Source organism: Dermacentor andersoni, chromosome 6, assembly GCF_023375885.2.
Source record: "Dermacentor andersoni chromosome 6, qqDerAnde1_hic_scaffold, whole genome shotgun sequence".
In the NCBI taxonomy this organism is placed as follows: domain Eukaryota; kingdom Metazoa; phylum Arthropoda; class Arachnida; order Ixodida; family Ixodidae; genus Dermacentor; species Dermacentor andersoni.
In genome coordinates this window covers 1,822,480-1,966,658 of record NC_092819.1, presented here as the reverse complement: position 1 = coordinate 1,966,658, position 144,179 = coordinate 1,822,480, and the positions used below count along the sequence as shown (strand labels likewise).

The following is a 144,179-nucleotide window of genomic DNA, read 5'->3' as shown; positions in this document are numbered from 1 at the left end:
GTAGCTGGCGAAAGCTAAAATGTGTGTATTTGAGCCTCAGAACTTCTTATAGTACAATAGGGAAAAGGAACTTTGTTATCGGTGCGATAATATCGGTCAGCGATAGGCTTCGAACTCGGGGTCCGTTCGCGCGCCTCTGAAAGACTTCTGCATTTCATGTCCCCTCCACAACACTGCGACAACGGCCACAACGGCATCTCCCAGTCATACGTTACGTGCGAACTACTAAAAAACGCGGCGTCATCTGCGTTTACGTGGTTTCGTTCAAGAATTTACCTATCCGCTCAGTCAAAAGGGAAAATGGAAAAAACGAAAGTGATCTTCAGTTTCAAATGTCCGTGAATAAACAGGGCAGCTCACGCACCTTTTTTCCAAGCTGACACGAAATAGGAATTTATAACCCCAAGATATAGCGTTATTTAAAACAAGAGACTAGTATCAAGCGATGAAATTGTATAAAGCATTATTTATTCAGCAGTGCTCGTCCTTGCGTACTGGAACTAGGGCGGCGAAAACACAACGAGCGCAGTTTCCAGTGCGAGCCAGCGAACTGCAGCGAGAACCAGCGCTTGTACAGCAAAACCAGTGCGCCCCAGCGTCATGGCAGTGGAACCAGCGTCTCCTCCAGTGTGACCCAGCTCTTATCCAGCGTTCTCACTGGTGTCCCAGTGAGTCCCAGCGAGTGCCAGCGTACCCAGTGCGACCCAGCGCCAAAAAGCGCGCTGGTTTCACACTGGAAGACGCTGGTTTTTGCAATAGGGATAGTATCTGTAATAAAACTCATAAATATTGTACTGTATTATTTCTTCTGATTTATTTTAAATTTCGTCGCAGGAGGTGAGCCGGAAGTGCTGCGCAAGAAACAAAGAGCGTCACTCGATGCTCGTCTCTCTAAAAGCGGCGAGATCGAAGAGAGCGCGATCAGGAAAGCAGAGGAGGAGAGTATGGCGAACACGTGAAAAGAACAGCGTAGTGCCGCGCACGAGGGGCTTAGCAGCGACGATCGCTACCAGATGGCGCCAGAGTAGCGCGCGCCGCCTGTACGGAAATAAAGCGCTGCATGAGCGGAGGTCTGTCTGCTGTGGCTACTGTGGCTGCTGTTATGGCTACAAGAACTAAGGGTCATGGTACTGCGCATGCGCAGTACCATCGCCCTTAGTTCTTGCGTACGCAAGCCGCTTGCGTCCCCTAACCTAAACCTCTCTAATATATCGCGAAATGAAAACACGTAAAGAGCTGTGCTCAAATGTCGCATTAGGGAGCATCGTAATCGTCTGTGATATTTGTTTTACTTCGACCAATACTTGCCTTAAGGCACAACGTAGGCTGTCTACAGGGTCCTGAATATTTGGCTGCGCATGTTCAAAAAAAGATTTCGCACTCACCGCTGCACTGTTCTTTGCTCAAATTTTGCAGAACGATCGCATTTCGGCGTCGACTTTGTTTGGTATAACATTTGGCACAGTTAATTGCCTGGCTTTTAAGAAAAAGTGCAAATTTCCCTGCGCTTATGGGGATGCTGCTGCTGCCGAGACGGTGCAAGCATAAACTTGTGTCGCCACCTGTCATCATCAGCAGAAAGCAGCGTTTCGAGGAGGGCACTCGCCTGTTCGAGGAGCGGGCAACACGCGACAGCGCTCCCTCATACGCTGCTTTCTGCAGATGACTGCAGGTGGCGACACAAGTCTATGCCAGGGCCGGCTTTTCAGATGCCATTCTTCCCATAGACGAAAACAGTTTCAATTTTTGTCTTAAACAACAGGCGACTCATCGTCCTAAGTGTTATAATAAAAGAAGTCGACGCCAAAAAGCGACCGTTCTGCAAAGTTTGAGCAAGAACAGTGCAGTGGTGAGCGCAAAACCTTTTTTGAACACGCACCAATATGTTCAGGATCCTGTATTATATGTATGTCGTGAGAGCTTTTGTACGCGCACGTGCATGCGTGTGAGTGAGTCAGTGAAATCATGTCTTCTAGAGGCAACCGGCTTTAGGAATCAGAAGCTCACCTGTGGCTATAGCAACACATTGTACTGCGTATCCTGTATAAAAGCGTCCTTTCACTTGCGAAAACTTGGCTAGTCTTGGCTAAAAAGAAGTCTTCACTTGTCTATGACCAAAGCTGTTGGAGTAGAAACCACAAAATCGCGTACGTAGCTATTATTGTAGAAAACAGTCACAGTTTCGTCAGAAAGCCGAAGCATCGGTTGAGATAGCAAATTGGTGCACAGCTATACAAAGTAAGGACAGTAGTCTTAGCGGTAGTATAAAATCGTAAACATAGTTAGCCACGCTAACTAAATTAACAAGCATGGGTCACACGCGCACACAAACATGAACACATCTGACTCGATGACCGCGGAAACTCGCTGTCAAACACGGGCGTGAGGAAACGCGGCAGCAGAAGCCGTGAAGTGGCATATGTACCCTAACATTGTTGACGAAGCTATAAATTCTAGAACAATTCACAAATTTAAACATGCAATACAAAACATAATATTTTCTGATCACTGTGTGTTTAACGAATGTTAATAAAGTTTATTTAATATCAATAGTAATGTTATTAATGTTATATTCTGAATGTATAATTTTGTTAATAACAGAATGTTCTTATTTTTCCTGTGCTGTATTTATTCAGTTACTTGCTATTTGGCAAACGGTTTATACTTTTCATTGTTTAAAATTTTGCTGTAAATAGTTGAAGTTTTGTGTCATATTAGTTGTACTTTGTTATCAGTTGACTGCTACTTCTGCTGCTCCAGCGAGGTAAAGGCCTTAGTCAGGAGGATTACGCCCTCCTTTTGCCTTACCTTGGGGGCAAACCTTGTATTTATGTTGCCCAAAATAAACTGACAAACTGACAAGTGGCATTAGTGCTGTCTATAGGCTGTTTCACATCGGCGCGATGTGGGAGGGGCAATGTGTGTGACGAAAGAAAGCGTCATCAAAATAGGCGCTTTCCTGTTTTACCGCGGAATTGCTCTGTGGAGCAATGTCGCGCGCCAGTTTTAGCCATGTTTAGAGCGTACCCACCAGCGTTTGCGGCTTAGGAGCTGCATGAACTTTTTTTTTTCTTCCGCTTACACAATTCGTTTAAAAGGAGAAGCTGCACGCTATCCAGGTCGGGAGAAGGACGCCGCTTCAACATAAGGCACGTATCCACTTGATCGCACAGTCGTCAACCCCTTCATCGCTACAAATTGCGCCAGCTGCTTATACATGCACACTCAATAGTAGCTTGTTGTTCTACAAAAGTAAATACTCATCCAGGAAAAAAAAGTTGTGGCTTCCATAGTAACAACGAAACTAGAGTGTGCTAAACGGAGCCACCCCACCGAATCCGCCCAAGCCGCACGCACGTACTTGCGGTTTTGTTCAGCGCCTCACTCACCGTATCTGCAAGCTGTCGTAAAGTCTCAACGCTTTTAAACGTTAAAAAATGGTGTACCTATTCTACTATCGAATAAAAATAGGAAAATTCGAATGTTTGACTAGTTTCCGTGTTGCTTTTATTCCACGATGCAGGCATGGATACTTCGTGAGCAGGAGGCAACCTCGCGCATCGCTTCGACGGAAATCGCGCTGCCGCAAACGCGTGTGAAAGCTGTCAGCAAAAATCGCTCTGCGACGTGCGCGGCAGAACGATTTTTTTTTTTCGACCCAATCGCGCCATGCATGAAAGAGCCTTATCGCTTCAACGAAAAGTGAGCACCGCGAACACACAGCACGCACAAAGCTGCGAGCCGCTGACGCACCTGGACTCTGCCGCCAACGCCACCAACGCAGATCGCTCACAAGACACGACCGCGCGCAGGCGCCACATGCTCGCCTCTTGCGCGCGGGTGAGCCGCGACCGTCGCCTCCCCTCGCTTGCCTTCTCTCGCACACACAGCGTAGGGCGCGCGGCGACGCTGCTATCGCCCTTGGACATTACACGGAACCTCACGGCGACGGCGGAAATGCGCTTGGAGTGTACATATAATTGAATGGTAATTAAACACTTCAGAAAACACGAAACGCAGGAACGTCGGCTTGATAAGCAAAATATCACTCTTTTAGAGCTAGGGCCGCACTTGTCTGCTTCCTACCAATGCCAGCGTATAATCGCTATCACGCTGGCCAATCACTGTTTTCAGTATTATTCCAGCTTACGACATCATCCTCACTACAGATCGGAAAATTTTGATAAAAGATGTTCCACAACGTTCTCCGCATTACCACTATATGGTGGGACACTCTGATCTGTAAGCTTTGCGCTGCACTAAAAAGAAACGGATAGCATAAAAATTGGCTGCCAGCCCCTTAAGCGTGACACGTCAGCAGCACCTTAGTTGAAGGCCCCCGTGGTCTCCGAGATCTTACCGGTGCTATCTCGGAGGCCTCGTCGCACCAGAATCACTGTGACATAAGCAAGTCGGCACTCCTGCTCCTCCGTGATCGGCGAAAGCTATTTTTCCAGCCAGCTAGGTGCACGTTAAAGAACCCCTGGTGAATGAATGAATTATGGGGTTTTACGTGCCAAAACCACTTTCTGATTATGAGGCACGCCGTAGTGGAGGACTCCGGAAATTTCGACCACCTGGGGTTCTTTAACGTGCACCTAAATCTAAGTACACGGGTGTTTTCGCATTTCGCCCCCATCGAAATGCGGCCGCCGTGGCCGGGATTCGATCCCGCGACCTCGTGCTCAGCAGCCCAACACCATAGCCACTGAGCAACCACGGCGGGTAACCCCTGGTGGTACAAATTATTTAACCACCCAGATAAAATCCTTACACAGCGAGTTCTCAGTATGCGTCCATGTCGTCCGTCCTTCTTCGCGTTCGTGGCACCCCGTCACCAGCCTTCTTGCAGCACCGTTGTACCTTTTGTCATAAGCCCCTTCTGAACCACACAGATATAATCCTTACACAGCGAGTTTTCAGTATGCGTCGACGTCGTCCGTCTTCGTTCGTGGCACCCCATAACCAGCCTTCTGCAGCACTGTCGCACCTTCCGCCCCTCTCGAACCACACAGATATGATACCTGAGAATGCGCTTCAGGCAGTCTGTTTAAAGCGCTAACTAGGGGGGCATTGATGTGCTCTCGTTTCTGGTGCTATACCAATGAGACCGTGCACAAAAATTCCTGTGCCTCCAAAGGGCGAACGCAGCGTGGCCAGATTATCGGGGCTTGCTAAGCAGGAGCATGGCTGAACCCATTCGCTGACAGACGCGCCCTCAGTCGCGCATCGCGTTCCCCGACAAGCGACGCCTCTCTCTCCCCCCACACCGGTTTCCGCGGCTTCGTGGGTGCGACGTGTCATAAAGCGAAGCTGCAGGCGGCGCACAGTTTAAAGAATCGCGCCAAAGAACAAGTCCGCCGGCTGCTCTTTTTCACGGCTCCGACAGCCGCGCGGAGATCTGTTGAGCGCAGCACAACGTCAGGCTGCTAAAGAAGCGCTCAAGGTGACTCCGACGTTGGCGTGTGCACGTGCACCGCTCAGAAAGAGCAGCGTTACCTCTCCTCGCATATACCGCACCGGTACTCTTCTCTCCACCTAAGTACGCGCCTAAGAGAACTTGGTCGTCCGGTGTGCCGACTTCCGAGGTGCTGCACGCATCTGGCGAGGCGAGAACAGCGCTGGATTACAGGCCTCAGCCAGAAACCGGTTCCCGCGGAGAGCATGCACCCCTCGAGCGCACGTGTTTGCCTTCCGGTTTGCGCCGACGGGTCCACAGGGGGGGAGTCTCCTCTATAGGGTGCCCAGATGTGGCCGCCTCACATCTGCTTGCAGACTTGTGTAGAGGAAAGGCAACTGGCAATTCAGCGGCTGCCAGAAAGTACCGTCAGCAGCATTAGCGTCAAAGACAGTGCGTTTAACATTTAACAGTGCGTTTAACGCCACTATGGCCATTCAGCGGGGTAAGACGCCCGCCGATATATACAATACGGCGGAAACAAAATCTATAGCAATAATGACGACCATTCGCTTCTTATACGTCGGAAACGATTACGACGAATCAGATGCAAATCAAGAAAGCCATAAAATGGCTCGCCATCAGCGATGTCTCGCTCGGACCACTCCAACGCTAAGGTTTTCAAACAGAAAAAGGCGGAACCGTCGGTGTGACCACGGTATCTGTGTGAAGCTATGAAGCGTAATTATCGTGATGACAAACTTCTGTGCCGCAAAAACGCTAAATAAGGTCCGAGGGAGGAGCGAGTAAAAAAAAAAAAAAACATCACCGCCCAAGCACTCCGTACAGAGGGTTTGGGAGGTGATGAAGCTGAAACATCCGGCCCCGGTGTTTATCACTGGCTTAATCCTGACGGTTCATTAAACGACGGTTTGGTAGGCTGCCGGATCCTCAGTACACAGTTGCTGCTTGCGCTCGGCTGCACGAGCCTGCGTCGGCACGGCCTAGACGAGTTCATTCTCCGTTCTGTCGCGGCGTTGCTGATCGAAAGCTGCCTGCTCGTCAGGAGTACGTGTGACGCGTGGCCTAGCCATTTCGGAGCCGAAGAGAAACTGCTGCGCGCGCGCTCGGCTGTGACGGATAGCAACCGCGTCACTACTAGCGCAGCTAATCCAACACCACCTATAGATACCACAAGGCCTTTTCACTCCGATCCATGACGTGATGTTACCTGGCCGGATTCTCATATAATCTAACGGAAATGCTCCCCAGTAAGCAACAGTGATTTTGACGTCACTGCTTTCATCACGCTAGCCTCGTCAATGCAAATTGGGGACAGGTAGCGTGACGTCATGGATCGGAGTAAACAGGCCTTATGCTATCTTGGTGGTGTTGGCTAATCGCGCGCCTCCTTTTCTCTCTTTTCTTTCGCACATGCGCATGAGTTTGCGCCGGAGGAGTTTTCGGCGTACAGGCGACCGACGGACGGACGAATCGGCTAGTCACGTACAGCTTCTCTGTAAAAAACGACCCGCCGTGGTAGTCGCGATGGTGTTGCGCTTCTGAGCTCGCGGGTTCGCTGCCGACACTCCGATGGGGGCGGAATGCGAAGCTCTTTCTTGTGTGTTTGCGTGATATAGCCCGCTCCTTGAAAGGATTAAAGCACTTACAGACGTAGAGAAAAGCACGAACGCATCAAAACACTTCATTTTAAGAGATTCAATGGTGTGAAATAAAAGAGCTTACAAAGATGCATGTCACTCAGTGCCTTTCTCAAAGTGGATAGGATGCACAATCGAGTTATTACCAGAGAATACAGCAATGCGATATGTGCAGCGCTACATGCCACGTAATGCGAAGCCAACCACCCATTTGAGACAAGCAAGGTAACACCGTGACCGCGCTAGCCGGGCAGACCATCAGCACGCACTTGTTTGTGACCACTCGCATTGTCACCGGCCTCAGCTCCTGCGATCACTTCGACTAGGTCAGAATTCGAAATAATATTTCTTTTCGAGAACTGCAGCCACTTGTGTAGATTATAACTAAACGCCAAAAGTTGACTTCCTCGCAGTGAACGATTTATGAGGACAAAATGTTACCGCCAGCATTGTCCAGTGTCTGCTTTCTTCCCGTAAGGTACTATGTGTGGTAAATATTCACACGCATTTTGCTTGTTTTCTTACTCATATCTATTTTGCACAAGTTCCTGTCGCCAGTGGTTGCTTATCTTTAGTTGTGACGCGTCACTTTCTTTTGAAGGGCCCCTCACCAGGTCTGGACATTTTGGGTTGACAAGCACAGAGCCATACATTGTGCGATAACGATCGTGTCTGCGAAGTATTACATCGCTACGCACCGCGGAGAGACTCGCGGCCGCCGCTCTCCAAGTCGGACGGTGACGTAGTCGTGACCCCGCGCCTACGTAGTCGCGTCCGCAATATGACGTTGCTCGTGGTGACACGCGACTTCGAGAATTATTCAAGACATCTGTTATCTGTGCGATCTGTTGCTTGCATTGACGACTTGAACTTTACAGAAATAATAAAACACACAAAACGGAATGTCTGCGTGTTTTTTTTTACTTCTCACTCAAGCAAGAGAGACGTACTTCCGCTTCGTCTGTTTGTTCCCCACGGTCGTGCGGTCACGTGCACAGGTACCGAAACTATGCCACTTTCTGCCGTGTTCAAGCGCGTGATCATGCCCTGCGATCCGCTTGTTCTGTCTGAGTATTCGTGTAGCACTGAATTATACCGCTATAGTCAGGTTACTTGTGCACAGCGCGCAAAATCGTGCGCTGTGCGAACGAAACCACTAAAGCCCCTTACACTTCGTAAAGTAGCGACACTCTCCTCCTCCGCCTTCACTCCTCGTTTCTCCTCTCTTTCACGCTCCCTCCTTGACCGTGGCGCCGCCTACACTGCTCGAGCGTAGCAACGGCGCCAACATGTGCACCTCGTCCTACCGATCCAACAGGTCCTTAACCATACTCACAGACTCCCAAGCAGCATGCCGCAACTACCTAAACGGCAGATCAACATGTGCACCTCGTCCTACCGATCCAACAGGTCCTTAACCATACTCACAGACTCCCAAGCAGCATGCCGCAACTACCTAAACGGCAGAATCAGCCACAGCGCGCTCCGCATCCTCCGCTCAAGTTGCAAAACCGTCAACAACCAGGCCAAACACACGATAGTTTGGGTGCCGGGACATACCGACATTACGAGAAATCAGGAGGCGGATAGGATAGCTCGAGGGCACGCAACAAACCGAGCATCCAACAATCCCGACCCCGCTGACGAACCCGAGCTGGTAGCCCAAAGCTATTCAGAAATACTAAACTACTACAGAGGCATCAGACGAAAATACCCGTCCCCTCACAAACAACTAAATAGAGAAGACGCCGTAGCATGGCGAAAGCTACAAACAGGAACATTCCCGTGCCTAAACATGCTAAGCAAGATCTACCCCACGCAGTACGAGAGCAAGTGCCCATGGTGGGGAGACAAACCAACCCTATACCATACCACATGGGCTTGCCAGAAAACAGAGGGGCTAGCCATAATAAAAAACCCGAGTGCGGAACAGTGGGAGAGGATGCTATCCAGCGACATCCTGAAACTCCAACAAGGACTAGTAAGGCGTGCACGCAGGGCAGCTACCCTGAGCGGAGCCCTGGACTAGGGGAACCGACCCTGGAGAGAAGATGGAAGACTCCATCTGAAGCCGCCAAAATCACTGCAAAATAGAGCAAATAAACGTTTTTCATCATCATCATCATCATCATCATCGTCCTCGCCATTCCGTAGACACTTCTAGAGCAAAAATGGCGCTGATGCACGGCGCGGGGGCCCACGTGATGCTATTAGGCCAATAGCGACGCGGCGTCGGCCTCGGCCAGAGCACGCGCAGAGGAGGCGGCGTTCTTGAAAGCATGGCACTACTTTACGAAGTTTAAGGGACTTTAAATTCAACAGCTCGCGCGCGACGCCGTCGGCAGGAGTGCGTAACGCCGAAAAAAAAAGCGAGGAGCAAAAAAAAATTGAAGGCGGGGCCTGTGACGTATGCGTCGCGCGATCCTCGAGTCCCGTATAGGAGAACGCAGGAAAGGAATTTCGCTTGCGTAGGCTAGACGGGGCGAGTGAGAGAGCGTCTTGCTTGGCTGTGGAGCCCGCCTGCTGAAATCATGGATTCGCGGCACTGAAATATTTCTATCTCGGCTATTAATGAGCGGATTCGAAAAAAATTTTGCGGCAGAACGCTCCCTAGAGGACACGTAACACCTTCCAGTGTAATTTCCAGCGTAGATTGTGCTGCTCTATTGCCATTTTTTGTCTGTTGTCAAAGTTGCTCTTACTGCTTGCCGGGGATGTCGAGTTGAATCCTGGTCCTCTTACCGAAGAACAAGAACAGGAAATGTTTAAGGCTATTATGCAGATACCATCAATCTTGGAAAAACAATCCGACATTCTTGACAAAATTCGTTCGCTTCGGAGTAATCAGCAGGCCATTGAACAAAAGGTAGAGGAGCTCGCAGCCAAGGTTGTGTGCGCTGAAGACCGCGTATCATGTGTCTCACAGTTAAAAAAATCAATAGAAATGATCTCGTCTCGTGTCGAATCGGTTGCTTCCTCGTTTGCGACAGTCCACAAAGGCCAAGACGATCTAGATAACAGAGCAAGAAGGAACAACCTGATCTTTCATGGCCACCCAGATTCCGAGAATGAAACAAGGGCACTGTGTGAAGAACGGATTCTTACTTTTTGCGCTGAGAAACTAAGTGTACAACTTAGCTCGATGGCTATGGAAAGAACGCACAGACTTGGGCGTTACTCACAAGGAAAAAAACGGCCGATTCTAGTGAAATTCTTATCTTTCAAAGACAAGCAACGCTTACTTGCAGCTGCCTAAAAACTAAAAGATACCGGTTTTGCTATCAGTGAAGACTACTCGAATAAAGTAGGGCATCAGCCGAAAAAGCTGATACAGTTTGCCAGGGAACGTGGCGGTGACTTCAAACTTAATGTCAACAAACTAAAGTTGGCAAAACAAGTTTACATGTACGACAGCGCTACTGATACCGTGAAAAGCATAATCCAATAGCCATCAAGGAGTCCTGCATCGCAGAAAAAAGCAGATCCTAAATCCGACTTTATAATTATTGCTGTCAACTGCCGCAGCCTCAAGAACAAAAAAGAAGAGTTTGCTGCACTCTTGGAATTGGTCAAAGCACATGTGGTCATTGGCACCGAGTCATGGCTGGACGGAACAATAGGCACCTGCGAGATATTTCCGCCTAATTACAACGTATACCGGAAGGACCGTAACAAGCATGGCGGTGGTGTCTTTGTAATTGTCGATAATAGACTGAACAGCATACCTCTTAACACAGAAAGCAAGACATGCGAAACGGTCTGGTGTAAGGTCATACTGGCTAACGGTTCCTCAATGGCTATTGGTTCATATTACAGATCTCCAGCCCCTAAAACACCGCAACCCCTATTTGAATTGAGCAACATCCTACTAACCCTGAATGCATCGTACGTTATTTTAGGCGGTGATTTTAATTTGCCTAATGTAGAATAGGTCTCCCTTAAGCCGAATATAAAGACCACATCACTTCTTCATACTGCTCTTCGTGAAATGATTAACACTCACTCCCTATTTCAGTTTGTGGAATGCCCAACTAGAATAGGCTGTAGTAGTGCAAATGTACTTGATTTGATTTTCTGCAACGAACGCACCCTCGTTTCTTCAACCACTACAATTCCCGGTTTAAGCAACCATGAAGAGGTAATCGGAAGATTATCCTGTTTTACCGGGCACCGCAGAAAGCCGCCACCACGTATGGTATTTCATTACGACAGAGAAAACTGTCTCGCTATCGCATGAAGTCGATGCCTTTCTCCCAAAATTTAAACATCACAGTTCCAGACTTGATATACATTCCACGTGGCACCTACTGAATACAAAACTCCTGGCCTTAATCCAGACGTATGTTCCATCACGCACCATTTCGTCGAAGTGTCGAACAGATAAGCTTTGGATGAATGCCGCCATTCGAACTTTGATAAACAAAAGGTACCGCTTATATCGTGGGTACTGTCAATCACCAGAGCCTTCCTTGCATTGTGAATTGAAAGGGCTGAACAAGATTATAACGCGGGAGATGCGCAGGGCCGAACGTGCGTATCTGGGTGCTCTTGGTGGGAAAATAAAGAATAATCCAAAGCAAGTATGGAAATATGTAAAAAGTAAGCAGCGCGTCAGAGACAACATTCCCGATATTATAGATGACTTTAACTATAGCTCGGATCTGGAAGGCAAGGCTGAACAGTCTTATCGTTATTTTCAGTCAGTTTTTTCTCTATCGACATGCCCTACCGACGGTTTACATATTGTGAATGAGTTTACGGAGATGAGTGGCATAGATTTCTCAGTACATGGAATAGTGTTACTTTTGGAGAAGCTGAAGGTAAACACGGCACCCAGTCCTGACCGTATTCCGAACTGCATCTTGAAGAACTGTGCAGTTTCTGTTGCTCCATTCTTAAACACTGTTTCAAAAATCAATGGATGTCGGCGCGTTGCCCGATGACTGGAAAAGCGCCAACGTAGTTCCTCTACATAAAAGTGGCGACAAAACAAAAATTGTAAACTATAGGCCTATCTCCCTTACAAGTGTCATATGCAAATCGCTAGAGCACATCGTTTACACTAATCTATTTAAGCACCTCCAGGATAACAACGTTTTCTGTCCAATGCAACACGGCTTCAGAAAGGGATTTTCTTGCGACACGCAAGTGATAGAGTTTGCTCACAATATCGCTTTTTCAATTAACAATGGTAACCAGGTTGACTGCATATTTCTGGATTTTCAAAAAGCTTGTGATTCTGTCGCACATAATTTATTATTACTGAAACTGTCTACCCTCAAAGTTCCACCCACCCTGCTGAAATGGCTCGAAGCGTACCTCGTTGGTAGAAAGCAACGCGTTATTCTTGAAGGCGCAAGTTCATCTGATATTGCAGTTTTATCAGGTGTTCCCCAGGGATCAGTTTTGGGCCCTCTTCTTTTTTAAATATTTATCAATGATTTAGTTGACCGGGTTTCCAGTCGGGTCAGATTGTATGCTGACGATTGTTGCATTTACCGTGACGTCACATGTATAAGCGACTCTTATGAATTGCAAAGCGACCTTGACTCTGTCTTGGCATGGTGCAAAACATGGAACATGACATTAAGTTTTTCAAAATGTAAAGTTCTGCAAGTTACTAATAAAAAGCATCCATTACCTACCCAGTATTCTTTAGGCCACAGAAACTTATCATTTGTTAAGAATTACAAGTACTTGGGTGTTATCTTCGCTAACAACCTTTCTTGGAAGGACCACGTAAACCATATTGCTGCCAAAGCTAGCCGTGTGTTAAAATTTCTAAATATGGTTGTGCGACTTGGGACCCTGAAACTAAAACATTTATCAGCGAACTTGAACGAATTCAAAAGCGAGCAGCAAGGTTTGTGTCCACAAACTATGATTTCACCGAAAGCAGCTCTCAGATGTGCAAAAATATGGGCTGGCCTCTATTGCAAGACAGACGCAAATACATTAGACTTAAGCTATCTTACAGTATTTTTATAGGCGCAACAGGTTTGTCTAAAGATTCATACATGAAACCTCCCAGCTATATATCCTCCCGTTTAGATCATTCTTTAAAGATTCAAGAATACCAGTGCGGTATAAATGTCTTTAAAAACTCATTTTTTCCCAAAACAGTGCGAGACTGGAATAAATTGCCAGAAGTTGTCTTAGCCTCGCAATCTTCTTTTGAAAATGCTCTGTCACGCGTTTTGATGAATTAAATTTTGTTGAATTAATTTTTTTGTGCTGTGTTGCTGTGCGTTTTCGAATTCTTTGTATACGCTTCTTCATATGACAATATTTACGTCTTTCTTGCTTTCATGATTCTCTTGTTATCATTTTGCTCAGTATCGGAATGCGTTGTATTTTTATTTGTTGTTTGTTATTTACACAGTGTCATCTGCATGACGATGTATGTTTTGGAACTGTGTCCCCCCTACAAAAATGCCCTCAACGGGCGTTGTAAGTACCTGAATAAATAAATAAATAAATAAATAAATATATAAATAAATAAATAAATAAATAAATAAATAAAATTTGATATGGGGTTTGGTGAGGGGCCCTTTAAACAGTCCGCAGAAAGTCGGGTGCCGTCATTTAACGTTAAAATACAGCGTCTAGACACTGGGCCGATGTAGTTATATATGGCGACCACAAGAAGCATTGCCAAGTAATTTACCTACAGTATACGTGTAAGTTTATACATGTGGCTTTCTTTAAAGTGAAAATATATACTCGCTTTGCTCGAGAGTACCCTTGAATTTCACTTAAGTATACATTTAAGTGTACATTTAAGTAAATCCGTTTTCACAGACATGTCATTACTAAGAACTTCGAAATCACTTCTCGCGTTTTTGGGCTTAGCGCTTGCAAATCCAATCATGAATAAAGGCTATTATAGCCTCATAAAAACTCTGAAGAATTACTGACCTTACTGACCCAAGTAGATAACCCGCTTCATTACTAGGGTGTCATATTGCACCCGAATACTGACGTTCTACGACTTCAGAATTGCAGAAAACGTCCCCCTTTTCTTTTTTCGTGTTAGCGATGAACGCTAAAAAATGCAGCAGACTTCTGCGGCCTTCCTGAATCACAGTTCACAATCCAAAGCAGCTGCTTGTTTTGAGCAGTTGCATCAATATATTGTAACTGTAATTACCTGTAATTAAACCATACTTTCAAACATTGTCCCCGTATGGCTCACCCGTTCACAACGCTGCCGCATATAATGATATAAACCATGCACTTTCAACTCGGCATGCATAATAGTCCCGTCATCACCAAATTCGATCTCGGTGGCTGTTACAGCATCCTGAGGAGAGCCCGCCTAATTCTGCTGAAACACACACCGTGAAGCTTGCCTGCGCATCACCCACGGCCCTATTTGCACAAATAATAGATGCGAGCTGGCATGCTTATTTCACAGAGGACACCGCGGGCGCCTCGCATAATCCCTGAGTGTGGCACATTTCAGTAACTGCTTGAAAGTATCGCCAGATGCCAAAAAGGGTAAACTTTCCCGACCCTAACATTGCTCCAATTTTCACCAAATGTGAACCCGATGCCAGCGCCATGAAAAAGCACCATGGCGACAGCGGCTGCGTGCACGGGCGGCGTATTCGCTGCTCTCTCTGTGCGCTGCTGCGTCTTCTATTGTAGGACACTCGAGGCCACCTCACGCCCTCGAGAACTTGACGAAGAAATTTCTTCCGACGGCTGCAATTTATTAAACTTCGCGTGCAACTCGTGTTAATGTTGGACCCGTTTTGACCCACATAGTTTGAAGTATGATTGCGTACCGCTCATAACTGCCTCTCACGTTCACCAAATATAAGCACGGTGTCTCGTTCACCACGAACGCCGCGGGCGTCTCGTATAACGCATAACAATACAGAGCACAACGTGGGAATCAAGAATTTGCAGAGCTTCTCATTTTTTCAGAAACGTGCAAGTCTTGCTGCACATTGCACATAACATGTCCCCGCCGCCCGCCCCAGTTTTTAACAAATATATATTAGGCGTGCTGTGTTCTCTCGGGAAATTGGAACATCTATGATGCCATCAAGCATTTAAGCATTTGATGATGCAATTCTTTTCTATTAAAACAGTAACTAATGCACACGGTTCTAACTTGGCAAGTGCACATCTTGGGCGAACTTAACCTCTAGTTCTCCCCGGACGGAGGTGTACATTCAGGTGCCTCTCACGCGGGGCGTGGCTGCGGCCGGCATCTGCGTGTTTGTGGGCGGCGCCGAATAGCAAGCCAACGTGCATGTGCGTACGCTGGCGGACAAATGACTGCTGGCAGGCGCACCTCCGTTCTGCATAATAATAATAAAATCCTGCATAAAACCTACAACTATAATGTCGGCTCGTGGTTATTTAAAAGCACACCGGGATAGAATCTCGCATTATATTCGACAGACTTTCTTATTGGCCGCTTGGTATGTGCCACCGGGTGTGTGCCGGCCATTCGTGGTCGCCCTTCCCGAACGGGCTGCGACGCGCACCGGCTACGCAGGGGTCGTACTTGTGTGCGCATAAATCGCAGCCTCGACCGCCTTTGCACATTTGTGCGTAGACACTGTGCATCGACCTGTGTTTGCAGACAGGCAGAGCTGGCATTAACATAAAGTTGCGTGAGAATAAAGTCTTGACATTTGCAGTGCATAAAGAGAAACATTGCATGAGATTACGCATTAGGTATGGTGGAAACAAACACAACTGTAAGATGGTCGTTTTTTTTTGGCAGCATATAATTAACCGCTCAACTAGAGCTTCGCGTGGCATACATTGACATGTGCAGTGGATGGAATAATCTTTACTGTTGATGGCAGTGCAGTGTTTGTCGTGCGTAGAGGCGGCCATCCTTGTCCGCCACCCTTCAACAAGGCGAGGATATTTGTGTTAAGGCGCAACAGTTTGGGGACGGGGTGGTTACCTTTTTTTTCGACCCGTCCGCTCCCCAGTATAAGCGAGCCGTCTAGAAATATGAACGCGCTCTAAATTCAAGTCCTCCTCCGCGTACTTGTTGCACGACGTTTAAGAGAAACGCAGGCTTGTCCACTCGGCTTTCGTTATGTACACGTTGGGCAAATCACGTAGGACATAAACAAGCAACAGAAAAATCATGAGCCACTCCACTCTGTGACGACCAGCGAAGCTGTTTAGCACACGACACAGAGGTGACTCATTCATTGTCTTGGTGGGTGGTCGAAAGGTACGCACACAGTTTTATTGTCTGGATCGGTGGGTGATTATTTTTTGGTCGTGATGGTGTGGCCTCGAGGTCGCTGTGGCTCATCGGCTCGGCTGGGCCAGAGTCGACGGTCGCCACGCGCTCAGGGCTTTCAGTCCGCTCGGACGTCGGTGAAACTACGGAGCCGTGTTAGGTCTCTGACGTTCGAGCTTCGCGCCGTACACCAGAGAGGTCTTCAATAACAGTCAATAGTTACCGTCGCTTAAAACGGGCTTTCCGCGCGGATTTACGCTTGCAGCTTGACACTTCGGACGCGTCGTTTATTCCTTGTTCCTTTGAGTGTTTTATTCCGTTATTTTGCTGTCTGCAGATTGGCTCCGAGAACTATACGGCGGAGACTAATGCGCCATTGCCAAATAAATCATGTTTGAAACGAACATCTTTTTTGATATGCTCACGATCAAGTACATCTGTTTCTTCTTGCTTATTACAATATAGTACTTTATTAGAGTGTATGGCCATGCAGAAACAGCATCTACAGTCTTTCCAAAACTACTGTTGGCGTGTTAACCAATATATATATATATATATATATATATATATATATATATATATATATATATATATATATATATATATATATATATAGCATTATTAATGAAGAACGTAGTGTCGAGAAATCGTCATTTCCCACGCACGTTACTGAACGATTAAATCAGCGCAGGAGGAGGCTGATTTCAAAAGCGCGGTTCACGGCCGCTTTCTGCAACATCGCGATATTCCTCGTAGAAGCTTTAGCGCGCGCCATCGGCCTGCATCCCAAGCGGTTCGCCGCCTCACTCGCTGCGTGCCTCGCGCCCTCAGGCCACGGCCGGCCGCGGAGGCGAGGCTGCGCACCGAGAACGGCGCGCCAGCCATTCGTCGGCGCGTTCACGCTCGCCATCCTGGCGCAGACGCCTGAACAGCGCCTGAAGGAGGACAGCTTGCTTCTTCCACTGCGCTGAAACCTTGAAAAAGCATTCACTTACTAGCTTAGCGTAATTGTATTCACAAGTTAGTTGCCAATAAAATTGTTTTGTTCGTCTTATTTTGCAGACCTTTCTCCTATTCTTAGGGAGCTGAACAATAATTAAACAATCGGCGACCGCACAACAGTGCGATTTAGGCCCAGGCGATCATAAATTAACTACGTCCATAAGCCCAATGCTATATCCACAATGACGTGAAAAACAATTATTGTTATTTTTTTGCGCTGTACACTCGACGGTAAGAATCGTGCTTCTAGACAAGCGCGTCCCTTGCGATCGGCGCTCTTTGTCAGTCTTGTCGAGATCGCCGGCACCGATTACAAAATTTTAAGCTCCATTAAGCGTGGTACACTTTGTAGGGGCAGGCTGCCTGTACAAACTATTAAAAATATAAACAAGGTTTTCAAACCCGAACAACTGCGATATTAACCGACCTTTGAGACAGCACAGTGAAAGCTTGCGAGACGCGTCGCACATGAACCCCTTTCTGGCTCTCGAGAGGTGCGGCGACGCGCTCGCGGCGATCGTCGGGACACCTCTCCTATTCTTCCACCGTGGTCAAATCTCCGCACGACCAGTGGTTCAAGCTCAATGAACCGCGCTACTCGGCAGCTGCTGGTTTCATTACTGTGCTCCAGCGTGAACAACTACTGCTACCTCGTGGAGGAAACTAGCCACGCATCTCCGTGTCAGTACGTTCTGCTGGAGACCAATTGCGCTACGTGCAAACAACGAGCCCAGGCAAACGCTATTCTGACGGGATTTGAGCGCTGCTGCCCCGAGGATCCGGCACAGTCACGCGTCACATTTCGACGGGACCACCCGCCGGCGCGAAGTGCACACGCCCGACGTAACCGCCACAGCAGAAGGACACTGAGCGCGCACGCGCTTGGAACGACGACAAGGGCGCTCAGTTGTTGCTTGCGCACATGAAAATTTCACGGCAGGCTAGCCATAAACAGCTCTGCTGTAAAAAAAAATATATTTGCCACCAAGGACGCACCATCTCCTCGCGGTTTTACGTTAGAGTGACAGCTCTACTACTCCAGGTGCAAACACAGAAAACGCCTGGTTCCGTAAATCTGACCTTCAAGCTAAGCCAAGGTCAAACTAGGACTCGGCCTACAGCACTAGCGGCGGCTACTGCGTACGCCGCGTGGGCTCCCATATCTTGAAAGCGGTCTGCGATGTGGACAAAGTGCGCCGAGTGCTGGTAGCTTCGTATGCGCTGTGCTTTGGACGCTAAGTTCGCGTTGAAGCAAGACGCAGCATGAAGGTCGATTCGATCGGCGCTGCTGCCACGCCGAGCAGCGTCTGTGTGTTGTCCTGTGGTGCAGTTGTAGATGCGGTAGTTGCTGACGGCGCCGAGATGCGTCGGTGTCCTTTCCCAACGCAAGCAAAACCGCGCCATCGCTCGACAAACTTGGTTTAACCACGCTGAACCACAAAAATATTTATTTACTTAACGACATATTTCTATACATATTATTTTGTTGTGGTTTGCGCATTCCTAACGTTCGAGAGGGATAGAAGTAAAAAAAAATGATCAGCCGGTCTCAGAGGAAACACCTAGTACATTGAGTGGCATCAAGAGTCCCTGTCCCCTTTCGACATAAACATTAAAGCCCCCTGAATAAAACGAAAGGTAGCGACATAATTTTATCTTGCCGCCGCCGCTGCTAGGAGCATGTGAGGAGGCAGGAGAGCAGGCATGCGTCTGTCACTGGTCGAGCGTCGTCACGTGGTATTTTTCACGCCCTTTTCTATATTTTTTCTTCTTTCCCGAGTCTCGGCGCACTTGCCACCATGGCAGTTCGCCTTCGAGTTGCCACGGCGAGGCATTTGCAAGGGATCCCGCATGTTTTGGGTCAGTTTCGTGGCTAACCACGTCAATGAAGAACTCTGTTTTTGTTTAATGTTCGGGATTGACTTTAAGAGTAGGGGTGGTGCAAACGTGTACGAACGGAGCTTTTTTCTTTGTTGCTGGAAAACGGAGCTCAGGCATGGGTAAGGTTATGCACGGGTGCCATTCTCGGTGCTCTTTCAGATTTTTTTTTTCCTGATTGCGCTATTCGTAGACCTGCTGACGTCCGCGTCTTCGTAGCGCTCTTTGCTTCAAGTATGCAAAACCAACATCAAGCTTCTGCTGCTACGAAGCTATGGTCTACGAAGCTATGGAGTGCGTAGGCTGTGCGCTGTCATATCGTGCTAAAAACGTAACACGCGTTACTGTTGTACTGCGAAGAGTGCGTAGTCCATTCTTTTCTCCATCATCATCATCATCATCATCAGCCTATTTTATGTCCACTGCAGAACGAAGGCCTCTCCCTGCGATCTCCAATTGCGCCTTTCTTTCGCCAACCGATTCCGACAAGCACCTGCGAACTTCCTAATTTCATCGCACCACCCACTCTTCTGCCTACCTCTACTGCGCTTCCCTTCTCTTGCTACCGATTCTGTAGCCCTATTGGTCCAACAGTTATCTAACCTGCGCATTACATGACCTGGACCAGTGTCCTTTTTTTCTCTTAATGTCAATTAGAATACAGTCTATACCCGTTTGCTCTCTGATCCAAACCGCTCTCTTTCTGTCTCTCAAGGTTATACCTAGCCGTTCCATCGCTCTTTGTGCGGTCCTTAACTTGTTCTGAAGCGTCTTTGTCAGCCTCGAAGTCTCTGCCGCATATGTCAGCACGGGTAAAATGCACTGATTACAGATTTTCCTTTTCAATGATGATGGTAAGCTTCTAGCCGGAAGCTGACAATGTCTGCCGTATGCCATCCAACCCATTTATATTCTTCTATGAATTTCCGTCAAATATCAGGGTTCCCTGTGAATAATTGACCTAGGTAAACCTACTCCTTCACAGACTCTAGAGGCTGACTGGCGATCCTGAACTCTTGTTCCTCTGCCCCGCTATTCATCATTATCTTTGTCTTCTGCATATTAATCTTCAACCCCACTCTTACACTCTCTCTGTTATGGTCCTCAATCGTTTGTTGTAAGACGTCTGCAGTGTTGCTCAATAGCACAATGTCATCGGCAAACTGAAGGTTGCTGAGGTATTCGCCGTGAATCCTTATTTTTAAGCATTCCCAGTTTAATAGCTTCAATATTTCTTCCAAGCACGCAGTGAGCACCTAGTGGGGCTCGTCCAGCACCTAGTGCAGCACCTCTTCCAGCACCTAGTGGGGCTCGTCCCGACCGGCTGCGTCTGCGTAGACTGCTCCCTGGACAAACTATAAGAACCGCTGCAAGGCACCACTCTTCATTTGGCAGTGGCAGTTGCGGCGGTCTGAACAGCGTCTAATTCTCCTGCAATCTGTTCCCAGGTTGGTTATACGATCTTTGTACAAGACTTTGTAACGTTTTATTCTAGCCGCAACTGCTGCCCAGTTATAGTTTCCTGTTGCTCTATTCTATTGCCTTGTGCTAAAGAATGCCGTCAAACGCGGAATTATCCAAAAAAATTGATATGCTTGAATCCTTGTTCAATGCAAAGATGGAAACCTTGGTAAGCGACCTAGCATCGAAAATCAAGGATCAACTGTCCGGCGAGGGCCTGAACCAGCACATTACCCTCAGTGCGAGTGTCGAACACCTAAGCGGCGTCTTCGATGAATTGATGACGAAACAGGGCGAACTGCTTGCAGCGAACAAAGCCCTGACAGCACGCAATAACGAGCTTGAAAAGAAAGTCGCGCATCTCGAACAGTATTCTCGAACGAATAATATTGAGATTAAGGGTGTCCCGTCCACCGATGGGGAGGATTGTGTCGCGATTCTCAAATTAATGGGCGACGTGATTGAATGTCCTGTTTCGCCCTCTGACCTAGACACCGTACATCGCGTGCCTACGAAGTCTGGCGAAAAAAACATAATTGCCCGCTTCTGCTGCCGTGACAAGAAAACCGAATTTCTGCGCAAAGCGAGAAAGGCTCGCCTACAAACTAACCAAATTGGTTTCTCAGGCTCCACTCCAGCCCCAGCTCCAGTCTTTGTAAATGACCATTTAACTCCCGACAACAAGAGGCTTTTCGCGAAGGCACTCACGCTAAAGAAGGATAGCAACTGGCAGTTCCCGTGGACAGATAATTGCCTCATTAAAGCTCGTAAGACCAGTGACAGCAAAGTATTCCGCATCTCATCTGAGGCGGACCTGCGCACCTTCACCTAACCGTCTTTCATTCGTCTTTTCCTTGCGCGTGCGCGCCTTAATCTGACATGTCTTTGATATCCCCACAAAGATTTAAGTATCAACTTTCAAATAATAATCGTTCACTGATCCATTTTAACGCTCGAAGCCTTAGGAGGAATCATGATAAGATTAGTAACTTTATCAACAATCTTGATCACTCTTTCTCGTTTATTTGTGTTTCTGAGACCTGGCTTTCTGACAACGATTTCAATTTATACGGTTTTCCATCTTACAGTTCTGAGTACTGTCATCGTTCGTCTAATAATCATGGAGGTGCTGCTATTTTCATCGCTTCGGACGTCACTTACACGCGTAGGCACGATCTTTCAATAAATGTTAGTTCCTGTGAGGCTATTTGGATTGAGGCTGAACAACCTTTCTTTGCACATAATCGGAAAAATCTTATTATTGGTTCCATCTATCGCTCACCGTCATCTTCTGTCACTGACTTCCTACTTGCTCTTGACGTCATACTTAACAAATTATCGTTCGAAAACAAGAATGTTTTAATCGTTGGCGACATTAACATCAACTTACTCGATACAAATACCAGCGCATATTCTGCCTACTCGGACTGTTTTTTCGGATATGGCTACGAGTCGCTTATTAACTGCCATACCAGATGTAGCCATAACGGGACGCAAACACTTCTTGATCATGCGTTATCTAACATAACACCGTCCCCCGTGTCGGGAGTAGTGCGTACTGACATAACCGATCATTTTCCCATTTTCGTTACATTTAACAGTCTAGTGCCAACCCCTAACATCTCTTTCAGTACATCAGTATTTAACCAAGATACATTTATTGATACCATTAACAATACTAATTGGACTCAGGTCAATCTATTGGATGATCCGGCAGCAGCAGTTGACAAATTCTCTGCGTTGTTTTTACATGCCGTATCAATAAGCACCCGGACCGTTAGGTGTAAGAATAAATATAAGTATGCCTGCAACCCGTGGATGACGTCCGCATTACTGACCAGCTTAAGGAAAAAAGATAACCTATACAGGAAAACTAAGCGGCGACCTTTTAACTCTAAGCTGGCTCTGCGTTATAAAAAATATTGTTATGTTCTTAACACGCTACTTAAACAGGCTAAAAGGCGCTACTATGATAATGAATTTAATAAACACAGCAATAATCCAAAAAAGCAATGGAAGCTTCTGAACGAATTCATGAATAAGTCGTCTACGCCTGAACAATGTTCTAAAATTAACCTGAATGGTACAACATACCGCGAGCCCACTCATGTTGCCAATGCCTTTAGCGACTATTTTGCTCTGACACAAATATATAACAACCCAGTCACTCAGCCAACCATGTCTAGGTTACCTCACTCATTTTTTCTTTCCCCTGTTACTGTTCCAGAGGTGTATTTAACAATCTGTAGCCTTAAAAACACAAGTCCAGGTTTAGATAACATTTGCGCACACCATTTAAAGTTAGTTGCTAATATTATTTCTGAACCAATATGTATCATAACTAATCGCATTTTCGAATCCGGCACTTTTCCTCTATGTCTAAAGAAGGCTAAGCTTATTCCCGTGTTTAAGAAGGGTACCAAAGACCTAATTTCTAACTACAGACCAATATCTATTCTTTCGTCTTTAAGTAAGATTATTGAACATTTATTAGTTAAACGTTTAAATAACTACCTTGAAAAAATTAGTATAATTAATTCCTGTCAGTTCGGATTCCGTTCCGGAAGTTCCACTTGCTTAGCATTGCTCTCTTTAACCGATTTTATTAAGAAATCTATAGATTGTGGTAAATTGGTTGGCTCTGTCTTTTTGGATTTCACCAAAGCTTTTGACACGATTAACCACAGCATTTTGTTCACTAAACTTGAAGCATACGGTATTACTGGTCCCGCTTTAACTCTATTAAAAAGCTATTTGTTGGATAGGCAGTACGTGGTTTCTGTAGCGGGTGCCCTTTCTCAAACTAAAATAACTAACTTAGGTGTACCCCAAGGGTCCATTCTCGGTCCATTACTATTTATTATTTACATTAATGACTTACCCCACCTGTTACATTCATCTCACTGCGTTTTATACGCCGATGACACCACCATATCATTATCAGACACATCGTTAATCTCATTAACATCAAAGTTAAATGCTGCGCTAACTGACGTTATAGAATGGTGTCTCAGTAATTACCTAATTATTAATCCAGAGAAAACTAAATATATTATATTCAATAGTGGTCACAGGGTCCTAACTACTCCACTAGCGTTAACACTTGGTGCTCATCAAATTCCACCCGGTGACTTGGTTCTATTCCTCGGTGTTCTCCTGGACGCTAACCTCAAATTTGACTCCCACGTTAACAATATTAAGAAAAAAACGGCATTTGGCATTCGCGCTCTAATAAAAGCACGCGCCTTCTTTTCTCGCAAGGCTCTTTTATCACTTTACTTTGCTTTTATCCATAGTCATATTAACTATGGAATCGCTGCCTGGGGCAACACGTACAATTGCCACCTGTCATCAGTTCAGCATTTACAAAATCAAGCCATTCGTATCATTACTAGCAGTCCTCGTCAGTCAAATGCATCCATTTTGCTCCGTCAAAACCTCATTTTAACGACCGCGAACTTGTTTCAATATAATTTAACAATCTTATTTTTCAAGTTACTTAACAACCAATTGCTTTACGAATTCGTTAACCTAAATGATTTACATAACAACAATATAACTAGGTTTGCCTTTAACAGAAATTTTTTACTGCCTCGTGTCCGTACCAACTATGGTAAACTAACATAATCTTCCGCTGGCATATCTTTATGGAATCACTTACCATCAAACATAAAATCACTCACATCATTCTATGCCTTCAAAAAATCCCTTAAAGAGTTCCTTTTGACGCAGTGACGCAATTATGGTTCCAAATGTTTTATTTATTATCACTATTTCTGTTATGTTTTGCTGTTCACATGCTTGCTGTTGCCTTTAGTCGTTTTGTTCATAATGCTTCTTTTTATGTATTCTCATGTTTTTTTTGTGTCTGTTGAAATTTTGTATATGTATATTTAGAGCACACTTATATTTTTACTTCATGTTCACCTCGGCCTACCGATCATATTTTTCTCTATTTCGTTCTGTTCCTTCTTTAGATAATTTAAAGGTTCTGTTGTACGCCGATATTATTTTTATCTTTGTTAGTAGTACTGTACATTGTAATCATAATCACTTTTCTGTTGTTGCACTAGAGCTCTTCGTTTCTGTTAGTGTACATTCTATAAATTTTATTTCTGTCCTGCCACCTATGTAATTTTTTTTCTTATAGTTACCCACCGAGGGTCCCGGTTACAGTCATCGACTCTGGGACCCTCGTCTGTAAAACGAAAATGTAACCGTTTCTTTGTTTGTAATGAATAAACTTGATTTGATTTGATTTGATTTGAATAGCATTGGAGAGATTGTGTCTCCTTGTCTGAGCCCTTTTTTATTCATCATCATCATCATCAGCCTGGTTACGCCCACTGCAGGGCAAAGGCCTCTCCCATACTTCTCCAACAACCCCGGTCATGTACGAATTGTGGCCACGTCGTGCCTGCAAACCTCTTAATCTCATCCGCCCACCTAACTTTCTGCCGCTCCCTACTACGCTTCCCTTCGCTTGGAATCCAGTTCGTAACCCTTAATGACCATCGGTTATCTTCCCTCCTCATTACATGTCCTGCGCATGCCCATTTCTTTTTCTTGATTTCAACTAAGATGTCATTAACTCGCGTTTGTTCCCTCACCCAATCTGCTCTTTTCTTATCCCTTAACGTTACACCTATAATTCTTCTTTCCATAGCTCGTTGCGTCGTCCTCAATTTGAGTAGAACCCTTTTCGTAAGCCTCCAGGTTTCTGCCCCGTACGTGAGTACTGGTAAGACACAGCTGTTATAAACTTTTCTCTTGAGGGATAATGGCAACCTGCTGTTCATGATCTGAGAATGCCTGCCAAACGCACCCCAGCCCATTCTTATTCTTCTGATTATTTCCGTCTCATGAACCGGATCCGCCGTCACTACCTGCCCTAAGTAGATGTATTCCCTTACCACTTCCAGTGCCTCGCTACCTATTGTAAATTATTGTTCTCTTCCGAGACTGTTAGCCATTACTTTAGTTTTCTGCACATTAATTTTTAGACCCACTCTTCTGCTTTGCCTCTCCAGGTCAGTGAGCATGCATTGCAATTGGTCCCCTGAGTTACTAAGCAAGGGAATAGCATCAGCGAATCGCAAGTTACTAAGGTATTCTCCATTAACTTTTATCCCCAATTCTTCCCAATCCAGGTCTCTGAATACCTCCTGTAAACACGCTGTGAATCGCATTGGAGAGATCGTATCTCCCTGCCTGACGCCTTTCTTTATTGGGATTTTGCTGCTTTCTTTATGGAGGACTACGGTGGCTGTGGAGAATTAAGGTAGCTGTGGAATATCTGTAGATATTTTCCAGCATATTCACGTAAGTGGTCTGTACTCCTTGATTACTTAATACCTCTATGACTACTGGTATCTCTACTGAATCAAATGCCTTTTCGTAATCTATGAAAGCCATATGTTTCTCGATTACCTGATTGATGACAGGGATGTGATTTATTGTAGAGTATCCCTTCCCGAAACCTGCCTGTACCCTTGGTTGACTAAAGTCCAGTGTTGCCCTTATTCTATTGGAGATTATTTTGGTGTATATTTTATATAATACTGGGAGTAAGCTAATTCGCCTATAATTTTTCATTTCTTTAACGTCTCCTTTTTTGTGGATTAGCATAATGCTCGCCATCTTCGAGTTTTCTGAGACCCTTGCAGTCGATGGACACTTCGTATAAAGAGTGGAAAGTTTTCTAAGCATTATGTCTCCTCCATCTTTGATTAAATTTACTGTTATTCCATCTGCTCCTGCCGCTCTTTCCCGTTTCATATCTTGCAAGGCCCTTCTGAGCTCATCGCTTGTTATAGGAGGAGTTTCTGTATCCTGTTAATTATTGTTTCGAATGGAGTTGTCCTGAGTCCTCCGGGTGATGTACAGGTTAGTATAGAATTCTTCCGCTGTTTTTACTATACCTTCGAAATTGCTGATGATATTACCCTGCTTATCTTTCAGTGCATACATCTTGGTTTGTCCTATGCCAAGTTTTCTTCTCACTGATTTCCGGCTGCGCCCATTTTTTGCGGCTTCTTCAGTCTTTCTCACGTTATAATTTCGAATATCACTTATTTTTTCCTTGTTGATCAGTTTGGACAGTTCCGCGAATTCTATCTTATATCTTGAGTTGGACACTTTCATTTTTTGTCGTTTCTTTATTAGGTCCTTTGTTACTTGGGAGAGCTTGCCTACTGGTTACTTAGGTGCCTTGCCTCCCGATTCAATTGCTGTCTCTGAAGCCAGCCTAGTTACGGTTTCATTCGTTACCACTTCTACATCCTGCACTACGCTGGTATCGGCAGAAAGTATGAAATCAATTTAATTTCTTGTTTCACCATTAGGGATTTTCCAGGTCCACTTTCTGTTGCTACGCTTCTTAAAAAAGGTGTTCATTATTCTCAGCTTATTCCTTTCTGCGAATTCTGCCAGCATCTCTCCTCTAGCGTTCCTAGAATCGACGCCGTAGTTGCCAATTGCTTATTCACCAGCCTTCTTTTTCCCCGCTTTTGGATTGAAGTCGCCCATTACTACAGTATACTGAGTTTGCTCTGTTCTCATCGCTAGTTTAACATCTCCATAAAACTGATCTACTTCCTCATCATTGTGAGTGGATGTAGGAGCATAGGCTTGTACTACATTTAATCTATACTTTTTAATAAGTTTGATTCCGACTACTGCTACCCTCTCATTAATGCTGTAGAATTCGAATCCACCCCGTATTGCTTCTTATCTGGTAGGCCTCTATAGCAGAGGACGTGGGCGTTATTCAGAAATGTATAAGCCTCACCAGTTCTTCTAGTCTCACTAAGGCCGATGATATCCCAAACAGTGTCTGATATATCCTCAGAGTCCTGCTAAGCCAGTCTCAATCGACAGAGCTCGGCAATTAAAAGTTGACGGGGTCAGTATCCATCGGCGGCCTGTACGGACCCAGAGATTCTTAGAACCCTCTGCTGCGTTACAGGTCTGACCGCCGCCTTGTTCAGATGCTCCGCAACTGCTGGGGACTGGGGGCCATGGGTTAATTGTAGGAATCATCAGGGAGGTAGTGGCCGAATACTGCACCAGGAAGGCCAATTCTATTCTGCTGAGGGAGTATCTTGTTGAAGGTTAGTGGGCCTTCCTAAGTGGGTTGTACCTGGATTTGTATAAGCCCACTCACTCTCGGCATTTTTTTGCTGGTGTATGGCGTCACTGCAAGCCTGCAGACCTAGTGCACTGGAGGAGGTCGAAGTCAGGCACACCATCGTTAGATGTTAAAGAAAAGGATTCGAACTTTCGACTATCGAAACCAAGCATTCGACATAGCTCAGTCCGATAATCCCGCAGGCGGCGAGGCTACCTTATCGCCAAAAAGTACAACCCAGAGGGCCCTACGTGCCTAGAGATCCGTAGATTTATCCGCCCTCTGCGGGTTTAGCCGATCGTCATAGGTTGCACGACATAGTGCCAATTCACAGTGGTCCCAACATGGTGTTTCCCGAATCTCACGCGCGCACGCGGCCTTGAACGCGCCTAGGTACACGATATATTTTCGGTGAAATTGAGCAGCGCTTAAAATTTATGTGTAAAAGTAAGCAAAGGAAGAAGTTCTCAGCGCTTACCGAAAAGCCCCGAGCTGCGTATCGTCCGTTCATTGTCTTGTCGGACTGCCTCCTGCCGTCAGAAACTTGCGCTCCCGGGTAAAAATTAAGATTGGCTAGACGAGCTGAGCAGAACAATACGGATAAGAGCCTTCCGTACAACAGACGACCTTGACAGTTCTTAGGGGACTTGGAGCTTTCTATTCTTTTTTGAGGGGCTGCAAATATATTTTGCGAGGACAAGCTGTTCATTGCCAATTGTAAACGATCTTACTATTCTGAGTAGGCTTTCTCCCCCTACGCCGTCTCGGCAGAATAAAGTGGTGCACGGGTTTGTTGGCTCATATTGACTTGGAACTGCGCAAAGGGCGAAAGTGCTCAGTTATGGAAACCATTTCTGTGTGCAATTTTCGCCCTTGCATACGCTTTGTTCACAAATGAAGTACGTGTTCTAATGTGACGTTAGCGCATCAGAGCCAACGACACGAGTCTGTATAGACGCGTAGAACCAGTTGCCCTGCATAAAGAGATGCCACCGTCATGACGAAACGACGAGAATAGTGTGGATCAGTGCCGTAGCTAGGTCGTCTGGCACCCGGGGCCCATACGTCTTCTGTGACCCCCCCCCCCCCCCCCCCCCTTGGTGTAGCCGACGGAAAGCGGGGTGTCAGACGTATATGACCCACCCCCCCCCCCCCTGGCCCCTTGCACCCGGGGCCCAATCGCGCAGGTGCACCAGTCGTAGAGATAACATTCATATGGCAGGTATATGAACATCGTGTACATTACGTATACATTATTGGCGAGACGAACAGTTGTGATTTACGTGCTAGTATTCGACACTAAAAGTAATTTGTCCACGAATCAAGCTTCAAAAGGCTTCCAGTTAGCCAATACGAAGCGCCAAAACAAGTGCGCAGTTGCTCGCGGAAAAAGCACAAAAAAGCACAAAAATCATGTACTTCTGCCAGTTGCATTGCGTTCCGTCATCGCTCCTAGCACAGCACACAATGGAAAATCCTTAAATACGGAAAAAAATTCTTGCGCTAACATGCAACAACCATTTTTGATATCTCACCTCGCGTAACTCTACGGGCGTAGCCGACGCGGAAGGAGACTGCTATGGTGGAAAAAGTGGGAGAAATGGGGTAAAGTGCAGCGCAGTAACTGTCTCTCAGTAGAGGACACCTCAACCGCGCCGCACAGGGGAGAAAGGAATGAAAGTAGAGAAAGAGAGAGGGTATCAGAGGCGCCCCGGAGCGAACGACCGAGGGCAGCCGGCGAGGAGGAGAGGGCGGGCGAGGAGGAACGTCGCTACCTTTAGTGTTATTCAGGGGGCTAAGCGGGCATTAAAGCCCCTTGATAATTTGAAAGTAGCGACACTCTCCTCCTCACGGCGCTTTCCTCCTCGATTCTCCTCGCCCGCCGGCTGCGCACGGCACGCTATTCCTCCTGGGCTCCCGCAGACGGGCCGCAGGATTCTATGGAGGTGTGTTATTTTGGGCCAGTTGCGCGCCCCAGTGGGGTTGAAAATTTTGAGAAATGCTAATAACAGCATCGATAATGCTGGAGGCAACGTTTATGAGGAGGTTGGTTTTTTTTCTTAAAGCCGTATGAGCTGGGTATACTGGTTTAAAGGGAGTTTTGAGGCGAGTTCTATACTCCAGACAATTTTTCTGCCACACGATCAGACGCTTTACTTCGTGCGTCTGATCTAGTATTCCTTGTGACACATCCCTTTGTGTGTGGCTTATTAAGCGAAAGCCTTAGACCTCTGTTTCAAGGTCCCGTTGTGAGCTACATAAAATATCGCGTGACCGAAGGAAGGCGGGAAGCGAACCAAAGCATATGCAGCCGCGTATAAGAGATGATTAATGATTAGCAAAGTAATGATTGATTAGTGATTGGATTAAGATGAATTCGGGTGTATTAAGGAGGATTAAGGCGGATTAAAGTCGATAGAGGTGCATTAAGGTGATGAAGGTGGATTAAGGTCATAAGGGAGGTTGGATAAAGGTGGATGAAGGTGCGTTGAGGTGCATTAAGGACGATTATAGTGGATTAGGGTGGATTAAAGTACACGAAAAAGGATAAGGGTGGATTAAGGTGCATTAAATAGGATTATGGTGGGCTAGGGTGAATTAAAGTGAATGAAGGAGGATTAGGGGGATTAATAAGGATTAGGGTGGACTAAGGTAGATGAATGTGGATTCGGGTGGATTAAGGTGAATTAAGAACGATTATAGTGGATTAGGGTGGATTAAAGTGAATGAGGAAGCATTATGGTTGATTAAGGAGGATTAAAGTGCCTTAAGGAGGGTTAGAGTAGATTAAGGTCGATGAAGGTGGATTAGGGTGCATTAAGGAGGGCCTTTGTGGATTATGGTGGATTAAACGGAATGAAGGAGGATTAAGGTCGATGAATGTGGATTAATGTTCATTAGGAGGATTATGGTAGACTAATCGGTCTTAATAATCAAGGAACCTTAATTCCCCTTAGTCTCCCCTAATCCACCTTAATGCTCATTCATCCATCTTAATTCTCCCACTCCACCTTAATACAATCTAATCAACTTACATCGTCCCCAATGCACCTTATCCTACCCTATACGGTCTTAATCCTCCTTTATCAACCCGAATCTATAATAATCTGCCTTAATCCACCTTTCCCCACCTTAGTCCTTATTCATGCACCTTAATCCAACTTAATCCTGCCTAATAGTCCAAATCTACCTTAATACACCCTAATCCACCTTAATCCACCCTAATCGGCCTTAATTCTCCTTTACCAACCCTAATTCACCTTAATCCACATTAATCGACCTTAATCTCTCTTTGTCCACCTTAATCCCCCTAATCCTTGTTCATGCACCCTAATCGGTCTTAATACCCTTTCATCAAGCCATCACCTTAATCCACCTTAATTTCCCTCCAGCCACCTTAATCTTTATTCATGCATATTATCCTCCTTAATGCACTATAATCCACCTTAATCTTCCTTAATACACTCTAATCAACCTTAATCATCCCTAATCCACCTTAGGTCAATCACTAATGATTCATTAATTAACTTAGGTAATCATTCTCTTATACAGGGGTGGACATGCTTTGGGTCACCTCTGGCCTCCTTGGGTCACGTGATACTTCCAGTTTACAACGCGACCTTGAAACAGAGATCTAAAGGCTTTTGCCTTAATACTTGGGGAAAAAAACTCAATGTTGACTGGCTTACGCTTATCACCCGCAATACCACGGGTATACTTGCCACTGATTTTTTCAGGGCGCAAAGCAGAATCTATAATGCTGCACTTCCGATTGAATAACAACAGTTAGCGACGTGCGAGGTGATGGAGCCGCTCCAGAATATTAAGCATACTGAGGACAACCGCAACAAAAACGCTGGTTAGCAGGCCGGAAGAATGAAAAAAAAAATGCAGCATTACGGGATGCTTTGCTACGAGCTATAAGAAAGATGCCTCAGCTCGCAAACAACGCTGTTCTTTGTCGGAACAAAGTTCTCTCGGCCAATGTCATGCAGCCACTGCTTCCTGCGCAAGCCGTCACGCTTTCCTCGTGGTATCACAAAAACGGCACAACCATCTTCAGGCTTCTTGCTGCTGTTATATGCGCAACAGGCCGGCATAGCGCTAGCACATAGAGCAGGAAACACAGCGTACAACGTTCGCTGCGCCGAGCTAAAGGGCCGAGCCAGCCGTGCTGAGGAGGAAAATGGCGCGAACGAAAAAGAAAAACACAAGCAAAACTCAAGATCCGCGCGTTTCCAAGGGCAACGGCAGGGAGACCAATCGTCGTGCAGAAAAACGGGGGCAAAACGGGGGAACGCGCAAGGGGCGAGGAGGAGGCGAGGAGGTCGCGCGGCGGCGGCAGAGTTCAAAGAGTGTCGCTACTTTCAAATCATCAAGGGACTTTAGCGGGCATGTGCCGAGAGCGCCACCTTTTCTTTGTCCTCGCTTGCCCCCTTCCAATTATCACGCGCACGCTGAAAACCTCCGTGGTAGTATTCGGTCTACACCCAGATGGCGCCACGTACATGTACCCTGAATCTGGCATTATCCCCATTCTCGCTTCGCTTGACAGCAACTTATGCGCACATGTCTACAAGGCCACCAGGCTTCCATGTTTGGGCGATTATCGACACACGTACGAGAATGGCATCAAGGCGATTACATCTTTCGGCAACAATATTCGGCTTTGTCCATGTACTGGTTTATTATTTGCAAAAAGGAAGTTCTTACTTGTCGCCAGTGATTACGTGAAGCGAAATGAAAAAAAGGAAAAGTGAGCGACAAGGCAATACACGCGCTGTCCTGGGATGATCGGCATGAGATCCCAAATATGTTTAAACCAAACAAAAAAGTACCGTGTTTATTCGAGCTTAAGCCAACATTCTTATCGTTTATCAGAAATGTACTTCAAAACGAGCTATCTGCGCTTATTCGTGACGAAAGAATCTCGCCTTACATTCGTGAACAAAGGTGACCAAAATACTGAGTTCAGAAATACTGACGAGAATGCTCCTTGTGTAAAGCGAGATTTAGTTGTCAAGCTCACGGTACATAAATGTGCGTCATGTTCAATGCTTTTCTGAAAAGATATGGACGACCTATATTCGAGTTACTTTCTTTTTTTCTCAGGGAGTTCAATGTTAGCGGCCGACACACATTCGCGTGAGACCAATTTTCTAGTAAATAGGCTATATTCGAATTCTTCCCGTCCGGGATCAAGCGTGAATTCAGGAAATAGCCGCTGTGTGATTTTAGAAAAGGTAGGTTTAATATTCTTGCCGATACGCGAACAACCGCACGCAACTTCCTTTCACAGGTTTCTACAGCGGTGATCTGTCCTGTATTTAAGGACTAAACGAAGCCCTAGTAAGAAGCAGCCGAGACAAATGTTCAACATTTCCAAGTGTTGACACACTTCGCTTTATTGCCGTAGTTGTTCCTTCCAAAAGATTTCTTTGCTGTTTGCGTCACATCCATAGCACAACTAAGTACATTACCTTGAAGGCTTGCCTTGTGACTGTAAACTCTCGAGCAATAATGGAAGAAAATGAGAAGGCTGCTGCTAAAAATTTATGCGACTGAAGGTACCGGGTCACTGGCGAGTAAAATTCGTAGGAATATTCGTTTCAAGAGATAGCGGGACTAAATTGATATTCGAGGCCTTAATACACCACGTGGGTTACGCACACTCTTGTGGACTCACACCTAGAGATATCTACTTGCCTATGGGCTTTCGCAATACCATTTTTTTTTTTTCGAGGCGTGAATTACGGTTGAATTGTTCTTTTTTCTCCTTTTTTTTATGACATGAAACTTTCACAGGGCATCTCTATAGCAGCGTGTCTACTTTCCGAATAAATCTGAGGTTCCTCGTAGTACGTGAGTCCAAGGACCGAGGCCACTTGGTACAGTCTAGGATTCGCGATACAAGCACTGTAGTGTAGGGATGCAAATCGCGCTTAAATAAGTATAAATAAATAATGGTGGCACACGGTTTCTCTCCGACATGCAAGTCACAGCATTTTCCTAAAAAAAAAAGAAAGAAATCTGTGCAAGTTAGGCAGTCCTCCACAATATGTCGCAAACTGCATAGGAATGTACATCACAGTCCAATGCCTACGTCCCACGAAGTGCCAGCGTGTTGTTTCGGCTCTTGGTAGTCATTCAGAGCAACGCAAGTACGACGCTGAGGAAACGAATTCATAAATTACGAGTAAAAAATGACATACAGGGGCTATATTACACTTCTATGTACAGAGAAACATGACCCCAGAGGCCTCCCTATGCCACCAGTTCGTTTGAAAGCGTTCTCACGTATACAACCAGCGACCGCTTAAAGGAGTTGGTACAGTTTCTAGACGGATAGTCATTGGTTAAAAAAACAGGAAGTCACGAAGTTCGTTGGCAGCAGAGCAAGAGAAGGTGTTTTTACCTGCACAGCGCAAACTGGGGGGAGACTTGACTTAGATGAAAGGGGCCAAGCCCGTGCATATCCTGGCCACATGTAATCCACAAGGCAGCCACCGCGCGCACACACACACATACACCTTGGCACTGGCACACCACTGTACACGGCGACGTCAGATGTGCACGCTGGCGACGTCGCTACGGCTGCCAGAGGCGGCGGCCACCTTGCGATGCCGCGTGTCTGGCATGGCGTATCGCAGCTTGTCCCAGAACCTCTTCTCGCCCCAGCGCAGGAACGTGCTGGACTTGAGCCACAGCCGAATGTCCGGGTCCAGCTCCCTGAAGGAGACCCGGCCGAGGAAGACGACCACCAGCCGGTGGCTGCAGCCGTGCAGCACCTCGTGATGGGCCGACTTGAACTCGTAGCGGCACCACTCGCTCTTGAGGAAGTGCTCCGAGAGGATCACAATAGTCCGCCGACTGCTCTCGACGGCCTCGCTGATGGCGTCTGTCAGGTAGCCACCGGCCATGGGCAGGTCGCGGTAGTGAAGGCACAGTCGGTACGGCGGGCTGCCGCACTCGAGCTCGGGCGCCAGGATCTGGGCCACGAACGCCTCGTCCTTCTTGCTGTACGAGACGAAGGCGTCGAACAGCTTCTCTTCCTCGGCGGGCGCTCGCTGGAACACGCGCACGCCGTACTTGGTGTAGAACCACACGCTCATCTGGCGGCGATACACCAAGGCTACAGCCACCACGCACACCAGCAGGAGAAACACCACACCAACGACGACGAGCAGAGGGAGCAGGTCTTGGACGTGGCGCGCGTGCGTGCTCGCTGCCGACGCGTTGGTGCACGACGTGGCGTTCAGCTCCCACAGGGGCAGCACCGCCGTCTCGTTGTGCACGCAGTGGACGCTCAAGAGGTCGCGCACCACCAGGTCGGCGCCGCGGTTCTGCAGGAAGTCCGCCAGCTCCTGCACGAAACGGCAGTCGCACGACCACGGATTATCCGAGAGGCGCACGTCGTTGAGGCGCGGCTGCAGGTTCCCGACGGCCATTGCGAGGATGTAGTTGTGGTCCAAGTGCAGCACCTCGAGAGATTTGAGCGGCAGGAATGTGGCGTTGTTGATGCTCGTCAGGTGGTTGTACGAAAGGTAGAGTTCCCTCAGCTCTCCGAGCCCATCGAATTCGTAGCCGTGCAGCGTTGCCAGTCGGTTGTGGTCTAGCCGCAGCACTCGGAGCGTGCGCAGACCACTGAATGTTCGATTGTTGATGGTCTGCACGTTGCTGCTGTTCAGGTAGAGTACCTTCATGTTCTTTCGACCGATGTAGGTATGGCTAGACAACGTCGGTATGTCATTACCGTCCAGGTACAGCTCGGTTACGTCCATCGGGAGCTGCTTGGGAACAGCGCCGTGCGCCCTGGCGCTGCAGTCCACGATGTTGGTGTTCCAGCTCTGGTCGTAGTAACAGGTGCAGTTGTCTGGGCATACCATCTCACAGTCGCAAGCGTCAAAGTCGCAGCAGTGGCAGAGCGCGAAGCAGTGGTTGCGGTACCGGCACAGGAACTCGGACGACTGCGCCGTGACGAGCGCCAGGGTGGCTTTCCTCCGACTGAAACTCAGGTGGCACGCCACGTCCGCCAGGTCTATCACTCGCGGGTACTGCCTCGAATCGTCTAGATGCCCCAGGCGCTGGAGCCACTCCATGTGGCAGTCGCAGAGATACGGGTTCCCGGCCACCATGAACTGCGGCAGCGGCCGACCGCTTGGAACCTCGCTCAGCCTGAACATCGTCATGTCCAATGTCTCCAGCTTGTTGTCCGTCAGGTCGACACGTGTGAGGTTCTGTTTACCGAGAAAAGTGAAGGGCTGAATGCGACGCAGCTGGTTTCCCTTCAAGAAAACAATTTCTATGCCATTCGGCAGAGACGATGAGTCGAGGTCGGTGAGCCTGTTGTGCGACACGTCCAGCGTCCTCAGTTTCAAAATGGACTCCAGCTCAAAGTAGTTCCCCAGCGCCTCTATCTGATTGTCGTGGATGTCGAGCCACTGCAGTCCGATGGGAATAAGAGCGTAGTCGAACCATCGCACACGGTTGGCCGAGATGTTCAGCATGATGAGGTCGTGCAGGTTACTAAAAAGGCCATTAACGTCGTCCAAGAAATTGGAGTCCAAACGCAAAGCGTGAAGGTCAGGGACGTCATCGAATGTGCCTTGTTCGATGGACTGAATTCCATTGCGAGCCAAATTGAGAATACGCAGCGACGGCAGCTCGTGGAAGGCGCCTTGACTCAAGTTCCCTATGTGGTTTCCCATCAGATTGAGGCCGTACAGCTGGCGCAGTCCTTGATAGGACGCGTTCTGAATGTCCGCGACCATGTTGTCGGCCACGTCGAGGGAGCGAAGCAGCTGCAGAGTCTGCACAACCCGTGGCACAGACGACAGCCTGTTTCCAGCGAGGATGATCTCCTGAAGGTTGGTCACGTTGTGAAAGGCGTCTGGTGCCAGAGACTCGAGTCGGTTGTGGTCCACATAAAGGCCACCGAGCGACGAAAGGCCGGTGAACATGTGCGTTCCCACAAATTTCAGACGGTTGTGGCTTAGGACTAGCGTGTGCAGGTTGTAAAGCGACGCGAACGCCAAGTCCGCGATCGACTCGATCAGGTTGTGCTGCAGCTGAAGTGTTTGAAGATTGTGCAGAGACCGAAAAGCAGCGTCGTCCAGCCTCGTGAGCCGATTGTGCGACAGATCGAGTACAGCGAGTCGCGTCAAGTCCGCCAGGGTGTCTGGGGCTCCGAGCCATCCCGAGCTGAGTTGGTTGTGCGCCAGGTCGAGCATGGTCAACTGGTGCAGCCCCGCGAACAGAGCCGGCGGCAGGGCGCTCAGCGAGTTGTTGCGCAGGTACAGTTCCGAGAGCATCTCCGCCGGCTGCAGGAAGCGCGGCGGCAGCGCGACCAACGCGTTGTGCGCCAGGTCAAGGTTGTGCAGGCGCGAGAGCCCGAACAGCGCCCCTTGCTCGGCACGCGCGATCTGGTTGTGGTCCAGCTTGAGCTCTCGCAGTTGCCGCAGCGAGGCGAACGCCTTTTCGGGCAGCAGGCGCAGGCGGTTGTAGGCCGCGTCCAGCTTCTGCACAAGCGGAGAACAACGCGTTTCGGCGAACCCCATTCTGGTGGCGTCCGCGAAACGGTTGCGCGTCAGGTTCAGCTGCGCGAGTTGAACGAGGGGACACAGGATCGATGGCGGCAAGTAGTCCATGTTGTTGCGGCTCAGGTCCAGCGCGACGAGCTGCCGGAGGGGCGCCAGGCTGTCGGGCGCCAGGCGCAGCGACAACTTTCCCCACTCCGTGTTGTAGGTGCGCAGGCTGAGGTTCTGAAGCTCGGCGAGGCCGGCAAACGCGAGTGCCGGTACATCCTCGAGCTTGCAGCGCTCGATGCTGAGCGAGCGCAGCCCGCTGAGGTGGGCGAACGAGCCGTTGGTGAGGTCGCTCTGGAAGAGCAGGTCGTCGCAACGCACCGTGAGCCGCGCTGTGTGTCCCGGCTGGATGAGGCTGAAGTTGCTCGGCTCGGGGCCTCCGCTGAGCGTGCGCACGGCGCAGGTGAGCGCCACCCCGGTGGCGTCCAGCGGCTCCCATCGGCAGTCCTCGGGCGCCACGTAACGCGCCGCGACGACGCCGGGCTGCGCGGCCGCTCGCAGCCACCAGAGCAGGGCCAGCAGCAGGGCCGCCGACCGCCTCATGCCGCCTCCTGCAGCAGCGGGGGTGGTGGCGGAGAGCGCATCGCCGCGGCGCCAGTCACCCGGCGGCGCGGCGGCACATCACAGGTTTCACGCGAACAGCACCGCTGGCCTCCTGGACTGGAATGACCGGTTGGCGCGTCGCCGGGCTGCTGGGTCGGTCTCACTGCGTGCCGCCGGGGGGAGGTCGGTTGAGAACGCTCCGCCTCCGCAGCTCAGGCCGTTGCGCACCCCTCGTCGCTTTCGGGCGGTCCCCAGACCTGCGAGAGAGACGGGGAAATTCTCTTTGTTCAACTGGGTCCCCGCAGGCCTCGCCAGGCGAGCCCCAGTGTGACTACCATGTCTTTTCTGCCCGTCGCGATTCTTGCTCTGATCCGGCAGTACAATTCATTGCGGCTGTCCTGCGCGATCGGGCCGAATTGCACCGTTCTTAAGCGATACGATAAGCGCAAGGGTAGCACAGAATATGCTGCCCTGCGTATAAAGACGATGTTGAGAATAATATAGCTAACTAAGCTTTTGCTTCATCTACACTTTATTCTGAACAAGCAACGTTAAGGAAAGAAGGGCGACAGTGATAGTCGGTGCCCGCAGTGGCGTAGCCAGGAATTTTGTCCTATGGGAAGGGGGAGGAGGCGGGCGGCTTAGTATTGACCGGTGGAGGGGCGCAGGTGGTGGTGTCGCACGTTATTCCAAACTTCCGCGCAAGGGCCATGTGCCCGGTGGAGAAACGCTGCGTGATCGGAGGCCAGTGCCACAACCGTATCGTGACTATACCGCGTGCTTTCATTTATACTTATCTCTCACGTGAGCCACCGACCGTAGGGCTGCCCGAAGTAGCGGCCAAGGAGTGAAGTATTCGGGCTCTCTTCAGAATCGCGGCGGAGAAACTGTGCAGTGACGCTTGTGCGTGTACAATGCGCTCCGATTTTTCAGCGAAGCGTTTACGTTCCGCAACGGTTTTCGCGCGCCGGTGAAGGTCGGCGTGTTGCGGCGTGGTCGCTATTAGATGTAATTGCAACATGTCATATCCAGCTTTTCTGGACACGTACCAACTAGCGCCCCAAGCGGCCCCGGCACGAAGCTAGCGCGTCTGCAATGGAACGAGCGGGTTTTCGCGAATAACAAAAGCTGCAGGTCGATTATTGAAAAAGGCAGGTGACAGACATGCTCTGGAAGACAATCCACACGAGCAAAATACAGTAATCACGCTGTGGCAAGTCAGAATATCGCTCCCACAGTGGTCAAAGATTCAGCAATGGAAGCCTAGACAAGCTGTAGCTGTGATAAAACTACGGCGTCTATTGCAATAGCCGCTGCAGACAGTGGCGGAGCCAGAAATTTCGTTCGAGGGGGGGGGGGCTCACGTTGCAGCTTGGCCTCCTCCTTAAGAGGAAGCCTTATCTCGAATGCTCCTATCTAAATGCATGTAGAAGGTGAATTAGATTTTCTCGGCAACCACTGCACAAAATTTGATGAGGTTTGTTGCATTTAAAAGAAAGCTTATATTCTACTGTCTTCTGGTTTCGAATTTTTCATTTAGGTTGTAAATGTTTTATTAAAGATTGGCACAAATCTCAAGTTTTCAGAAAACGAAACTATCACGTTTAAAGCTCTGGAATTCAACAATGAAAAAGAATATCACAATTCTGTGAATCGCATCTAATAGTACATCTACAGCGGACAAAATTGATATGTTACAACTGAATCTCAAACAATTTAGTATTATCGAAATACGGCTTTTGCAGAACCCTTGTGCACCACGTAACTATTTCACGTAAGATACAAATTGAGGTACCGAATTTGACCGCTTTGACTCTTATAATTGATGCCGTTTGAAGAACCGCGATATCTGTTTTTGATGAAGAGCTTTTAGTTTGTAAACGTCGTGCTTCTATTTCTTTCGCACTTTCAAAATTTTCAAGATACTTTGAACAAAATTCAGGCCCTAAATCGAACTTCAGTTTCCAACAGATGCTAGAAGTTAACTTTCTCAAATTCAACAAATTCTATTAAAAGTGATCCAGGGGTTATCTAAGAAAAGCGTTTCTGCGTTTTACATTTATTTGAATAGGCCGCGTCGGAGTTGGGCCTGAGAAAAAGCTTGCTCTTAAACAATTTGTCGAGAGATCAAACACATGAATAATAACTGCATTGCCATTGCCAAAGATGCTGCAAACGAATTCTTGAACGCTACGCTCTGTCAAAACAAGTAATATATGTATTTTTTAATAAAGAGATACACTCCTATGTGCCAGAAATTGTGCTCAACATAACTGATATCAATGCTTCGATGTTTTTGTCTATTTAACAAGTAAGAAAATATCACACGATCCTTAGAACTATATCAGTTTGAAACAAGCAAAGCAGGGCATGCCACTGATATGAAAAATGTAAAGGCCATGAAATCAACAAGTTGCGGACAAATATGTTCATGAAACTTTGTCATTCCCAGTTGAAAAACACAACAGGAAATTTTCACAGTCTGTCGTATTTTGGGACGTTGTTTCTGTAGTTCTGTTGCCTGTAGTTCTGTTGCCTGTAGTTCTGTTGTCTGTAGTTCTGTTGTTTGTAGTGTGACGTCCTGTAGTAGAAAGTTCTGTAGTTCTTGATCAATATTTAATTAAATATTGACAGAGACCTCATTAAGGCTATGCAAATTTGTTAGTACAAAAAAAGAAAAATATAAAAGTAAAAAAAAATGAAAAAAGACATCCCCGCCTAGGATCCGAACTTGCGACCTCACGATTCCGAGCCCGGCATCTTACCACTACACCACTCCTGACATGCTTTTCAAGTGTACATTTTGGCCATGTCAATAGTACGACGTGCTGATGCGCTGATGTTTACATTTGCATTTTAAGAGCCAAGATCCGCTATCCACCGCGTCAAGTGCCGCATCTCTAGAAGAGCAAGAGTGTTCGTACCATCGACAGGTACATCGTGGAGTGCTAGAACATCGATATTGTTGTACGATATCCATATTAAATAATAAATTCAGAAATAGACAATGTTGACTTTTAGGGTTATTACTGCTAGTTTCGACAGTTGTCTCTCGTTCTTTACACTTTTGAGCGCGCATATAATTCGTGTGTTCAATGCAAAATAGCTACATAAACATTCGTGGATGAGAGTTCTTTCTGACAGCATACTGGCTTCTCACTGCAGCACTGTACCAGATTAATGAGACCCGAGCGAGACAGCTTTTCACGCAACTTTGTGGAACAACCCAAATCTTTTTTTCCGCTTCGCATAAGCTTGTGAAATATTCCTGGGAAATTAATTAATGTGCCAGTGTAACAGGACATGTAAGTCCACAGGCCTGTGTGCCACATCTTACCAAAAAAAAATGAAACGGATACGCAGCCACTCCCGCAGATGGTATGATTTTGATCAGCGGCCGATCTTGAGGAGGCCGGTAAGGCGTTGCTGGTGCCGCGTCGTCACGGCACAATTATAACTATTCGCCACGTCGACTTTAATACCGGTGTTGGTGGCATCAGCATTGCCGGCTTCAGAGAAGCGCGATTGAATACCGCGCAAGAGAAAAGTACAGTGTACACCACCGATGCGAAACTAACATACAATTTTAAAGGGCCGCGACGGAAAGCGCTTCTGTTGCGACTTCGGAACTCTTGGCCGTCGCGACCGAATGTTTCTGCTGCGACGTCAGAATTGGTGTCGTAACGTCGGAGTCGCTGTCAGGATATAAAGCTGTTGTTCCGACTTCAGAACTCTTTTTGTCGCGACAGAACGTTTCTGTTGCGACTTCATAACTATTGGCCTTCGCGACAGAATGCTTCTGTTGCGACATCAGAATTTCTGTCGTAACGTCAGAAATGTCACTCAATTAAGAAATGTCAAGAACTTCTGTCGTACAACAGAATTTCTGTAGTTGCGACAGGAATTCCTCTTGTCATTTTCAACTGGGCACTACAGAAGCTTGTCGCATCGCACAATTTCAGTGCACTTCTGTTGTCATCGTTGGGTACATGTTGCGACGATAGGTTTCCGTTGTGGAACAGTTCTCTGTAGTACAACAGAAGTTTGTCCATTACTTCAGGAACACTTCTGTTATGACAACTGGGGGCCTGTTGCAATGATAGGTTTCTGTCGTACAACATTTTTCTGTAGTACAACAGAAGTTGGTCGCATTACTTCAGGAACACTTCTGTTGTGACAATTGGGGGCCTGTTGCCACAATAGGTTTCTGTAGTATTTCAACAGCTCTCTGTAGCACTACAGAAGTTTTTCGAGTTACTTCAGGAACATTTCTGTTGGGACAACAGGGTGCCTGTAGTGATGACAAATTTTCTGTAGTACTACAAAAATCTGTTGTAGAGCTTCAGCTTTCTGTTGTAACAACAGACATACGACAGACTGTACTTCTGTAGTCACAACAAGAAATGTCTGTTGTACATCAGAAAAGTCTGTCGCTCCATCAGGAATCTGTAGTTACTACAGAAAAATCCTGTTGTACAACAGAAATTTCTGTAGTACTGAACACAACCTCTGTTGTAAAAGTGATCCAGGGGTTATCTAAGAAAAGCGTTTCTGCGTTTTACATTTATTTGAATAGGCCGCGTCGGAGTTGGGCCTGAGCAAAAGCTTGCTCTTAAACAATTTGTCGAGAGATCAAACACATGAATAATAACTGCATTGCCATTGCCAAAGATGCTGCAAACGAATTCTTGAACGCTACGCTCTGTCAAAACAAGTAATATATGTATTTTTTAATAAAGAGATACACTCCTATGTGCCAGAAATTGTGCTCAACATAACTGATATCAATGCTTCGATGTTTTTGTCTATTTAACAAGTAAGAAAATATCACACGATCCTTAGAACTATATCAGTTTGAAACAAGCAAAGCAGGGCATGCCACTGATATGAAAAATGTAAAGGCCATGAAATCAACAAGTTGCGGACAAATATGTTCATGAAACTTTGTCATTCAACAACCTTGTTTACATGTTTCTACATATGCAACGGCCAGTGAAAAATCTCAATGACGCTGTCATTTATTGCCGTGTTATAATTTGTTAACGAAGCTTTCCCTCAAGTCTAAATATTTTAAGGCAGTTTTCCTAGCCTCTAAAGCCGCTCGATTTCGCTCTTCTCCTCGAGCGGCCATTTTTCCTAGAAAGTATGCCTTCCAACCACGCGGACAACATGAGTCTCTTTCCACGTAAGTGTGAGGCTCGGAGCAGGAGCTGTGGCGCTTGAAAGTAGCCTGGGGCCTGACGAACCAACCGATTGAGCTATCTTTCCGGGCAACATCGAAGGGTCACGAGTTCAAATCACCTGTTATGTTCCTTTTTTTTTCGCCCCTTTTTCTTTCTTTTTTTTCTTTCTTTTAATGTCTTTTCCTTTATTTTATCACTGTACGGGAACCCTCCTAAAAAAAAGATATATATCTTCAATTATGTATGGCCTCACATGTGCAGGTCATAAATACCAGGTTCTCTAGCCGAGTGCCATCCATGCGGTATAACCGAGCTCAGATTGGTCCACCTTGACTGATCAAATAGGGCACCACTGTAGGTTAAATGAGGCGTACAACTCCTGCGGGACCCGCCGTGGTTGCTCAGTGGTTATGGTGTTAGACTGCTGAGCACGAGGTCGCGGGATCGGACCCCGACCACGGCGGCCGCATTTCGATGGGGGCGAAATGCGAAAACACCCGTGTACTTAGAATTAGGTGCAGGTTAAAGAACCCCAGGTGGTCGAAATTTTCGGAGTCCTCCACTACGGGGTTCATAATCAGAAAGTGGTTTTGTCACGTAAAACCCCATAAATTAATTTTTAATTTAACTCCTACGAGGACGGTAGAGTATCCGTCTCCAGTGCAAGAGGACCGTGATTCAAATCCCGGTGCCGCGCAATTCTCCACCGGAAAATACAAAAAAAACCGTGTGTTGAGAAAATTGCACAAACAGGCCTGGAGTGCGGCCTGATCCCGGTGACCAGAACCGGTAACGCACTCTCTCACCAGAGCAGGATTGGCCACCCTGGTGCAGTGCTTGGCCACAACCTCCTATGTGAATACAACAATCGAACCCCGGCCCTCAGTCCCCAGCAGCCGCGAAGCAACTGACCACGGCGGCGGTCAGATCTGTGACGCTGCAGAGGGTGCTAAGAATACCTGGCTCCGGACAGGCCGCCATTGGAATCTGAACCTGGCCCCGTTTAACGTTAGAACGCTATCTAGTGAGGCGAGTCTAGCAGTGTTATAGGAGGAATTAGAGGGTAGTAAATGGGATATAATAGGGCTCAGTGAGGTTAGGAGGACAAAAGAAGCATATACAGTGCTAAAAAGCGGGCATGTACTGTGTTACCGGGGCTTACCAGAGAGACGAGAACTAGGATTCGGATTCCTGATTAATAAGGAAATAGCTGGTAACATACAGGAATTCTATAGCATTAACGAGAGGGTGGCATGTCTTGTTGTGAAACTTAATAAGAGGTACAAAATGAAGGTTGTACAGGTCTACGCTCCTACATCTAGTCATGATGACCAGGAAGTCGAAAGCTTTTATGAAGACGTAGAATCGGCGATGGGTAAAGTCAAAACAAAATACACTATACTGATGGGCGACTTCAATGCCAGGGTAGGCAAGAAGCAGGCTGGAGACAAGTCAGTGGGGGAATATGGCATAGGCTCTAGGAATAGCAGAGGAGAATTATTAGTAGAGTTTGCAGAACAGAATAATATGCCGATAATGAATACCTTTTTCCGCAAGCGGGTTAGTCGAAAGTGGACGTGGAGGAGCCCGAATGGGGAGACTAGAAATGAAATCGACTTCATACTCTGCGCGAACCCTGGCATCATTCAAGATGTAGACGTGCTCGGCAAGGTACGCTGCAGTGACCACAGGATGGTAAGAACTCGAATTAGCCTAGACTTGAGGAGGGAACGAAAGAAACTGGTACACAAGAAGCCAATCGATGAGTTAGCGGTAAGAGGGAAACTAGAGGAATTCCGGATCAAACTACAGAACAGGTATTCGGCTTTAACTCAGGAAGAGGACCTTAGTGTTGAAGCAATGAACGACAATCTCATGGGCATCATTAAGGAGTGCGCAATAGAAGTCGGTGGTAACGCCGTTAGACAGGAAACCAGTAAGCTATCGCAGGAGACGAAAGATCTGATCAAGAAACGCCAATGTATGAAAGCCTCTAATCCTACAGCTAGAACAGAACTGGCAGAACTTTCTAAGTTAATCAACAAGCGTAAGACAGCGGACATCAGGAACTATAATATGGATAGAATTGAACAGGCTCTCAGGAACGGAGGAAGCCTAAAAACAGTGAAGAAGAAACTAGGAATAGGCAAGAATCAGATGTGTGCGTTAAGAGACAAAGCCGGCAATATCGTTACTAATATGGATGAGATAGTTCAAGTGGCTGAGGAGTTCTATAGAGATTTATACAGTACCAGTGGCACCCACGACGATAGTGGAAGAGAGAATAGCCTAGAGGAATTCGAAATCCCACAGGTAACGCCAGAAGAAGTAAAGAAATCCTTAGGAGCTATGCAAAGGGGGAAGGCAGCTGGGGAGGATCAGGTAACAGCAGATTTGTTGAAGGATGGTGGTCAGATTGTTCTAGACAAACTGGCCACCCTGTATACGCAATGCCTCATAACCTCGAGCGTACCGGAATCTTGGAAGAACGCTAACATAATCCTAATCCATAAGAAAGGGGACGCCAAAGACTTGAAAAATTATAGACCGATCAGCTTACTGTCCGTTGCCTACAAAGTATTTACTAAGGTAATCGCAAATAGAATCAGGAACACCTTAGACTTCTGTCAACCAAAGGACCAGGCAGGATTCCGTAAAGGCTACTCAACAATAGACCGTATTCACACTATCAATCAAGTGATAGAGAAATGTGCAGAATATAACCAACCCTTATATATAGCTTTCATTGATTACGAGAAAGCGTTTGATTCAGTCGAAACCTCAGCAGTCATGGAGGCATTACGGAATCAGGGTGTAGATGAGCCATATGTAAAAATACTGGAAGATATCTATAGCGGCTCCACAGCCACCGTAGTCCTCCACAAAGAAAGCAACAAAATCCCTATAAAGAAAGGCGTCAGACAGGGAGATACGATATCTCCAATGCTATTCACAGCATGTTTACAGGAGGTATTCAGAGGCCTGGAGTGGGAAGAATTGGGGATAAAAGTTGATGGAGAATACCTTAGCAACTTGCGATTCGCTGATGATATTGCCTTGCTTAGTAACTCAGGAGACCAATTGCAATGCATGCTCACTGACCTGGAGAGGCAAAGCAGAAGGGTGGGTCTGAAAATTAATCTGCAGAAAACTAAAGTATTGTTTAACAGTCTCGGAAGAGAACAGCAGTTTACGATAGGTAGCGAAGCACTGGAAGTGGTAAGGGAATACATCTACTTAGGGCAGGTAGTGACCACGGATCCGGATCATGAGACTGAAATAACCAGAAGAATAAGAATGGGTTGGGGTGCGTTTGGCAGGCATTCTCAAATCATGAACAGCAGGTTGCCACTATCCCTCAAAAGGAAAGTGTACAAGAGCTGTGTGTTACCAGTACTCACATATGGGGCAGAAACCTGGAGGCTTACGAAAAGGGTTCTGCTGAAATTGAGGACGACGCAACGAGCTATGGAAAGAAGAATGATGGGTGTAACGTTAAGGGATAAGAAAAGAGCAGATTGGGTGAGGCAACAAACGCGGGTAAACAACATCTTAGTTGAAATCAAGAAAAAGAAATGGGCATGGGCCGGACATGTAATGAGGAGGGAAGATAACCGATGGTCACTAAGAGTTACGGACTGGATTCCAAGGGAAGGGAAGCGTAGCAGGGGGCGGCAGAAAGTTAGGTGGGCGGATGACATAAAGACGTTTGCAGGGACAACATGGCCACAATTAGTACATGACCGGGGTAGTTGGAGAAGTATGGGAGAGGCCTTTGCCCTGCAGTGGGCGTAACTAGGGTGATGATGATGATGATGATTACGCAGGAGCAGCTGCCACCGGTCGTGTATCGTGAGTAATTGCACCGAAATTATTCTTCCAACTGAGAGCACCTATATAAAGCCGTTCTGCAAAATATGCGAGGGCGAGTGAAATGAAAGTGAACAATGCAAATATATGACAAACGGAGTACTTAATTTAAAAGTAGTCTCCATGAGCATTTAGACATTTATCCCATTGACTAACGAGTCGGGTGATTCCCGTCTCATAAAACTCCTTGGGTTGCTGCTTCAACAAATCTGCAGCTGACTTTTTTCACGTCATCGTCCGACACGAATCTGTTTCCCTTAAGCTGTTTTTTTTTTTTCATTTGCCCCAAAATGTGGAAGTCGCAAGGCGACAGGTCTTAGGGGTATGGCGGATGTTGCAGCGTTTCCCACTTGAACGTTGCCAGTTTTGTAATAACCACATCAGCGACGTGGGGACGGGCATTATGGAAAAATTAAAAATTGAATTATGGGGTCTTACGTGTCAAAACCACTTTCTGATTATGAGACACGCCGTAGTGGAGGAGTTCGGAAATTTCGACCACCTGGGGTTCTTTAACGTGCACCTAAATCTAAGCACACGGGTGTTTTCGCATTTCGCCCCCATCGAAATGCGACCGCCGTGGCCGGGATTCGATCCCGCGACTTCGTGCTACACAGCCCAACACCATAGCCACGTCGTAGAACAAGATGAGCCCATTCGTCAATTTTCCACGTTGCTTGTTCTTGATTGCTACACGCAGCCGATCCAGCGTTTCACAATATCGGAAACGATTGATAGTCTCTCCGGCTTTAAAAAATTCTATCAGTAATGGCCCCTGACGATCGAAAAAAAAATTGTAAACAACACCTTTCCGGCGGGAATGACGGCCTTTGCTTTCTTTGGGGGCGGTGAATTCGAATGTTTCCAATGTAAGCTTTGCCGTCGTGTTTCAGGCTCGTAGTAGTGGCACCATGGTTCGTCCCCGATCACAATTGCAGACAAGAAGTCGTCACCCTCATTGTGATACCGGATCAGATGAGTTAAGGCAGCGCAGAACCTTCTTCTGACGGTGGTTCAAAATCTTGGGCATCCATTGCGCACACAAGAGCCGATGACCGAGATGTTCATGAATTATGGTGAGAACCAAACCGCGACTGATGGTCACACGCTCTGCCAGTTCATCGATGTTTATCCTCCGTTCTTGTCTCGTCAGCTCATCAACTTTTGCACTTGTGTGCAAAAGTTGATGAGCTTACGCACGATCCATGGCTTTGGCCCGGTCTTGGATCGTCTTTGCAACTTTCACGTCCTTTTTCAACCGTTTGCTCCAACGCTTCACAGTCGCCAATGAAATGCAATGTTCAACGTACACGGCAGCCATACGGCGAATAATTTCCTTTTGGGAAACTCCTTCAGCTGTCACAACATTCACGGCACCCCGCTGCTCAAGTTCTGAAGTGTCCATTACGTCACGCAACCATGTTCAAACCAGTGTATGAGAGCATTAAAGAACATTTACTCTCACATCTGCGTGTCACTTTTGTAAATGAAAGATGCCTGTGTGCTACGCGCATGCCTCGCAGATAATGAACCGAACCATTATTGCGCGGGGTGGGTAGGCTCACTTTCTTTTAACGCGCTCTCGTTCATTATAAATGCGAAGATACAATGGAATATACAAATGTTTGATAAAGGGCAAAGAAGTGTCACTGGAAACAAAGTTCACTGCACGTATACACAAAACCTCGCAACAAGATATTTAAATATACCTATAAGTCTCCAATAAATCTACGTATCTAAGACAAAGTCGCTGTATATAATGCGTAAAACAAGGCAAATAAACATGTAGCGCAATCACAGATTCACAGAAACATAGATCTCGCCCCCATTCCATCCACTCCATCCGATGTATCGCGTGCGACGGAAGGCGGCGCGCTTGCTCCCCGCTTTTCTCCTTTGCGCACGCAAGACTGAGCCACCATCGTCGGCTCACCCATTTCACCACCCCCTACTCTTTCACTCGCACATACAGCATGCGGCGCGCGGTCACGACGTTATTGCCCTGAGACTTTATAAGAAATATGAGGGTGACGGCGACAGCAGGAATGCGCCTGGAGTCTTCATATAATTACTATCACAATAATATAATGATAGCATCCGGCAACCGAAGCGTGCCGTGGCCGATTACATTCCGCAAAAGAAGTAATAAACTGTCACCATGCGACAATTCGCTGAGCCGCAACAATGTTTTTTTGTTTTTGTTTTTGTGGGGCGTGGCCACCGAAATTAAAAAAAAACCCAAGGAAAATATGTTGGCCACAATTGAATGCCTACTGTGCGTACCTAATGTGGCTACCGAATGAATATCGAAGAAAACGTAAGACGCTTGGTCCACCGAGAACCATACGCATAGTGCATGGTATTTTACATCGGCGAGACAAGGCTTTCCGGAGAGGTTGCGCTCAAGCGAACACGGTGTAATCCGTCAAGTCTTCACAGTGATGGCGGTGAGCGACCATTGTTACTTTTTCTCGTCTGCTAGCCAGAAGGCGTCCAAAATTCTGCCAGGCGAAGATTCACTCGGCCAGAGAAAACCACACGCGCACCGAAGTACGCCGCGCGGTGGTTTCGGGGCAACACAAGAAAAACTCATGCGCTCTGGCTGGCTCTGGCTGCCCGCGGGTAGGGTAGCGAAAATTAAAAAAAATTATGAGGCTCAATGTGTCCTCACGAATAAAAGCCAAAGTAGAAAAAATAAATAAGAACGTAGTTACCCTGGCTGGCTTTAATGTCTTGACATGGATGCTTTGGCGTAGGTGAAAAAAATGTTGATATTTTTTTATGCGACATGACGGCACAAATGAATCACCACACCACTTCGTCTCATCGTATCTCGCTGCGTGTTTTGTCAACTTGTCTGATAGTGTGTAGATTTGGCTTGTCTCGTTGTATGTTCCGATCTAAGAGTTTAGAAAAGTCAATGCACCTTTGGCGTAAAATGTTTATAACAACATTAAGCCCACAAAGTTCCGGAATTGAAAATCTAAAGCACGACTTTGGAAATATCAATGCAACTTTCGCATCAAAAGTTTCTTAGAACTTTATAGCCATAAAGTGTCAGAATTGAAATCCAAGCGCTCCCGATTCCGCGGCCTCAGCGAGATGCCACGACGAGCCCGCTCGCCATTAAAACGCCTTTGAAACTTTGTGCTTGGATAGGCCTCCTTGCTTTATGTGACTTCCGGTGCATGGGCGTTGCCGCGAAATCCAGCCCGACTTCGCAATGTTCGCGCTAAAATGTTTTTTCGAGCGTGAAAAGGACATTCTAGACAAACTCGAGCATGATTTCCGGCGCTGGGGGTTGTTTTGGCCGGCGGCGCATGGACAGCACGAAAAAATTTCGGGGGGGGGGGGGCGGCTGAAGCCCCATAAGCCCCCCCCCCCCCCCCCTGACTACGCCCGTGGCTGCAGAGTATGTATTCCGGAGACTCAGCTTTGGATTGATGCCTATCTCAACTCTCTACACAGACGTAACGCTGTTCCCAAAAGCAATTTCTGAAAGACATTCATGCAAGTTCATGTGGTAGCTATAAAAACCCGAGCGTATCACTAGCGGAAACGTCGAAACCCGTGGCGAGTCGTTTAAACACCAGCACCTATCGTTCCGCGTCACGCTGGCAGCGGTTCGATGCCGCGCTGCATGACACCTTTTCTTATTTAACGCCACGTAGCAAAGAGTTCGACGGTCTCCCACCATATGGCCGCAACACAAAACTCAAGATTTATTTTCAGTTTATTTTTTTTTTCAGGAAGGCACTTCAAATATTATATTCTCTATTTTTACTTCCTGAAACGTAGCATTGGGTTGCTTATTTGTTAAGTCATCGCTTTTATTATAGGATTTTATTCCTTGGACAACATAACAACAACCATGCGCATGTCTTTGTGTTACGTTAAAGAAAAAATACTATTGTGCCTTGTAGCATGGACGTGCTCAGGAATTCCGGACATTGCACCTTCACCATCCTGTGGAACTTCACGGCACTGCACATGCGTAACTATATGGGCAAAATTTTAAACAATTCTATTTATATATAATAGTCCAGTATCAACAAGTTTAAACTGTCTGCACCAAGAGGGTAGTCCATTGTAACAACATATGCATTTATGGCACTCATTTGGAACATTGGTGGTGCGTTAAAGCAGTCTTTTGGTCGGGGATGGGCAGTTAAAGGGAGCGCCGGGTGAGGTGGTTGCCAGAGGAGAGAACCGGCGAGAGTGACGTCATTCGCGGGGACAGAGCTGCCGGACCAGCGTGCTGGCATGTGCTGGCATGCCTCTTTCCGTCCTGCGCTTTACTGAACGACGCTACGAGGGATCTGCCGCCGTCGCCGCTCACGTTTGTTTTCTTTTGCGATTTTCATAAACTGTTCTTTCCTTCTGTGCTGCGTGAGTGCCTATAGCCAAGGGCGCCCAACATGCCCTCGTTCTGTGCAGCATTCGGCTGCGCGAACACAGGCGGGCGAGACGATGTGGTGTTTCACAGGTTCCCGAAGGACAAGAAGCTCATCAGGTGCAACGCTGTGGAGGCTTGAGATACTTCTTGCAGTGGCTGCGTTCGCACTTAGAAAAAGTTCGGTGTTTCCTGACCCGATTCTTGAGAAAATTTTTCATATATAAGCTCAGTTCTGAATGAAGAAAAAAGAATTTACTCATAGAAACAATCCGTGTACTTATACGGCTGCTAACACGTTCTTTTAAATCAATCTTCTTTTCGGTATTCTTTAATTGCAGCCCGTCGCGGCAGCTTCACGTGCATGCTCGCGCGAGCAAACGCCACTGGCACGCTGCGAAGCATAGACGGAAACGCGCGCAGTAATCAATTTTGGTGACCGGACTTCGTGCGTAGCTTCCACAGCGTTGCACCTGAGGTATGAAATGGAGTATAGGCTTGCCTAGTGACCTTCGACGTACGGTTGCAGTTATCGTGTTTACCACACGGCGGTGCTAAAACTGCCTAATATCTTTATGTCAACACTAGCATGGAGCACGCATACCGATTCTTGATCGAGCCACAATCGCAAAGTCGTCGAACCATAGCATGAATATTGCACATATAATACCTCTGGCCATCTCTGGATTTCTATGATAAGCAACTTCCATGACTGCACCCCGCAGCACTGCATGTGCGCGCTTTGAAACGCGGCACTTATGTTCGCGATCGTGTATCAACACTAAAAAAACCACGGGACTTTAGACAAGCAGCGGCAAGGTGCTTGACATCGCGGAATTGCACCCGTGTTTACAATCTAATGAGAAGTTAGTGCTTAGGCATTCTTCCAGCAGCAAGTTCCCAATGGCACTTTAGCGCGTTTTTTCCCCCGACATTGGAACGTGCAACTACATGAAAAAACATAGGTACCAGCTAAGATTTCCAAAGCGCGAGAAGGTGCACACATCGCTCTCGCTGTTGGCACACTCAACATCGTCGTTGCCGCCGTTGCCGCCATCGTTTTCCGTATCGGCTGTCGGTTCGAACATGTACGGCGAAAATACAAGCTGTCCGAGACAGCGAGAACGTTCCATAATGCTTACAACTCAGCTATGAAGCCAGAACAAAACAGCGTGCTACGCGGCTACGCTCTGAAACGGCGGCGCCGACCGGTGACTGCCGCGAATGACGTCACAGCGGCCCCGACCAATCACGGGCAACAGCGGCGTTCGCGTGATGCCCTGAGGCGCTGGTGCGCGTTTTCTTGAAAAAACAGCCGCTTGCGTTTGTTTCCGCCCTTTTTGAACCAGATATTCGTGTTCAGGGGACTCAAAACTGTAGAATGCCGCAGAGAACTCATTTTTTTTCGAAAAGTGTTTAAGCTTCCCTTTAAGTCACACGACAGGAGCAAATGGTTCTGCACCCTCTCAGAAGAGGGCACATTGACTAGGAGAAGCGCGAAATTTAAACTATAAGGCGAAATATTACAGCTGGAATTTTGAACGGTAATTGCAGAGCGAGTGTCATTGAGTCTGTTTGCACACGCATCTTCTTGTGAGGCAACATAGCAGGTGAGGGAGTGTATATGGGTGTGCACACCTTGAGCATGAATGCGTGTGTACTTGTATTTGATAGTGCGCGCGTGTTTGTGTCTCAGTATTTGAATATGCGTGCGAGCGAGTGCGGGTATACGTTTGCGACCATACGCGTGTTTGTGTGTGCGTGCAGTTCCGTGTGAGTGCGTGCGTACATTTTTGTGCATGCGTGCATGCGTGGGCGCGTGTAAATGTGAAAGTGGGCGAGCATGGGTCGTATCTCTGTGTGCGTGGAATGTGCGTGCGTGCGTGTGTGCGTGTGTAAGCGAGCGAGGTAGTGAGCATTTCGCCGCTTACACCTGCTCTTGGCGATGAAAGGAATATAGAGTTTTATTAAACCCATATTTAAATCTACGAGGCAAGAACGAATGAAGTTTAGCAGAATGCGTTGTTGGGCAAGTTGGTTCATTGTATTTGGAAAGATTGGATGCGCTTTGTAGACGATCACAAGGAAGAAGACAGGACAGGCGCAACTGCGCCTGTCCTGTCTTTTATAGAATTATCTCTTTCTAAAAGCGAAATCAATGCAAGAAAACGCAGTTCCCTTCCACTCTGTGAAATGACCAGCGAAGCTGTGTATGTGGGCGCCTATAAGAAGCTTTAGCTTGGATGTTCCTAACTAAATACATGGAATAAGAGAATTCGTTTTTCGCGGCAACCACTGCACCAAATTTGACGAGGTTTGTATGAAGCTTAAACTTAATGAACTTAAAATCTAGTGACTGTTGCTTTCGAATTTTTTATTTAGATAGTGAATTTGTTATTGAAAATTGGTATAAATCGTAAGTTTTCTGGAAACGAAACTATCAAGTTCACAACTCCGTAACTCAGCAATAAAAAATGATATCACAATTCTGTGAATTGCATGTAATAGTACATATAAAGCGCACAAAATTGATATGTCATACATGATTCTGAAAACAATTATTAATATGGAAATACAACTTTTGCAGAACCCTTGTACACAACGTAACGAACGTCCGCTTTGAATGATTTATAGGGGCCGTTTACAGAATCGCGTTATCTGCTCTTGATACAGAGTTATTAATTTGCTAACTTCGTGCTTCTATATCTTCTTGAGCTTCCGAATTTTTGAAAACCCTTGTAACAAAATTAAAGCCCCAAATCGAAATTTCGCTACCAGCAGTCAATAGAATTTAGCTTTCTCTCTCAAATAATACAAATTCCATTAAAATCGGCCCAGTGGTTAGCTCAGAAAAGCGTTTCTGCGTTTTACATGTATTTGAATAGGCCGCATCGAACAGTGTGGTTCCGAGCTAAAGCTTTCTCTTAACGCCTGCATAACCTCCGCGTCGGATCGGCCCAGTATTGCTCTATCTTCGGGATCGGCCTACGTATGGGGAGTTCTTAACGCCTGCTTCACCTACACCGCGGGTCGGTCCGGCATTGCAATATCTTCTTGATTTTGTTCTACACGCGGATACGATAGTGGGGAAAGTAGCGCTTAACACGTTCGCTGTAAAAAAAAGAAAGAAAAAGAAGATATAGAAAAGGCCTCAGCCGTCAATATCGCCGCCTCAGATTTCGTCACGATGGCACCGTCACCATCGACGCGGCTCCGTGAGCCGCTACCAAGCTGTTCACTTTCGTTATCTTCCTTCCCTCGGCGGCAGTGCATTTTCTTAAAATGCCAGCGACGCGCTAAATCTGCTGCACTATCATTGCGTCATGCATCGTTTCTGCGACCAAGCAAGCTTCCAGCGACACACGTTCACTCCTATATTGAGACTAAAACTTTCAACTGCCTGCCTTTGAAAAAACAGCATGAATAAAAATTGAAAGCGGACTGGCCACAAGGAACATGCTCACCGGGCCATACTATTGATGACAGCCTCACAAAAGGCTAGGCGCGGTCAGGTTGACTTCACAGGTTTGCAAGGACTGACTGACGGGCTAGTTGGTTCATTTCAAAATTATGGCGTTTTACGTGTCAAAACCACTTTCTGATTATGAGGCACGCCGTAGTGGGGGACTACGGAAATTTCGACCACCTGGGGTTCTTTAACGAGCACCTAAACCTAAGTACAGGGGTGTTTTCGCATTTCGCCCCCATCGAAATGCGGCCGCCGTGGCCGGGATTCGATCCCGCGACCTTATGCTCAGCAGCCCAACACCATAGCCACTGAGCAACCACGGCGGGTGTTTGTTCACTATCGCAGAAAGAACAGCGTTTAAAGTTGTTAGTGCAGTGTGTGTGTGGTTCCCACTTTGTGTCCCGTCTTGAAGAGCTGTTCTTTCTGTGACTTTACAGATGTTCTTTTTCTACGTCAGTTACGCTTTTCAAGAGCGTTTAATTGGTAAATTTTTGTTCGCATAGCTGTTACAGAAGCATCTCTAATCAAAATTTCTTTGCTCGGCTAGATAATCTCGAGGGCTGGCTCCAAACTGCTCATACCAAAGATCAATTACTGAATATCTAATTAACGTAACTTTGTTAATTACGCACACAACTTCTCAACTTACTCCGCATGCAGAGGTTGCCAATGTGAACACTCGAATGATAAAGTGATGTCAACAATACGTGCATTGGTTTAATAGTTATGTTTGGTGCAGTTAAATGCATCCGGCATATTGATGGTGCTGTAGGCTTCTTATAAAGCAAGTATGAAAGCTTGGACAGGTATTGTTGGCGCAAATCAAGTTCATGAGCTTAAGCACATGTGCCCAACCGTGCTCTGCCTTTCCGATCGACTATTCTACACTATACAAGAAGGACCTCAGCGCTACGGTACATCCCACAAGGTGTGCGAGAACATTGTGCACGCTCCCGATTAGATTTCTGAGCGTTAATGGTATCAGGCTCAGTTTCCTGGCATCATGAAGAATAAAAACAGCTGCCTGGGGGAAAGCATTGGACACATTTTCACTACTTTGTAACATATTGATCAGCGCGGACATGTACGTTGGAACGAAAAGTACTGAAATGTTAAGATGAGGGTATTTCTGCATATACTTTGGTTGTCTAAAGTTAAGGTCTAAAGAAAAAATACTGTGATTCTGTGACAAATAATACTAACACACGTACAGTCTCCGACACAGTACCCGTGGAGGAACTGGCCCCTAGACTCTAGGGCTACATTTAACCAAGAAATGCTGGTTTGATAAACATGAGTAATTGGAAAGTGTTTAGCTCTGGAATTTTCGGTATGTCAGCACCGCTGTGCAGTCTTGGGGAGCTTTTTACCACGAGCACAATGTTTCAGCTAATTTTTAAAGCAACTGTACACTATTCTTTCTTTCTTTTTTTTGGGGGGGGGGCGCTTTCTTTAGCGTCTAACCACTGTTCCAGTGGTTAGACGCTAAATATGTTCTAATATCCAGTATGTTGTCATGGATACAACAGCAAAATATCGTTGTCTTATCAGATTGCGCTCGTGAAGGGAATACTGGCGTACATTCTCCATCAAATTTGAGGACCCGAGATTGCGCTGCAATGTACGAGCATTCCAATCTGATGAAACAATGCCTTGATCCACTGATGAGATTCAGAGGAAGCACTACTTTGCGCATATAATGCCTTATAATGAGTTATATTCGTGACTGACTTTTGGAACTGCCTTCTTCTCCACATCACTACAACTTGACAGTATAGACGTTCTACATCGTCATTGAGTGAATACTGGGAAATGGACTAGGACTTTTTTTGCGCGTCCGTTTACACATTCAACGCAACAATTTATTGTTCATAACTTCCGTTTCAATTTAGGAGGTTATAAGAGACAGCAACCTTATATTAACAGGAGATCTTAAGAACAAAGAAAATTTAAATGCTTATTAGTCAGCTTTCACCTCATGAGAAGGAAGTACATTTCAATAAAACTATCCTTATGATAATTAAAAGCCTATCCGCTTGACAACGTTTAATCTGAGTTCGCCCTTTTCACGCCGATGACGACTTAAAGGTGGTTCGTATCGTGGGCCCTCGACATATATCCAAACGCCAAACCAAGGGTTATCCCAACTGTTTCATTTCAGGAAGGCGTGTTACCTTCCTGCCCTTGACTCCGGTTCGCATACACTCATTAGACGAAAGTGCTGCGTGAAGAGCATCGTTAGTCCAAACGCACGAGCTACTATAACTCATCTCGGCTGTATCGCTGTCATTCAGGCTGAGATAAGACGTGAATATTTTAAATCGACGCATCACGAATCCGAAAAGAGTTGCCCGCGACCAGCCCAGCTAGGTTTCTTTCATATCGTACTTAGTCCTAGCAGCTAATAGTAGCCCACGGAGCAGAGCGCTGAGCGTGAAAGTGGCACAGAAGGTGTTCTATACTGTCTCGTCACCCACCGAAAATTGCTCGCCGTGCTGCTGGTCATTCCTAAGAAACTGTATATGCGACGCCCTGCAGTCATTTGCAACACAGCAACACTGTTTTGCGATGGGAGAATCCAGGTGAGAGACAGGGTGGTTATCGAGATGAAGACACCCCATATTTTGCAGCAATGTTTCATTTTCTGACACTATATTTTTGCAGCAACTTCATTTATTGAGAAGGAGGAGGACGAAACATCGGTGGAAGCACGTCTCAGCACATTGGGAAAGGAGCGGGGGACAAAAAGAGAAAAAAACTGCAGTCCGGGTGGCATTCGAAGTTGTAGTTTAGGGTCGAGAGAAGGTAAGTGAGAGTTGGTTTCTAATTATAAGCGAGAGAGCGAGAGTTTCTAATTCCAGTGTAAATGCGTAATGTGGCGAGTAAATAATTGGAATCACCGCCCAGCATCCGTCCTTTGCGGTACTATAAGCACCCGCCGTTCTTGGTAATGAACGTTTACTGAAAACCAATCTTGGCAATTACTTATTCATCGGCGATACCTCGCCGCGCATTCCTTAGTGGCAGGGTCCGTGTATTACAACTGCACTGCCGCGACAAGACCACACCATGACGCTTGCGGCTACGGTTGCCATTCTCGTGACTTTCGTTGATACGCGGTGTCGGCCTGTATTGGCAGCGACGTGACCTCGAAATATAATATCCTTATGCCATTTCCTATAAAATTACTATTTGTGTAAATGAGCGTTCAAGTCGCTGATGATGAAGCTGTTACTGCCTTAAAGTTAGGGATGGGCATTTTTGGTTTAACAGGAAGCTTTACCGCGGGCCAAACTCCGATGCGGCCCATTCAAATGCATGTAAAACGTAGAAACGCTTTTCTGTGATAACCACTGCGCCGACTTTAATTAAATTTGTTGTATTTGAGAGATAAAGTTAAATTATAGTGACTCTTGGTAGCGGAACTTCAATTTAGATCTTTAATTTTGTTGCAAGATCTTTCAAAAATTTGGAAGTTCAAAGAAATAGAAGCATCAAGTTTACAAACTAACACCTCTGTATCAAGACCAGATATCGCGTATCTGTAAACGCCACCTATTAGATCATTCAAAGCAGACAAATTGGATATGCCAATTTATACGGATATGCCAATTATAACAGAGTCATCGACGAGACGACATCACAACTTGAACTTGATGCCCTACATTGCACGCACTAATGTGTTTAAATACAGCTTTTTCCCTCGTTCCATAAAAGAATAGAATTCCTTACCTGGGTCTATTCGCTCATTCTCACCCCGAAGTTCTGTATCTGTCATCCAGGTTGAATGGTCCTAGCACATCACCCTCATCGTTGTATTGTACTTTTCTCTATAATTTTCCTCTGTTGATCCACTCCTGCTATATCGCTTATTGGGCTGCAGTATGTACAAATAAATAAATAAATAAATAAATAAATAAATAAATAAATAAATAAATATCTGTTGTGAATTCGTTACGTTGTGCACAAGGGTTCGGCAAAAGTTGTATTTCCATGTTACTAATTGTTTGAGAATCATGTGTGACAAATCAATTTTGTCCGCTTTATATGTACTATTAGATGCAATTCACAGAATCGTGAAATCATTCTTCAGCTGAGTTACGGAGTTGTAAACTTGATAGTGTCGTTCTCAGAAAATTTGCTATTTTCACCAATCTTTAATAAAAATTGACGATCTAAATCAAAAATTCAAATCCAACAGTCATAGATTTTAAGTTTTTCTTTTGAATGCAGCAAACTTTGCCAAATTCGGTTCAGTGGTTGCCGAGAACGACGAATTCTCCTTTTGCATGTATTTAAATAGGAGCACCCGAGCAAAAGCTTCCTCTCAAACCTAGAAACCAAGAAAAAAAAACACAACGGTAGTTCTCATTTTTGTCCAGCGTTTCAGTTTTAACCAAAAAGAGTAAGTGAAAGCAAACTTACAAGAAAGCTAAGGCGACGATGTGCACGCAGCCGCAAGCCTACATGCGCTCCAATGAGAGTAGCCTGCCAAGGTTAAGGTCACGTGTCAGCTAGCGGCTCAAGCAATCTTTACTTTTTTTGCGTTTCTGCGTCCGTTCTGCCTGCGTCTGCGACGAAAGCGAGAAGTGGGAAGGCAGATATACCGAAAGTGGTGGGAGGAGGTGGTAGCGGAATGGTTAGCGTGCCCAGCTCCCAAATTCAGAATGCTGCGTGGACTCGAATACCGGTGGTTTGTTTGTGAAGACAGCTTTCTGTGCTCTCTGGTGACGGGGAAGCTAATGTCACCAAAGCCAGGACCACGCTTCTGTCCCGGTGATCAGCGGAAATGTGCATCGACAGCATGTCAACTAGCGTATAATTCATAATTCATTAAGGTCGTTGCGTGTTTGTGTTGTGTCTAGCACGAGCAAGTAGTGTAAGATATTGACACTGGAAAGAGGGGGGAGCAAACTTCGCGAAAAGTACTTGAGGACAGCGATATTGATCGCCGACGCCGTATTGAAGAAAGCCTGCGACTTCAGTTGCTCAGGTCGCCAGAAAGGCTTGAGTGGTAGCATATTTGGTAACCACAGGGATAGACACACACTTTGCGGGAATAAACAGAGCAAAGGGGCCCAGTGAGTTAGATGGCCTTTTCGAGCTCTGGCATGGTTTGAAAAAGGAATGTGGCAAAATAGTGTATGCCAACCTAAATAAATCAGCGTGGTCATATTTTCGCCACACGCCATGGTGGCCTGCCACCAGGACATCATGGAGTTGCGGCGGTGACAGTTCACATTGGGTGCTTGAGAATAAAAACTAGCACATCACAGACGTCTGAGGGACGTCTCTACGGTACAAGATCACATAACCAACACCTTCCACCCGAAAAAAAAAGAACTTGCGAATACGGGCATCATAAGATCGAGTATTTCGACGCTTGTCGATCTTGTTAAGGATGACGTGAGCGTTTCATTCAACGTTTATTTGAGAAAATGAGTTCAAGTTAAGTTTATTTGCATCACAATGGCGGGCGTAATCACGTGAAAATTGAAAGCGTTTCCTTTGAGGGTGCCTGAGTACTCTGTGCCGATTACGTACAATTTCAGCAAGAATACAACATTATTAGAGAATATAATCAAAAAACAAGTTCACTTATTAATGCAGTGTAGTAAAAAGGAAGTAGTTCCAGAGTATAGCTGTGGAGGGCGCAAATAATGAACAGGCTAAAAAAACAACCTTGCAGATCTGTCGTAAACTGGATAGACCCTTCGTGTGTTGGCAACAGGATGAGGTTGTTCCTGAATGCAGAAAGTCTAGTGGGCAAGGCTCTCGCCGCTTAGAAATCCAAAAAAGTCAAGTGTTCGACAGAACTCGTCTGGCGAGGAAACGTATTGGTGCCAAAGAACGTGCACTCGCCAAAAATAAAAGAAATATTTTTCTTTTATTTTTGGCGAGTGCACGTTTTTTGGCACCAGAAATCCCGAAAAGGACGCGTTGACGCCACGATGACACGTCACTGTGGGCCAACAAATAAAGACAAATTCTTTAAAAAGTGGAGCTTTCTTTGCTTCCTCCGTCAACTTTTACACTGGTGCTGTTGCTGTCTTGCACGCCATGTCGGAGGGGATTTCAGAGCGCGCACATACATGGAAGGATCGTAGAAAAGAGGAGAGGCGGCGGAAGAAACTCGTTTGGACCTTTCCATCGCGTCACATGTGCACAGTGCCCTCTGGAGCTCTTTGGGCGTCGTCACACTATAGCCTCCTGACAGCTGTAATTATCCGTGAACCCCCGCAAAAAGCATGGCAGAAACTGCACCGCTTACCCTTATCCTAACATGCTACTCCTAAAGAGAGGTAGATAGAATGGTAGAGAGGGGGCACGGAGAATCGGCGGAGCATGGGTAGAACCGGGGTACTCGCGAAATGACTGAATAACAGCCTTGCCATTCTTCGCTCACAGTTATGATAATTATTTATTTATTTTTGTGCGTACAGATTGCCCGTACGGGCATTGGAGTACGGGAGGCGCGCAATGGAATAAGCGAAAGCACTGGGATGACAAGTAAGGTCGACAGGACCCAGCATCACTGCCGCTAAAGACATGAACAAATAATTAAATGATGTATGAAAAAAAAAGTTTAACATGTAGATAACAGGTAAATCACAGACATCACTCAAATTAGTACAGTAGACAATGGTTTATGATGAGATGGTACAGTGCACAGTTCTGCGTCACTTTGTCCTCGTGAATGCGATTTGAGCGCGGCCAAGAAGCTGTCATTTAATGTAATTATTGCGTTTGGTAGGCTGTTCCATTCGGATATCGTGCATTGGGAAAAAACCTGATTTAAATACAGATGTCCGACAGGAAATTGCGCGTATTTTACGGCTGTGGTCTTTTCTTCGGGAAATATACCTGGGAAGCAGTGGCGTAGCCAGAAATTTCGTTCGGGGGGGGGGGGGGGGGGGGGGGGCTCACAACGCAGCTCGGCCACCTCCTGAAAGGAAACATTAGGTCGGATGCTCCTATCTAAATACATATAGAAGGAAAATTCGTTTTTCTCGGCAACCACTTCGCGAAATTTGATGAGGTTTGTTGCATTTAAAAGAAGAACTTAAATTCTAGTAATTGTTTGTTTCGAATTTTCCATTTAAGTCGTAAATGTTTTTATTAAAATGTGGGAAACATCGAAAATTTTCAGAAAACGAAACAATGAAGTTTACAACTCTGTAAATCAGCAATGAAAATTGATATCACAATTCTGTAAATTGCACATAATAGTACATCTACAGCGGACAAAACTGATGTTACACATGAGTCTAAAAAGATTAAGTATTATGGAAATAAGGCTTTTGCAGAACCCTTGTACATAACATACCCAATTAAAATAGACATAACGAATTTGTCCGCTTTGAATGGTGCAATGGATGCCGTTTACAGAACCACGATATCTGTTCTTGATGAAGAGCTATTAATTTGTAAACTTCGTGCTTTTACTTTCTTTCGGAGTTTCGAATTTTTCAAAATATTTTAAATAAAGTTCGGGCCCCAAATCGAAATTCCGCTTCCCACAGAACTAGAATTTAACTTACTCTCTAAAATGCAACAAATTTCATTAAAAGCGATTCAGGAGTTATCTCAGAAAAGCGTTTCTGCGTTTTACGTGTATCTGAATAGGTCGCGTCGGAGTTGGGCCCGAGCTAAAGCTTACTCTTAAACAATTTGCTTAGGGATAAAATACATGTATAATAACTGTATTGTCATTGCCAAAGAGGCTGCAAACGAATTCTTGAAGGCTACGGACTGTCAATACAAGCAAAATATGTATTTTTTCATAGAATATTATACTCCTATGTGCCAAAAATTGTGCCCAACATAACTGATGCCATTGCTTCCATGTTTTTGTCTATTTAATAAGTAAAGAAAATATCACGCGAACTTTAGAACTACATCAGTTCGAAACCAGCAAAGCAGTGCATGCCGCTGATATGAAAAATGTAAAGGTCAGGAAATGAACAAGTTGATGACAAATATGTTAATGAAACTTTGTCATTCCAGATCCTTGTTTACATTCTTGTACATATGCAACGGCCAGTGAAAAATCTCAATTACGCTGTCATTTGTTCCAATGTATTACGCAGGAGCAGCTGTCACTGGTCGTGTATCGTGAGTAATTGCACCGAAGTTATAGTCGCAACAGAGAGCACGTACAAAAAGCAGTTCTGCAGAATATACGAGGGCCAGTCAAATGAAAGTGAGCCAATGCGAATATATGACAAACGGGGTACTTTATTTAAAAGTAGCCTCCATGAGCATTTAGACATTTGTTCCATTGACTAATGAGTCGCGTAATTCCCGTCTCATAAACCTCCTTGGGTTGTTGCTTCAAAATGTCTGCAACTGACTTTCACGTCATCGTCCGAGACGAATCTGGTTCCCTTGAGCTGTTTTTTCGGTTGCCGCAAAATGTGGAAGTCGCAAGACGACAGGTCTGAGATGTATGGCGGATGTTGCAACGTTCCCCACTTGAACTTTGCCAGTTTTGTGTTAACCACATCAGCGGCGTGTGGACGGGTATTGTCGTGGAACAAGATGACCCCATTCGTCAATTTTTTACGTAGTTTGTTCTTGATTGCAACACGCAGCTGATCCGGCGTTTCACAATATCGGAAACAATTGATAGTCTCTCAAGATTTAGAAAATTCTATTAGTAATGTCCCCTGACGATCGAAAAATAAAAGTCAACAACACCTTTTCGGCGGAAATGACGGCCTTTGCTTTCTTTGGGGGTGGTGAATTCGAATGTTTCCATTGCAAGCTTTGCCGTCGTGTTTCAGGCTCGTAGTATAGTGGCATGATGGTTCGTCTCCGATCACAATTGCAGACAAGAAATCGTCACCCTTATTGTGATACCGGATCAGATGAGTAAAGGCAGCGCCGAACTTCTCCGGACTCTGGCGGTGGTTCAAAATCTTGGGCATCCATTGCGCATACAAGAGCCGATAACCGAGATGTTCATGAATTGTGGCGTGAACGTTGACGGTGAACCGAACCGTGACTGACGTCCACACGCTCTGCCAGTTCATCGATGCTTATCCTCCGTTCTTGTGTGATCAGCTAATCACCCTTTGCAATTTTGTTAGGGGTGATTGCACGATGGCTTTGGTGCGGTCTCGGATCGTCTTTGCAACTTTCACGTCCTTCTTTGAACCGTTTGTTCTAACGCTTGACCGTCGCCAATGAAATACAATGTTCAATGTTCAATAGGACTTAGTCAAGCTGCTGACGCAGCTTTTTTCCTCAAGACCTTTCAAATGTATATTGTTTATGAGAAATAAAGCACTTACTTACTTACTTTACTTACTTACTTTATTTACTTCTTGCTTGCTTGCTTGCTTGCTTGCTTGCTTGCTTGCTTGCTTGCTTGCTTGCTTGCTTGCAATGTACACGGCAGCCATACGGTCACTAATTTCTTTTTGGGAAACACCTTCATCTGCGAAAACCTCACAGCACCACCCTGCTCAACTTCTGGAGCGTCCATTACGTCTCGCAACCATGTTCGACCCAGTGTATGAGCGCATTAAAGAACATTTATCCTCACACCTGCGTGTCACTTTTGTAAATGAGAGATGCCTGCGTGCTACGCGCAGGATGGGTGGGCTCACTTTCATTTCACTCGCCTTCGTACATTAGAAACGCGAAGATACAATGGAACATACAAATGCCAAGATGCAGCTTGATAAAGGGCAAGAAAGTGCCTCTGGAAACAAACTTCACTGCACGTATGCACAAAACCTCGCAACAAGATATCTAAACGTACGTATAAGTCTCCAATAAATCTACGTATCTAAGAAAAAGTCACGGTATCTAATGGGTCAAACAAGGCAAATAAACATGTTGCGCAATCACAGATTCACACAATCCTAGATCCCTCCCCCATTCTATCCCCTCCCCGCGATGTATCGCGCGGGACGGAAAGCGGCGCGCTTGCTCCTCACTTTTCTCCCTTGCGCACACAAGACTGAGCCATCATCGTCGTCTCACCCATTCCAGCCCCCCACCCCCCTCCCTATGCTTTCACTCGCACATGCAGCATGCGGCGCTCTGTAACGATGTTATCGCCCTCGGACTTTATACGAAACATGAGGGCGATGGTGACGGCAGGAATGCGCTTGGAGTGTCCATATAAGTGCTATCGCAATAATATAAGAGTATCCGTCAACTGAAGCGTCCCGTGGCCCATTACTTTCCGCAAAGGGAGAAGTAACAAAACCGAACTTTCACCATGCAACAATTCGCTGCGCCGCAACAATGTATTTTTTTCCTTTTGTGGTGCGGGGGCACCGAAATGAAAAAAAATACGCCAAGGAAAATATGTTGGCCACAATTGAATGCCTACTTTGCGCACCTAATGCGGCTACCGAAGGAATATCGAAAAAAATTTGAGACGTTTGGCCCACAGAGAATATAGGCATACTGCTCGGTATCATACACCGGCGAGCCAAGACTTTCTGGAGAGGTTGCGCTCAAGCGAACGCGGTGCAATTAGTCGAGTCCCCACAGTGATGGTGGCGAGCGACCATTGTTTCTTTTTCTCGTCTGCTAGCTAGAAAGCGTCCAAAACTCTGCCAGGCGAAAATGCACTCGGCCAGAGAAAACCGAACGCGCACCGAAGTGCGCCGCGCGGTGGTCGGGGCAACACGAGAAAAACGCATGCGCTCTGGCTGGCTCTGGCAGCCCGCGGGTAGGGGAGCGAGAACAAAAAAATTGAAGAGGCTCAATGTGTCCTCGCGATTAAAAGTCAAAGTAGAAAAAATAAATAGGAACGTAGTTACCTTGGCTGGCTTTAGTGTCTTCACTGAATGCTTTGGCGCAGGTGAAAAAAAAAATTAATATTTTTTTATGTGACATGACGGCAAGAATGAACCACCACAACGCTTCGTCTCATCGGGCCTCGCTGCGGGCTTTGTCATCTTGTCTGATAGTGTGTTGATTTGGTTTGTCTCGTTGTATGGCCCGATGTACGACTTTGGAAAATTAATGAACCTTTGGCGGCAAATATTTATGGGAACATTAAACTTACGAGGTTCCGCAATTGAAAATCTAAAGCACACGTTTGGAAATGTCAATGCACCTTCCACATCAAAAGTTTATGAGAACTTTATACCCATAAAGTTTCGGAATTGACATCCACGCGCTCCGTAGATTCCATGATAGAGTGTAGCTTCCGCGGCCTCCGCGAGATGCCCTGGCAAGCCCGTTCGCCATCAAAACGTCCTTGAAACTTTGTGCTCGGATGGGGCTGCTTGCGTTATGCGACTCCCGGTGCATAGGCGTTGCCGCGAAATCCAGCCCGAGTTCGCAATTTTTGCGGTGAAATGGCTTTTCGAGCGTGAAAAAAACGTTCTAGACAAAATCCAGAATGATTTCCGGCGCCGGGGCTTGCTTTGGTCGGCGGTGCATGGACAGCACAAAAAAATTTCGGGGGGGGGGGGGGGGGCTCAAGCCCCATAAGCCCCCCCCCCCCTGGCTACGCCCCTGCTGGGAAGTTCTAGGTAAGCTCCGTAGTCAATGCCAATTTTTTTGTTCATAATGTCGTTTAAGAGATTTATTTGGAAAGACGCACGACGAAGCTGCAGGGAGTCCCCCAGCCTAGCTGCTCTTTTAACGCGCTGACGCTGGTGTGACGGTCATGTGACTTCAAAATAAAACGCGCCGCGTGGTTTTGTATGGCTTCAAGTTCCTTTATTAGCATTTTAATGGGTGGATCCCACACTGTTGCTGCGTACTTTAATATTGAGCGTACGTTGAAGATATACAGAATTTCTTTCACGTCACTAGGCACAATGCGAACATTTCTTTTAATAAAGTTGAAAACGCGACCAGCCTTCAAAGCTATATATTCGACATGCTTGTTCCAGGTTAGATTATAGCAGAAATATACACATAAGTATTTAACATCCTTATATGTGGATATTTGATGGTTATGTGAAAAGTAGCTACTGAGTATTTTTACCTGTTTTCTACTAAAGCTAATGTGGCAGCATTTTTCGGATTTACAGTCATATTCCATTTGCTGCACCATGCAATAATCCGATTGAGGTCCATTTGTAATGCAGCTGTATCGTCCTCGTTTTCTATATCTCGATACAGTACGCAATCATTTGCATATAGGCGAATTTTTTTGATGTCACGCCTGAGACAATATCATTTATAAAGATTAAAAAAAAACGTGGGCCGAGGACGGATCCCTGCGGCACGCCAGATGTTACCGTTACGGAGTGTGATTGTGTGATGTCGACTTTTTGAGCGCGGTCATGAAGGTAGTCTTTTACCCAGTGTAAGATATTACTCGGTAAACCTAGGCAAGAAAGCTTAAACGACAGCAATGAATGTGATACCGTGTCTAACGCGTTTTGAAAGTCCAGCAATAAGCAATCATCATGTTTACCATTGTCAAAAGATAAAAAAAATATCATTTGAAAATTCAACAAGCTGGCTCACACATGACAAGCCAGCTCTGAAGCCATGCTGATAACTGACAAAAAATTGGTGATCCTGCAAATGACGAAATATACAAGAGTAGAGAACGTGCTCCAATTATTTGCAGCACACGCTGGTTAAAGAAATTGGCTTGTAATTTTCAACTCGGCATCGAGGACCATTTTTATGTGCAGGCACAACGTTCGCCGTTTTCCATTCACTTGGCAAAGCACTGGAGGATATTGATATGCTGAACAGTAAAACTAGACATTTGGCGATAACTGGGGCGCACATTTTAAGCACTTGACATGGAATGTTGTCAGGGACAGCAGCTGTATTAGTTTTTAGTTCCTGTAGAAGCTTCAGGACACCTTCGTAGGAGAAGTTGCCCAAATGACTAGAAAAATTGATGAGCTGGAAAATAGGAGCCGCCGCAATAACCTAGTCATATATGGCGTGAAAGAGCACGATAAGGAAAATCCTGCAGCCTTGGAATCGTTCGTAACAAAAGATATACTGCATAATATTCTAGACGTTCAGGTCAGAACTGTGGAACGCGTACACCGAATTGGCCTAAAAAAGCCTGGTCGAGATCGACCAATCATACTACGCTTTTATGACTTTACCGAAAAAATGACAGTACTTCGCAACTGTCTCAAATTGAAAGGAAAGACAATTTCAATTTCTGAAGACTTTTCCGCTGACATTCGTGAAGTACGCAAAAAGCTATGGCAAGCCGCGACAGGTTGTCGGGATAACGGTGATAAAGTCAGCCTACATTTTGACAAATTAAGGATTAATGAAGACCTGTACGTCTGGAATAGTGAACAGAAAAAAATGGAGCCATTGCACCGCTCGAAGCCCCACGTGACAGCGAACGCTAGCACTTCCAATGAATGACAAACAGAAAGTACTGCACGGCTGACGTTACTGTGCTTTAATGCGAGAAGCATTGTCAATAAACTTGAAAAGCTTGAGGAACTGCTGCTGTTGTATGGCCCAGATGTAATCGTAATTACAGAGACGTGGTTGAACTCGGATATACATGATTCTGAGGTGGTTCCTCCCTCCTATGCATTTCTGCGCACAGATCGGGACGGTCGTGGTGGAGGCGTTGCTATTGCTGTTAAGCGGCATTTGTTTGTCCACCGAGAAACTGGCATTACTGATCATGAGAGCGTCTGGTGTACAATAAAGGTCAATGATGTCAATTTACTAATAGGTGGTGTTTACAGGCGACCAGGCACGCCGGACAGTTACCTTGCAGAACTCTACGACTTCTTATATAACCACACCAACCAAAGAACGAAATTAATTCTAGCTGGAGACTTTAACTTAGGGGGCATTGATTGGGATACCTTGTTAATCGGCAACAAAGAAGTAAAAAGTTGTGATCTTCTTTTTGATATCATGCAGACTTTCTCGCTAGCTCAACTTGTGCATGAACCAACTCGCGTCCAAGGGCAAGTGTGCTCAGTGCTAGACCTTGTCTTTGTGTCCTCATCTTTAACCCCTGAAGTTAGCGTAGAACCGGGTATATCCGACCATAAAATGATTTTACTGACGGTTGGCGATCTTGGCACGGGTGCAAGGCCCTCTAGTACTGACACCAGAATTCTGGTTAAGAATTACACAAGGGCTAATGATGAAAGCATCATTGACTTTTTAGGAATTATGGAAGACGATTTTGACGATGGTACGTTGGACGCCAACGACCTATGGTTGAAATTAAAAAATGGGATTTCGCACTGTGAAAGTAATTTCATTCCTACCAAGCTCAAAAGGATAAAGCGGAGGTCGCCGTGGATTACAAGAACTATCATACACCTCAAAAGAAGGGTTCAAAGGATGCGCAAGAAAAAACATAATCCCACTATGGTTAGTCAGCTTTCACGAGAACTGAAAGAAAGGTTAAGAAGCGCGAGAGACAACTTTTTTTCCAATACTTTACTTGAATTCATGACAAATCAGCCTCGGAAATTCTGGCGGTATCTATCAAAACCGGAAAGTCCTCCAATCAAATTGGAAATTGCCGGTATAGTGGTTGAGGATGCGCGTACCATCGCTAACTCATTCAATACATATTTTCAGTCGGTATTCTCCCGTGCCCACGCCCCTAATATGCCCTTATCAGAGTATGACTCTGCAATGCCTGAAATCCTGATAACAGAGTCCGGCATTTTGAATTTGCTGCTACAGATAGACGTTAAAAAATCGCCTGGCCCTGATAATTTATCAAGCACTTTTCTCAAGCGATACGCGGGTCAGTTGTCCCCCTTCCTGCACAAAATTTTCAGTGCATCACTTGAAACGGCAGTGCTTCCCGCGGACTGGCTGTGCGCAAAGGTGGTGCCAATTCATAAAGGTGGGAACAAGCAGCTACTTGACACATACAGGCCAATATCCCTAACCAGCACATGTTGCAAACTAATGGAACATATAATAAATAAAGCTATCGTAACTTATCTGGAAGAAAATAACCTATTATACTTCAGACAACACGGCTTCAGACAAGGGCTTTCAACTGTAACTCAACTTTTAGAAATTATACACGACTTTGCTGTAACAATCGATTCAAGACTGCAAGCTGACGCAATTTTTGTCGATTTTTCGAAGGCATTCGACCGCGTTCCACACAGTTTACTAATCTTCAAACTTAAATCAAGTGGTATTAATCCCAAGACTGTTTCATGGATCGAAGCCTACCTCTCGAATCGGTCCCAGTTTGTTTGCGTAAAAAATACTGAATCGGACTATCTTGATGTTCTTTCTGGTGTGCCACAGGGATCGGTTCTGGGGCCAACTCTTTTTCTTTTATATATTAACGACTTGTATACATGTATGGAACCAGGGGTCACAATAAGGCTTTTTGCGGACGACTGCGTCATATACACAACTGTTAGAACAGCCGATGAACAGACAAAACTTAATAAGTCTCTACAAAACATTGTTGCCTGGTGCGAAAAATGGGGCATGCAAATTAACACACAGAAAACCAGGTGTATGACTGTAACACGTAAGAAAGAGCCCTTAAATTTCACATATAAACTAAGTAATACTTCCTTGGAACGAGTAGACTCATTCAAATATTTGGGTGTCACAATAACAAGATCGCTGAAATGGGACGTACATATCAATAATGTTTGCGCACGCGCGTTCAAACAACTCGGATTTTTACGAAGAAAGCTAGCAACAGCCCCCACCTCGGTGAAATTAACTGCTTATAAAACTCTGGTTAGGCCGATATTAGAATACGGCAGCATAGTATGGAACCCGCATCAAAAGTATTTAAACTTGGCATTAGAAAAGATCCAAAGCAGGGCGCTCCGATTCATTTACACAAAGTATTCAAGGTACGACAGCGTAACCGCGCTTCGCACACAAGCAGGCATACCGACACTTGCTGGTCGGAGGAGGTTGGCCTGTTTGAAGTTCCTTTATCTTCTTTACCATGACCTGATAAACATAACAAAATCCGACTACTTGGTGCCCCCCGGACGTCACTCCAGTCGAACTAACCATGAAAAATGTATCAGACCATTCTTTTCGCGTTGCGACACACTAAAATACTCATTTTTCCCTTCAACAATACATCTGTGGAATTCTCTGCCAAGTGACATCGTTTGCTCACAATCTGTGCATTCATTCGTGTCGACACTCGAATCTCACTTCGAGTCATTATCGGAATGATGACAGCATTGTGGTCTTCTTGGCTGAGAGTCCTCAAACGTTATCAATGACGTATTGCCATGCCCCAACTTTTTTCACACGCCGGTGTCCATATGCTCTTTCGTACTTCACTGCGCTTGGTTCTTGCGCACGTCTGATAATATACATTACACTTGACACTGTTTGTACATTGCACGGCACACCCAAATGCATTTTTTCCTGTATTAACTGCTTTCTACACATTACACGGCGTACGCACTGTATAGGTTGTTTTTGTTTCCTTGTATTTACTTATTGCTGACCTGGCGCGTCGATTGTAACCATTGCTTTTTTGTTTGAGTTTGCTGCAAACCCCCTGTATAACAAAGCGCCTGTACTGTTTGTATGTCCACTCCTGTATGAGCCTCTCAAGGCTTACAGTATTGATAAATAAATAATAATAAATAATAATTATGTGCGACATAGTGTCTAGGCTGTGCGGGATCGGACCAGCTATAAGGCATCCGGTACGTGCAGAAAACACTGATTGAAAGTAGCTCTTAAAGTGAACAGCCTTTTCTGAATCGTCAGTAATTTGGCCTTGAACATTCAAGATCGTAGGAATGGAGCATTCTTCTTTGCCAGTGGCTTTGACATATTTCCATATTTCTTTAGGATTATGTTTCAGTTTTTCACTAAGCAAGGCATTGAAATCATCTTTGGAATGTTCTATCTTTAATTTGACCTGTTTCCCTAACTCGTCTAATTGCCTATATATCCCGTCATTCTTTGAGTGAAAGTATCGGCGGAAAAGGCGACCTCTTTGATTCAGCAAACGCTTGATTTCAGTAGTGAACCATGGCTTGCTCCGTCTTTGTTTACTCGGTAATATTTTTGATAGTACGTATTTGTCAATCAAAGAGGGCAGTTTGTTTTTAAATAGCTCGCACAGCTCATTAATGTTGGAAGTGTCGGTGCAGTCTAGAAACTATTCGTAGAACACTTACAGGCAGTGCGTAATTAAACTATAATCACCCTTTTCAAAAAAGAACACTTTGCGCGGTGGGGCTTTAATCGTATAACATCGCAGGCATGAAATCTGGCGCAAGACGGCTTCGTGGTCGCTAATCCCAGGAACAGGCAGGACAGATTCTACCAACCCATCAGAGTTTGAGAAAATCAGGTCAAGTACAGAAGCACTCTCACCACTTCGTCTTGTAGAGAACTCTACAAACTGATAAATACCGTTGGCAGTGATCATGTAACTGAATTCAAGTGAGAGTGTGCAACAAGAGGACAATACTGGGGACCTGTCTACCCAACGCACGGAAGGCATGTTAAAATCACCACCAAGTATGAAATCGGTCGTCTGGCTTTGGAGAGTACGAGAGAGTGAAATAAAACTGGCTGGACTAATACAGCTAGGGCTATGGTAATACGCGCCAAATGCAATATGTGTGGAATCATGCAGCCTCACTCGGCACCACACAGTTTCACAGTCAATGTTGGTAATCTCTATTGGAACACTTGGGAGGCATTTGTCAACTAAAAGGAATACACCACCACCGTGCCTGTCGCGGTCTCGTCTGTAAATAGTAAAAGCAGCCGGGAAAACTTCACTGTTGTTCACTTTTTCGTCAAGCCACTATTCAGTTCCGATCACTACATGAGGCTTTGCAGACAGGATAAGGCTGGCGAGGGCGTCCATTTTGTTCCCAATGCTACGACAGTTGATCAGCAGAAAATTTAGCTTAGTGTGCCGCGGCACACTAAGCTAAACCACACAACTTGCACAACTCCCCGCGGGGAGTTGTGCAATAAGTAGCGCGACTTGTAGCTTCAACGTTTCGGACTATCTTGCCACCATATAGTTATCCTTTAACTTCAGTAGCAATGTATTTATAGGCATCATATGTATAACACCGCCCATCCATGACAAGTTTGTCGAAGCGAATTATAAATGACAAATTTTGTTGCCTTGCAAATTCACCCAGTTTCCTGCGAGCACAGCGCACCGCGGCCGAAAAGTCTTCCCGGACCGCATGCTCATCTGATTTCAGCTTAGATCGTGCGGCGAGAATAGCCTCCTTGTCTTTAAATCGCAGAAATTTAACTAGATAGGGCGCTTCTTGTCATTTCCGAAGCGGCCAATTCTATGCGCTTTTTGTATGTTAGCTCCTTCAATTGCCACACCCATAGTTTCAGTGCATAAGGAAACAGCATCCTCTTCTGATTGTGTCCAACTTTCAGTCTAAGAATCGGCTAACCCAAAAAACACAAGATTATTTCTTCGTAGTCTATTTTCCGCGTCGAAAGTGGCAGCTTTAAGCGCAGTGATGTCTTCAGAAACACCAGTCTTCCTAACGCTTTGATTGCGCGCTTGCGCAGGAGACAAATCAGGTGAAGAAAACTGATTGCCCCTAAGGCAGACAATTTTTTATTCAATACTTTTATCTTGATATCAACGTTCAGTAGCCACTGCTGTAGCTGCTGAAATGTACTCAGCATCTGCTGTCAGGATTGGGGGCTCAATCCCATCGCTCGAGATCCGTTGCCAAGTTTGGAGTCCGGCATGAATTCGAAGGTAGCTGGCCCATGCCGTCGTCCAACTTAAACACGCTGAGGACGTTGATGAAGGGAAGAACTGCTTCTCATCGAGAACGAGGAAAATGGGTTTATTTACAGAAATTAAATCAGTCTAACATGACTGCTTAAGAAAAAGAGTGTCAGTCCAACATGACTGCTCAAGAGAAAGTGTGTCAGTCCAACCTGACTGCACGAGAGAAGTGTGTCGAGCCTCCGCCCGACAGCCGTTTTTAAACGCTCGGTCCTTCGGCGATACAAGGCAGCGAATGTTCGTTTCGTCATCGCAAAACTAGCCGCCTCCCGCGACAAGGTGACGCACGCACACACGCAAACACACAGGTGCGAAGGACTGGAGCCGACGACCGAGGGGAGTCGTTCCGGGAAGCTCGGAGACATCCTGGGTAGCTCGTTGTCCCGCCGCGGCCTGCTCATGCGTAGCGAAATCAGGTTCGCGCTGGGGACCTCGGGCACAATAGTTCGTCCGTCGAACCCGTTTCGTCACAACGGAGATGGGGCTCGTGGATGGAGGTGGTTTTCAGCACAAAGCCCGCCTCTTCGAACGCAGTCTAGCTGCAGCGACGGAGAGTGGAGGATGCGCGCCTTGTCCCCCAGTCGTAATTGGGTGGCAATTTTTCCTTGCAGCTCGCCATTCTTAACACTGCATGTGGTCTTGTTCAATACGCTTGATCGTGTCAAGCAAGGAAGACCATTCGCAAGGCGTGTTGACGGGACCTGGATTCACTTCTATGTTACCAGACAGCAATAAAATCATGCGCATAAAATAGGCACAGAAAACAAGCAGGCATTTTGCAAACAATTTGCGCGCAATATCGCCGGTGTCAGAGGGGAACGACAGCTCAAACAAGCAAGGGTTTGAACTTTTACAGCAAGATGAATTGTTCAAGTAAGCAACCTGGGTTAGAAATAACGATGAGTGCATTGTCGGTTCGGTGTCGAGCCCCAATCATGCCCAATCTGACGGTCGACGATAGGCGCTTAAGTAGGTCATCTGTCAGCGTTCCTTGTTGTCAGTCGGATCTCGGTGTTCTGTCCAGATGTAGTGCAGAGCAGCGGAAAAAGCATGCATTTTCCGCATACTTGCTGTCGTTGGCTTGGCTTTTCAGTTCCGTGGCCAAGGGACTGTGATGAAGGCCTTGTGTTCCGTTCTGCCAGAAGACAGTCCATGCAGCGAAAGTCACGTGAGTTGGAAATAACGAAGAAATAACGATTAGGGCATTGTTGGTTTCGTGTCGAGACAGGGTGTAAGACGGGACAGGGAAGAGGCGACGTGAGAAGATAACGAAACTCTACTACTATAGACGCGACAGCGGTTGCGGGCAACCTTAAAGCACGGTACTGTACGTTTCTGCTATTTCTAAAAAAATGAACACCATGAAAATCTGTCAAGTGGACAACTGACGTAGGGCGCGCAGACGCAAAGCCGCAACTAATTACCGTAGGGTATAGGTGACACTAGTGAAGTGGTCCTACGTCAGATCAACACTTCTGTGCCCGCCGCGGCAGCTTGACGGCTATGGCATTGTTCGAGGTCACGGGTTCGATCCCCGCAGTGGGACCCGGATTTAGACGGCAGCGAAATGCAAGAACGGTCGTATCCTTTGATTTCGGAGCAAGTTAAAGAACACCAGGGTGCCAAAGTTAATCTGGTGAACTCCACTACGGCATGCCTCGTAATTCGATAGTGGTTTTGCACGTAGAGCACCATAATTCTGCCAACACCTCTGCCTCGATGCGATGTGCCATGTGACGCAATGACAATGAATGCTGTTGGATCTGGAGGACAATCCCAATTGCTGTCCCCCAGATTCTGTACCTTGCCGTTGGGTGCGGGAGTTGGCCGAGGTTGAGGAGGACGTCGGGATGAAAACTGGAGGTTTATTTACATTATTTGCAGTGAGAGTACAAAGAAATTAACAGTCATAAAGTCATTACGGGCCGGCAGCAACTCGGGCGCTGCGGCCCGTGGCAAGAAGCTCGAAAGAGATCAAAGAAGGAATGCTCTCTTGCTGCTCCCGGTCCCTGGCTTTTAAGCCCTTCGGTGTCTCGAAGTCACGTCACGTTCGGCAGATTGTAAGCGCCCGTGCGATTGTCACACCCGGCTGAGAGGGTCGCTCCTTGGGCCCCAATTGTCCGAGGGCTCACTTCTCCCTGCGGTATTGCCTTGCTGGCTTGCAAGCGCCGTCACAATAGGCGGAAGGGGGCGACGTTTCAGTGCTGCAAAGCAGCTTTGCTCGGGACCTGCGTTACCTGGAACCGTGCCAGGCTCCCGCTACACTTTCGGGAAGAGTCAAGCAGTGAATAGCTCCACCTGCGGCGCACGAGGTGGGGGACGCCAACTCGTTTGCACGTGCCGCGCTTCGGGAACGGGGTAGATGTGCTTCTCCGCTCCTTAATTAGCTGTGGCGCGATTCGATGTGGTCTGGTGAACTCGAAGGAGGCTCAGGAAAAGGTCCCGTATCTAACAATGCTCAAGCCTCTCACACGTTACAAACAATTGCGCGCATCAACGCCTGAAGCAAACACGGCTCGCTGTACGTTGTGCACTACGCAGATAAAGAGCAGTAGTACACGCAAGCTAAAATTTGCCATCAACTCGCTACTCTCGCATTGCACTATACGCTGAAGAAATAATGTATTCACAGTCAGCATAAAGCGATAATTAACGCCAATGAAAACAAACAACAGAGAAAGCTTCGCTTGCATCGATTCGCAATGTGCATGGCAGTCGCATAATTTTTATACTGTGAACCTATATGCCTAAGAATGACGCTCATTAATTCAATATTCTCATTCGCAGTGAGCAAAAGCGGCTGTCGTGTCCACGGTAGAATTGATTTAAACTGCTTCAATCCCATGGCCATTACAACATTGCCATCTTCCGTGGGATCGTAGTTATCAAAATGGGGTACAAGTGACAGGGAAATGAGGAGGTTGATGAACGGCAAGAAGGCAGAAGATAGCACAAGACCTCGGGAAAATAAAATGACTTTCTGAGCAGCGTGGTCACGGGGCCGTGCTATGGTTTCAACGTGTGATAACCCCCCCCCCCCCAAAAAAAAAAAGAAAATATGAACAGAGACCAACAAAAATGCAGGCATTTTAGGAAAGCTGAAGCCGTTGGAAATCTCAGGACAGCATTAGCTTCAATATAAAAGATGACTTAAAATAAAGAAAACCATAACGTTAACAGGGTGGCCAAGTGTCGCACAAATAAATTAGCCGTTGAAGCAGTTCAGATGAAACCCGATGGTGCGAAATAAGGCGAGAATGTCAGCAAGTGTTGAAGAGAGGTCAAGTAGGTCCTGTGGCCGACGCCAGCACACGGCAGCTGTCAGGCGACTGCAGGTATAAGCGAGATGCCTGGTCGTCAGTCGTTACAGCGTGACTCGGGTCTGAAATTTTGGACGCGGACTCCATCACATTAAATACAGTGCATTCTACGGTGCATTTCTTCGACGGCTGGTACCGATTCTCGGGCAATGAGCATGGGAACAAACCTTACTCGAAGTGCCAACATTCCTTACCCACCGTAACTGCTTAGTGGTTATGTGGTTTGGCCTTTAATCACGAGGTCGCGGGATTGAATCCCAGCCACGGCAGCCGTATTTCGATGGGTATGAAATGGAAAAGCACCCGTGTACTTAGGTTTAAGCTCACGTTGAAAAACCCCAAGTGGTCCAAATTATTCCGGAATTCCCCCACTACGGCGTGCCTGGTAATTAGATAATGGTTTTGGCACGTAAGACCCGATCACTTATTATGTAACATTTGTTAAGGATGTGTTTGGCAGTCGCACAACTCTTGAGTAACAGTAAGTGTCAGGGGTTGTGCGCGAGGTCTTTGAGTACGTGGGTAGCCTTTATGGCGTCCGAGACTTGCTAGTTTGCATTGCGGCTATATTATAAAGGCGGAACGGCAACATGGTAGACAATATGGAGAACAGACAAATCCCGCATATATTACTGCACAATAATTTTAAGTAGCGGTTTTCCTTCATGCACGTAGATAACCATCACAGAAGACTAATTCGGTAACTAACTACAAGTACTATGCATGTCGAACCTAAACGTGTGCCTGTCTGGGCGGGCAGTAAATGTGACGTAATATTGGGAGTAGCTTCGGCCATATCATGCTAACGGACGACGACGTATAGAGACAGTTTGCACAATTCTTGTGTGATGCCTTTTGCCTCAAGGTGCAAAACCAACATATCCATGTATAAATCTTTACACTTAAGCACATCTCGATTCGCAGCTGCTGCGGTAGCCATTGAGTGCGGATAGCAAAGTCCCCATGGACGTCAGACTCTGGAGTTTTGCGAGACGCGTAGCGCCACCTGCCGGTGCGAAGAGGCAGTAATTGAGTAGTGCGATGCCCGACTCTCTTGCTAAGTTGCCTATGCAGCTAGCGACTGCGAAACAACGATTTAACTAGATTTTGGTCCATATTGCGAGTGTTTTGCGCATTTAACACCCAGACAGAGAGCTATAGATTTCTACGATAGTCGGACGGGCCGCGCTTGCTGGCTCACTCTTCAGACTGATGGCGGAAACGACAGCAACCGGGATAGCTCCGCGCGCTACGAAGAAACGCCGCAATCGACGCTACTGTTGTGCTGTAAATTGCCATGAACGTGAAGGACGGATTAACAACGTTCAGTTTTGCCGATTTCCATCGCCATCGTATGAAGGGGAAAGGCGAGAGCGCTGGATACAGGCCGTTCAACCTGTTGGGTAATCGGATTACTTGCATTCCCCACAACAAAGCGGCTCGCATGAGAAAGTGCGACAATTTTGTTCTTCTGTAATTGTGTTGCATAGCCCTGACGGAGGACCGTGGTAACCAAGCGAAAACTCAAGAATCTGCAGCCGCCACTTCGCTGGTAACAGAAAAAACAACGTTGCGAACCATCCTGCTCAAGTGCTATCGATATCTCAACAAGTGGAATGGAGAGATTTGGCAGGTCAGCTTAACCAAACATTTTGGTTCGTTTATAAATTCAAAATCCTGTTCTAGAGCATCGTTGTATCGCGAGCTCATTTCTACTTTCGGTATTTTGTATGTTCTGCGCCGATACAACAAGCACGCTTCGCAATGGGCTGAGCCTGTTCGACTGCGTTTTTTCAAATGTGAGCAATAAAGTTGCTGTAGCAGCACTGGATGTGTAATTGCGAAGTAACGCACGTGTGTAAAGAAAAATATTTCGCGTTTATTTACATTTATTTGTGCGCGCTTGTTGCTCGAAGGGTCTGCGAAAAGTTCAAATTAAGGTACTAAGCGATTCTGTAGCTCCTGCGAGAAAGAAAGATGCAGCGCGTAGGCACTGTAGGAAGCTTACTTTCGTTATGATCGCGCGCTGTTTGCTGCCTTGGAAAACGTTTTCTGTTTGCTATCCTGGAAAAGGCTATGAAAGGACTTACTCTGTAAATAATTGCGAGACAGAACATTACTATAAAATACATAAAAATATAGGAGATATTTAAGTCTTGTGTTCAGGACATATTCAATATGAACCAATTTGAAATGCTTAGATTTTTATGCTGATATGCCTATAAACAAACCTGATGCTATCTGTACTTGCGAGTTGCAGCACGCCGAAATAACACTTGAGACTTCATTTTATATTATACACGTACTTAGCCCTGCTGCGCTTCCGTTCCGTAGCGTGGATGGGCGGAAGAAGCTTTCCAGGTCCTTGATTTTTAGGAAACTGTACCTCAACACAAACGAAAGAGAAGGGTCCATTGTGGCCTATGCACCTTCGCTTGCGGACAGCTCTCCTTGCACTACTCAGTTCATGCCAAGGCTGCGATGGGGGCGCTGGTGACGGGTTTTTCCGCAGCGCCGCCTGGGCAGAGTCTGAGGTCTATACGGCTTCCTGGAAAGAAAAGCCTCATAGTTGGAGCAAAATCATAGTTGGAGTACAGCTAAGAGATTAAGTGTCGGTTTTTATAGCGTAAAGTTACACTACGCGGGTTGGAGCCGAGCTTCGCGTGCGTCTGCGCCTGCCATACTGCGCATGCGCGAGAGCCGCGTGATGTCACGAGAGGCGCAGCTGCGTCGCCCCTCGCCGCCGCCGACTGCGACGCATTCCAGAGGTGTGACGTCGCACTATCCGCAGACGCGCCGGCGCCGTGTGCGCCCGCTGCTGAATTTATGATTGCGGCGCCACGCGACACTGCGCATGCGCGAGGAGAGCGCACCGTGCGTATAAATGCGCGGGAGAGACGGTTGATGCAGCGCGCTCGACATGGAGGTTAAGGAGAGTCGAGCCGCAGCCAGTCCGCGCAACAGACTGGAAAACCTAAATTCTTCAGACCCCGAGGTTTACGCTTGGTAGTTGGCCGTCGAGCGTCGAAAGAACTAGCGTGCCAAGGCAAAACGTGCGGTCGAGACACCGGAGCAACGCGAAGAACGCCTAGCGAAAGGACGTCGCCAAGTAGCTCAACGCCGTGCTATGGCCTCCCAACAACAGCGGCAGGATCAAGAGTGTCACAGACGATCCCAAGACTCGTCGGTGCACCGTACCTTCACGCTGCGTATATCCTGGCATAGCTGATCTAAGCCACTACCAATTTTTCCTCTCCCGCGAGAGCCCGAGTCCATATTTGTGCATATTTTATATAATTTGACGCAAACCACTTAAAGCACCAGTGGAGTTGAGCGTCGGAGGCGGCTCCATGTCTTGCGGTGTGGTCAAGACGGCGGCGGAGATTTCGAGGGAGCCACGGAGAGCGCGCAAGCGGCCCGAGTCGGGGGCGCTTCCGCCAGCAGTGCCGTGGCGTGGAAATCGAGCCCTCGCCGCTGGACTGCACCCATGCCGAGGCATTCCGAGAACGGACGAGAAGTGTTTTCTTTGGGGAGGTGTGTCTTGCGAGGTTGTGAGACAAGAGACCGGTCGCACTGCATGCAAAGGACGGGTGACGACGGCCGTATTGGAACTGCGGACAGCGGAGCCCCGTCGCGTGGGCGAGGCGGGGGACGACGTGCAGGGCCGTTGCAGAGGGGGGGATTCGGCTAAGAAGACCAAACTGTAACATCATTGCGACTTTTGACTCTTTTGATGCCTGTGTAAATAGCTTCCGTTCTATCGCTTGCCTATTCTATCTAAATAAGCTGTTAAACCCTTGAATTCAGCGTCACAGCATTATACCTACGCTAAAGTGACTTGGCGACATCCACAACACTTTCAATTTTCCCTCGCCGAAATCGAGGCGTATATAAACTCCATCCTTGACGGCATCTCTGTTCTCTTGGCTCCCGCTCGGTTATGCCAATAATCGAGTACTGTTTATCTGCTTTACGCATTAGATCGCTTGCCCAACTCTATTTGTTCGTCTGGACCACTACTAAATGCATTAACTAGAGTGTCGACTACACCCGTCTGGCTCGTTAATCTGTGTCGCCTTCTTTTTAAGGTTCTATTACTGAATTTATGAATATTGTGAGCATTATTCATACGCTTTATATTCTCACCTGTACATACTCATCATCACCGTTTTGGGGCCTGGTGGTGGGGCTCTCTCTCAAGAGAATAAAGAGGAGACTGGCTGCCTAAACCTCGTCTCACAAGTGGTGGAGTGTGCTGTCCGGTTCCTTCGCCCTCTCGCTCCCGGTCTCTCTCCAGCTTCACCTACGCTACATCCCTGGAGCTCCGCTCGGGTCGCCGCCTCTACCAACTGCACTCAACCATGTCGCAAGACCAGCAGACCAGTACCACGACATCCACCTTGCCTACTCCTGCGGGAACCCCTTCTTGGACAGTCACCACCCCTCAGAAGGATCCACCGGTATTTGCTGGGCTTCCAGGTGACGACGTTGAAGACTGGTTGGAGCTATACGAGCGCGTGAGTGACTTTAACCACTGGAACGAATCAGCAAAACTTGCTCACGTCGCCTTCTACCTAACCGGAGTTGCGAAAACTTGGTTTTACAATCATGAGCTCGATTTGGCCAACTGGAGCATCTTTAAACACCATCTACGCCAGATTTTCGCGAACTCCTCGGTCCGCTCAGATATCGCTAAGAAGAAGCTTGCAGAGCGTGTTCAGCACTCAGGCGAGTCCTACACTTCGTACATAGAGGACGTCCTCGCCCTCTGCCGCCGCGTGAACACCTCGATGGCAGAGAGTGACCGTGTACGCCACCTGCTCAAGGGTATTGGGACTGCGGCATTCAATGCTCTTGTAGTGCTGAATCCCACTACCGTCGCCAACATCATCAGTACGTGTCAGCGTCTCGATGAGCTTCATATGCTCCGCTTACACCCTGACACTTCTGATTTCGAGGCGTCCAACGACAGCGAGCTACGTGCCTTGATTCGCTCCATCATCCGTGAGGAACTGCACGCCCAAACTTTGTCAAACCCTCCTGAGGTCCATCTGACGCCTCCTGGTGGCGGCCTACGCCATATCGTGAGGGAAGAGATAGCTGCCGTGACCTGCCCGAAAATCACGAGCCTGCCCCCTACCCATACGCCAACGTACGCTCAGGTTGCCTCTATAGTGCCACCCTCCCAGCAGCCACCACAACAGGCACCTGCACCGCACATGTCCCTGAATCCCATCACTGCAAGACCAGCGCCTGTTCCGTCTTATAACGCATGGAGCCCACCTCGACCGGTTTGTTACTACTGCGGCATCCGTGGCCACATTTCCAGGTTTTGCCGACGCCGTCAGCAAGATGAAAGACGTGGCTATGACGGCTTTGAAAGGGATCAGTTTTCTGGCCCTGTACCACGACGTCGGCATTCTGACTACGATTATTATCCACGACGTTCCCCATCTCCACAGGACTTCAACACTGCCGGTTCATTGCGTTTCCCGCGTCGTCGCTCTCCATCACCGATGCGGCGCTCTTCTTCCCCTCTACGACTGGCTACTTCGTCCTCCGATCACCGCCCGGAAAACTAAATGGTGCAGCTTCAGGAGGGAAAGCTGCATCTGTTGGACAACGTGAAACTTCTCCGGAGCGCCCGTCAAATGTACTGTTGGTGTCTGTTGAAGGTGTCTGAATCGAAGCCTTGGTTGACACAGGTGCATCGCTTTCCGTTATTAGTGCTGACTCGTGTTCTCGATTGCGAAAAGTGAAGACACCGTACAATGGCCCTCCCCTTCGTTGCGCTAATGCAGTTCTTGTTCAGCCCTCCGGTGTTTGCACTGCGCCCGTTTTCATTGATGGCATCCTCCACCACATTCAGTTCGTCGTGCTGTCCTCGTGCACTTACGCGATGATTTTGGGATGGGACTTCCTGTCCTCCGCCTCAGCTTTTATCTCTTGCCGTCAGCGAACTATTCATATGACGGACACTGAATCTTCGTCCGCTGTCAATGCTCATAGCCTGCGTTTTGTCACGTCTACCGACTGTTTCATTCCCGCGGGCAAAGAGCATATTCTGACTCTGACTTCCGACACTATTATTAATGGTGATGTGTTCCTTGCACCGAGCGGTTACTGCATTCCTGGAGGGCTTAGCCTTACTCCTAGCCTAGTACGGTTTCAGGACGGTAGAGCGTTAGTCGCTGTTCATAACCCTACTTCTTCGCCAGTTGTGCTCTCCCAGGGCTCTACTGTGACATGCTTTACTGACACCGAGCCTCTTTCGCTGGTACCGCTTCACACCGAATCACCACCTTTGTCTACCACAACTGATTATCACACTGCTGCCGCTGCTTTAACGGCCGCGATAAATCCCGATTTCTCCACTGCGCAGAAAGAAGACCTTCTGGCACCCTGCACAAACACAGAGCCTTATTTGACGTCCACTCTACGCTTCTGGGGCGCATTTCCGTCGCAGTACATCGCATCGAAATCGAAGGCAGTTCGGTGGTACGCCGCCGCCCGTATCGCGTGTCTTCCGCAGAACGGAAAATCATTGCGGATAACGTTGATGACATGCTCAAAAGAGACATCATTCGGCCATCCTCTAGTTCTTGGTCGTCTCCTGTCGTGCTGGTTCGCAAGAAAGACGGCTCTGTACGATTCTGCGTCGATTATCGAGCCCTTAATAAGATCACGCGCAAAGACGTCTATCCAATGCCAAGAATTGACGATGCCATTGACTCCCTCCAGGGTGCAGAATATTTCTCTAGTCTAGACCTCCGATCCGGATACTGGCAAATCCCCATGCACGAAGCGGACAAGGGCAAGACAGCGTTTGCAACACCAGACGGACTTTACGAGTTCAACGTCATGCCATTCGGTTTATGCAATGCCCCTGCAACATTTGAACGCATGATCGACACAGTTTTACGTGGCCTTAAGTGGAAGACCTGTCTGTGCTATTTAGATGACATCGTTATTTTTTCTACAGCTTTTCGTCAGCACCTTGAGCGCTTGGACGAAGTTTTCACGTGCATTTCCAACGCTGGACTCCAACTCAACACAAAGAAATGCCATTTTGCCAGAAAGAACATCAAAGTGCTGGGCCATCTTATCAGCAGAGATGGCGTTCGACCAGATCCCGAAAGGGTTGCTGCCGTGCTTCGCTTCCCTCGCCCTGAAAATCAAAAGCAATTAAGAAGTTTCTTGGGCCTGGCATCCTACTTCCGCCGCTTCATCAGTCATTTTGCGGCCGTGGCGTCGCCGCTACACAAGTTGCTCACGTCGGGCACTGCTTTCCCTTGGACAGATGACTGCGAAGTTTCTTTTCAAGCCCTCAAGCAGGCATTAACCTCCGACCCTGTCCTCTGTCACTTCGATGAGAACGCACCAACTTGCTTACACACCGACGCTAGTGGCCATGGGATCGGCGCTGTACTATTACAGCGTGATACCACCTCACGAGAGAGAGTTGTTGCCTATGCCAGTCGCGCACTAACAGCTGCCGAAACGAATTACTCGATTACAGAACAGCAATGTCTCGCAGTAGTTTGGGCGATCAAAAAATTTCGACCATATCTTTACGGACGCCATTTCACGGTCATAACCGACCACCACGCCTTATGCTGGTTGTCGTCAATCAAAAATTTGTCCGGACGACTTGGTCGCTGGGTGGTACGCTTACAAGAGTACGATTTTGACGTTGTCTACAAGTCTGGGAAAAAGCATCAAGATGCCGACGCTCTCTCTCGCTGCCCGCTGCCACTATTAGCTTCGAGTACATCTATCCATTGCTCGCCACTTCATGATGAGACTAAGTCGTCACTCCCGTTATTACCGTTATTACCTCTATCTGTTACTGACACGTTATCTTCCAATTGCGTCACTCACCTCGCCTCGTGTCAACGTTCTGACCCCTACTGCAACATCATTATCCAACGCCTGTGCGGAACTACATCTGCACCAAATGCCAGATTACGTCGACAACTGCGACTATTTCAGCTTGACAACAATGTGCTGTGCCGCTACATATACAACTCCGACGGACACCGCTGGGTACCTATTCTTCCACGTTCGATGCACACACAAGTCCTTGAAGCCTTGCACGACGACCCATCTGCTGGCCATTTGGGATTCCACAAAACATACCACCGCGTTAGGAGCCGTTTCTTTTGGCCAGGTATGTCTACCTTCGTGGGCAAGTACGTCGCTTCTTGCGTTCAGTGTCAACGGCGGAAACGACCGACTTCGCCTCCTGCTGGGCTTTTACAGCCCATCCCATGTCCCGAGACACCGTTTGCCATCGTTGGGATAGACCTAGTCGGCCCTCTGCCCATTACGCCAGCGGGTCATCGATGGGTCGTGACAGCTGTTGACCAGCTCACACGTTACGCAGAGACCGCTCCTCTACGCTCTAGTTCGGCCTCCGACGTTGCCACCTTCTTTCTAGATGCCATTGTGCTGCGCCATGGTGCACCTCGTGTACTGTTAAGCGACCGCGGCAAGACTTTCATGTCAACAATGCTCACAGAAGTACTCGGAGCTTGTGGCACAGTTCATAAGACGACATCTGCATATCAGCCACAAACAAATGGCTTAACCGAGCGATTTCATCGCACACTAATAGAAATGATATCAATGTATATCGGGCCAAACCACGACAATTGGGACAAACTTTAACCTTTCGTGACTTTCGCTCACAACACCGCTATCCAACGAACTACGGGATACTCACCTTTCTACCTAGTTTACGGCCGTTCACCGACATTCACCATCGACGCCGCTTTCTTCAATGCCCCAACTAACACCTCGGCCAGTATACCCGAACAGTTCGTCTCGACACTTGAGGAATGCCGTCAACGTGCTCGCTTCAACACAGAAGTCAGTCAGCTAGATCGCAAGCAACGTTACGACATCTCTCGTCGCGACGTCTCCTTTCGTCCTGGAGAGGAAGTGCTCCTTTGGACGCCTATTCGTACACCCGGTTTGTACGAGAAGTTTGAATCCCGCTTCCTTGGACCCTATATTATTAACGAACAAACATCCCCCGTGAACTATCGCGTTACTCCCGTAGACGTTTCTTCCGACCATCGTTGTCGTGGTTCGGAGATCGTTCACGTTTCGCGCCTAAAACGATTCGTTCGGCGTTCCCGTCCTGGCTAAGTCGCGGCCTGGCTGGCCGCTTGCGCGTGCGGGGAAGTTAGTGTGAGCATTATTCATACGCTTTATATTCTCACCTGTAGATACTCATCATCGTCGTTTTGGGGCCTGGTGGTGGGGCTCTCTCTCAAGAGAATAAAGAGGAGACTGGCTGCCTAAACCTCGTCTCACGATACATATAGTCAACAGGCACATGGTATGAGAAGCACAGGAAAAGCATTCGCGCCTACATCACTTCTAACCTTGAACGCCAGTCCCGCTTGGATTCTTAACAGTAAACACGCAAACGTCTCCCTCCTTATTGACTCGCGTCCAGGTCGACGAACGGCCTTTCCGGACCTCCGGATATTCTGCAGGTACAGAAGCACTATTATGTCAAGTGGCATGCCTTCATTCTTATGGAGTGACAAAAATGTAATCGACGCCCCAGAGTGAAGTTTCCGAGCGACACCGTCTGTCCTCTCTGCACAGAAACTATACGGCGTAGTAATGAATGAAAGCGTTCAATGAAAACGAACGCGAGCGTGTCGTCTTCCACTCCGCGACGTTGTTAAGTCAGTGCACTAGTTTTCAGATATTTTAGCATCAACCTCGTAGCCGACAGCAGCACCACCGGAATTGTTTTCTTCTTTAGTTAATTACACCAAATAGTAGTGCAAATACCGCTACTTCGCCTACCGGAGTCGCGACCACTACGCAGTCGCTTATTGATCTGTTCGTTACCCATCTTGATATTAAGCCCACCTGAGCTCTGAAAATATGACCTCATTTCAAAAATAGTGCGAGTCATGTGCGCTGTCAAGGAAAAAGCCGCAATATTGACGTATTTAGTATTGGTGCTGGCCTTGCCTCTTTCCTACAGTAACTTATGAATACTAGTCGGTCGCGAGGACAAACACGAGGAAAACCACTGCCGCTGACTGTAACTAATATATACAAAATAAGCTGCAGAAGATAGTACTGTATCTAATGAAGTAATTAAAACCACCGATAAATAGTCTGCCTTTGAGGATCCTTTATAGGTGTATACGTCGTGAAAGTGCATGTCTCACATCGCGTCAAGCAGCGCAGCCAGCTCGCGTGTTGTTTATGCTAAGGGTATTAAAAAAAAAAAATGTTAGTATAAAACCTAAGGAATTACGAGCCTTCCCATGACCAAGAACGTTCTTTGCGCCACTTTCGCCAAACTTCATTGTGGTCGCTCTTTGCCCACGCGAGTAAATTGTTGCTAAACAGACGTTGCGAAAGGCGGCGACGCCACCTTTCGCAACGTCGCTCGCAGCACGGAACGGCCTGCTCTGCCACCGGTGCATGCCGCCACCTCTTCGCCACTGCGCATCACGCGCGCAGCCTGCGTGCGAAGCCTGAACCTCGCCAGGGGGCGCGATCGTTGCAGACCGCGCTTCGCCGTTTCTTTGCTACTCGCCTCAGGGACTATTGCGTGCACTGTGTCGCGGGTTATTATTGCTATTAATACAGCCAGACACCATAGGAGCACGTTAGGGGCACGCGGACATTTTCAAACCGGCATTCTTAACAGCTAGACGTCTAACTTTAGTGAGAGAGAGAGAGAGAAACATTTATTTCATTCCGGCCCCCTGTCCGGGGCTACTAACTTTATTGAGGAGTTCAATTACTACGCTGCTTGGACACTTAAGCCTCAGTTCTGCGCTATGAACGCCCGACTTGCTGGTACTAAAGACTTGGCTTCTAGCGTGGCCGACTGACAGCGCATTTGGGCTCAACCTGATGGTAAAAGTAGTACTCACAACGGTGTTCCAGAGACGGTCCGACGCCATCCGCAGGGACGTCCAGAAAGTTATTTACCCTTGTCGAAAGCTGATTATTGACATCGTGTGGTCCCAGTACTGAAGAAGACGAAACACGGAATGCAGGCTCTAGAAATCTAGTGCTACGCCGACGGGCGACCGAAGAGTGCTGTCAAATTTTAACGCGAACGTGAGGTTTCCGGAATGTCATCATTTGTGTGGCAACGCCGATAGGTATCTAGCTCCCGTTCTGTGCATTTCGTGTTTTGCCATAAGCTTGCCTCGTCTCGGTGCACAAAATGCTGCCCAACTTCATGTTCTCACAATGCGTCGTTCTCCCCACGGGATTCCGGGCTCGGGCGCGCGCATTGCACGGAACCGACAGCCTCGATTGTTCTTCTTGGCCGCACGCGCGTGTCCCCGCCGCCGGTAATAGTGCCGCGTGCATTATGCACCGCGGGCGGCCCCGAACGGCTTTCGATTCGGTAGCCATAGGGAGGCACGTCGCTTGCTGTGGCTCCAACGATGCCTGGGCGCCATGGTAACCGGCCGTGTTTGAACAGTCTCTCGGCGTGCGCTCATTCACTTTCTTTTCGCCGTGCTTCGGTGGCCAGATACGCGACAGATGGCAGCGACGTCAATTACCTGGGCCATCGTCAATATCAGCGTTCAGAGCAAAATGTGTTCTCGACATATTTGAAACGCACGATACCTCCTTTTCTTTTTCATCCAGTAGACATCCACGGCCCAACAACTGTGAAACTACTGCAGTTATTTCAGTACATACGCGAGCGAAACGCAAATAACAAGACATGCCGTGCTTATATGCCGCGTATATTATCTGTCAACATCAATATGAGTTGTGTGTGCTGGAACTGAGAAGTAGGATTGATAAATAGGATGAATTATCTCTCTCAACCTTTTTGAGGTGAATATGAAACCAAGTAATCGAAGGTGTCAGTACCACCACGGCAACGTCCTTCTTTAATCTATATATGCCGGGTAGCAGGGAATATGTGCTGCGCTGTGCTCGGCGGAATAGCGTTAGTTAATAACGATGGCTTATTGCAGCTCCCGCCATCCAGGAATGTGTCCTAATACCCGTCGCGACTATTGCCACCGGATACCGAGGCGCCGTACGAGTTGGGTGCTTGCCATTTTCCTACTACACTGCAGTAGCGCTATAACGTAAAACTATCCCAAACTTTTCTATTCCAATTCTGCTATCAGCCCTCCACGATTGGTCAAAAACTTTTTTCGACCACGCCCACTTCACCTGTCTGTCACGCGACGTCACGAAAACCGCGATACCTCCCCATCTGATATGATGTGTACACACCGATTATGCATGATTTGACAGAAAAAAGAAAAACAGTTATTTCTGATTCGACCCCTTTTCGCCATTAGCCCTCGGCTATTTGTAAAAAGTTTTCGTGCTGCACCTACTTTACCTGCCTGTAACGCGACGTCACAAAACCACACAAGCTCACCGCGTCAAAGGGACGTGTACGCGATAAAGATGCATTAATATGCCGAACAAAACTGAATTTTCTTCTGAATAGCCGCAGGCTGCCCCGTTCCGAAAGGAATAAAAGATGGCTGCCGCCGATTGCTGAGACGCTGGCTACTCGCACCTGCCGGAGAGCATGGGTGTATTTGCGTATAATAAATCTTCTTGCGTGGCCGCGTAACGTTTTCGATCACTTTCGGAACGTTTACCACCTCATTCTGCCAACTCTTCCTTGCTGAGGCTCAGTTTTAGCGTCATTCTTAAGCTTCCGTTGCATGCCGCCGCGATTTTCGAACCAGCCACCAAAAGCTAAGCAAGGGAAAGCCGACCAATCGCAGACGCCGGCACCACCCTCTTCATCCGGTTATCGATTTTCAATGCACTGGCTCTGTCCTAGTGAATCCCTCTCCACTTGAGCGTTCTCCTAGCCTCTTGTCAGCCAATTAGATACGACAAGCCGCTCAGTGTAGGCAATGTTGTTCGTTTTTCAAGCAAACAAAAGTGACCTCCTATGAACGAGGAGAGCGTTTGATTGGTCTGTTCAGACAACCCTGCGGGTGACCGCCCGGTGCTTGCGTCGGTGGTTACGCAAATTTGACGTCAGGAGATTGGAATAGAAACATATTAAAATAGTTTTACGTTATAGGGCCCCAGGCCTTGCACTCAGGACGTTGTTATCCACCTCAGCGAACCGAATTGAAATGTGGGGTTTTACGTGCAAAAACCACGATTTTATTATTGGGAACGCCGTAGTGTGGGACTCTGCATAAATTTTGACCACCAGGGAATCTTTGATGTGCCCCGAATGCACGGTACACGGGCGCCTTTCCATTTCGTCCCCATCGAAATGCGGCCGCCGCAGCCGGGATCCCTCGGGCAGCGCAACACCGCAGGCCCTAATTACCATCGTGGTGGGTTACGCCTCCTCGGAGAGTCCGCGGGTGACCATGAGGCAAAGGAAACTGCGGCTACCCTAACGGAAATTAAAAAAAAAAAACACATATAACGGACATAAAAGCACAAGTGGCATTCGCGAAATTAGGGATGATGTCGGCTCTGCTCATGGCGCAACAAATGGATTAAGGCAATCCATATAAAACACAAATGAGGAGCTCGGCAACGTTGTACATGATCTTAATAACAGATCGAGAAGTAACAACTATAGATAAAGGGACTACCAGAGACAGAAAAAGAGGACTGCGCAATCACTGAAAGCCAAGTCCCGGATTTTATTTCAGCTCATCTAGGTTTGGAAAAAAAAACGCCAGGGGGCCGTGGACTTCAGCAGTGTCTCACATGGGCTCCCGCTTCTCGTGCTTCTCAACCCGGAACAAGGCCAGTGAAGAACCCAAGTTTTGCACCGGTGCAACCGGCAAGACGAGAGTAACCGGCGGACACTAGCCACTTTCGGGTGAGTGCACCTTATCTCAAGATATAAAGCGTTATTCCCGACGACCGCCTGCCCGCCCGGTTAAGCCTAACGCCAGAACCAGCTCCCGCGATCTCGTCGGCAGAAACACCCTCGCGCCGCGCGCCGCGTGAGCACGAGCACACGAGCGCTCGCCCACGCCGCGGCGAAGAGCCCCTACGATGAGCCGAGAAGCAGCTGCTGCAAGCGAAATGTCAAACCAGAAAGAAGATGAAGCAAATGCAATGCAAACAGACCGGACGGAAGAAAACACCGGGGAAGGTACCTGGAACTATGATGCAGAAAGCGGCCGAACAATCGAAGCGGAAAGCGTCTGGATCACAAGAAACAAGAAAGCCAAGAAGGACACCTCGAATTCAAAGACGCCGGCAAAAAAACCAACCGATGAGCAAACGCCCAATGCAGCACCTTTACAGCAACAACGCAGACCCAGGATGCCGCCCTTGCCACTTGACGACTTTAAGATCGTCTACCGCCCGCAAGCAGGTCTCGACCTCGCCAAATGGAATACCGTCGCAGTCATGCACGCCATCGGTAGAGCGAGTGGACTATCGCAGCAGGACTTCAATGATAAAGTACGCGTACAACTACAGAGAATCGAAAATTTAATAATCGCAAGCACGGCCGACAAGGAAGACGCCAAGATGCTGGTCAGCATCAACAGAATACAGCTCGGAGGCACTTACCACAACGTCAAAGGCAACATACGAACGTCTCCCGAGGCGTCATCAATGGCCTCATACCAGGAACAAGCACCGCAGAACTTATGGAACTTATGGCAGGAATCCGAGCACCGGCACGATACACCGTCCTTCACGCCCGAATGATGGGTCAGTCGACCGCGGCAATCGTATTCTTCAAAAGACCGCACGTTCCCTACTACATCATCTTCCAGAGCGTAGACTTCCGCTGCAGACCATACCGCAAGTCAGTGCAGTACTGCCGCACCTGTGGCAACACGGGACGCCGCCAAGACGTCTGTCTGAAACCCATCCCAGATTTCTGCTACAAGTGCGGCAAGACTGGACAACCACAAGACCATGACTGCAAACCGACCTGCAAGCTCTGTGGAGAAGCGCACGAAACTGCAAGTACAGAGTGCAAGAAGAGACTGAAGCCAAGCCCTCCACCCTACAATATACGGCAACAGCGCCTTAACAGACTACAAGAAAGAGCCAACCGCTGGAGCTCCAGCAGTGAAGAGTTCCCGGAGCTGGGCACCTCGGTCACCAGCTCGAGCAGTGTCAGTGCGGGCAGCTCGCCCAGGCGCAGCAGCTCCAGGCCAATGCTGCGAAGTGCTTCGCGCTCACGTTCCCGCTCTCGCTCCCGCTCAGTCAAACGCGCGAGCTACGCCGATGCGGTAAACGGCTCGAGCGACTCGGGTGGTACGAGCAGCTTGGATGCATCGACCGAAGCGGCAGTCATACGGGTCCTAGGAAACAAGCAGCAGAACCAGCAGAGCAAACTGCAGAATCAGCACAGCCAATTGCAAAGCCAGCAAAACCTCATAGACAAGCTACTCCGCAGTCAACAGAAACAGCAAGAGCTCACCGACAAACTGCTTCAAAAATGCAAAGAACAACAAGAACTCACAGACAAGCTGCATCAAAAATGCCAGGAGCTCGAAAACATAAACAGACAGTCGGGAACGACGTTGACCAAGGCCGACGTTGAAGCCATAGTAGATGCAAGGTGCCTGATATTTCAAGAAGCCTTTATGAAGAACATTCACGCCACAATGGAAAAAGTTGTCCAATCAGCAGTCGAAAAAACAGCCGCTACCTTCGAAAACAAAATCGCCACGTTAAACGCCAAAACTGATGGGATCGCACCACAGCTCAGCAATTTTATCGCACATGTAAAGAACAGCTACATCACTAAAGCACAGCTCGACAATTCGCGCCCCACGATTCGGACGAAGGCACGGGCGGACAGCCACAGCGACTCTCACTCGATCTCGCCCACTCGCGATCGCCGACGTGAATTGGAATCCTACGACGATGGCGACCCCTAACCACAAGGCAAAGACCAGCATTCAACTATACGCATATGGCAATGGAACTGTCGATCATACCACCCTCGACACGCCAATCTACAAGAATTCGTCAAGCTGAATCAACCCGACGTCAGCACTACAGGAAACCAACACGCAGAACATCCGACTGCAAGGATACGCCACATATGCACAAACCCGACGAACTGCCATACTGGTGAAGAAAACTTTCACAGTCCAAAAACATGACGTAGAGAACACCCAGACCGAACACACCTTAATCGAGGTTTTACCGGAACGAAAGACGCAGAAAAGCGTATTCGTGGCCAGCGTGTACAGCCCGCCTCGCGACCAGCTACCGGACTTCGATCACTTTGTGCGAAAAATCAGGAAATTCACGAATGGACACCAACTCGTCATAGTGGGAGACTTCAACGCCTCGCACACGGCATGGGACTATCATACCACCACAAAGAAGGGTGCTAGAGTGCATGATGCTGCCCAGCAACACAGACTCACCCTCTGGAATGATCCTCTCCAGACCACGAGAATTGGAAACAGCGTCTCGAGGGACACAAACCCCGATCTAACCTTTACTGCGGACGTCCCCTGGGCAGAGTGGAGTCGACTCCAGGAAACCTTAGGTAGCGATCCCCATATCCTCCAATTAGATGTAGCACACACCCGTAAACAGACCAAGACCGGAACTGCACGGCTAACCGAATGGAAATCCTTTAGGGATAAGCTAGATTCCGGAGCAAGCATAACTGACATTGACGAGTGGCTCAAGAATGTATTAGACACAGCAGAGCGTTACGCCAAGATCGTGCAACTCGATGCCGATACACCCGCGGTCGACACGCACCTCCTCCATCTCTGGGAGGCAAGACGTGGCCTCCTGAAGAAATGGAAGCGACAAAAGCTTAACAGAAAGCTAAAAACACGTATCGCTCTCCTGACCAAGCAGGCTCAAGACTATGCGGACCACCTCGCCAGGCAGAACTGGCACGCTTTCTGTGACAAGCTACAGGGGACTCTGAGCACGAAGAGGACCTGGCACCTCCTACGCGCACTCCTGGCCACTGAACCCACCAAAACGAAACAGAAGCAGCATCTTCACAGTCTTATCCACAACCACGCCGGATCAGAAGAACACATCCTGCGACAACTACAAAAGAAACTATGTGGAGACGCACCCTCTACCGCGTCAACTCGCAGCAAAGAATACTCTGGAAAACCGAATCCATAACTCGACCGACCCTTCACGCAGGCCGAAATCCACGTAGCCCTATCCAAGCTGACTAGAAATACTAGCCCTGGTAAAGACCGGATCATTAACAAACACCTACGCAACCTACCGCCGCAGGCCACCGAGGCTCTCCTCCGTTACTACAATGAGTGCTGGGAGATAGGAGAACTGCCTGCTGTTTCAAACACTCGGACATCACCATGATCCCCAAGCCCGACAAACCTCTCAGCTTGGAGAACCTACGCCCAATTTCCCTCACCTCGTGCGCGGGAAACCTTTTCGAACATATGGTTCACGATGGCATTACCCAGTACCTGGAAGACAACGGCCACCTACCAGACACCATGTTCGGCTTCAGGCAGCACCTCTCAACGCAGGACGTGCTCTTACAACTAAAAGAAGGCCTTCTAGATCACCTAAACAATCGAAGCAAATACTCCATAGTGGCAGTAGACGTCAAGGGAGCCTTTGATAACGTTAGCCACGACGCGATCCTCACCAATCTCGAAGACACCAGCTGCGGCGCCAGGACCTACGCATACGTCAGAAACTTTCTGATGGACCGCACGGCAACAGTCGGAATCTGCAACATCCGCAGTGAAAGCTTCCTACTTCCAAACAGAGGCACCCCGCAAGGGTCGGTCATTTCACCGCTACTCTTTAACGTAGCTATGATCAAGCTACCCCCACTCCTCGAGACCATACCAGATCTGCGTCACGCGATGTATGCTGATGACGTCACGCTCTGAACCAGAGCTACGAACGTTGGAAGGCAAGAAAGTAGCTTACAAAAAGCCGTCGACACCATCGAAAGCTATCTCCGAAACTGCGGTCTCCGCTGCACCCCAGAGAAGTCTGAGCACCTCGTCCTGAAAGCTCAATCAATAGGACCTAGCATGTTCATAGGACTTAGTCAAGCTGCTGACGCAGCTTTTTTCCTCAAGACTTTTCAAATGTATATTGTATATGAGAAATAAAGCACTTACTTACTTACTTTACTTACTTTACTTACTTACTTTATTTACTTGCTTGCTTGCTTGCTTGCTTGCAATGTACACGGCAGCCATACGGTCACTAATTTCTTTTTGGGAAACACCTTCAGCTGCGAAAACCTCAGAGCACCACGCTGCTCAACTTCTGGAGCGTCCATTACGTCTCGCAACCATGTTCGACCCAGTGTGTGAGCGCATTAAAGAACATTTATCCTCACACCTGCGCGTTACTTTTGTAAATGACAGATGCCTGGGTGCTACGCGCAGGATGGGTGGGCTCACTTTCATTTCACTCGCCTTCGTACATTAGAAACGCGAAGATACAATGGAACATACAAATGCCAAGATGCAGCTTGATAAAGGGCAAAAAAGTGCCTCTGGAAACAAACTTCACTGCACGTATGCACAAAACCTCGCAACAAGATATCTAAACGTACGTATAAGCCTCCAATAAATTACGTATCTAAGAAAAAGTCACGGTATATAATGGGTCAAACAAGGCAAATAAACATGTTGCGCAATCACAGATTCACACAATCCTAGATCCCTCCCCCATTCCATCCCCTCCCCGCGATGTATCGCGCGGGACGGAAAGCGGCGCGCTTGCTCCTCACTTTTCTCCCTTGCGCACACAAGATTGAGCCATCATCGTCGTCTCACCCATTCCAGCCCCCCACCCCCCTCCCTATGCTTTCACTCGCACATGCAGCATGCGGCGCTCTGTAACGATGTTATCGCCCTCGGACTTTATACGAAACATGAGGGCGACGGTGACGGCAGGAATGCGCTTGGAGTGTCCATATAAGTGCTGTCGCAATAATATAAGAGTATCCGTCAACTGAAGCGTCCCGTGGCCCTTTACTTTCCGCAAAGGAAGAAGTAACAAAATCGAACTTTCACCATGCAACAATTCGCTGCGCCGCAACAATGTATTTTTTTTCCTTTTGTGGTGCGGGGGCACCGAAATGAAAAAAATACGCCAAGGAAAATATGTTGGCCACAATTGAATGCCTACTTTGCGCACCTAATGCGGCTACCGAAGGAATATCGAAAAAAATTTGAGACGTTTGGTCCACAGAGAATATAGGCATACTGCTCGCTATCATACACCGGCGAGCCAAGACTTTCTGGAGAGGTTGCGCTCAAGCGAACGCGGTGCAATTAGTCGAGTCCCCACAGTGATGGTGGCGAGCGACCATTGTTTCGTTTTCTCGTCTGCTAGCTAGAAAGCGTCCAAAACTCTGCCAGGCGAAAATGCACTCGGCCAGAGAAAACCGAACGCGCACCGAAGTGCGCCGCGCGGTGGTCGGGGCAACACGAGAAAAACGCATGCGCTCTGGCTGGCTCTGGCAGCCCGCGGGTAGGGGAGCGAGAACAAAAAAATTGAAGAGGCTCAATGTGTCCTCGCGATTAAAAGTCAAAGTAGAAAAAATAAATAGGAACGTAGTTACCTTGGCTGGCTTTAGTGTCTTCACTGAATGCTTTGGCGCAAGTGAAAAAAAAAATTAATATTTTTTTATGTGACATGACGGCACGAATGAACCACCACAACGCTTCGTCTCATCGGGCCTCGCTGCGGGCTTTGTCATCTTGTCTGATAGTGTGTTGATTTGGTTTGTCTCCTTGTATGGCCCGATGTACGACTTTGGAAAATTAATGAACCTTTGGCGGCAAATATTTATGGGAACATTAAACTTACAAGGTTCCGCAATTGAAAATCTAAAGCACACGTTTGGAAATGTCAATGCACCTTCCACATCAAAAGTTTATGAGAACTTTATACCCATAAAGTTTCGTAATTGACATCCACGCGCTCCGTAGATTCCATGATAGAGTGTAGCTTCCGCGGCCTCCGCGAGATGCCCTGGCAAGCCCGTTCGCCATCAAAACGTCCTTGAAAGTGTGTGCTCGGATGGGGCTGCTTGCGTTATGCGACTCCCGGTGCATAGGCGTTGCCGCGAAATCCAGCCCGAGTTCGCAATTTTTGCGGTGAAATGGCTTTTCGAGCGTGAAAAAAACGTTCTAGACAAAATCCAGAATGATTTCCGGCGCCGGGGCTTGCTTTGGTCGGCGGTGCATGGACAGCACAAAAAAATTTCGGGGGGGGGGGGGGAAGGCTCAAGCCCCATAAGCCCCCCCCCCCTGGCTACGCCCCTGCATGCGAATACTTGGACTCCACATCCACAAAGACGGATCGATCGGGAGCTGCAAGCCTACCGAGACTAGAACGCACCCTTTCGCAACTCACGCACCTTGTCAAGAGGATCTCAAGCCAAAGAAGCGGGCTCAAGGAGGAAGACACTCTAAGCATAATACAAGCACTGCTCACCAGCCGCATCACATACGGCACGCCGTACCTGGCTTTAAAGAACGGTGAAATAGAAAAACTCAACATCATGATAAGGAAGGCAATCAAAGTCGCCCTGGGACTCCCCGCCATGACCTCTACATCACGTCTCCTTAAGATGGACGTCCACAACACGTGGCAAGAGCTGGCCGAAGCGCACAAGAACAGCCAGCTAGAACGACTCAAGCTGACGCCCACAGGGAGATCAGTACTGCGACACCTGAACTACAGCGAGACGTATGTCGCAGACACGGACAAGAAAGAGCGAATACCACCAGACGTTCGAGAGTGCATTTGCATCGCACGTGTCCCGCGCAACATGCATCCCATATATCACAAGAGTAGAAGACAGGCTAGAGCCAACGCCATCAAACGAAGTTTCAAGCATGACCCGAATGCCCGCTACACCGACGCGGCCAAGTATCCGCATCGAAACGCGTACGCTCTCAGCGTCGTAGACTCTCAAGGCTCCGAGCTAGCATCGGCAACCATCAAGGCACGCAACCCGGAAACGGCTGAAGAAGCGGCAATCGCTCTCGCCACCACTACATGCACAGACTCAGCGGTTATATTCACCGACTCTCAGGCCGCCTGCAGAAACTTCTTGAGGGGCCGCATCTCGGCCGATGCACTCAAGATACTAAACAGACGAAACACTCCGCTCCCGTACACGTCCGTAACGTGGGTACCCGGACGCGTATTTTCATCCGCTAGCAGCTACAACGGGGCGTGCCACTTTTGACGGAGCTCGACGTTTCTGCGCAGGCGCGAGTAAGAGCGGGCGCGAGAGAGAAAATCTGGGGGCTTTTGCTCCTTGAATATATGATTCAGCCTAGGCACTACGGAGGAGGTTTCTTAGATTGCGTTGTATTCGTTTGTCCCCTGACATGCCGGCATTGCGGAGTTCGGTCGAGTTGGTTTATACGCTCCGCCGCTGGCTGCCCGCGCGGTGAGGCAGTGGGCGCGGACGCCGCTTGGTGATCGCTGTGTCTGAAGGGACAATGTTCTGACTGGTGTTTTATAAGTCACGGGTGGAATTTTTCGTCGCGACGATAGATCGGATTTTTTACAAGCACTGCTCCAGGAGGGCACATGTAACCGGCAAACGGAGGCCTCAGGAGAGCACCTGAGGTTATATTAAAGCAGGCGGCGCAGGATCTCCGGGGCACCCAAGCGGTAGCGGGGGGATCAAAGCTGGAAGCCGGGCGGCCCGTGGGTTGGGGCCGCAGAGGCCGAAGCGTGCCTGGGGGTGTTCGCATAAAACATTGGCTGTCCGCGATAGCGGACAGCCGATCTTATACTCCCCTGGCACGCGCAGGCCTCTGCGAGCCCCAACCCACGGACCAGTCCGGCTTCTAGCTTTGATATCCCCGTTGCCGCTTTGGTGTCCTGGAGGCGCCGCCAATAATGCGAAATAATGACACGTTGTTTTCATTAGTAAAAACATGATCGATTAAATATGATTGCGTCGAGCCGCCAACTTGCGATGCTAAGTTCAGCACAACCGCGCCCCGCGACTTCTGCCGGCACGGCGCGCCTAGGGACAAGCGCATACACCGCGCCCCAAGGGACTCCTCCGTAGTACCTAGGCAGAGTCGTATTTTCAAGGATCAAAACTCCCCACATTTCCTCTCTCGCACCCGCTCTCACTCGCGCATGCGCGCAAACGTCCGTCGTCTCCGCAAGTTCCACGCCCCGTTGTACCTACGAGCAGTTGGAAATACGCTACCCGGACACGAGGGACTAGAGGGGAACGAAACGGCCCACGCCGCTGCCCGCGAGTACGTCAGCCGGGCTCCCCTCTCCCCACGCCCTCTCGGACCCGCGACAGAAGAGACGGAGGCCGTACCCACCAACTATTCGGCCATATTGCAACATTACAGGCTCGAGCGTCGTGTACCCTCCACCGCACCCTAAACTCGACAGAGAAGAAAGCCTGATCCTCAGACGCCTGCAAAGTAATACGTACACGCACGGAATGATAATGCATCGCCTCTACCCGACGCTCTACGGATACCTCTGCCCACTCTGCAACGTACCCGACACTCTGGCACACTTGCTCCTGGAATGCCCGTGGCTAGAAGGCAGCGAAATGCAACCAGAGACGCACGCAAAACGAGCAATAGAAGCAAACGACCTATTCGAAACGTGGGAGGCCTAGCTAACCCTCGGGGACCTGGAAGACCAACGACAACTCGTCGCCAGGGCCAAGAGGGCAGTCGAAGCCAGAGGGTTCCTGGACTAAGGAGCCTTCCCATCTTAGGGTGATACGCGTCCTCGCTCGGGACACTGTTTCGTACAATAAACGTTTCTTTCTCTCTCTCTCTCTCTCATTTAGGTTTGCACTTACAGGGAAACGACATCGGACAAGCTCACCGCATTGGCACAAGTCGAACCGCACAGATTATCACAAAGCGCTTCAAGTTGAAGAAAGACGTACTGCGCAATGCCGCGAAACTAAAAAAAAAAAATGCAATGCCGAAGGTACGGCTAGATGGCGACTTGTCGCCGAAAATACAATTAGCCCACTAAAGGTTTAGGTATTTCGCTAAAATCAAATGCAAGGAAAAACGAGCGCTTCACAATCAGGTTCAACAAACTTGAGCTGCGTGGTAAGACTGTTTTAGGCTTGTAGCGCAGCTCAGGAAGAGCAAAAAAGGAAGGAGGTAGGGGTAATCAAAGGGAACGGAAAACAGAGTTCCGTTCCCTTTGATTACCCCTACCTCCTTCCTTTTTTGCTCTTCCTGAGCTGCGCTACAAGCCTAAAACAGTCATGACATACCAACTCGCCCAAACTGCCACGCTCCTGCGTGGTAAGATGTTCAAATAGGACGCAGTCTTGGGTATAGGGTGACCGAGGCAAGAGACGCGTCTTCCAAACAAGTGACACAAGTCAAAGCCGCACGTCCTCTTGTCTGTGCTGCTCGCAAATTTCGCAGTCCTAAACTTGACGCGGTGTGAATTATCAGCACCGAAACATGGCTGACCGCTGATATCCCGAATGGTGAACTACCCTTGCAAATAACTTTACAGTCTTTCGCAAAGATTGCAGAGGGGGGGATGTAATGATCGCTCTACAGAACGATTACGAACCGTCACCTATGCCCACTGATACGCCGCTTGAACTACTGAGGCTCACTTTTCGACAAAAAGATATCAGTGCATTGTAGGTGCCTGTTACTGCCCCCGTTACAGCCAGCCGGACTTCACTGATCATTTGCATGACCCATTAGAATACGTATTCATGCAGTGTGCACCCACAATGCATTTTAATATTAGGAGTTGATTTTAATTACCCTAGTGTATATTGGACGACGTGATCTGCGAACTCTTGGACTAATCGTCCCCAGCGTTCCCACTTTCTTCACACAGTAAGCATGTTCGATTGGGTTTAGCTGTCAAGTGCATTCGGGGCGCAATCCGCACGTGGTAGAAATACTACAGCGTGCCTCAGAATCACATCGTGGTTTTGGCACGTAAAGCCCCACAAGTTAGTTGACTTGGTTCGACTGGTACACTAGCCAAATAGAGGCGAATATGTCCTAGATTTATTATATATATGTACTCTAGGCATTTTTTTATTTTTTTTTTGAACACATATACACATATACACAGTTAACAGGAAAGGGAAAGCGAGGAGCAGGCTGGCAACTGCCACCGGAAGGGGCACAACGCCTGCCTACTCTTCTGAAGGGAGGTGACAGCAACACAGAAATGGAAGATAGGAAGGAGGGGAGGAAAAAGGAAAGAGGAAGGGAAGAGGAACAGGACAAATCTAAAGACTAAAGTAGGACACTGCAACAGGACAAATCTAAAGACTAAAGTAGAACACTGCAACAGGACAAATCTAAAGACTAAAGTAGAACTCTGCAGCCGGAATTAAAGTGAAGCCGCGTCGAACAGCCTCCACAATTATCAACCACATCCATGGCTAATTCGCTATGCGGCTAATTGTGTTCTCCACGATGAGACGCCAAGTACAGCTGCACGTAATCACCGTTTCACCGGTAGTCGGTTCACAATATACACTACAAGGTGTTTGAACCGGCTACCTCCCATCTTCGAAGGAAGAAGCGTTAGGGCACAGTACTGATCACACACAGTAGGGCCGGTCACTGAAGGTCACGCTTACTACAGAATGTTGAATACTCTTGCTACAAACGTGAACCTAAGTTAGTTAACTCTATAAAGGTTAGTAGGGCGCGATGGGCCTGATCACGTTTAGATGCACAACCACTGGGGTATAAACATTCCTCGAGTGTCGCACGCCGCAGGCCAAAGAGATGATAGTTTCTCGCTAGCGACATGCGCTGCGCACTGAAAGCGGGACACTCAAATATAAGGTGCTGAAGTGTCTCGTAGCAGCCACAAGACGTATACAACGTACTTTCCACACGCCCTTGTCTGTATAAACGTTCGTGCACGTTCACGCAACCAACCCTCAGCTTGAGCAGTTGTGCTCTAGCGTGACGAGGCAAGCCTCGATCACAAACACGGGGCGAGAACGTTCTATTTGCGACGCGCTGATCTGGATGCTGCTTGAGTAGGTGGCGACGAATCAGCAGACGAGCGTCATCAAGCTTGCACAAAATTTCTGGGCAGTCGCAGTTGTTATGAACGCAACTCGAAGCGAGCCGATCAGCCTCTTCATTTCCGGCGATTCCTACGTGTGAAGGTATCCATTGAGCAACGGGAGATACCCCACGTGATGTAAGTTTGCTCGCAGAGTCAGTAATGTTGCGCACAAGTGGACAATCAAGCTCACTGCGTTGTAACCTGCTAAGGGCAGCACGGGAGTCCGTAATGATGACAACCTTCGGTGTAATGAACTCCTCTTGCACGTATTTCAGTGCCACATTAATCGCTGCTAGTTCCGCAGTTGTTGACGAAGTTGGATGAGGTATTTGAAAGATACGTCGTACTTGAGTTGAAGGGCAGTAAAAAGCTGCAGAGGCGCCTTGACCGTCGTTGTGTACAGATGCATCTGTGAAAACTTGAAGATAATCTGGAAACTTTCCGAACAAGTGAGACTGACCCAATCGTAATATTGCCGAAACTGCCATATCAGACCTTTTGTGCATGTCAGGGATTGTGAGGTAAATGGGGAATACGTGTTTCGTGATACCTTTTGGAGGCGGAGACGTATCTGAAGCAGCATGTTCAGAAATGGTAGTGATATCCATAAATAATACCGCCATTTTTCCCATGCGAGATAACGGGCGATGAATCAGACGATCAAGGAGCGATTGACCATTCGATGCGCGGTGCAGACGCTCAATATGATACAGAGCTCTCAGATCTGCTTGCAGCCTCAGGGGTAACTGATGCGCTTCAGTAAGTAATGCAATAGATTGCGCCTCACGAGGTAATCCAAGCATTAGTCGAAGGGCAACGCGATGATCTCGCTCCAGTTGGGCCATCAAACTAGGTGGTATGTTCAAAATTGGTAATGCGTACAGCATGCCTGAGAGTACAGATGACTGGTACACCTGAAGAGCCGTTGTTTGGTCGCAACCAGCACCTCGAGCAGTCAAGGCGGTCACATACTTAAGGAGGGAGTGCGATTTGCGCCGTACAGATTTGACGGGAGGACGCCAAGAGATGCGATCATCCACAATTAACCCCAAATAACGGTGTTGTCGCACCCAGTTTATAGGCGTTTCGTCAAGATGCAGTCCGCTCATTGTTCGACGAGCGCGTTGTTGAGGGTGATATGCTATTGCAGCCGACTTTGCAGGTGATATGAGCAGGCCAACTTCACCCAAGTACTCAGAGGTAGCGTTGAGAGCTCTTTGCAAGCTTGCACGAAGCCGCGGACCAAGGTGCGAAGGACCGCTTGTTCACAGAGCAATGTCATCTGCGTAGACAGCTATGCTCACAGGGAAGTCAGTGTCTCGACGCAAACGACTTGGAAGCGCGGCGAGTACCGCGTTAAACAAAAGCGGCGACAATACGCTGCCCTGTGGAACACCGCACTTCACATTTCGGTATTCACTAGTTACTCCTCCGACACGCACTTTCATCCGGCGCTCCGATAGAAAATTATGCACAAACTGGAGCAGACGACCCGAAATTCCCAGGCAAAGCCCATACCAACGTAACACAGGAATTAAGCGACCACAGATTCGGTCACTACGTACTTCCACGGTCCCTTGAAGCAAAATATACTGCCACATATCAGATAATAAACTATTCCAGAGCTTACACCACGAAACTGAACCAAATGTTGGATGTGTTTGTCCCCTTATTCGAAGACACGTTCAATACACACCCAACAAATGAGAACTGAGTTGTCATTCGCGATTCAACGAAATAAATTGAACTTGTTTGCGTGCCTATGATAAACATTAAAACCAGAATATATGCTCCGTGGTTCACAGGAAATACCTGGAGACGTGACAGCGGCGAACACGACAAACTCTGACAGTGACTGAGGAAAACGATTGACAAAGGCATACCTTATTGCTGAGACAGCAATCAATGAAGTGAAAGACACTTTAAATAATTATAGATTTCCTAACTTGTTAAATAGTAACCCTGCATACCTTTGACCAGTCATTAATCTTAAAGAAGAACACGCAGTTTCTTCAGTAAACGACGAAAGCGGTAATGACGAGTGATTAATCCTAAAAAACAACACGCAGTTCCTTCACTAAACGACGAAATCGGTAATGTTGCCCCTGCGGTTTCGATGTCGTAAGAAAATACTTTCCTGAAATGTTCACTAGTGATTTACCTTTTCAGGCTATTCTTGAGAATCCAGCTCTTTGTCACACATGTGTTCAGGTAACCATAAGCGTACCAGGTCTAGCCCGTGCTATTGAGCGGCTGGCACTGAATTCAATCCCTCGTCCTGACGGCATCAACACAATGCTTCCGAAATTTACAGTGCGCATTTCACCCATTCTACTGTCGCTCATCTTTCAGCAGTCCTTAGACAGTGGCAGCATTCCTGATAACTGGGAAATAGCACATGTAATTTTCATATTCAAGCCCGGCAATAGAACAAGTCCTAACAAATTACCGACCGATATTACTGGCCTGTACTTGCAGCTAACTGTTAGAACACATTTTTTCTCACACATTATAACTCATTTAAATACAGATAATTTACTTTTGAACAGTCAGCATGGCTTCAGGCACAAAAAATATTGTCAAACACAATTGTTCAATCTAGTTGCTGACCTTCAACTACAGAATCTAGTTGCTGACCGCAACTACAGAAACGTATTCATTTATTAAAGGGTATTGAAAAATATGTATTACCACATTTGCAATGTAACAACTACACATAAAAGACTTTTAAATTTCTAGTCAATGCAAACTTATAATCTGCACGTCAATGCCCCAAGATTACAGCAGACAAACGCAATATAACGTTGCAATTGCCCCCACACATTGTTCTTTAGGCCGTCCAAAATCGATACAGTGCTGAGCATGAATGCAAAAAAATTCAACGTTAAGGACGCAGCGAAACCATGAGAAATGTTAGAACTTTAACAGTAATATACACACAAATCGAGGAATTAAAAAGAAAAGAAAAAGCGCTCGAGTAGCTTGACATAATTTTTAAGGCAAGAGTATCCTGAAATTCAGCCCATTGAAACAACCTTACTTGTAAAACACACAACTTAATGCATCGTTTTCTAATTCGCTCCGTCTGGCTCATTATAAAACTTATAACATGCGCAAAACAATATGCACTCACTATTGTAAGATCCGCGCTGCTGTGTATCCGAGTTCATTCCACATCGAAGACGATGGCCACAAGCGCCGACTTTTTTCGATTTGTTGTTTCGCCTATAATTAATTCTAATCCTCGCGAAAATCCGTGGCCACTTTGCTGCGTATTTCAAGATGTAGGCTTCTCAGTAGGAATGACGACCGCAAGCGAGCATTTTTCACTATATCAGTGCGCTGACAAGAACGGACAAGACTGCAAGCACACATGCCGCTCACGCCACCCAGTCAGTGTGCTAGCTATGCATAGGAGGAAAGGGTACAAGGAAAGGGTGCATGAAGAAAACGGCGTAAACGATGCACTCTCCCTCGCAGACCTAGCCCGACGGCGTTCTTTGGGCCGCAGCGACGGAGGAAGACAAGAGGGACAATAGTGACCCCGACGGCGTTCCCCCGTTTCGTTTTAAACGCCTTAACCTAGTCACGCGACGCGACAGGTGAAATATCTCACGCGAAATCCAGGGAAGATTACGATTTTTGTTTTTGTTTTTTGTTTTCATAGGAACGAAGCGTTGGATGCAACTTGCCGCAATCTTTTCAAGAGAAGCCACCAAGAAGTTGACATCATTGGAATAGCTGAGATGTTCGAAATCATCAAAAAAAAAAATCGCATAAACGATCAATAATAGATGCATTGTCAGCGTGGGAAAAATCAGGAAAGGTAGAATAAACAAAAGGATTGTTACTAACTGGAACGGAAAAAGATGCGAGAACGCCCTTGTGGCCTGAAATAGCATCTGTAACTTCACATTCGAAACCATTATCTAAAAAGCGGGGACGAACAAAAACTAGAGCTGCAGCGCCTCTTGTGTTCGATTCAACAATTTGCTTTAAGCCAAAATATAACGAAAAATCTAACAGCGCTTTGCTGGGATAAAGATGCCATAAAATACCGAGGGCGTTAAAATCACCAAGACAAATCAATCTTGAGGAGGACAAGATATGCTCGTGCATGAATATCGTTAAAGAAAGCAGCTGAGCTAAGTTGGATGACGGCGGGCGGTAGTAACACCAAGTACTATAGAAATGCTTCCGAAAAAGACCTTACACCTAACTGATTCGGTATCAGGTGGGCTGGGGACTATTGAAAATGTAAGGTCAGACCGTAAAAACAATGCAACGCCACCTCCTCTTCCATGACGCCGACCAGTTCGAAGAACTGTAAAACCTGCAGGTGTTATTTCGCAGTCGCAAATGTCATCATGCAAACATGTTTGTGTTACACCAGCAATATGTGGCGAATCAGTGGAGGTGGTGGTAACAACTTTATTTCGTCAACAGATAGGATTTGGTTGACTTTAGTGGGCTTCCAGGGTGCGTGAGGTGGCCGTCCGATCAGTTCCTCCAGTTCCACCTGTTATGGTCGTGAGGCCTTGTCTGTCGGCGACTTCCAAAGCCCAGCTGACGGTCTGCAGTTGAACCGCCGGGTCTGAGCTGGACACCGCATCCTCCCAGTCTTGCTCGTTAGAGAGTTGCCACTCTCTTTTCGGTTTTGGATTGTCGCATTCGAATAAAATGAGTTTTAAATCTGCCTTTGTGACCCCGCAGAGCTTACACTCGGGGGTGTAGACTCCTGGGCAGGCCTTGGAATATATATAGGGTTGGGGAAGGTGTTAGTTTGTAGCTTCCGCCGTGCCACTTGTTGATGTATATTAAAGGTCTTGTCCGGCGGCGGGAGCGTCCTTCTGTTGTTTCTATAATAAAATATTATCTCGTAGTAGGTGGTCAAGGTCTCTCTGGCCGACCTCAGGACCGGCTCACCCACTGCTCGGTTGACGAAACCTCGGGCTAAGTTGTGGGCCGCCTCGTTCCCTGGATGCGACGCGTGGACCGGAACCCATATGAATCTAATGGGTCTGCCGTTGAAATTTTGCGATTTTAGGATTTGTCTGGCGGGTTTGTGGACCCTCCCTTTTGCAAAGTTTCGAACGGCTATCTTCGAGTCGCTAAAGATCGTGTTGGCTTCAGTGCTCATGATGGCGATGGCCGCTTCCCCCGCCTCGTGTGCCTTCCGCACGGAGGCGGCGGAGACTGGTTTTAGGTCCGCGACGCCTATCGAAAAGCCGTCGTGATCACGGAGCGCTGCAACGTCCGCACAGACTGCCTCCTTATGGTTCGAATATTGCCTGTGGAGGGCTTTGGCTCTCGCCTTCCTCCTTTCTGCGTGGTGTTCGGGATGCATGTTTTTCGGGACTGGATTTATTCTCAAATGCTTGTGTATGTCTCTAGGCATTTTCACGACATCCGTCCCTATGCATTCTTTCCCGATATCCAAGATCCTTAGCATGTGTCTTCCAGTGGGTGTTTTGTTAGGCTGTCGTACTGTGCGATCCTGTGCACCTCGACAAGCTCGGGATGCGTGTTGTGTATGCCTAACATTAGCAGCCTTTCTGGTGATGTATACTTAGGGAGATGAAGAGCTGGCTTGTATGATTGTCTTATGATGCATTCAACCTTGTTCTTTTCCGTCGCCTGAAGTTTGAGATAGGGGAGAGAATATACTGTACGGCTGAGCACGGATGCCTGCACTAGCTTCCTCAAATCAGTTTCTTTCGTTCCCTGGTGTTTGTTAGCTATTCGTCTTATGAGCCGGTTGGTTTGTCCAACGCATGCGACTAGTTTGTTTAGCATAGTTGTGTTTTACCCGTTGTTTTGAGTGTGTATTCCCAAGATTGTCAAGGTTTGTACTTCTGGAACTTTTGTACCATCAACCCTAACATTCAATTGTGCCGGCAGATAGTTTTTCTTTGGTCTGTGTCTGATAACTAGGAGTTCGGATTTTTGTGGCGAGCACGTCAGTCCGACTCTCCTGGCATATCCGGTCATTATATTCGCTCCCGTCTGTGGCGTGCTCTCGATGTCACCTCAGTGTCCCCTGACTGTACAGAGGGTGATGTCGACTGCGTAGAGTGGCAAGGACAAGTTTGGTATGGCGGCAAGAAGCTCGGCCATGGGTATGAGGGTTATGTTGAACAGAAAGGGTGACAGCACCGACCCCTGCGGTGTGCCTTTACTTCCTAATTGTAGTGTATCCGACTTTATGCTTCCGAATGTTATTTGAGCCGTTCTATCGGTTAGAAAAGCCTTGATGTACGAGTATGTTCTCTCCCCCACGTTTAAGTAGAAGAGGGCATTCATGATGGCATTATGGGTGACATTATCGAAGGCTTTTGTGAGGTCCAGTGCCATTATTGCTTTAGTGTTGGTGTTATTCGCTGTGTTTATTACCATTTCCGAAAGCCTGAGCATTATATCTTGCGTACACAGGTTGGGCCGGAAGCCTATCATCGTGTGCGGAAAAAGATTGTGCTTGTCCATGTGGTCTTGTAATCTAGATAGCGCCACGTGCTCCAAATAGCTTCTCTAAGCATGATGTTAGGAATATGGGTCTGAGGTTGCTTAGTTCGAGTTTCTTGCCTGGCTTGGGTATGAGAATTACCTTGGTGTGCAAACAGAGGATGGTGCATCATCACAAGACAACACCTACCGCGGAGTACCACAAGGCGGAGTCTTGAGGCCCACTCTATTTAACCTCGTGCTGATTGACCTGGTTCATACCCTTCCACAATCCGTCCATGTGTCAATCTATGCAGACGATATATGCATTTGGTCATCAGGAGCGACGCGTCCACAGGTGCGCGCCAGACTGCAAAAAGCGGCCACACTAACATCTAGCTATCTTCGAGCACGAGGTTTGGAGGTGTCCTCCCAGAAGTGCTCTATGGTCGCTTTCACGCGCAAAACAATGAGACAATACGTTAGAATTAATGGACAGCCTATTGCCTACGAGAAGACGCACCGTTTTCTAGGAGTAATAATAGATCGAGACCTCTCCTGGAGTCCTCACGTCTCTTACCTAAAAAGGAAACTAGTGATGATAACAGACGTGCTCAGATTTCTTGCAGGAAAGTCATGGCGTGCGTCTGTGAGTGCAATACTCCAACTCTATAACGCACTGTTCTTGGGTCTCCTACGCTACAGCTTACCTGTACTAGTAGGGACCGGTAAGACCAACCTCCGAGCCCTCCAATCTGTACAAGCTCAAGCTTTGCGAACTTGTCTTGGCCTTCCCAGGTATGCATCAACGGCAGCAACAATAGCCATCGCGCATGACCACCCTATCAATACGTATATTCATGTCGGCTCCTTAAGGGTGCACATCAGGCACTTCGCCCGACTTCCATCGCATCATCTCGCCTTCCTTCCTGCCGCTCGACCTCGTTCAGCGTTTAACAGAATTATTGCCGCCAACCACGGAAGTTTACCGTCAAACTTCACACCTGCAGCACGACCATCTCTACCGATGTGGTGCCTGCATCCACTCCAGGCCCTTCTTGTTATTCCCGGCATGAAAAAGAAAACGCAAATGTCATCTTTCGCCCTCAAACAAACCGTCCTTTCATTCTTACATGAAAAACACAACGAACGCACCCACGTTTACACGGACGGCTCTGTCTCCTCTAAACGTTCAGCTGGAGCAGTGGTACTTCCCGTTCAATCTGTCACTATCAAATTCAAGACGTCTCACGTTACATCATCGACGGCTGCAGAACTCGCAGCTATCCGTGCTGCTCTGGAGTTTATAGGTCCCAAATAACCACATTCATGGTCCATCTTTTGTGATTTAAAGGCAGCTCTCCAGTGTCTGCTGTCCCCTTTCAACCACGGACCAAATGTGCAATTAGTCGCAGACATCCCACTACTCCACCTTTACGCAATCGACAAGGGACACAACATCATCTACCAGTGGATACCGGGTCACTGCGGAATTTCGGGAAATGACAGTGCGGATGACGCTGCCCGGTCGGCCCATGATGGTGCCCAGATTGTACCCATGCCGCTGTCAAGAACAGATGCAGCCACAAGTCTTCGCTCCCTCGCACGCGAGCTTACGCTAACTCTGTGGAATACCAGTGAATTCACGAACACACGTCTTCACAGATTGGATCCAAGTTTGCAACTCCGTCTTCCACCAGGGTTGCCACGAGCGGAAGCAACACTTTTGTGCCGCCTATGGCTCGGCGTGGCATTCACGAACTCCTATTCCTTCCGCATTGGAATGACCGACAGCCCTGCTTGCGACACCTGCGGCTGCGAAGAGACGATCGCGCACCTCCTCTGTGACTGTCCACGTTACAATGTGGAACGAAAAGTGCTCGTGACCGTGCTCGAAAAATTGGACAAACGCCCCTTCACAGAAGAGAAAGTTCTAGGACACTGGTCCAGACGGGTTTCGGCACTCAAGGCCTTAAGGGCTTTGCTCGAAATTCTTAAGGACATGTTAATTGTGCGAACGCCTTTGACTATTGTTGCGCGTAACATCGCGTTACTGTGTGCATTTTGCTTGTTTTTTTCTCTCTTCATTCTCCTTTTATTCCCTTTACCCCTTTCCCCAGCACAGGGTAGCCAGCCGGTATTTACACTGGCTAACCTCCCTGTCTTTCCTTCCCTTTTGTCTCTCTCTTGTCGTGTTTCCACGTCTCTGGCAGGCATCCATACTTCCAGCACTTGGTAAAGTACTCCGTGATCCCTTGAAGAGAGTCCTCGTTTAGATTTCTTAGTATTTTGTTCGTCACCCCATCTGCTCCTGGAGCGGAGGATGTTCTAAGTTTCAGCACGGCCGCCTTTACCTCTGCTACCGTCATGTTTTCGTCAAGTTTAGGGTTGGGGTCGCTGCTGTAGTTGGCAAGCGTCAGGTTTTTCGTTTTGCATAGGTATCGGTTTTGTAATTCCGTTATCATTTCTTCGTCATTAAGTGGGCTTGCATGTATGCGTGCAACATCCCTGTGGTGAGCGACTTTGCTGTTTTCTCGGTCTAAAAGATGTCTCAGAAGGTGTCATGTGTCTTTGAGCCCCAATTTTCCACTCATTTGATCCCATGTTTGTCCTCATTTTGTTTTACTAAGTTTTGATAATGACTTTCGATTTCTCTTTCTAATTTGGCTATTCTAATTTTAAGTTTTCTGTTGTGCTTCTGTTTCATCCATCTTTTTTGTAAGCTATTATGTGCCTGCCACATGTGTAAGAACCTACCGTCAGCGGCTTTGTTTTCGGCTTCTATCTCTATCGTCTTGGTGGTGTTCTCTGCGTCTTTAAAGAGTTTGTGAATCCATTCATTTGGGTTTTCAATCTTCTTGCCATCTGCATTAACCTGTCTCATTTCTCTGAAGATTATCCCAGTCTACCACTCATGTCACCCTTCTTTCCTTCTTGAGCGTACTGCTGGGTATAGTGGTCTCTATAATGTAATGGTCGCTCCCTAGGTTTTCGTTCATGTTGTGCCATTGTGCATCTACTATGTTTTTGGATAGGGTCATGTCAGGGCATGTGTTGGCTTGCACAATGTTTCCTATCCTAGTTGGCACCAGCTGATCTGTATACAGGCGCCAGGGCCTGTATCCTTTATCTTGAACATGCTGCCAGAGGCTAGTTCCTTTCTTTAATTTTGTCCTGTAACCCCATGCCATGTGTTGTGCGTTCATGTCCATGCCATGTGTTGTGCGTGTAACCCCATGCCATGTGTTGTGCGTTCAAACAACAGGCTTGAAATTAAACCATCGACTTATGTAACGCCTGCAATAACACGGCAAACAAGACAGCATCATCCGGATTCACTAACACCCTATTATGCTCGAACTGACACGTTTAAATTTTCTTTTTTTCCCAGAACAGTATCAGACTGGAACGACAGTTTACAGACACAGTGTGACAAAAATTTGTATAAATTTGTATTTTTTTGTTCTTAATTTGTTCTCTTTTGTTTGTATATGTTCTATCGCCCCTCTGCTTGGACCGAAAGGTCTGCAGTATGTACTAAATAAATAAATAAATAAATAAAAATGTCTCCGACTATTATTAAGGGATTCGTATCACTGATTTTTCTGTCTTCGTTCATGGCTTTTACAGTGCAAGAGGATTCCGCCTTGGGGGTGCTATGTATGTTTAGAATAAAGGGCGGGGCCTCGCTTCCTTTTAGCGGTGCGACCTCTATCAGCAGGCAGTCTGCACCGTTCGATTTGATTTCGTGCTCTATTGACGTTAGTTTTCTATGGACCAAGAACGCCGTGAGTAGTTTTTCTTCCTTGCCATTTTCATACGTTTTATAATCCCGAACTTTTACTTTTTTCTCGGTTGCTTGTAGGGCTATGACATCTGGGATTTTTTTTTTCTTTTTCAATGTGTTGAATGCGGAGCTCTAGGCTCTCCCGCTTTCCGCGGAAGCTCCTACAGTTCCATCGCCATATTCTTATCTCCGTCTGGCCCTTCCCCATGATTGACTTTAGGGAGGGAGGTCGATTGCGCTGTGGTGGAGGCCATGGGTCCTGGGGCCGAAAAGAGTTTGCCCATCATTTTAACCAGTTGCTTGTCATGTTTCCGTACTATAGCTACCCGCCGTGGTTGCTCAGTGGCTATGGTGTTAGGCTGTTGAGCACAAGGCCGCGGGATCGAATCCCGGCCCCGGCGGCCGCATTTCGATGGGGGCGAAACGCGAAAACATCCGTGTACTTAGATTTAGGTGCACGTTAAAGAACCCCAGGTGGTCGAAATTTCCGGAGTCCCCCACTACGGCGTGCCTCATAATCAGAAAGTGGTTTTGGCACGTAAAACCCCATAATTAATTAATCACTATAGCTCGTTTGTAGTCTTTGCTGCGTTTGTAAGGACTCTTTCTTGTTCTGCTAAGGTGTTATATTGTTTTCTGGTCTCGTTTATGATAGCTCTGAAGCATGCTTCTATGTTTGCTTCAGTATTGTGTTGCCTTTCCTCAATTTTGTCTAATCTAGTTGCCACTGTTCTTAATAAGCTCATTACTTCTTCGCGATTCCGTTTTTCGTGATTTTGCGAGTCTTCCATCAACCTATCTTTTGCCGGTGGCCCTCTTGCAGGTGAGCGTGCCCTCGAGGATGCGTTTAACGGGGCGAGGGAGGCCCTCTGCGGTTCCTGTGTTGAGATCGCGGGTTGCTGAGCAATATGTGTTTTACTTGCTTGCTGCTGTTGCGCTATTGCCTTCACTAGTTCCTGAATGATTCTCTCCTGTTTTTGTATGATTGCTTTAAGTTCTTTAATTTCATTACTCTCGTGGGAGGATTGCGGTGTCCCGCTCGCATGATGCGGTGCTCCTTCCCGCCAGGCGTTGGGTAGCGTCGGGTAGGACTCTGAGCGGTCTCGTTTTCCTCGGTCGTTACCCTGGGCTCGGTTTCTCGATCTGGTTATGCCTCGCTGTTGCTGCTGCTGCTGTTTCGGGTGCGCAGGTTGCGCTCCCTGCCTCTCCGGTGGCTGAAATTCCACTTGAGGCTTGACATTCCGTTTCTTGTTTCCCTTGGCGGGCGGTCTCCCATATCTGATCTTGCATTGGTTGGAACCCGTGAAATGTTCTCCCTTGCACAGGACGCACCTCGGCGTGCACGTGGGTTCACCTTGGATTGGATGCTCTTCGCCGCACCTGTAACAGAGGTTTCTTCGTTCTTCTGGGCACATGTCCGAGCGATGTCCCGGTCATCTACAGTTGTAGCATGCTTCCACTTTGGGTCTGAAGAGGTAGCAGCTGCGGATTCCTCCGCCGAATGGAGTCCAGGACTCTCTTGGTGTTGGCGAAAGTGATGAGCAGGGCTTTTGATGATTTTCCCCATCCTTCTTGCGTCCACAATCTCTAGCTGTGGGTTGACGTTAACGGTGTCGTCCATGATCCCGGCGTGGCTTTGGTCTTCTAGAACGTGATACGCTATCCCCTTGATGTTGGTGTCTGGTGCCGCTACGTAGGCGCACGTCGAATAGACTTGGTCTAGGCTTTTGATACGTTGTACTTCCGCGTATTTTCCTGCGCGCTCCATCGAAGGGATGCTCACCGCAACGGAATTGTTAAAAGGGTTGCTCCTTACTTGGTCGTGTTGTTTGATTTCCCCAAAGTTCATTCCGATGTCCAGGCACAGGGCGTACAGTAGTGTAGTTAGTGGCCGTGTGGTCTCGGAGCCGAAGTCCGCCTCTCGGCCGGTGTACGATCTTGTAGTCGCCCTCTGGCAGACGCGGGAGCGGCTTCCTTTTATATGGCCGGCGTCTTATCGATGGGCTCACCCCATTGGTCTGGACGGCCTTGCCGGTAGCGTCCGTCGGTCGGTGTCAAATATAGCTGTATCCTGTGGGGCATTAGCGTCCCCATGCTTCGGGCGAGCTCGATCATGGGCTTTGATGGCAGCCTGTATCCATAGGCTTCGATCGTCATGTTCCTCCGGGGAGATTTCTCCGTCTACGGTGCACTCTATCGCGGCTACGTCGGTGACGACTTCGAGGGGCCGGCGGCGACGCCGATAGCGCCCCTAATCGCGTTAGGCCTAAAGTAGGCCTTGCTCGACTAGTTGCGGCCGCTGAACGAAAGTGCCCCTAAACGGGCAAAAATGGTATTGCGGGCCTCGAAAAACAGCGGCAGGGTTCCAGGCACTCTCTGTGACCTTTTGGCAGAAGGTCCCGGTCTTCTGGTACAGATAGTCACTCGGAAAAGACGAAGAACTCGAGAGCCCATGCGGAGCACATTCGCACGACTCAATGCGCCAAGCGTCTCCCGGATATCAGTGAAAGAAAATTTGGAAACTTGTTACTTAAGCTTCTGGCATCAACATTTAATACGCGTAGGTGTTCTTGTGGTCGGTTACCGAGGCGTCAGGGGGTAATAGCGGAGAAGTTGGAAAGAGCTTTTGTTCCGCGAGAAAGAACCTTAGTGAGGATGTTAGTATTATCATTCCAATTCTACCTAACTTTATCAATAAATGCGTGGTCAAAGCTTAACTGAACGAAGGAGGCATTATCCCGAAAGGGCTTAGATGCTTCCCATATCTTTTTTTCTGATTGATCGTATGCGCATAGAAAAACTCTCGGAAATACGGAAGTCAGAACCCTTAAGTTTGTGTCAGTCTTTAAGGACGTTTTATCTTGTCGCGATAGTCGAGCAGTTTCATAATAATGGGGTGTGTGCGATCGGCATGCCTTCGACCAATCCTGTGACACCTTTCAGTACTCGGGCAATCTATTTCATTTCATTTATTTATCCAAATTTCTTTGTACAGGGCGAATTTGCTGGTCAATCTAAGCACACAGTGCTTGTAAATGCTTGTAAATTTATTTTTTCAACCACGAGGAAATTTTAGACAACAGAAGATCGTGGGTTTTATCAACTGTCGCAGTGAAGCCATGCAGCAGCCAGTTGTTGCGGTGAGATCGATTTTCTAAATCATCATTACGCAAGGCAGGTTGGTTGATTTCCATTTGTAGCTGGTGAACTCAGCTACTTATGTTACCATTGCCTATTGCAGAATGAAGTGTGTGTCGAGGAGATTCTAAAGCGGAGACCCGCGTTTCTAAGGCATGAAAGCTTGAATTAACAACCTGATGGAAGTCCCTGATGCCTGCGATTTCTTGTGATATACGTTTCTGACCCTTAAATAATTCTGCAAGCGTTTGAGTAACTCAAGGCAAATCAACATCCTTGCCATCCGATTTACCCGCGTCATTGGCTGTGGACGAGTTTCGCAAACGAGTATCAGGCGCCGGGCAATCTTCACACTTGTTAGGCTTAGGATTCAGTTCCACATCAACACCCAAAAGGAGACTTTTCACGCAGTAAATAAGGTCAGAGCACAAGGACACAAAACTAAAAGCACATATGGAATTGTGTGGGGGAAAAAAGCAGCAGAAAGCGATTATCTGAACGAATGCACTTGGCATTATTGAGGTATAGGCGAGTTGTCACCGCAACATGTCGTGCATGTTAAACAAAGAAACAGAAGTTTCACTAATACATATGCGCTCCATCTCGATGCTATATAAAATGGTTGCATCAGCTATGTGGCGCTGTTATTCTCGATTCTCCTCAGAATCCTGATGCTCGATCCAAAGCCTAGGAGCGCACAGGCAAAATATACAATGCGCAGGCAAATTGCGTAATACCGTTGTTTCTGATGAAAAGCTCATGTTCCCATGCACGATCAATAAAGCAGCGATTAGATTGCCCGATATGCGACTTCCCCTGCTTGCTACGTTGGGCGTTGTCTTTTCTTTTTAGCGGGCCCCTTTCGGTGAAGGCGACGTGCGGAAACGGCCGTGTACCATGCATGGGGTTAACGTGGGAGATTAGCGCAAAAGTTCCCTTCACCACCACCCTATACAACGCGCGTCATAATCGAATTGTTGTTTCGGCCCCATATTTTAAGTTTGTATTGACATATTTAAATGTCACTTAAGCTTAACACATTTGCTTATTTCAAGCCCTGTGTTGTTCCAAGTAAGCCAGCTTAGTAACCCATGTTGGCAAATCCACACGAATTTTGCGACTTCTTGAATGGCAGTGCTAATATTGTTTGTTGCATGTGCAAACAGGGCCAGCCTCGGATCTCTATCACAGTGGCCCAGCCAATATTCGATTCACGCTGTTTATCTTAGGCCTAAAAGTACGTCTTGTTGGGCGAGTTCGTCGCAATTCATCTTGGGTACTAGGCGCGAACACACACAAGGCGCAAGGCGCTCTGTCCCGTCTCCTTCCTTGTGTCTTGTTTGTGTTCGCGCCTAGTACCCAAGATGAATTATCTTAGGCCATCATTGGCCAAGCAATCAGAATGGCACAGCCCATATTGGAACCACGCTGTTAATCTTTGGCCATCACTGGGCCAGGAACTGTCAATACGCATCGAATGTTGGCCCGATTTGACGTGCCGCCTGGGACAGAATCACATCGACTCAATATAGAATAAGGCGGTAAGATTCATACTTTCCTCATTATCACCCTATGTGAGGGTATCATTGTTGAAAAGCAGCATCAACACTTCTGACCTTAACACCCGACGCAAATATTCGCGTTTAACATTATTTCATTCATTATATTACGGCGAGGCATTTGCAACCCATCGCATTAAACCAGCCCGTCACATTTCGTCCAGGCGTGATCATGAACATAGAGTGCAACCTCTATTTGCTGGAACACTGGAATGTTCCCTTCCAGTGCACCCGTAAACGAGTGGGACGCGTTAAGAGAAAACACTCGCACTGATGCGGCTATTTTTTTTCAAAGGGAAGTAACTTCTGGAGCGTCTTCTCCATGAATAACTGCTGTTTTATGTTTATGCGTTCCTCAGAATTGTATAACGTTTGTTTTATTTCCTGTTGTTTGTGCTCCTGCACATTTGAATGTGTCACTGAACCTTCATACTATAATGCCGTGTTTACCATTTCCGGGATTCATAGAAGCGCCTTTCTTTTCTTTTTTGTTCTTGTTATTTATGCGCATTTAGAATTGTGTAATATTCCTCTCGTTGCGCCTGACTTAACTATGAATAACATTCTGAATGTGTCGTTAAACTTGCTTTTTGCCACGGTTCTTATCAATCTGTGTTTTTCTCTTTTGTTAACGTGTTTCTATTAAGGACACAATGATCTTGTATTGCTCCCTCCTTCGCCCCGTGTAATGCCATCTGGGGCATTTGGCGTGAATGAATAAGTTAGTTGCAAAGATGTAATCTTGTTCGCTTGTAAGTGCCGCGCAGCATTCTGCCTGCCCTAAGATGCATTGTGACCAAGGTTCAGTTCCTGCGTGTACGTTCTTGCCTTACTTTCTTTTTCCCTTCTCCGTATCTTCCTTTTTCTATCCACTCCTTCCTAAAAAGTATAGCACGCTTTGTGCCCCCCTCGCTAGCCGCCCAACCTGCTCCTTCCCTAGTTCTCTCTCTCTGTATATATGTGTTTTGAAATATAATAATAACATGATAATAATAATACCAACATTAAGTTCTCTTAGGCCGTTTCATCACAAGTGGAATATAGTACGACGAGCAGTAATACAGATACTGTGCACATCTTTTAAAGGCTGGCGAATTTCGCGATTTGCTGCTACATAGGAAAATTGAAGCGTTGTCACGGAGATTTCTGTGAGAAGAGCTGCGCAACTAGCGCCTGTCCCGTTCCTAGGGGCGGGCAGTGCAACTCGGACGAAAGACAAAAGAAAGTACGCGATACGGGCGCAGACTAGCAACTGGTTGATTTTTTTAAACAAGTGACTAAAATATACAGAAAATGTAAACACGTCTAAAGTGACGCTTACAAAGGTGAAAGGGCTGCCCACCCTAGGAACATGTTCAATCGCCAACTCGCCCAGCTTGCCGTGTTAAGCCTGTGTCTTTCTCGGCGGTTCGTGTGTGTCTTCCCGTGGGCTTATTTTCCCCCGATCTGCAATGCACCATCTAGCCCGTCTGCAGGTGTTGTTAAGCGTAACTTAAAGCACACATTACGTTTTCCAGGCAAGCAAAGCAAACCTGTATATCTCGAAACGCAGTTCTACCGTCGCAGAAGTATCGAGAAGATTCCTGGCGGAAGCACTCGCAAGAACAGCTGGCTCCTTCAGGCCCGTGCTTCACTGGCAGAGCCTGGCTATTGTCTGCCGTCGGGAAGCCTTCACTCACGTGGCCACGGACCGTGAAATTGGAGGCGTTCGGAGTACATTGCAACCCAACCAGCGACCGCGCACGCAAGGCGCGTCTCACTGCAAAAGCCCACCACCGTGGTGCAGTGGGCTGGGCACCAATGAGGAGACGGCAAAGCTGCGCGCGCCCCCCCTCCCGTGTCGCACAACATCGAGCGAAAATTGTCCTATATATTTAGTTATATGCTAGGTCTTGCTATGCCATGCCGTGTGCGGGTTATACTGCCTCACCATTCTACCACCAAAGTTGCTCATACCTTGTCTTACATTCAATGGCGTACCACCTATTTAACGAGTGGGGAGGGAGGGAGGGAGGGAGGGAGGGAGGGAGGGAGGGAGGGAGGGAGCGCTGCAATACGATAGCGCACGAGCTCAGTCACGCGGTTTTATGTCACATTTCGCGGGCTTTCCTTAAACGTCGAAAAAAAACCGCTACGCAGCATGTACGGTGCCACAACAAATTGGACCGGTAGTTTCTGAATTGCCCCGCACCTTACAACGCAACGAAACGCACTTGGCCTTTAAGTCAGTATTACAAACTTTGCATAATTGATCGTAGTTAACCTAATTAAGTGGAACATAAAGATATTCATAATAGCGCCACATGACGGCAAACCTTATGTCGTTGGTTTAATTCAGCTGCGGTTAACCACCTTTTAAAGATACTTGATTCAAGTTACGTGAAACACCCGGCTATTGCGAATTACTATTGCAATCTTTGAAAGGGCCTGGAAATGCTTCTTTAAGTTATATTTATATTTAACAAACATAGACCTATTTATCAATCACACATGATAAACCACGGGGGCCCGAAAGATTATTTCAATTTGAGTTTATTTCTTGCAACTACATCAAACCTCAAGGTGATGCAGGGACAAAAGCAATGAGTGCCTCACAAAGGTCCTGGGTCCCGCTCAGTATGAGCAGTACAACGCACATAAAAAGGGCACATTTGCTACAAAAAATTGTAATAATTAAACAACGAATTGTACTTGATGTTTAAGTGTACAGCATAAATGTATCGCTGGTTTACATAATAATATTGTCGATGTTATACGCAACGAAGTACAATCAACAAAAATTACTTGCAATATTCACAAGAAAAAGAAAGACAGCAGATGTGTGCGACCTTGAAGAATTGCAACCGGATTTCAGCGAAGTTATTACTTTTGAACAGTTTCAATAAAAGTTTCAGTTTCTTGTAATGATATCGCTTACTTCAAAAAATAGGCCCTGTGTGTACGACTGTTCCGTTTTAAAGCTTGCCCGCATGTAATGCTTTCGAGCAATTCTTGTTGGGAATTTTTAAAATTCCAGAAATTCATAAAGGTTACTTCCCCACGACATTTGCCATGGTGTCATCCCCCCCCCCCCCCCCGCCCTCAATTTCCACTACATTTGATATCGGTTGAGTTAACAGTTCCTCCAGGGAAACGGGATAAATTCTGTGTTCGCATTCATAAAGTTCCGGATCGCTTGCATGCGTCTTTCACTGCAAATGTCATAATTAGTCCCCTGTCGTTGATGTTTACCTACATATTGTAGCGAAGTGACGCAGCCGTTAGATACTTGACGCATCAGCTCACCAGGGAGACGAAGATGAATGGGGATGAGCTCTGGCAGGGGTCAGTCCAAATCCGCAGGTACGACGACGAGAGTAGCATTTCAATAACTAAGTTTATTCACTTGAGATTTACTTTAAGTCAACACTGTATAAAAATATTTACAAACAGAACGATGTCATACCCGTCGTCGTCGGCCTGCCTGACCGGCCTGGTCTCCCCTGGTGAAGTTGCGCCGTGTCTGCTGCTGTCTACTTGCTCACTCAAGAACTACTCGAACTACTCCTTAAATAAGTTTACACAGCATCCAAGAGACACTTTTCTCCACCAATGGGCTACTTCGTTACTCCGACCAATCAGGCAAGCCGACATCATCCAATAAGCGGCAGAGTTCAAGAAATGGTCGCGTCAACACTCCGTACACAAAAGCACTCTGACCCTAACGCTTGTGACAGCCGAGCGGGGGGAAGAGGGCGCGTCAGGTGCACGTGTGACGTCAGGCGCGGCGGCCGGGCGGTCAGTACCTGCCCGCGGCGCCGTCGCGCCCATTTGGGGTACAAAGGTTGCCCCCGCGTCGAGGAGCCTACAAAATTCCCCGAAAGTAAGCAAAGAGGCCCGCGCCACACACTTTTCGCGACAATATACTGCCCATAACGCGAATTTTTCTTTTTTTTTTTTGCCAAATATGAACAAGATATCTGGTTACTTTACCGACGACATCACTGAAACCAATCGGAACGTGTTATGACGCCTAAAAATAGGGAAGAAAGACGACGGCTCAGTAATTACTTGCAACGCTTCTAAGTGGACATGGAACGTAAAACTTTTGGCACACATTGCAGTTACCGTGCGCCTCTTCGATCCCTTACCACAAAATATAAACCTGTTCTAAAGTATAAGTATGTCGGGACACGGGGAAGCATAGCTGATAGCGGCGATATCGCAGGCTCTAACACTTGAATACGAATTTTTTATACAATGGCTGTGTTTGATCCAGCCGCATTTACCTTTGCACAGAGAGTTTCTATAGTGTACCACCAATTTTAGGTAAATTTTGTCTCGGCGGCATTGATAGTTCTGCCAGGGTAGCAGGCTCAATTCTTCCCGGCTCGTTAGATACGCTCATAACACTCTAGAGTGTTTGCATATGTAATTTATTGCGAAAGCCCCAATACCTATCTATCTTGAGCTTCACCTCCACATCACCCGTTAACTTGTCCTTAAGTCACCAAACATAACGAAGCTGCCTGGTTTATTTCAGTGAGGACACCAGGCGAAACTAATATATCACGCCTAAAAAAAAGTTAAAAGCAAAAAAGAATAAAAGAGATGAGGGGTTAATAATTATTCGTAACGGTTCTAAATAAGCCAGAAACGTTAAAACCACGCGACAAATTGCACTTAAAATGCTGGCTATTCCTTGAAAGTATAAAAATATCTGAAACTCACAGTTCTCTTCGGACATTGGGAAACCTAGCTAATAGCAGAAGGGTGATACTTTCGAACACTTGCTTACAATTTTGTTAACCTTGCCCTCGCTCAACACTCATTTACCATTGCACATAAACTTGGCGTATTGTTCCCCTTATGTTCGCAAAATTCGACCTCAATTGTAGTTGTAGTTATGCCAGCGCACCCGTCCAAGTTTTACACCTTTCGTAAAACAGACTAATAACGCTATAGACCACTTGCGTACACATTCTACACAAAATTGCACGCTTAACCCACCCATTTGGAACATTGCATTCACACTGGCCATACCAGGCCCCTCATTTTCCCCAGATATAAAAAAGGTGCCTTGTTTAGCTCACCCAGCACAATGGAGAAACAAATTACGGATCTCGTATGATCCACGAAAGCACATGGAAAAACTGGGATTTAGTAATTATCTGCAACACTTGCATTAATTCTAAGCAGGAAAATGAAAGTTTCGCAACGTATTGCGTTTAAAATTCTCTCTACTTTCACGAAATGTCAATCGTCTCTTGTGCTGTTGTTTACAGAGTCTGGGAAACATTTCGATTACAGGCAGTATGACACGCTGGAACGCTTCATTGTGTAACTTTCTACAAAGGCTGTAGTGAGCCTACACAGAATCAGCATATATCGCTCGTCACTCAGAACACTGCTTCGTACTTCAGATAAATAGAAACACCGTGTCCCTCATATTTTACCGAGGATACCAATTAACTAAATGCCGTGTATATGACATAAAGGTTGGGAGAAACCGACTATTGGGTAATTGATTTCAGAGCACATAAGCAATCAACACAGCGCAAATTTTTGATACACGTCACCAAAAGGTGGTCCTAACTTTTTCAAAATGCGAAATATCCGCTGTTCTTTCTCCTGCCGAGAAACAAGTAATAGTGCAGCTCTTATTTAGAGTCAGCCTGAAAATGAAATGGTCAATGTCAGAAGTGACCGATGCTTATAGATAAAATCAATTGTTCTATTGGTACTGAAATGGCTCTGCACTTTCGACCGAGGTCATTTTCACGAGAATATCTACGATACGTCGGGGTTCTACAATGAAATTCAACAGTTATAACTGTAAAAGGTTTCAATAGATTTTTGATGGTGATAAGATACCGAGACTACAATGCTATGCAGGCTATGTTTAGACAGAAATTAAATAGATCCAGCGCTTGATAACTTTTCATGCCGTAAGGCACACCAGTCGTTGGGCGCGGCTCATTATAATACTTTATCGGGACCTCCCCCTCGCCCCAAGGTAGAATGCAGCAAGCTGATTGTGTTTTCGAATACGGATATAGTGGTCCTAAACATATGGGCGTGATGCAACTTGCTTAAGCTGACAATTCATTAGGGCGGGAACTGCCAGGCGTTCTCCGCAAACGCGAGCGTGTATGGCGAATGCCGCGTGTCCTCCGCTACGGGCGTCACCCGCACAAAAGACAATCCTCGTTGTTCAGCTGTAGTTTTGTTGAACTTTCCAGCGTGCAACTGGAAGTGCCCACTTTCAAAAGGGAGGGGGGGGAATGAGATACTCTGTCCCTTCCCCCACTTTTGGCAGTTGGGAAGGGAAGGAAGGGTGGCAAGTGAACCCCTGGGTAAATGCGCTTAGGCTTACATTCTTGACCAAGTTATTCCTCGGAATTTTGAGAATGACAGCCCGCAAACAAATGGCGTGAAACAAAACACCCACAGCGCATACCTTTTATGAAAGCCTTGCCAGACTGAAATATTAAAAGTGCGAAACAATAACCAAAACCTGTATTTCTTTTTATTTTTTTTGGCGCGGCTAATACCTCCGGGATGGGCCCGCGCGAGGTGCCGCGATTCTTCCAGAAAGCTCACCTTCGTTCATAGCGTTCGCCGCCAGCGTTTCCCGGTAAAGATTACGGTTACATGCGCTTAGTTGCCGGGAAGCGTGAGACGCGGCGCGGGATCTGTGAATATGCTGTCGCGTTTTCGGTGGTCTTATCTCCACCGAGGTGCGACGCCTCTAACGCCGCTCCTGAGAAGCGACACGCGGACATCCGGCCGAAAATGCAAATTGCCCTTTCGCTACAGAACACATATGCAAAGAAAGAGCTACAAATATGCTACTGCTTAATATCCCAAGTTCAGAAGATGGTTGTGAAGAAAAAAACACGAAGAAATAGTTTGCGTAACCGTAGTACTGGCAAAAACTTGACTGTGGAGCTTTACAATTCGAAGGTTAGTTGAAAGGTCTGTTTTCTCTTGCACTAAAATAAAGCGATACTATAACTCTTATGAAGGCCCGTGTAATTCTGCTTCAACCATTCTGAAAGCTGGCCTTTGTGCGGTGCATTTCAGAGCAATGAATTCTGCGCAACTTCGCACAGCAACGTTTTCCTTCCGGGTGCTTCTCTTCCGATCCCTTGAAGGTAATTTTCAGACACGAAGCATCCCCATCTTAGCTTTTGACTTTTAGCCGTTGGCGAAATGGACTTAGGCATGTGACGAGCGCAACATGATTTAAATTAAATAATGGGGTTTTACGTGCCATAACCGCGATGCGGTTGTGAGGCACGTCGCAATGGAGGACAACGAATTAATTTTCACTCCCTGGGGTTCATTAATGTGAACCTAAATATAGGCCCCCATCCAAATGCGGCCACCGTGGCAGGGATTCGATTCCGCGACTTCCTGCTTAGCAGCGCAACACCAGAGCCCACGGCGGTCGCGTGACATGACCAGCTAATGAGTAGCGTTAGCCATCCGCGAAGGCCAACACGCAAACAAACTACTGACGGTCTTCACGGATTCCCAGCAAGCCTGCCGCAACATCCTACAGGGAAGAATCAGAATACCTCCTGCATAAGTCCTAGCCCAAATACTCGGTAAGGACACTGAGGACATCACCACCCAAACCATCATCTAGATACCGGGCCACACTAGCATCACGGGTAACCTGCAGGCTGACAGAGCAGCTCGAGGATTCGTACATAAATGATGTTCTCGAGAGTTTGACGGAAGACTGTCTGGTCGGGATGAGACATGACAAAGAAAGACGTACACCGACCAAGTAAACTTATTAAAAGACAAAGCGTTTCAGCTTCCCCACAAAAGCCTTGTTCACAATGCTTGTGAACAAGGCTTCACGCCGGCTGCAGAAGACCCGGACCCTGTCGACCTCGAGTATTAAGCCATCGTGAACTACCACAGTGGGAGTCGCTTGCGATATCCACCACACCATCGAAATCTAAAGACAGAGGATGGCGCTGCCTGGCGTAGGCTCCAGACAGGCGCTTACACGAACCTACACATATTACGTCGCATACACCCCACAGCCTACAGGGACGAATGTCTGTGGTGCGCGCCACGCCAACTCTATGCCACATTACGTGGGAGTGCACGCTACACAACATAGAGCACCGCGACACACGAGGAAGCAATGGGAGGCGCTGCTGTACAGCTCAGCCCTCGACGACCAACCCTAACTGATCCAGAGAGCTGAAAAGATGACAAGAGCTGGCGGAGCCCTGGACCAGGGGCCCGACCATTAGTGATTATTCTTATCATATTTTAAATAAGTTTTATCTATCCTATCCTGAGGAGTCGCATCGCTTTAAACGCGAGATTGTGAGTTCTCGCCAATAGGCGCCCCTGCAAGACGACGAGGGCATTTGGAAAGCTGGCTGCTGAGACAAATACGTTCTGTGGTATCACCTTTGTGCGGCATTGACAATGCAGATGTAGTGAAGCCGAACTTGTGTTTACAGGTTATGTCCGGACGGGCCCAGCTCGTCCTCGGTAGGAGCTGTAGAAACTTTCAACGACGACCCTGCGAGACTCGATCTCAGTAGGGAAAGGGCTTGGTGCTTGAATTCTGCTGAAATTCTTCCGGTTTACTTCTATGGTATCTTTCGCGGTAATTATCGCTGTTAACTGCTTTGCACAAAGACGATTGTGTGCTCTTGTCAAGCACTAAAACTTCATTTGGGCCTAGTTGGTACATAATTCTGAACTTAAACTTACAGCGCAACCACCTCAGACGAACCACAAAAGGAAGATGCGACACACACTGGCGCTGACTAACAACTTATTTCTTCGTCGTCGATGGCCACGCACCTTAGGCCACACAACCACGCAGGCGCACAGATTTCATTACTGAGATCTGCCAAATTATCTCATACGCAAACGTAGAAATTCAAATTCAGATGGGTGCAGAGACAAAGATGTGTTACTGACGCAATTATCACCATGTCTTCTTATGTGGTAGGCCTCTAAGGCATGCCGCGCATGCTCATTCTTGCTTTTGCCAAGAATCAACGTCCGATAAAGTCGCGCCTCACAATTGCTGCATCAGTTTATATGCGCAACAAGATGCGCTCCTCTATCTACAATTTTGTTTACTTTTTGCGCATGTTCCCTGTGTCGCTCATTGACGCAACGCCCTTTCTGGCCAACGTACGTCTTACCACATGAGAGTGGAATGGCATAAACCACGCCGACAGCGCACGACACGTATGAGGCGCCATGCCGAATTTGGCATCCTCCTCTGCTCTCTCCGCAGGTGCGGGAGCATAGCTTTGAAAGTTTGTTAGGCGCAGAGAACGCCAAAGAAACACCATGCCTGCAAGCAACTTTCTTGAGTTGATAGGTGACCTTATGTACATAAGGGACCACCGCAGGCTTTCGCGTTTCAGGTTCGGCGGCCCGCCTTTGTGTGGTTTTTCTTCTCTGAATCAGAGCTTCCACCACGGCAGTCAAAAGCGACATAGGGAACCCAGCTGCCAGAAGTCGGCTCATCTGATTATCAAAACTTTCTTGCATCTTGTGCACACACGAACTCTTAAGAGCCAATTCCATACATGACTACACAATGCCTCTTTTCATAATCTTCGAGTGCGCAGGCTTAAAGGACAGAAGTTCCTTTTTCGCACGGGGTTGATACGCCCAACACACATGGCGTTCACTGAACTCAAGCTTCAGTTCCAAGAACTGCAATACACTGTTTTGTGGACTCTCGTGAATAAACACAACACCTTGTGAATGTACCTTAAAATAATCGAAAACCTTATTGAACGTATTCTGGTGGGACGAGTCAAGCGATAAAAATACCAAAAAACCATCGACATATCTAAGAACTTTTAAAACTTTCCGCTTAAAAGCATGGTCGAAAGAATGGTCCACACTAGACAAAAGAATATCGACAAGAACGGGAGTAACACATGACCCAATACAAACACCATTCCGTTGTAAATACGGTTGGTCATCAAAAACAATAAAAGTAACTCAAAGATAATATTCTAAAAGACTTAAAAAATTGCCAACTGAAAGTCCGGCATGATTCTGGAACGAGATCGTACCACTATGCTCAATACATTCATGTACCGAAGACAGGAGTTCACGCTGTGGAACTGAATAAAATAAATCTTCAACATCATAAGAAAAAATTGGAGGACGCTTAAGCTTCGCCTTCAAGAGTGGAACGCGATAGCGTTATCGCACCCCGTTCGCACCGCCTACTCAAACGCGCTACGCCAGCCAAACGTCGCGATCGGCGCCCCGACGCGCCATGAAGGCGGACGCGATCATGGGGCGAGTGGCGCGCCACGAGTCGGGGCAGCTCCGTAGATTGCGAGGAGGGGGTCTTCTAGATTGCGAGGAGGCGTCTCCTCATGGCATCGTGTTACGAGTGGATACCAGGGCTGCTCCGAGGCGTCATCGCCGCCTATGGAAAATTGACAGCGTAGTGAAATCATGCATACAGTGGCGAAAATTATAATCACCGAAAATAACAACAGCACGTTGGCTCGTCCTAAGTGCCCTCAAGATCGGAACCTCTCGGTAACATATTCGCAAGGGGCAACTGTAACTGGAATTTCATGGCAGCATGCACCGCACAGCTGCACCTGATTTTATATTCTCGCCCATGTGTCAGCGTTGCCGCAACTGTTTATAATGAAACTCTCGCGTGCATTTCTTGTTCAAGCCTTGTTGAAGGGTATGAAAAAAATAAAGGGCCAGTACGGTGCCGCTAATTTCTCCTTTTAGCATACTGCTGCTTGCGGAGTATAGTAGCGCAACTCAGTTCTACTTCTTAATGCGATGACGGACATTGATTGCAAAACCTTGCTTCTACATGTGGCAGCGAACAGTGGAACAGTTCGAGATAATACAACGCCGTAGAAAGCCGTTTTGCGCGAGTCATCTAAAGGCGTCAGAGAAGGCAGTGCGGCGCGCGATACCCCCCCCCCCCCCCCTCCCCCCAAAGAAAGAATGAAAGCGAAGCGCGGCGTACGCGTGTGCCAGCCCAGCCGCAGCCGCTGCGCAAAACAATGGCCCAGATGCGACGGAGCAGAGAAAACGACGCCCAGTGGACGCTTAGTCCACGAGCACCATAGCCACGTCAGGCAAAGCTACATGTCAGGCCAGCAGACATGATGGGACGCGCATGCGCACCGCTGCTCTAGCAGCCCTCTCGACAGCAGGAACCGCGTCGGTAGACGGCGCGTCGAAGTAGTTTGGCATAGTGTTCCTGCATAGAGTTAGTAGAACAACTCTAGAGGAAAAGCTGGGCCGGAAAAGTGGGAACCTCTAGGGCGCCGCCCTGTTGCTACTGGTCAATGTGGCCAGCGCAATTACTATTGAAAGAGCTGAAAACAAGTACAGGTCACCTTATGCTTTGTCATCTAAAAACGCATACCTGATGGCTTTATGAAGGTGGTGCGTTAATATTAAGTTTACAGAAAGCGATTGCTAAGTCCGTGACTTATGTAAATAACGATGTACGCATTCATGCAATAAAGGATGACGCGAATTTCGGTTTCGAATATGTTTTTTGAATGCGTAGTAGTTTCGTACAGTTTAGGTTTGACATGCGATCGCGCGTCGACATCGGACGCTATGGCACACTCGTGCCTTATGTGCCACCGAAGCTCCGAAGTGCTCTGGCATATACCTTCACAGGTAAGTAAACGAATGTATCTCCTTGTTGAGAATATCAAGCGAGTAGGCAGCTCTTGTGGTGCATCACAATCGTTTGAGAAGCGTCACAGCAGAGCATTTTTCTACATGCGGAGCGGTGTTTTTATTTGCAGGTTTCCCTTGTGGGCTCACTGTACGTCTCCGCGCACGGCGTGGCCAAGTGGCCCCCGAGAAGTGGAGCCTCACGACGCAGCACGACGGCGTACGGCGATAGACCCACCGCAGGTTCGAGCACCGAGCCGAAAGGCCTGGCCGGCTCTGGCCGTACGCATGGGCGCTCTCCCAGGAACACAAGGCGTTCAGGACAGTTAAGGCGTTTATTAATCGCAAATGGCCAACACGTACCAGTTTGCACCGAAACACACGGAGTACACTCGGCGCCCGCGGTTCCCGATGGCGAGGAAGGCGGGTTACGCGCCGCGTCGAACAATGGTTTGCGCGCGCGGGCCGAAATGCGTTCGCAAACGCTACCTAGCGCTTCCCGTCACCGACAATGGTCTGCGACGGTTCGGACACGCAAAATGTGACGCACTAAGCACCTGCGACTACCGCAAGGGCGGAACGCAGAGCCACTCAGCAAGCCACACTTACGCAAGCTGACAAAGCACGTGAACGTCCCCAGGCCGGGGCGTTGGGGACACAAATAGCTGGTCGCTCACGTACCTTGCAGCTTGCCTCTCGTGACCGGCGCTCGTCCCTCTCGCAGCACGACTCCCCCGCGCACGGCGATCGTCCCCAGTCGGGGCTTCTTCCCTACGTCACGCCCCACGACCCAATCGCAGGGCCGCGTAGCATGACGTTGCGGGACGCGGTCGCGGCGCCCGGGGAAAACTGCGCGCGGTCGAGGGGCAGGCATTTGGGAGGGGTTTTCCTCGCAATGGCGAATAAGTCCGGAGCCTTAGGCACAGCAACGACTGCGCCCCGGTAGACCGAAGGAACTCCCACACCCTTCAGTAGGAAATCGCTGGACAGGTGGACCAGCGCACCGGAATTGTACTGGCCAAGCCACAAGCAACTCAAAGAATCTGTTTAATTGTTGCACTTTGAACAATCATGCTTCTACAAAGGCCACAGCAGAAAAACAGCCTGATGCCGAGTATTTCTGTGGCACGAAGTATAATCAAGAGGCGAGTGCCTAATGCAGACGAAATCGAGTGCATCGAGACTTAGAACGACAGAAAGCTGAGCTAGTTGGTAAGGATTCATTATGCAAAACAGAGGTGAGGCGTGCAGACAGGACACAAGAGTAGAGAAGTGGACGGCGCTCGTGTTGTCCACTTCTCTACTCTTGTATCCCGTCTGCACGCCTCACCTCCGTTTTGCATAACGAGTGCATCAACCCACATGTTAATAGCGTAGGCGTTTTATTAACTGTGCAATATTTTCAACACTTCCTTGCATGCCATTTCATGTGGAATATCTTTTCTGGTCACAAATTTGTGCAGCGAATCTATTTGCATGATCGACTCCGGGCCTGTGGGACCGTTCACTTGCACTTGATGCTGAGTCTTTTACATGTATCCATAAACTGCAGATATCACATCAGATCCCTGCGAGCATTTTCAAAATTAAATTATTTCACACAACAGGCACATATGCAATACTGACATAATCTCAAATACCACTAAGCAGCTGGGACACATTTTTGTTGACCATACTCGCAGGTAAAATAAGTAGATCGTGTGGACAGCTCCAGCTCATTTTCCTTTAATCAGTGTGTACAAGGGGTATGCAAAAATAATTTTTTTCTCGCGCACCGATTATTTTGCTGTATAAGCAAGAGAACCCACCACGTTAGTGTAACGTATCTTGTACATCACACTAATATGTGCTTTAATTTACGAAGCGAGATGAGTTACTTTTATGGCTCATTCAGTCATATCACACTGCAAGCTGCATTCATCAATATTCAATTGGATTTTGCAAATGTTTAATGAAACATGTTTCCCTTCTATGCAGATATGCAATGGCAAGCCCTTCCGTGTGTTCCAAAGGTAAAATTTAAGCTCTAAATTAAAGAAGACATTTCTAGTCAGAGACAAGCAAAAATGGTGAATGCAGAGTATCAGAAGCCCAAGGTACAGAAATTATGAGAAGTGTCAAATGATTTTAAGGAAAGAGTCGTATTTGAAACTGCAAGACTCTTTAGTGGAGGTCAAGCAAGTCAATATAGGTAGAATACTCTGCAATATTATGCGAGTGAGAGGATGTCAATGGGTCAGGAAATGCGTTGGTTTTCTGCAAAACAAAAGCTGATTGCCATTACATAAGTCACTTAGCATTATGAGACTGCTGCTTGATAAATTCAGAAATAAACCAAAACACAAGACACGCAAAAATAAAAAAAAAGCAATTTAATGATGCTCTCTCCACACTGGGATAAATAAAAACAAACACATCACATCTAATGTGGACATATCAGATGCCTTGTGAAACACTAAAGGAAAAATTGAGTTTCGAGCTATGGCACTTGCCGCATAGATGTGGGGGGCCTTGCACTAATAGTGATAGTTACCACTGCATTTAGAAATTGAAAGCATTCATGCAGACAAGGATGATTCTTTATATTTTTGGCTACCACTTCAAATGCCTCCACCAAGTGTTACAATGCTGCACGCAGCCATACTAAGGATGTCGCAGCAACACCTGCAGGTAAAAAGCAGAAGCAGTCAAAGTGCTGGTGTATTCTGGACACTAGCTTTGAAAACTTTTGGGTAAGAACAGTGCCAGCAGACATGACAACTGCATTTATTTCCATAATTCCCCATTTGAATGGCCTTTTCTTTTTTGCTTAGACAATGCCTACGCCTAGCCACAGCAGCTCCCTCATACAGACTCCGCAAGCCAAGAGGCCGTGGAGGCAAATGCAGGTAAGAGGCAAGAAGCAATAGCACTGGTATCGACATTCATCTAATTTCTTACTTTTTCTTTCGTTTAGGCAGCCAGCACACCTCGAACAGCCACCTTGACTGCGGGTGTGTCACCCTAGTCGCCAAGGAAACATTTGAGGGAAAGCGACAGGCAATGTGAACAGCCACTTCTCCATGCAAACGATACTCTTTCTCTCGGATGACTCCTACGCCTCGCCACGCCAGCACTCTTGTGCACAAAAATGCCGCGGAGGCACGTGCAGGTCAGAGGCAAGAAGCAGTGGCACTGGTGTCGACATTCACCCAATTTCTTTTTCTTACACTGAGGCAGCCAGCAAACCTCGAACAGCCACCTTGACTGCGGGTGTGTCAGTAGATTCCTGTTGTACATATGCTCATAATAAACTTCAGTAAACTTGAACTTGATAATAAACTTGATGGCAAATGGGACATTGATGCATTGTTTTTTTGAACATTTATTGTACACATACAATATATGTTATACTTTGCAGTGCTACAGAGCGTATTTTGAAGCTTCCCCCTATATTTTGCACCTTTAATTACGTATGTGTTGTGTGGCCCTCAATGCAGTTCATGTAGCAGCTGCTTTGTCTGTGTATCGCACATTGGCTTAAGCTCGTGATATCCACATACTTCTCTCACATATACAAAATAAAGTTCTATGTAGTCCTCAGTGTTACAACAAAAAATGAAAGTGAACAATCCGATCGTGGAATTGTTTATTACAGTGATTCCTATGACAGTTACTGACAAGTTGACAACTTGAACTGGTCGATCCGTCCATAGCCTCCTCTATTTTTCAAAAATAAAGGAAGCTATGATATGTCATGGCAAGGAATTGTATGTACACATAAAAAAGGGGGTATGTGTGTGTGTGTGTTTGTAGTGGGGGGGGGGGGGGGTATAGGATTAGGGCGGTACGAAAAAATGTACCAACACCGTCCTCTAGACCCATTCCGTTAAGGTACCGTAACAAAGCGTATTATGCATAAAGTTCATACAACCAACTCTGATATTACTACACACGCCAGGCGACGCGAGCTACATTTGCCATGACTCGCATTGCGACTGCACCGGATGCCCTCCATATTATTCTCGTTAATCGTGCTCATTGCACCGAGGCAAAAGAAAGATCATGGGCGCAGGTGCCTTTAAAGTATCTCGGCCTTGCGAGGCACCGATGCGCGTGCCAGGGGAGCTGTCCGTGCTAACACTCCCTGGCACACACCTGCCTCGGCGGCCCCAACCTACGTACCGTTCTGCTTCGAGCTTTGATCCCCCCCACTGTCTCATGGGTGCCCTGGAGTTCCTGCGCCGCCTGCTTTATTATAATCTCAGGTGCTCTCCTGAGACTTCCGTTTGTCGGTTACATGTACCCTACAGCTGGATCAGTACTTATAATAAAAAAAAAACGCCATGCTGCTACGGTTGCCGGATTAAAACTGACTACTGCCACCAAGTCTAGCAAGCTTCTCAGGAGCTGGCAACCTCGGCGCGCAGCAACATGGCGGCGCTCTTGCGGTTCCCGATTTCAATGCATGGGTCCTATGGGTAGCTTGTTCTCTAGAGTCAGTATAGTAACTCCATGTGTTCCTGTATATGCTCCCGCAGGGATCAGAGTTGCGCATACCTCTTCCGGCGCCGCTCGCACCGCTATTGGCCGAGCGCGAAAATTGACGTCAAATGACCCGCGTCGCTGCGAAGCCAACTTTACGGGTGCATCGCCGACTCATGCGAACTCGTCCTTTCCGTCAGTACCATCGCCATTGCAATCAGTGGACCGTCGATTGTGCGTTCAGAGGAGCAGCTAGAAGCTCTTGCATCTTGAATCTTTTTCTATTTGCAGATTTGCTGCTACTAAATAGTAAGCACTACTAAGTAGTAAGTACTACTAAATAGTAATAGTAAATAAAAGTAAACTTTGCTTAAAATGTGCGCATGTCAACATTTGAAATGCGCTTAAATCTGTGTCTGCACCGCATGTATTGAAAACGTGCAGCTGTTGTGAACGATGGTTAGTGATAAATGGCGCTCTGTTAACGGTCACTGACATAACTGCAGGCACGATAGCTCTCTTGGCGACGGTCATTAATCGGCTGGTTTCGGCAGCCAAAATGCGCTAAGTGTCCACCTTACGTGTGTGAAGTTTTAAACACTCTTTAAAGCATTTCTTGCTTTCTGACCATGATAAGACAACTTCATATGCATGCTGAAAATCATTGCACCGCTTTTTGTGGCAACGTACTGCGCGTCTGCGAGCGAACTTTGGAGCTGTTCGAGCCACGGGAATATTTTATTTTGGGGAATCGAAGGCGGTCCCACCCCATATTTGTACGTTCGTGTGTGTGTTTGTGTATGCGTGTTTACATAGGTACGTACAAAGTTTCGGTTGGTTGGAAGCCCACCCCCTCGGGCTGCACGAATGACTCGTTCGAGCGTAGCCTGTATTAACAAGTGCCCTTTGCTAAGCGCCTGCGAACAATTGGCGCTTGTAGCTCACGACCACCAGAGAAAAATGCGGAACACCGCGCGGCATTTGGCTCCTGCGCGCGCGAGGAGTGGCTTCGCTGCAGAGCTGGATCACGGCGGCGGACCTATGCGCAACTCTGCTCCCTGCGGGAGCATATACAGGAACACTAGTTTGGCATTATAGAGGGACCTTAGTTTGGCACGCGCTCCCGTGGTCCGTATACTTTTGCTCACGGGTGTACGTTGGCCAGACAGGGCGTTGCGTCAATGAGCGACTCAGGGAACATGCGCAAAAAGTTAACAAAAACGTAGATAGAGGAGCGCACCTTGTTGCGCATATAAACTCTTGGAGCAATTGTGAAGCGCGACTTGATCGGACGTCGATTCCTGGCAACAGCAAGAATGAGCATGCGCCGCTTGCCTTAGAGGCCTACCACATAAAAAGACAAGGTGATAATTGCATCAGTGACACATCTTTGTCTCTGCCCCCATCTGAATTTGAATTTCTACGTTTGCGTATGAGATAATTTGGCAGATCTCAGTAATGAAATCTGTGCGCCTGCGTGGTTGTGTGGCCTAAGGTGTATATATGCATCGACGACGAAGAAATAAGTTGTTAGTCAGCACCAGTGTGTGTCGTATCTTACTTTTGTGGCTTGTGTGAGGTGCTTGCGCTGTTAGTTTAAGTTCTTGACAAGCAGCCACTATTAAAATCAGTTTTTCCTTACACCCTACGCCATCAATCCTTTTTATGAAAAACGATGCATTATTTATATTACAATTGTAATGTTACTATGGTTAAACTTGGCACGTCTTGAGGGTCATTCAAAGGACAAAAAGAAAAGGTAGACTTTTCTTTCTTACACAAGCCGTCACGACTGTGACGCTGGTTTTGAAAGATGGGAGTATTGATAGTTGTTTAATATGTGTACACAGATGGGAAGGTTGGTTCAATTAGCGCCAGCTTCTGCTGTGCACAGTGGAGAGCCATATCCCTACAAATAATAACACACATGCACGAAAAGCGAACATTTCAAGTATAAAAAAGTTAACGTAAATGAGAAAGAGAGAGAAAAAAAGAACACGGCCGCAGGAGGGACCCATATGCACCCACGTTAAGTAAAACTTCGTGTACCCGGTCAAATAAACCGCTACGTGTAACACACGAACGTAATTTTTGAAGTAGCGTTGGCGTCCAACACTCGGTTTACGTACACTTCATAAAAATCTGCGGATCAAATAAAACTAATAAGGCTGCTGTTTACGAGAGAATCCCGTCGGGCCATCCAGGCACGACTCTGCGGAGAGCAGCAGAGGTGTCCCACAGTGCCTCGGACTGGTCCCCTCTTTTTGGGCGAAATAAAGAGTTCACCACCACCAACATTTTGACACAAGCTGCACAATGCGAAACGTGGAGACCACTTACTGAAGCGGAGAGAAAGTCAAATGAAGGGCCAGTTGGCGCACCCAAAAGAGATCACTTTTCATGTCAAGCAGCACTACCAAGAAAGCACATCTCATAAGGAAGGATGTTTCAAAACGATGAGCGTCTTGAAAGAAGACCAATAACCACAACACTAAAATGTCTTGTTCACACTCGAAAGCTAATTCCACAAAAGAACCAAGAAAAAAATATTTCTTCGAAATTTCGCAGATTAAACAAGAGACGGCCCTTACCATGTTACAAGGGATGCAATCACTGAGCGGTACCGTTGTCGTTCCTCCCACCGTCGATCGCTGTTCGCGTCTCGTTTCAATTGTTATCCATCCAATGGCGAAAAAAACAATCGCTTCACAACAATACGTCAGTCGAGAATTCACAGGATAAGCGCAGGGACTCCTTCGCACAAGCTCTCTCACACAAAGTCAGCAGTCGATGGGGGCCACGGCTTCAGGGAGCGTTATCAAAGCGCATTCAGTGCTGACCTCGCGAATCGGCGTGCACAGTGACGTGGGCGCGCATCCCTTGTCACTCGCCATGGTTTCACTGTTTCTTGGCGTGCCTGCTTTCACCGACGAAGGTCCGGCGGAAGCGTCGTCCAGCTGCGCGTCTGCGTTCCGGGAACCGCGCCGATAACATCGGGCGTCGAAGGGGCGGCCACTCTTTGTCCGAGCGGCTGCTCCACCGGCGGCGCCGACCGCGACCAGTTTTTCCAGTTTACGGAACGGCGGCGCGGCCCACGAAGGCGCTGGAATGACGCGGCACCCGGAGAGCCGCCGCCAGTATGGTCCCCTCCCCGCTTTTATCTCGTTGCAGGGGATCGCACGCCGGTTCCGGCCCTCCTCCGAGTTTTCGTGCCAGCCGAGGTGCCTGCTCGGGACGCAGCCTGTCTGCTGCGAGCTTGCAGGTCAGGGGCGCGCAGCGGCCGGCCGAACCGTCGCGCGCGGTTCGTGCCCGGCTCTCGGGGTTATCGCAGCCGCCATCCTCACGGCTGCGACCGCTTGATCGTCTGCTCGCGACTGTGCGGCGCCGCTGGTGAAGCGCGACTGGGTGCGCGGAGCATGCGCTCGTTTCTGATGGGCGTTATGATCCCGCAGTGATGGGCGGGAACGATTTTTGACGACTCTCGTTGCTTTTGTCCCTGCACCACATCGGCCTTACCGGCACATGGTGGAGTTGGTCGACGCTGCGTTGAAAGATTGCACCAGCGAGGCCTCCACCAGCTCCACCACTGACACCGAGCTCGCCAGGAGCACCAGAAAAGGTCGCCGGAAATCAGTTGACGGCAATGACGATAAAGCGTAGTCGAGTGAATCTGAACGCCATGGCCTGTCGCGACGGCTAGTGTAGCCGGGATCTGCTGCCGTATCCGTGCAGTACTCCGACTTCGTCACACATTTTGTCGCGGCCATTTCCATCTTGCGTAGCAGCGGGGCACGCTCGGCGTTGATATCCTGCATTGAGTATTAAAATTCGATTATTCATAGTTCAAATCAAGTGCAATATTTAAAACATACAGAAAGTAAGGATTCATTAACGTTTGAGTACCTCCAAATTTGCCTTATAGACATACGTTCTACTTCCCAGGTGCTAAAAATACAGTTACTCATTAACGAAATTTCTGTTTAGTGCACTGAAATTCACGTTATTAAGGCAAGGTATGCACAACTCGCCCACAGGGACTTTAAATAATGCCACGCTCGCTACGATATCACCTTTTTATGAAAATTTGCATAGTTGCATAGATCTGTAATGGTATAGTGTGGCCTAGAGGTGGGTTAGACAACTCATGACGAAGGGCTCATGCGATGCCATCCTGATTTTCTGAAAAAGAGAGAATAAAGTTGGTAAATTTTGGGTACTTTCATGGCGCTTGATAGCGCTGCACGTGCGGTGCAATTGATTTCGCCGTTCTCGAAAGTCAAATATGTGGAGCTCGTAAATTCCTTGTTTTCGATGTCTTTCAAAGGTACATTTTTCTCTCTCTTATATTTCTTGTGCGCAATTTCAGTCGACGAGAATGACCAAGCTCTGGGTTCTTCAGTTTCTGCAATACAGCAGTAATAGCTACACCCTCTGCAACAGTCGATGGAAATAAGCTGCGTAGCCGTCAAGAAAACCAAGCATCCGGTATGCAGCTGCACAGCTTTCTGCAAACAGACCTAGCAGTCCGTGTAAATATCCGGTTGTGCTAAACCTGCCTGTATTTCGTTGGCCTACTTCATCTCTGTGTTCTCGTTAGCTCTGCAGTGCTTGTTTGTGGCGTCCCTGCTTGCTTAGCCTAGGAAAGCGCCCGGTACTTATGGCGACGAGACACATTGCTATTGTAATGGATCCATCGTTTTCTAAAGGGTCATTTTCCAAGCCTGCAATGATATCCAGCACATTTCAGCGAACGAAGGAAATATGTCAACGGAGAAAGAAAAAGCTGAGCCATACGAAACATAACTGCTTTTTAAAACTTACTTTTGCCGCAACCTCCCCCCCCCCCCCCTCCAAAAAAAAAGGCATAATCAAATGCTTTGGAGCCTTAAATCATTCACTGTGACAGGTAGCAAGAATTTATCGCGCCGTTTCGCTCTACATCGATGCAGGTTTTTTACCTTTAACACGGGCGTTGTACAAGTTGGGCATAGAGCACTGCAAGGGCTCGCCCATAAGCCTGGCCCGCACTCAGGCAGGGCGAGCAAGTTTTGCTGCTGGCCGGGCTCGGTCCCAGCAGCGGGCGTCGGCGGTGATGCGCCTTCGCAGTGGCGCGCGCCCCCATCGGCCACCATGGACGCGCGCGGCTCGGCCGACCTGTCGGCCTCACTGTGTTCGCAACATTGGGGAAACTGGTCAGCGTAATCGCCGGGACAGTCGGGCTTCCTCGGGTCGGAGTTTGCGCTTAGACGAGACTCGGCGTTCGAGTGCACGTTCCAAAGGTGAGCGACAGCGGCCCGCCGGACAACATCGCATTAGCAGGCAATTGCCACGCATTGCGCAGACACTGCCGTAGTTTCGCTGCAAAGTGGAGGTGTTTTTGGGGGGGGCCTTCCTTTAATCTCCACATTTATTGCTTCAACTCCTCTCGAATTTAGAAAAAAGTGCTTTGGCGGCACAGGACGAATTGTTAAGAGCAGCAAGACGTCTCACAGTGTGAACAACATGACGGTGGCAAATCAGTTCTGCGGAAGCTCGCAAGGTCGAGGAAAGTTCATGAAATGGAAAATTGTCATCCTGGTTTACTCAGAAGGTAGAGCGACAAGAAAAAACGGGAAAGAAGCCCGCGAAAGCCCGCGACTAATCGCGTGGCAGTTAATGTTCTCTTTCAGGCTGCTTCCAGGCTTGGAAAAAATTGCAATTTAGCACGTATTGAGCAACAAGAAGCTGGATCCCTAATTTTTCAACATGGTCCACAATTTTCTCATTCCCACTTTTGCTCTGAACATATAGTATTGAATGAACTTGATTACTTTATGATAACTAATTGTGTAATTAGGCGCAATACAAAAATTGTCTGAATTGCTTCAAGCGACGGTCAACAATATTACCTTTTATTCTGTTGAGCTACATGGCCCTCGCATATTCTTGAATTTCGGCACAGGTTACGTGGGCCACCCCCTGTTATAAACACATACACTATGCGCAGGGCACTATATGGATACTCTTAACTAAATAAAAACGTGTACATACGTTAGCTTTCTACGTATATCATAACTGCTAAATATACAGGCTATAACAATCTATGGTAGACATCCTATTCGCTAATTCACAGCCGCTTGTACAGACCAGCTTCACTAAAGGTCTTACACTGCGTTTACTCTTCCAGCAGCCCATTCTCGGCATCTTCCGCGGCTCTTGTGAGAGTTTCTTCTCCAAGAGGACAAGAGTCTAGAGAAGACTGTCGCTGTAAGAATGTAAGCAATGAAGCTTCCTATCTGTGAAATCCGTATGGGTTTCCTCTGTAGCTTCGTGCTATAACTCGGGTGGATGTCAATTTTTCATCTCAAAATGATGACGAGACGACTTATGTATAAGGAGTGCGATGACGTTGCGGAGATGGGACATGTGCCTGAATAGTGGAAAGCTCACGAAAAAAAAATTTTCCTAGACTGTCTTCGGTTGCCAAAATTATTCTTCACGTAGCAGCGACAAGCGCAAGCAGCAAAATAAGTTTCAGTACAGCTGCTTGCATTTTTTATCAGCAGAAGACACTGTTAAAGCATAGTCATTAAAAAACAATATTTATGCACAAAAATATTTAGATTTTGGCTGCATTGAATAATGTGCCGACCTTGCATTGCCTGTCATCATCTTATTACATCAACAAAGATGACACAGCTTTTAAACAGGATTTCCTTTGTAGCTTCGTGCTATAATTCGGGTGGATGTCAATATTCAGTTGATCAGGATTATGCGCCAGCCACTCTGGAAATGCGAAAACGATTATGGGAATACGGTAAAGCGCACAAAGGCGAGAAAACAAAAGTTACACTGAATTTTGATAGTCTTACTCTTGGTGAAAAAACTTGCGTATGGGACGACGAAAAGAAGGTAGTTGCCCCACTACAAAGAAAAAAATAATGCTTGCCTGAAAAAAGAAAACGAACACGGCACCAACCTGGTCGCCGTTTTAATAAACTGTAGAAGTGCAACGAATAAGACCGAAGAATTGGCACGACTAGTCGAGTCGGTAAGAGCTGACGTAGTTATTGGCACGGAATCATGGCTGAACCGTGATATCGGCGATCGTGAGGTGTTTCCGAGCGAATTGGTAGCGTATCGTAGAGATAGGCCGAGCCATGGGGGCGATGTATTCTTACTTGTGCGAAGTTCCCTGAAATCTGCCGCCTTAGACATCTTGTGTGATGTCGAATCAGTTTGGTGCACAGTTACCCTAGATGATAATTCTTCGTTCGCCGTACGTGCATTTTACCGACCACCGAACTCGGACTGCAATACACTTCAATCGCTGAATGAAATTATCTCGGAAGTTTCAAACCGACCTTTTATTCTTTCTGGTGATTTAACTTGCCAGACTTAGAATGGCGTGATGGAACATGTGTAAGCAGCACTGGGTGCCCTGTAAACATAGAAATGAAAGATATAATTGACAATTTTGGTCTTATTCAGTTTGTTACTTGCCCAACTAGAAATAATAACGTTCTAGACCTCGTGTTCTCACATTCCCACAATTTGGTGAATGTCAGTGGTTTTCCAGGTATCAGTGACCACATGGCAGTTTTTGCAGACATTAAAAAAGAGAGCAGACGAACCTTAAATTGTGCCACAAGAAAGGTTTTTCTATTCAGCAAGGGTGACTACTCAAGCATAGCTCAAAAGCTAGAAGATTATTTCCCCTGTTTGAGTGTCTTGCTGAAAATGATAGTCTAAACGACTTATGGTTTAAGTTTAGGGATAAGGTGTTAGCCTTTGTGGGTAAGTATATACCTGCGATAGAAGCAGGTAAGATTACTAAATGGAAGAAGCCATAGATGACGTCATGTATTTTGAGAGAAATCCAAAAAAAGGCGACGGGTTTACCATAAATTAAATATAACTGGAAGCAATGAGCATGCGAGAGAATTACAAGCATTAACGGAGCAGTACAAATCAACTGTGGAAAAAGCAAACAAAGATATTTCGAAGGGCTGAGTAATAGAATGAAAATTAATACCAAGTCGTTCTGGCATTACATCAAGAAGTGTGGATCTGATCATGTTGCAGTCAGTGAACTAAATTTTAGTTATGCGGTTATAGTCGACGAGGAAGCTAATTTGCATTGGGAAGGAACAGCGCCAACTGAGGCAACCACGAGAGGGAGAACGACACAGGACAAGCGTTCTCGGGATCGTCTTAGTTGCCGCTGTTGCTTCCTAATTGAAGTATGCGCCATGTAGCCCAAATGAATGTTTCTCTTAGGAAAATAAAGCCACATGTTTAAATAAGCATTTCCAGTGCGTGTTTTTGCCCAAGCATGACGTTCCTTCCCAACCGCCTCTAACATTGTATGCCGCCGGTTCTCTTCTAAAGAAGCCAATTCAAATCAGTTGGTCCCGATGGTCCTAGTGCACTATACTGAAGTGATGTGCTGCACCGATTTCCCTTTACATAATCTACTCAAAGTCCCTTTTAACGGGCACTTTGCCCGATGATTAGAAAATTCCCCATGTTGTTCCAGTTCACAGGGATGGCTCAATTAAGGATGTAACAAATTACCTGCCCATTTCATTAACATCAATATCAAGTAAAAATTTTGGACATATCCTGTTTAAGCACATATTGACCCATCTTAAACATAATTATGTCAATGATGTGCTGATAAATGAGCAGCACAATTTTCGCAAAGGCTTTTCTTGTACCAAGCAACTTTTAGAGTTCTTTCACGAGCTGGCTTCCAACGTTGCTGAGGGTGGGCAAACAGATTGTGTGTTTTTAGATTTTCGATAGGCTTTCGACACCGTGTCGCACTCCGTTCTCCTCGCCACACTGCACATTCCAAATCTGAACCAGAATGTACTAACTCGGATAACCAATTACTTACTTGTTCGACAGGCTTCAATGCGTGCTTTTAAGTGGGAGGTGTTCATCCTATGTTGATCTTATATCGGGCGTGCCACAAGGCTCCGTCCTTGGGCCGCTCTTATTCCTTATTTTCAGTAATGATATTTCTGTGGGTATTTCGTCGCGCATACGTTTGTTTGCCGACGACTGTGTTTTATATCGGCAGGTTAGGAGCGCAGGTGACGGCGTTTCTCTCCAGGAATATTTTGATCGTATTGCAAGGTGGTGCCAGAAGTCGCAAAACGTTGAACCCGAAAACGTTTGTTCACATGTGCGTTTCCAAAACTGCCAGCAAGAGCTCAGTGCTGACCGAAAATCAAGGGCTTGGAAACTCAAGCATTCTTCGCAAGGAGCAAACTACAGCTGATCATTATTTGTGTTTTCTGGGACATACAGCTAAATGTCAACTTCACGGCGACACTAACCGACCACCTGTGCAGACAGTCTCAAGAAAACTTGAAGTATTAAAACCAGAAGAGCCCGTTGAAACCACGAAGTTACCTTGAATTTGTTTTCCTACAAGCCCACTAAACCTGCAACCGCCATTCTGCGCAAAGGAATGAACTTCAACACTGTGGCGATTCACCCAACCCTGATGAGAGTGACTTGCACCATACGACGAGCCAGCAGTAAGCTCTTTCTCAAGCAAGACCATGAACTTAATCTGCCAGAACAGGAACTCTTTTGGCTTGACTTGGGCCAGTGACCTTAATTGCATCATTATGAAACAGGATGCATTAACAATTGCAAACTCAGGTTAATGTATTTATCTGAATGATTTTGTGAAAAACAGATGAAAGGGGGCCCACTGTGACTAGAGATCCTACCCAGGAGTTCGTGATGTCAAGAAGTTTGAGAATCATTTGCATAGACTAACAATCGTAAAGCAAACTTGTACTGTCGCTTGAAATAGTACCATGCATTTTAAGGAGTGGTGCCAATTTTCTTAGGTGTAGTGAACACCTGCACTGCACATAATCTGGTTAAAAAGAAACTAAGGCAGAATGGGCCATATAAAACTAATAGCAATAATTTTCGCATAAGTAGATATTTTCTCAAACCATACGACAATTTCTTATTTTAGGAAGTTTGAAATTTTGAAGTGTTGTTCAATTTCGCCGAAAGCATATCGTGTATCTAGCCGCTTTCATGGCCACATGCGTACGGCAGACTCTGAAACCACGATGTTAGAACCATTGAGAAATACTACACCGTGTCACCTGCCGCAATCAGCGAAACCCGTACACCACGGATAATTCAAGCATGGTTTCAGGGATTTGAGATATACTACATTAAATTCAACTGACTCTACCGACATTCCTCGCGGTGACTTTCTAGTGAGAGCCGCCGCCCCCAAAAGAAAGATCCGAGCGGAAAAGGAAGAGAATGATTGATGAGAAGGTTTGCAGTATCACGCAAAGAATATGAAAAATAATAACGTAGCGACAACATTTGCAAAGTTCACATACAGATTGTCATCAAGTAAAAAACAAAAGGTCGTAGTTTGCGTTCATTTACTTCTTCTACATTTGCACTTATATTTGTTATCGCGGGTTTCCGTTTGTACTCCTGTAGATGACGAGAATGTATTCCCAACTGTAAAAGGTCGTCGGTATGCCTGTATAGTTCACCTAGCCGAGTTCACGGCCGCCTACGCACGTGAGATTCCGGAACTACAAGGCCAGTACCGTTTAGAAGTCGTTGTATATTGAGTTACACGTCGCGATCAGCAAAACACACCTATCGCGGATAAATCAAAGAAGTTTTTCGGCACGTAGGGCACTGGGGTGTACTTGTCGGCGATAATGCAGCCTCGCCACCTACGAGATTATCTGACTGAGCTACGTCGATTTTTTTTTTATTTATTGGTGTGCTATGTCGAATGCTAGGTTGCCATAGTCGGAAGTTGGAATCCTTCTATAAGTTTTTTTTTTTTTAAATCTGACGATGGTGAGCTTGAATTTCACCTCATCAAGTGCACTACACCTCCAGGCTTGGAGTGACGCCTGACATCGGCAAAAGATTTCGAGAGCGAGTTGGGCTATATTAATCGAAGTACAACCAAATTAGGAAGGCCCACTAAGCTTCAATAAGTACACTCCCTCACCAGAACAGGAATTGGCCTCCCTGGTGCAGTATTCCGCCACTAGCTCCCAAATGATTCCTACAATTAACCCATGGCCATCAATCCCCAGCAGCTGCGGAGCACCTGACCAAGGCGGTGGTCAGACCTGTAATGCAGCAGAGGGTGCTAAGAATCTCTGGGTCCGGACAGGCCGCAAAAAGAAACTGGCCCTGTCAACCTTCAACAGCCGAACTCTGTCGAGTGAGGCTAGCTTAGCAGGACTCTTTGAGGAAATATCAGACTTTGTTTCGGATATCATTGGCCTTAGCGAG

The 144,179-nt window shown here is 47.2% G+C and overlaps 1 protein-coding gene and 1 long non-coding RNA gene across 2 annotated transcripts; one reads left to right on the top strand and one right to left on the bottom strand.

Annotated features, from left to right (window-relative positions):
• Positions 1–33,124: 33,124 nt before the first annotated feature.
• Positions 33,125–135,894, bottom strand: LOC126521594 (toll-like receptor Tollo). The gene is made up of 2 exons (XM_050170291.3): positions 135,473–135,894; positions 33,125–38,136 (listed from the first exon to the last, which is right to left on the bottom strand). Exon 2 carries the CDS (start codon positions 37,877–37,879, stop codon positions 34,316–34,318), a length of 3,564 nt encoding a protein of 1,187 aa, XP_050026248.1. The 5' UTR covers positions 37,880–38,136; positions 135,473–135,894; the 3' UTR covers positions 33,125–34,315.
• LOC129382203 (uncharacterized) lies at positions 129,744–131,755 on the top strand. Its single transcript, XR_011895066.1, has 2 exons — positions 129,744–130,429; positions 131,231–131,755. It is a non-coding gene; the product is annotated as an uncharacterized lncRNA (long non-coding RNA).
• Positions 135,895–144,179: the final 8,285 nt, after the last annotated feature.

Coding starts and splice junctions, on each gene's coding strand:
- LOC126521594 (XM_050170291.3), bottom strand. CDS start 37,879: ATGAGGCGGTCGGCGGCCCTGCTGCTGGCCCTGCTCTGGTGGCTGCGA.